This window comes from Amblyraja radiata, chromosome 5 (genome assembly GCF_010909765.2).
Source record: "Amblyraja radiata isolate CabotCenter1 chromosome 5, sAmbRad1.1.pri, whole genome shotgun sequence".
NCBI classification, from domain to species: domain Eukaryota; kingdom Metazoa; phylum Chordata; class Chondrichthyes; order Rajiformes; family Rajidae; genus Amblyraja; species Amblyraja radiata.
Genome location: NC_045960.1, coordinates 3,318,767 through 3,445,021, shown reverse-complemented (window position 1 = coordinate 3,445,021; position 126,255 = coordinate 3,318,767). Strand labels below are relative to the sequence as shown.

The 126,255-nt window shown below is 43.3% G+C and overlaps 1 protein-coding gene and 1 long non-coding RNA gene across 5 annotated transcripts; one reads left to right on the top strand and one right to left on the bottom strand.

Moving 5' to 3' along the window:
- Positions 1-18,085: 18,085 nt before the first annotated feature.
- On the top strand, positions 18,086-95,373 carry znf318 (zinc finger protein 318). 4 transcript variants are annotated; one of them, XM_033020514.1, is made up of 11 exons: positions 18,086-18,160; positions 19,116-19,235; positions 20,435-20,540; positions 30,157-30,886; positions 47,280-48,611; positions 82,460-82,559; positions 83,454-83,725; positions 84,225-84,416; positions 86,817-86,916; positions 88,047-88,165; positions 90,850-95,373. In XM_033020514.1, exons 4-11 carry the CDS (start codon positions 30,164-30,166, stop codon positions 94,342-94,344), a joined length of 6,333 nt encoding a protein of 2,110 aa, XP_032876405.1. In that variant the 5' UTR covers positions 18,086-18,160; positions 19,116-19,235; positions 20,435-20,540; positions 30,157-30,163; the 3' UTR covers positions 94,345-95,373. The 4 variants fall into 4 exon arrangements, with proteins under 4 accessions (XP_032876405.1, XP_032876406.1, XP_032876408.1 ...); XM_033020516.1 differs by lacking the exon at positions 18,086-18,160 and adding an exon at positions 18,591-18,892; XM_033020515.1 differs by lacking the exon at positions 20,435-20,540.
- Positions 95,374-99,805: 4,432 nt separating this feature from the next.
- On the bottom strand, positions 99,806-111,136 carry LOC116972926. The gene is made up of 3 exons (XR_004411954.1): positions 111,062-111,136; positions 109,526-109,533; positions 99,806-99,820 (listed from the first exon to the last, which is right to left on the bottom strand). It is a non-coding gene; the product is annotated as an uncharacterized LOC116972926 (long non-coding RNA).
- Positions 111,137-126,255: the final 15,119 nt, after the last annotated feature.

Below are 126,255 nucleotides of genomic sequence, written 5' to 3'. Positions count from 1 at the left end.
ACATCCTTGTAAATCTTCTCTGCACCCTTTCCAGCTTGACAACATCTTTCCTATAACATGTTGCCCAGAACTAAACACAATACTCTAAAGGCAGTCTCACCAACATCTTATACAACTGTAACATGACTTCCCAACTTCTATATTCAATACTCTGACTGATGAAGGCCAATGTACCAATAGCCTTTTTGATCACCTTATCTACCTGCAACTCGACCTTCAAGGAACCATGCACCTGCACTCCTAGATCCCTCTGCTCAACTACACTTCCCAGAGCACTACCATTCATTGTGTAGGTCCTGCCAATGTTAGACTTCCCAAAATGGAATATCTCACATTTATCTGTATTAAAATCCATCAACCATTTCACAGCCCACCTGGCCAATTGATCAAGATCCTTCTGCAATTTTTCACAACCATCTTCACCATCTTCCCCACCCAGATCCATTTGTACATCATTGTACATAAGTGATAGGAGGAGAATTAGGCCATTTGGCCCATTAAGTCTACAGCCATTCAATCATCACTCATCTATCTTTCCCTGCCTTCTCCCCATAACCTCACATCAAAAATCTATCTATCTTGGCCTTAAAAATATCCATTGACTTGGCCTCAGATTCTGCTTTACCTGCTGAATTTTTCCAGCATTTTTTTGTCCCCAGAATCAAGCATTTGCATTCTTCTGTGTCTCCATATTCACACTTTGAAAAATATTTGAAAACGTTGTTCAAGGCATGAGTTTAGCAAATGGGCATAAGGTATAAATCATAAATTATACATATAATTTATATATTTTTTGCATTAATCTGCAAAACACATATACATAATGCTGTCTGAGTAATTTCTAAACTTGGGTAAATGACTTTGTTTCATCACAGTTCATTAACAGGGAGAGGTTGTGGCAGATATGGAAAACCATGTTAACCCAGTAACACAAAATACAGTGAGCAAAACACAAAATTCTGGAAAACCCATCAGGTCAAGCAGCATCTGCTGGCTTTAAGAACACCTTTTTCTAATTTCCTTACTACTGTGAGCCAAAGTGTATGCTTCCCACTGCCTCACCGTCATCTTTACATGACTAAAACAAACATAATACATGGAAATGTAGTTTTTACCTGATATGCAGCAACCAGCTTCCCTAGATGTAACCGGAGACGATGAGACCTTTCATCTTCAAGGTTTTGTAATATGTTTTTGCTGATGCACATTGATCCCATAATACAAGGGACTGATAAATGCCAACAATAAATCATGTTCAGGCACATAAATATGCAGCTGATTGATTATTTGATAACAAATGGTTCAGTTAACCTGTCCATGTACTGAATATATCTCAACTTTAATCTCGGGCTCTGGTAAACAAGAAGATGGAACCATAATTGGCTTCATCAAATCTAACTAGAAAGGTTAAAAAACACAATCAGCTAGAGTTCCCACCTTGATTAATGAACACAGCTGGAAATTGCATGTGTGCAACTTTGAAAGAGATGTGGGCTGGGCCTAATCAAGATCAACCTCAGTTTAAAGTCCTCTCATACTCACTGCCTAGGTACACAGATCACGAATGGCTGCTTGGACATGTTGACAGACAAACGGTGGTGACAGAATCATAGCCCAGCAAGGAGTCAAAGCCTGCAGGAGAGAAGAGAATACTGTTTTAAAAAAATCCTTCCTTGCACAATACATGCATGAACATTCACAGATATATATTTTGTGGCTCTATACGGCAAGAGTGTTTATTAGTTACATGCACCAGATGTGAACTCGAACAATGAAATTCTTACTTGCTACAGCTTCACGGACACATTAGATGCAACACTAAAGACAAATACAGTAAATTATCAGTTATTCCAAGAAAACTGGAATATCCCCCCCCCCCACAGATCAGGATAGTGCAAAACTAACCATAGTAGTCAAGAGTGTTTAATATTACTGACAATAACAAATAACATTTACAGCATAAAAGGACTGTAAACACAATATTCAAACATAATAAACAAAACAAAAAATTAAAAACCCCAATATTAGTGTAAAAAGCCCAAGTCATCCAAGTCAGTTCCTCATTCAGTTTAGTTAATGTTTGTAGTGTTTAAGAGCCAGTTTAGTTTTAGTTTAGTTTACAAACAGCATGGAACCAGGCCCTTTGGCCCACCGAGACCACACCGACAATCGATCACTTGTTCGCACTAGTTCTATGTTATCCGACTTTTGCATCCACTGTTTACACACGAAGAGCAATTTACAAAGACCAATTAACCTACAAACCTTCACACCTTTGGGATGTGGGAGGAAACTTTTTAAGTACATTTTATAAGCACATTGAGGGGGAAAAGGGTAATCAGGGAGTCAGGGAGAGCTCAGGAATCAAAGCGGTCATCTCCTTGTGGTGCCACAGAAGATGGGCAAATTCCTCAATTAGTATTTCCTCTGTTTTACCATAGAGAAAGACATGATGACTGGGGAACTTGTGGTAATGCGTGGAAGTGTCTTGAGGGCAATCAGTATTACAGTCGAGGGGGTGCTGCGCGACCTAGTGCGTATGAAGGTAGACAAATCTCCTGGGCCTGATCAGATATATTCAAGCACACTATGGGAAGCTAGAGAAGATATATGTCATCATTAAATGTGGGTGAGGTGTCTGAAGATTAGAAGATGGTAAATGTGTGTTTAAAAAGTGTTGCAAAGAAAACCCTGGGAAATATAGGCCAATTAATCTAACATTTTAAAGTGTTCTTGGATCAGCTCTCATGGAGACATGTAGAGAGTATTATTTTACACTCATCACCTGTGCTTTATAGATGATGGTAAGATTTTGGTATGTCAGGAAATGAGTCACTCACCAAAGGATGCTCGTCCTTGGAAAACTGTTGCAGACACAGTATTCATATTGCTGGTCCAGTTAAGTTTCTAATCAATGATGATTACCAGGCTGTTGATGGTGGGCATTGGACATTGAACGTCATGTAGATGGTTTGACTCTCAGTTGTTGAAGGCTGACCTTTTGGTGACATGTATGATCTCGTGACGAGATCTAGCTGTGCGCAGACAGGACTGCTTCATGTGCTGAGGAGCTGAAGGGACTAATATTGTGCAATCATTGGCAAACGTTTTCACTTCTGATCTTTGTTGGAATGAAGGTCATTGATAAATTAAATGAAAATGTTGGGCCTTGGACATTGTCTCAAGCATATATTGAGTTTTATATATTCATATTCCTGGTTGTGTGATGCTGTAACAACATCATCTTGCTCAATGTCAACTAGGCCAATGAACTGACGTCAGAAAGAGGAAGTCGGGAGATCACCTGCAAGTTTTCATTGATGGGTCAGCGGCAGAGTTAGCAGCATCAAATTCCTGTGTGTTAACATCTTTTATGACCTCTTCTGGACCCAGAACATAAATGTAATCACAAAGAAGGCACGCCAGCACCTCTACTTTCTTTGAAGTTTAAAGAGATTCAGCAATTCATTGTATATTTCAACAAATCTCTGCAGTTATACTGTGGAAAGCATCCTGACTGGTGGCATTATGGCCTGGAATGGCAATTCTAACACACATGAACACAAGAAGTTTCAGATAGTGCCAAACTCAGATTGGCCCATTACAGGCATAACCCTCCCAACCATTGAAAGCATCTACATGCTGCGTCAGAAAAGTGGCATCTAAGATCAGGGATCTCCACCATCTGGGACATGGCCTCTTCTCACTGCTACCACTGGGCATTATATACAGGTTGAAGTTGTACATCATCAGGTTCCGGAAAAGCTACCTTCCTGGAACTATCAGGTTCTTGAACTAACCCGCACAACCCTAATCCTACCTCGTCAACAGAACATCAAGGACCATCTCTTACACTTACTTATTATTTAAAAAAAGTGTTTTTATTGTATTGCATAATCTTGATTAATTTGTATACAATTTATATTTTACTGTTTTGTCTGAGTCTGCCTGTGATACTGCTGAAAGATGTTTCATTGTACCTGTATCTCACTGCACTTGAGCATATGATAATATATGGTCGTCGACTTGACTTTACTTAATATTTGCTTCCTTAGTGGATCCTTCTGCATATGTTTCACTTTCCCTGTCACTACTACAGGAAAGTCATCCTGTTATGGGTAGGGACTTTCTTTTGTGATCTGTCTGCTCACATCTAGTTATTTATAAAGTAATTCTGATAATGTATCATCTGTGGTATTATGTTTGTTGTTCAGTATTCAGTATCATAGGTATATTAAGACAGGAAGATGGATCACTGTATCAATTATGGATATGGTGGACATGTCACAAAGACGTAATCGGTGACCAATGTGAACTGGTAGAACCTTCTGCTTCTAGATGTGAGAATTGCTAATATATCATTTTCAATCAAAATATTATCCCTGTCACTCTTTTGTCGGAATTTTGTGATTTAAGGGAATGGGCATTTGATGACCATGGTCTAAAATGTGGTTTAAAATTTCACCAACTTAATTACTGGTAAAACTATTGAGCTTCAATGTACAAGTCTTGTCATATTTCATTAGGAAGGTTCATTACATGGACTAGTTCTACATGTTTTGTTCCTTTCCCTATCACCATAATTCATTTTTCTTCAATAGTTTGTGCCGATGTCAATACCATTGTGGTTTACTGCAAAGTCAGGGAATGGTTGCAGTATGGAAGGAGGACACCTGAAACAGAAGGTGATGGAAATATTTATGCAAGAGCCTCCACAATATTTCCCTTGCTTCCCACTAGGTCAAGGATGCTCTTCATCAAACTTGCCATCTTTACCCTTCACCCCAACAGGAACATGTTGTCCCTGAACTCTTGATAATGCACAATGAATTCTAATAACTTGTTGAGGCTGAGGCCAATTGTAGAGATTGACAGATATTTGTTAGCACGTGTGCTAACGCTGCAGAAACAAAGCGTGTAGATGGAGTTAAAACCAACCAGGATTTAAATGTACGACAAACAAAGTCTACTCCTGTTCTCCTGTTGCTTTCAAAGCAATATAACACAGAAATAATTAAATACTCTTTCCTTTGCACCTTCCAAATAATAGCAAAGTTTCAACTGCATTGAGCTAATGCTTGGAACCACTTCCGTGGATATTTCTGACCCTTCAGCTGTGTATATCTTTAAGAACCATCTCCATGTCCATCTGCAAAATCAAGCTTTTGGTCACACCTCCTGATCTTGCAAAGAAGACCAGTTAGAGGAATTGATCATCTGGAAGGTGATATTAGGCTGAAGAAGAGTGGAAAGAAAGGATGAAGCAAATATATGGTTAAATAGATAGACAATGAGTTTTTAAAACGTAGGCGTCTACAGCCAGGGCCGGACCGAGTACGAGAACCAGGTCGAGTTCCAGGCCCAGCTCCAAGACCTGGGTAGGGGAGGAGGATGAAGGAAATGAGAAGGAGGGGGAGATGGGGTGGGGTGGTAGAGGGAGATGGGGAGGGGGGGGGGGTGGAGAAAGGATATGGGGAGGGGTGGAGATACCCCTTCCATATCTACCCTCTCTACCCCCTCCCACTCTACCCCCCTCCCACTCTACCCCGCTCCCTCTCCACCCCACTCCCTCTCCACCCCACTCCCTCACCCTCTCTATCCTCCCTCCACCCCACTCTACCTCCTCCCTCTCTACCCCCCCTCCCTCTCTATCCCCCCTCCCTCTCTAGGGATTGAAGAGGAAGGGTGAAGAGGAGGAGGAGGGAGTGCTGGGGATGAGGGGAAATGAGCCGCGCCTGCGCAGTTCGGGGCTATGCGTGAGTGGTGCAATGTGTTGGAGGAATGGGTGAGTGGTGGAATCTTGCGTTGGGGGGGTCTGCATTTGGTCTAGTTTACAATATACATTAACAATTTAGACGCGGGAATTAAATGTGACATCTCCAAGTTTGCAGATGGCACAAAGCTGGGTGGCAATGTGAGCTGCCATTTGCTTTCCTCTGCCCGCTGTACCTGCATGCTGACTTTCAGTGACTGATGTACAAGGACACCCAAGGCTCATTGTTCCTCCACTTTTCCTATTCCGACACCATTCAGGTAATAATCTGCCTTCTTCTTGCCACCAAAGTGGATAACCTCACATTTTGTCCACATTATACTGCATCTACCATGCATCTGCCCTCTCACTCAACCTATCCATGTCATCCTGCAGCCTCATAGCATCCTCCTCGCAGCTCACCCTGCCACCCAGCTTTGTGTCATCTGCAAACTTGGAGATGTCACATTTAATTCCATCGACAAAATCAGGGGTCAGCAACCTACAGCCCCCGGGCCGAATACGGCCCGTAACCCGAAATCATCCGGCCTGCAGGTGGATTTTTTTACAGGCTTTGGCTGTACCGCATCCTGCACAAACCGTGCACCTTCTGTGAACACGTTTAAGAAAGAACTGCAGATGCTGGAAAAATCAAAGGTAGACAAAAACGCTGGAGAAACTCAGCGGGCAAGACATGCAAAGATTGCATGAGGCTGCCTCACCTGCTGAGTTTCTCCAGCATTTTTGTCTACCTTCTGTGAACACGTGATTTGATGCCTGCCATCCATTCACAAAATCCATGTGTACACGTGATAGATGTGGCCCGCCATCCGCTCACAGACATGCATCCCTGCCCCTATGCAGATCAAGGTTGCCGACCGCTGGTCTAAATTGTTTATATTGTAAATAATTGGGGTCCCAGCACCAAGCCTTGTGGCACCCCACTAGTCACTGCCTGCCTTTCTGAAAAGGACCCGTTATTTCCTACTTTGTCTGCCAACCTGTTTCTATCCATGTCAATATCCTATCCCCAAGTCAATACTCTACCTACCATATGCTCTAATTTAGCACACTTCTGTGGGACCTTATCAAAGGCTTTTTGAAAGTCCAGACACACATCCACTGGCTCTCCCTTATTTATTCTACTTGTTACATCTTCAAAAAATTCCCCATCATAAATCCATGCTAATTTGGACTAATCCTGTCACTGCTTTCCAAATGCACTGTTATTGCATCTTTAATAATCGACTCGAGCATCTTGCACACAACCGATGTCAGGCTAACTGGTCTATAATTCCGTTTTCTCTCCCTCCTTTTTTAGAAAGTGGAGTTACATTGGCTACTCTCCAGTCCACAGGAACTGTTCCAGAGTCTATAGAACTTTGGAAAATGATCATCATTGCATCCACTATTTATGACAACCTCCTTGAGGCAGTGTTTCCAACTTCAAACATTAACTGTGTTTCGCTTTCCACACACAGCCTAACATGCTGATTTTGTTTGATTTCCAGCTTCTGCTGTTTTTTGATTTTCAAGTATTTTCAAGTAAAGCAAATCAAGCATGGATTTGATTTCTGCAATAGGGTAGCTGACATCAGTAGTAAGGTAAAGGGCAGACTCAATCAAGGAAGTGGCAACAAAGAAACAAAAAAAAAAATTTAAAAATTGGGTCAAATTGATATGGATTGATCAAAGTGAAATAACATTTGACACATCCATTGGACATTGTTGAGGAGGTAACCAGCAGTAAAGATAAGGAGGAAATTAATGGATGTGGTGCATTTTGATTTCCCTCAATGGAATTCCACTCCAAGACACTGTGAAATTAAATTAGAACACATGATATAGGGGATATTATATTGGTATTGATTGTGGGTTGCTTAAAAAAAAAACGGGAAAAAAATAGTCATTTTGGGGGATTGGGGAGAGCTTGTCATTTTTTGGAGAGCCATAGGGATCAGTGCGGAGACCCCATTTGTTCTCAGTGTATATGAATGATTTTGATGAGATCAAGAATAATAAGAAAGCAATAATAACAATACAAAGTTAGGTGGGGGTGTTAACTCAGGTAAGAATATAGAGATGCTAACAGATTATATGAACAGAGTAAATAAATGGGAAGAAAATGGCAGATTAATATAATGTGGAAAAAAATTAACATTATGGCATATGATTTCCTGACTGAGGCGAGTCAGATGGACAGTGCGGTGAAGAAAGCTTGTGGCATGCTTGCCATCATTAGGAAGGATATCATATCTATCTATCTATCTATCTATCTTCTATATTACTAAAAGTCTGTTCTTGAACGGTTTTGGCCATCTGTGCTGCGATTTCCGAGAGAACGCCGCCACCTACGGCCGTCATTTTTGGCCACCTTGCTCAGAGCCTCTCCACCGTATGTGTGCCGAGGATTTTTCCCGTCGATGAAAAATGACAGAGATATTAATGATTTCACAAAATTCCCCATTCTCTCTGCTGCCCCTGCTGGCGGCAGGGGGGAGGGACTATAAAACCAGGAAGTGGTGTGCCTCAATCAGTGTCTGCAAGCTGGAGGAAGGCAGAGGGTCACGTTTCTCTGAGCTGTGAACAACACTGAACACATGTCTACTCAAATGTAAGTGTCCTTAGTGGTTCTAAAACGCTTGCAGAATGTGTCTATTGGTTCTAAGATGTTTGCAAAAAGTTTATTGGTTCTAAAATGTTTGCAAAAAGTGTCTCTTTTGGTTCTACAATGCTTGCAGAATGTGTCTTTTTTGGTTCTAAAATGTTTTTTAGGTTCTCATCCCCCTTTCCTCTCCCCCCCCCTCTCCTCTCCCCCCCCCCCTCTCCTCTCCCCCCCCCTCCTCCTCTCCCCCCCCTCTCCTTCTCCCCCCCTCTCCTCTCCCCCTTCCCCCCTCTTCTCCCCCACCCCACCATTCCTCCCCTAAACCCCCTCCCCTCCACACACCCCCTACCCCCTTCCCTCCACCCTCCCTCCCTGCTCCCACCTCTCCCCCTCCCCTCTCTTTCCCCCTCTCCTCCATCCCCTCCCCCACCCTCCCTCCCCTAAACCCCCTCCCCTCCCCTCCACACCCCCTACCCTCTTCCCTCCATCCCCCTCCCTGCTCGCCATCTCACCCCCCTCTCAGCACCCTCTCTCTCTCCTCCCCTCCTCCCCCACCTTTCCCCCCTCACCCACCTTCCCTCTTATCCTCCTCTCCACCCCCCTATCCCTCTTACCCCTCTCTCTGCCTCTGCCCCTTCTCTCTCTGCCCTCACTCTCTACCCCCGCCCCCCCCCCCCCCTAGATGTGACTGTAAGTTGGGGGCTATGCGTCAGTAGATAGGGTGGTTATGAGGTAAAAGGAGCAAATTAATAATATTAATATATCAAGGGGGTAATTAGCGTGAGTGCGGGGGGGGGGGGGATAGTTAGTGTGCGTGACGCTGCGTGCCGCCTCCCCCCACAACCGCACGTTGGGGGAAACAGACCCAACGGGTCTGCACTTGGTCTAGTATAATATTAAAACTCTGTGTCTGGCTGGCTGGCTGGCTGTGTGTGTTTCTGACTTGTGGCTGCCAGCCTTTGATTCGTTGCTACGCCAACGTCAGACCCAGAAATGCCGAGTTTTTTTCCATTTCGGTAAGAGATTTCACTTTTCATTCCAAGTATCCACTCCTCATTAAATTTCGTCATGTTTATGTACACATTTTTAATAAAATCCTTCTCCCCCCCCCACCCCCACTCACTCATTTTGTCGCCTCCTGGTGGCCAGCGACCATAACGGCTGCTGGCGCCCACATCTCACCACAAAGACTGCACTTGGTCTAGTACCTATCAAAAGTCTGATCTTGGATGTATGTGTATTTGTTTATGTGTGCGTTTGTTTGTGTATAATCACATCTTCTCGACAAAACGACGCTCTAACGATGAATTTCTTACATATTCCGGCAGAGATTTTTTCCGTGGAGTCCAAAATCGCCTTATCTGAAAAGTTCATGCTTTATTTCTCGAGTTATTAATGATAATTTTAAAAAATCCTCGCGCTGCGATTGACATCACACCCCCCCCGTACTCGGGCCCTGGAGCCTGCAGCCGGGAGTGAGGGAGTATTGCGTTCAGGAATCAGCCCTCCTGTTTCGACGCCCCCCCCGCCCCTCAAACTCTACCTGCCCCCTGCTCCCTTTCTGCCCCCCTCCCGCTCCCTCTCTGCCACCCGTCCGCTCCCTCTCTGCCCCCCCCATGCCTCCCGTGGGGGCTACGGGTAGGGGATGGGTGCGTTGGGGGAGCAGAGGACCCTGTCACACAGGAGGCTTGGTCCCACAACGCAATATTCCACCACTCATCCATAGCCCCCAACTACACAGGCATTTTCCCCCAACGGATCTGCAGTTGGTCTAGTTGAATACAAAATTTCGAACATCACTAGACTAAGTGGGACCCGTTGACTCCGACTTTGAAAAGGTCTGTGTGGGAATGGGAAAGAGAATTAAAGTGTCCAGCAACCGGGAGATCAGGTTGGTTCAGGCGGGCTGAGCAAAGGTATTCTGCAAAATGATTCCCAGTCTGTTTGGTCTCGCCGATGTATAACAGTCCACATCTTGAACAATGGATACAGTAGATGAGGTGCAAGTGAACCTCTGCCTAACCAAAAAGGACTGTCAGGATCCCTGGAATGAGTCGAGGGAGGAGGTATAGCGACAGTTGTTGCATCTTCTGTGGTTGCAGGGTAAGGTACCTGGAGAGGGGATGGTTTGGGTGGGAAGGGATGAGTTAATCAGGGAGTTGCGGAGGGAATGGTCGGAACGGAAGGTGAAAAGGGGTGGAGATGGAAAATGTGCCTAATGGTGGGATCTCGTTGGAGGTGGTGGAAATTTTGGAGGATTATATGTTATCGGCAGCCATCAACAAGTTGGAAAGGATGGAAAGATACACTGGTATGTTATCAATGCTTCCGGACTTGAGTTATTGGGAGAGGTTGAATAGCCTGGGACTTATTTCCTTGGAGTGTTGGGTGAGGGGTGAGCTTATTGAGACATACAGGATCACGTGGGGCGTGGATAAATGAACGCCTACTTCTTTTCTAGGGTAGAGGATGCCAACAGAATCCTCGTAGAGGCACAGGCTTCAGGTCAGAGGATGGAGATTTAAAAGAGACCTCAGTGGCAACATTTACACTGAGGGTGGTCCAAATCCTGGAATGAGATGCCAGAGAAAGCGATAGAAGCAGGTACAATTACGATTTTTAAAAGATACTTGGACAGAGTGTAAGGGCTGTGAGGGTTATTGACCCCCAGATGGGACTAGCCCAGTCGGCCAACTTGGTCGGCAAAGACAGGATGGACCAAAGGGCCAGTTTTCTTGCTGTATAGCTCTATGACTCTCTCCCCTTTGGTTATAAAAATGTTGAACGAGCTGATGTTCAAGGGCACCCGAGTGCCATATGGTCATAAGTGATAGGAGCAGAATTAAGCTATTCGGCACATCAAGTCTGCTCCACCATTTAATCATTGCTGATCTATCTAACCCTCCTAACCCCATTCTCCTGCCATCTCCCCAAAATCAGTGACACCCGTACTAATCACGAATCTATCTACCTCTACCTTAAAAATATCAATTGGCAGCCTCCACAGCCTTCTGCGGCATAGAACTCTACAGATTCACCACCGTCTGACTAAAGAAATTACCCCTCTTCTTCCTAAAGGAAGGTCCTTTAATTCTGAGGCTATGACATCTAGTGCTAGATTCTCCACGATTCTTTGTACACAAATGTTAATGTGAACATACAGCAAGCAATTAAGAAGGTAAGCATGTGTTAGCCTTCATTACAAATGGATTTGAGTACAAGTGTGCAGAAAGCTTCCTGCAAATTAATTCAGGGCCCTCATAAGATAGCCGCTGAAATATTTTGTACAGGCCACATGTCCCAACTAGATGGTCTGCTCATTAAATAAGAAATAGAAGGATGAGGGGGCCCTCATAAAACTTGTGAAATAGTTTAGTGAATAAAATAGTAAAAGCACTGGATAGAGTGGATGTGGAGAGGATATATCCACTAGTGGGAGAATCTAGGACCAGACGTCATAGTCTCAGAATTAAAGGACGTTCCTTTAGAAAGGAGATGAGGAGGAATTTGTTTAGTCAGAGGGTGGTGAATCTGGAATTAATTGCCACAGAAGGCTGTGGAGGCCGTCAATGGATATTTTAAAGGCAGAGATAGATAGATTCTTGATTAGTACAATTCGGTTATGGGGAGAAAGCAGGAGAATGGGGTTAGGAGGGAGAGATAGATCAGTCATGATTAAATGGCAGAGTAGACTTGGTGGGCCGAATGGCCTAATTCTGTTCCTATCACATGAAAAGGCATTCATAAAATAGGAGCAGTGGTAGGTCAGTCGGCTCCTCAAGCCTGCTCATGGCTGATACTATCTCTCTCTCTCAACACCATTTTCCTCCACTCTTCCCAAACCTCAGCAACTATTCCTTCACAGATACTGACCACCCCCATCCTCAAAGGGATCTGTAGGAGGTGCTGTCTCAAAGGGCAGATAATATAAATTTATCATACTACCTCAGCCACACTCTCATTTAACTGATAACATTGGGAATGCGGTACAGGAACCTGAAAACCATGACTATTTGATTTAAGAACAGCTTCTTCCCAGCATCCATGAAGCTCTTGAACACTATGCAACACAACCTCAGCAGCTATGCTCTCCCATGGACTGTGTCTTTGGTTGCACTACAGACTAGTTTTCACTAGTTTACCTAGTTTAATGGTTAATTTATTGTATGATTACGATATATTTATCTATGTGCTATTGCATTAACGGGCCCTATAAAGCTGCAACAAGTAAGAATTTAATTGGTCTGCCACAAGTAGGAGACAGGACCATTGGCCCACAAAGTCGGCATTGACCATAGATCACCCATACATAGTTCTATCATACACACCAAGGGCAATGTACAAAAGCCAATTAACCTACAAGCCTGCATGTCTTTGGAATGTGTAAGGAAACCAGAGCACCCAGAGAAAACACCCAGACACAGAGATGGTACAAACTCTGTACAGACAGCACCTGATGTTAGGTTTGAAACCGGGTCACTGGCACTGCAAGGCCGCAACTCTACCACTGCTCTTGAGATTCTCTTTCTGAAATATTTTCCCCTTTCTACATTGCCCAAATAGAAGAAGCATCCTTCCAGCATCTGACAGGATGCTCTCTATAACCTCACATGTTTTCATTGGATCACCTCCGTCTTTAAAGAGAAGAGTCCAATCCCTTCATTCCAGGAATCAACTAAATGAACCTCTAATGTAATAATATTCTTCCTGAAATATGGTGGCCAAAATTGAACGTACTACTCCAGATGCTGTCTTAATAGTGTCCCTGTAAACTTGCATCAAAACTTCTCTACATTGATACTCCATGTGGCAAGCAATAACAGATACGGATAGAGAGAGAGAAGGAAACAGACCCTTCGGCCCACCGAGTCCATGCCAACCATTGATCACGGATGCAAAGTGGATGTTACCCCTTGATAAGAACTGGGGTAATCTCATTAATTGGGTAGTCTATTACAAACTCTAAGGAAACTTATTCAAAGTGTGGTGAATCATTAAAATCTTCTATTCCTTTCATCCCTCCCACCCACCCCAACTCTCACCCAAGGTGAAGTCATTGACTTAATTCAAACTGGAGATCAAAAGATTTCTGGATATTAAGAGAATCAAGGGATACAGGGAGGTAGAAGATTGGCCATGATCTTTATGAATGGCAAGGCACGTTCCACAGACAGTTGGCCTGGTGTTAATTATGTTCTTAATTCAGGAATGGGATGAAAAACTCTCCATTTGCCTGGGTGAGTGCAACTTAAGTAACATTCAAGAGGTTTGACCTAAAGCTGCACACCTGATTGCTATTCTATCCACTATTCAAAATATATATTCTAACCACTGGATGCAGTGTTCACCAGTTACAAAGTACATTGGAGTTATTCATGAATGCTACTCTGTTAACCCCTCCCAAATCTGCGCCTCTACCACGTAAATGGACAAGGATTTCAAGTATGTGCAAACACTATCACGTGCAGATTCATCTCTAAATCACACCACCCTGAGATAGAATTGTATTATCATTTCTGCAGCATTGCTAGGACTAATTCCTAGAGCTCCCTCCCTCCCTCTCAATAGTATAGTGGGAGAACATGTATGATTGCAGTAGTTTAAAGGCAATTCACCAACATAGTTTTGAAGGACAATTATTAACAGTCAATAAATGCCAAAATAATTAAATAAATATAGAAAAAGATTTCTGATGAAATCTGCAAAAAATATTGTCCTGTTAGAGTGAAGGGCAAAGCAAGCAGAAGTACGGAACGCAGGATGACGTGAAAATGAGGCTTATTGTCATGAAACAGGATGCATGGTCAGATTTGGGATCAATAATTACCTTAGAGAAATACAGGGGGCACATGGAAACAGGCCATTCAACCCGAGTCCACGCCAACTGTTAATCACCCGTTCAACTAGTTCTATGTTATCCCACTTTCTCATCTACTCCCTGCACATTAAGGGTAATTTTACAGAAGATAATTAACCTACAAATATGTACATCTTTGGGATGTGGGAGGAAACCCATGGAGTCACAAGGAGAAACTCCACACATGCAGCGTGCGAGATCAAAATCAAATCTGGGTCTCTGGTACTGTGTGGCAGCAGCCCTTCCAGTTGTGCCACTGTGCTGCCCTTATTGTTCAAGTTGTTGGTGAGACCACACAGAGTATTGCATAAAGTTCTGGTTTCCAAACTATAGGAATGTTGCTATGTTTAATATGCACAATATTGAAAGGGAAGGCAACTAATCGATAGAATTAAAAGTTTTAAAATACAGAAAAAAAGTTTCAGGCTTTTAAGCTTAAAGTATCTCTAAATACCATCTCAGCCCAGGAAGGTTGTGGTTGACAAGATGAAGGAATCTTAATTCCCTTCCTTGATAAAGCAAGGCAAACCCCTGGTGGAAAGAAAGGATAATAACGCAAGATTCAAGAATCAAGAGAGTTTGTCATGTGTCCCAGATAGGACAATGAAATTCTTACTTTGATTCAGCACAACAGAATATAGTAGGCATGAATACAGAACAGATCAGTGTCAATATACCATTATATAAATATATACACACACACATGAATAAATAAGCAGATAAAGTGCAAATAAACTGATAATGGTCTATTAATCTTTTTAAGGAACTGCAGATGCTGGAAAATCGAAGGTACACAAAAATGCTGGAGAAACTCAGCGGGTGCAGCAGCATCTATGGAGCGAAGGAAATAGGCAACTTTTCGGAAATTGCCTATTTCCTTCGCTCCATAGATGCTGCTACACCCGCTGAGTTTCTCCAGCATTTTTGTGTACCTTTAATGGTCTATTAATGTTCAGTTTTGTTTCAGTTGAGCTTAATAGCCTGATGGCTGTGGGGAAGAGCTATTCCTGAACCTGGACGTTGCAGTCCTCAGGCTCATGTATCTTCTACCTGAAGGTAGCAGGGAGATGAGTGTGTGGCCAGGATAGTGTGGGTCCTTGATGATGCTGCCAGCCTTTTTGAGGCAGCGACTGCGATAGATTCCCTCGATGGTAGGGAGGTCAGAGCCGATGATGGGCTGGGCAGTGTTTACTACTTTTTGTAGTCTTTTCCGTTCCTGGGCACTCAAGTTTCCGAACCAAACCACGATGCAACCGATCAGCATGCTCTCTACTGTGCACCTGTAGAAGTTAGAGAGAGTCCTCCTTGACATACCGACTCCCCATAATCTTGTCAGGAAGTAGAGGCGCTGATGTGCTTTCTTTATAATTGCATCAGTGTTCATGGACCAGGAGAGATCTTCAGAAATATGCACGCCCAGGAATTTGAAGCTCTTGACCCTCTCCACATCGACCTATTGAACGGGACTGTGAGTCCCCATCCTACCCCTTCCAAAGTCCACAATCAGTTCCTTGGTTTTGTTGGTGTTGAGGGCCAGGTTATTGTGCTGGCACCATTTGGTCAGTCGGTCGATCTTTCTTCTATACTCTGACTCATCCCCATCAGTGATACGTCTCACAACAGTAGTGTTGTCAGCGAACTTGATGATGGAGTTTGCACTGTGACCGGCTACGCAGTTATGAGTATAGAGTGAGTACAACAGGGGGCTGAACACGCAGCCTTGAAGTGCTCCCGTGCTGATTGTTATCGAGGCTGCCACATTTCCACCAATACGAACAGTCTGTGATCTATGGATCAGGAAGTCGAGGATCCAATTGCAGAGGGATGCGCAGAGACCCAGATCTGAGAGCTTGGTAACCAGCTTGGAGGGGATGATTGTATTAAATGCCAAGCTGTAATCAATGAATAACAGCCTGACATATGAGTTTTTGTTGTCAAAGTGGTCCAGAGCGGAGTGGAGAGCCAGCGAGGTCGCACCCACCGTTGATCTGTTGTGGCGGAAGGCAAACTGCAGTGGGTCCATGAATGAAGTAGAATTTGCAACAAAAAGGAAGCATTGCGAAAGCGGACATCATACTCGTAGTTGGTAAGACATCATAAAAGAAAAATGGGTAATGGTCCCCGGCAACCCTCCTCACGCCTTCTCTGTCTCTATCCACTACCTCCCTCTCTTCCACACAAGCAGCACTAGACTAGATTCGAACCTGGGTTGGAGTAATGGGGTAACAGTGGAGGAAAATATATTAAAGCAAGCCAGATTTGTCATGGGTGAATCATGTTTTACCTATTTGTTAGCTTTTTTGTTTGATGAGGTGACAGAGGGTTGATGAGATAACTTTCCACAGGGGTTTAATAAAGTGCACATGGCAGACACACCAGAAAGTTTTACACAGAAAGTATAAAATCACATTTATATCAAACGTAAATAGTGGTGTTCCTCCCTCCATCTCTCCCTCCCCATTACCAGCATCATCAGCAATTTTCTCTCTCCCCAACCCCACCACTGCCCCTGACAAGAGCTCCCAGCACACCAGCCTCATTACTTAAAGCAGCGCACCCAACAAGCCTGCCCAACCGCAATATGCCCAAAAGGCCCATGTCCACCAATTGCACGCAGTGACCCAAACAAGCTTGCCGCCAGTACTCCCCTCCTCCCATCTCAACAATTTTCTTTTCTCCTCTGGCAATGCCCCAGAAACCTCCCTCCAATCTTCTCTCAACCATCCCTTGCCACACCTCCCCCCAAACAACCTTTTCGCCCCACCTCCCCCCAAACAACCTTCCCGCCCCACCTCCCCCCAAACAACCTTCTCGCCCCTCATCCCCCCAAACAACTTTCCCGCCCCACCTCCCCCCAAACAACCTTCTCTACCCCTTCCCAAACAACCCTCTCAACCTCCCCCCACCCCCCCTTCTCAAACCACCCTCCAAACGACCTTCTCAAACCCACCCACCCTTCTCACCCTCCCCCAACCTTCTCAAACCACCACCCCATAACCTTACCATAACGACCTAGCCTTGCCTCCAGGACTAAATCATTCCTCATCCCTACCTCACCTCCCCCAACCTATCCCAACTCCGTTCTCTCCCCTGGAAATGGCACAGCAAATCTCCTTCCAACCTCCTCTCAACTTCCCTCTCACCACACCCCCAAATCTTCCCTCGACCCCCAACCTGCCCCCTGAAAAACCAATGCTCCCCCCCCCCCAAACTCACCTTCCGGCCTTCTCCCACACCACAACCAACATTCCCACCCCCCACAACCAACATTTCCACCCCCCCCACAACTAACTTTCTCACCCCCCCAACTAACCTTCTCACCCCCCACAACTAACTTTCCCACCCCCCCCCACAACTAACTTTCTCACCCCCCACAACTAACTTTCTCACCGCCCCCCTCCCCCACAACTAACTTTCTCACCCCCCCCACAACTAACCTTCCCACCCACCCCCAAACTAACTTTCCCCCCCCCCCCCCACAACTAACTTTCCCACCCCCCCACAACTAACTTTCTCACCCCCCACAACTAACTTTCCCACCCCCCCCCACAACTAACTTTCCCACCCCCCACAACTAACTTTCCCACCCCCCCAAACTAACTTTCCCACCCCCCACAACTAACTTTCCCACCCCCCACAACTAACTTTCCCACCCCCCCCCACCCAAACTAACTTTCCCACCCCACCCCCCACAAAAACTAACTTTCCCCATCCCAAAGCAAAAGTCGCCACAGCTGCCAGCCAGCAGCCGGTCTGTCTGTCTGTCTGTCTGCCTGCCTGCCTGTCTGTCTGTCTGTGGGCAGGCAAGGCTCTGCATTCCGCCGGGCAACATCCCTCCACTGCGCCACCTATGATGCTGTTTGGGGGAGTGGAAGAGCTACCTGGACATGCGCAGTGGGCGCGGCGATCGTTGCCCAGAGGTCTGTGCAGGAGCGGCTCCATTTTGGTAAAGCATCTTCGAGGCCGTTGTTCGCCTTGTTATCTCTTTTTTTTTAGTTGAATCAGGTTCCGAAGATTTGTCTATTGATGATATTTTGTTTGTTTTGGCGATGAATACAACGACGGTTGCTGTAAAGATATGAACGCGGGAGCGGCCGGGCGAGTGGCTGTTGCTGCGTCTTGGGCAGGCGGCCTTCGGGCTCTCGCGCTCTGCCCGCGACTGGACGCGCGCGACCAACGGCCGCGCACCCTTTTCGAACCCGGGGGGTTTCAAATAATAACGTGGTGGGGGGGTCGGGTCAGGTCGTGCTCAGCGCACGTCGTCCCCTCCCCTCCCCCCCCCCCCATGGCCCAGCAGTGCGGCCGGGGGGCGGCTCCGGGGCTGCTCGTTCGGCCATGTCAGAGGTTATCGCGGCGGGCGGGGGGGGCACGAAGTTGACTTGGGAATGACCAGGATCTTTGGGAATTACTTCTCTGGAGCACTAGTTGGGGGGAGAGAAATTTGCTTAGGATGCTGGTGAAATGGAGGGAGGAACACCACTATTTACCTTTGGTATAAATATAACGCCGCGGAAGGCTGTCTCCAGCTGTTACACTGGGCCAGGTAGAGGTCAGTCACCCACCGGTCGGCAGGCAGGCAGACAGTGCCCGGTTAGGATCACCGGAGTGAGATAACCTGGAGGCTGCGGCTGCTGTTTACTTGTTACCCGCAACACCGAATAACCCTCCGCTACTGTAGGTATGTGTGAGCGCTGAAGCAAATGGACGAGGTGAAATAAGACACCTCGTGCTGGAGTCACTCAGCCGGTTGCCGACCACAACATGTGGCATGAAAGCCGGCCCACAGTATATCTGGAGAACCGGGCCGGGATCCTTCTTCACACTAGACCAGGTGAAATGTCTATTTTCCAGCTGTGACCTGATAACTGTACTTATCCACTTTGCTTTCCTTCCACCAACAGATGCGATCCGAGTCGTGGGGTCGGTCGATCGATTTTATATTCAGCAGTTGGGTCCGATCACTTCTGCAGCAGTCGTCCCATTCACACTCATCTAGCGGATGGACTATGTGCCGATGAGAGGTGGGCTGTGATTATTGTCGAATTGCTTATGTGCCAATTGCAAGAATGTGCCAATTGTTTATTTATTGCAGCTGGAATCAGTGCATTTATATTGAAAAGCTATTTGGGCAAAAAAAAAAACTAGACGGGGGCACAAGAAATTGTAGATGCTGCAAGGTACACAAAAATGCTGGAGAAACTCAGCGGGTGCAGCAGCAACTACGGAGCGAAGGAAATAGGCACGTTTCGGGCCGAAACCCTTCTACAAAAATATTGTAGATGCTGCAAATCGGTTAAACGGAACCTACTAAATAAAAATGCTCAGGCAGCATCTGCAAGTAGAGAAACAGTTACCATTTCAGGTACTCAGAGACACTCAGTGGGTCAGACAGGTCTACGGAGGAAAGTTTTTAATTCATATTTTTTAACTTTAAAAATTAAAAAAAAGCCTTTTCATGATTTAAAAAACGTGTCTTTTTACAATACTGGAGAGATTTTGAGGAACAAGATTATTATTTACTTTTTTATACCAATACATTGTTCTTAACAAAAACCTACCCATCATGTGAAACCTTATAAATAACAGATATAATTTAGATATCTTCAAGATCGAAAGTCAAAAACGTTTGACATGACAGACAAATCTTCATCATTTTACCACCAATTTGGATACCAAAAATGTGACATTGAAAACTAGGCCACATTTATTCATCAATATTTAATTCATAAATAAACTTCATATGGCCCCTCACACATAGACGTTGTGATAATGATCTAGGGAAATATCTTCATCAATACCAGGAGAAAATACAGTAACATAAAGATAAAGCAGTACAGTAAAGATCCCGTAACGGTCGTTGTGCTTGGTGTCCATTGACAACGCCCGTTATCGGGATCGGTACCTCCGTTAGTTAAATCACGGAGGCTCCAAACCGGGAATATTTTTCAGAAAACCAACGAGGTAGTAACGATTTTTGGGCGAGTTAATTATTTTTTCTTATATTCAAATTTAATATATCAAAAATACCATGGTGTCAAAAACACAACGACCGTTTATGATATATTTTCCGTCTTTTTAAAATCAATTAAAAAAAACGTGGACATAAATTAGTCATCAAAACTAAGAACCTGAGCCAATTTTCAATTTGGCACCACACTGTCTCTTGTTTACCTTTCGTACGGACCAAGTCGCTAACTTCATTCCTTCGTGTCAACTTCAGGAAGATCCGCAACGACCGTTACAGAGACATTTTACTTACTAAAAAATCAGCCCAAATCAAACGTTCTGACGAATCATCGGCCATTGATATAGCTCAAATCCATAAGGTAATGTACCGTTTAGATCACATTGGTGAAAATGTTTGTTTTCTGGGACACCAAGGCTTTTAGTGCCAACCGCAACGTGCGTTTGCGTGTATGATGTATAATGCGCGTTGCAGTGTCCATTCAGATGGATGCAGTATTCTACTACATGATCAGGTGAATGATCATGCAGTATTCTACTGGATGCAGTATTCACATACATGATCAGGTGAATGAAGTGGAAATGGTGTTTGCAATTTTATTGTTCCATGTGGTATTCATAAACAGAATGGAATAAGAAATACGTGCACTTGCTGTGCCAATTAGGTTACTGGTGGACACCAGTATAATTTTAACCGTAATAATATATAACCGTTACACAAAATGTATTTGTGTATTCCGATGCCATTTTCGGAAACTTGCCATCAATATGCTATTTTTTCTTATATTTTGTGTTGATACTATGTTAGACATGAACCCAATAAAGTGCTTGTCAACTTTTTTGAAGGAATTTGAAATTTGACCCCCTTTGTCACATTTTTGTGTGCAGTATTGTAAAAGGACACATACAAAAAAAAAAAAAAGCAAGACTTAATATATTCCTCGTTTCTGTACATTCAGTGTTACGTTAGCTCGTCCCTTTTTCTTTACACACAGCACAATTACCACTCATGGCCTCCTGGGGTTATATCACTTTCCCTGTTTGAGGGGTGTTCCCACTGGACGGCCTCTTCATTGCCCAACAACTGAAGTATCCTAGACTGTGCTCCTTCCCCCACAGAGCCTTGGCATTTGCAGCACCAAGCTTCAGTTTATCTCTTAACAACTACTCTTACAACAGGATAACCAAAAATGCACAATACTCCAAGTGTGGCCACACCAACATCTTTTACAACTGCAACATAACACCCCATCTACTCTGTTCCATGCCCTACTGACGAATGCAAGCGTGCCAAACTCCCTCACTCAAAAATGTGCTGGAGGAACTCAGCATCTGTAGAGAACAACATCTGTAGAGGGAATGGACAGACAACATATTGGGCCAGGATCTTCAGGCTGATTGTAAGTGGTCAGGGCGGGAGGGGTGATTGGCAGATGGATAGAATAAGTGACGAGAGCTAGAGACGAAAAAGAGACAAAAGGAGGAGTGAAATGCCAAACCAGAAGAAGGAATATGGGGAAGCGGGTGGAAGGGGTCATTTCATTTACACTAGCTTCCAAACACTACAAAAAGGTGAATGATAAATCCTAGTAATTAACCTGAAGCATTAATTACTATTGTGCCTTGATGAATGCTGAGAATGTATGTTTTTTTTTGTTTTTTAATTAAATGCTTGGGAGGTGAGGTAGAATAATTGAGCTATTACTTATTTTCTTATAGTTGAAAAAGTAAGTCAAATAATGACAGGATCACGTGGAACTTGGTAACTACTTGTAGCCTTTTAATGTTCACTTTTTGTGATTTTCTTCAAGTTTTTCTTTCAAGTTCATTGTCATTGGGAACTCTTCAAACCTTGCATTCGTATGTGACCTGGAGAGTTATTTTTGATTAGTCATAGTTATATAACGCTATATGGCTGGACTCTTCCATGCCAATCAAATTCTATGCTAATATTTTAATAAATTATTGTAAGATCCAGCTACAGAAGAATAATACTTATAGTATGTATAAACTATTTGAACTATTGTGCACTTGTGGTGCCTTCATGCCCATGTTGGTTTTACATACAGCCTGTCACAGCTGGCGATTCGCCAGCAGCCTCACGAGAAAGTTCAACCACAAGAGCTCAATAGGCCGTGGGCCGAGCATCAAAAGTGTGTCTAGAAATCAACTTTCGTGACCCATGTCTCGGAACTACATGAAATTTTGCACAGATTTATATAAGGCCTGACGATCACCACCCGCTGGAGGCCCGACCGACCTCTCTGACCACCCACCGGAGGCCCGGCCCGACCGACCACTCTCACCACCTGCCGGAGGCCCAGCCCGATCGACCGCTCTGACCACTCTCTCTCTCCCCCTCTCCACCCCCCTCCCCACACCCCGTGGGTGTGGGGGGCAGTTAGTGTGTGTGTGTGACGCCGCAGGCCCCCCCCCCCCCCCCCCCAACCAGGTCCCCCTTGGTCTGGTATTTCTTAAAAATGTGCAGGTTTTGGTCTTAACGAGTTTAAGGTATGATTTATATAATATTTTTACACAATATGTTAAAAATTCAGGTAGTTCCTGAATTGGGTCACGAACCTGAACAAAAACATTCCTCGGCCCACAACCTACAATAATAACTCCAGGGTCAGACGCACTATTTGGCCTTATCTGCTCACGGGTTATGATTGGTGAGAATGTAGGTAAAGGGGGCTTCTGGAATAAAGGCGACACAAAATGTCTGGCTCAGCTGTTCGTTTGTTTTGTTGGGTGATGTTTTGGATTGAGACCCTTCTTCAGACTGGAAGTCACGGGAAAGGGAAACGAGAGATATACACGATGATGTAGAGAGATATAGAACAAGTGAATGAAAGATATGCAAAAAAGTAACCATGATAAACAAAGTGTCGTTCTTTGCTTTCTGTCGTGGGATTCAGTAAATCCTACACACTACTTCGTGATTTTTGTTGCCTTTGAAACTTTGACCTAGTATACAGACAAAGGCAAGTTTTACGCAACTCATCACACAATGGAGCAAATGAGCTGTATGCAGTACAGAATGATATGTGAGGCACTTCACACTCGTGTGATTTTTATTTTCAATCGGACTACCAGCATTTTTTCCAAAAAACATTGGATTTATGTTGCAACACACATCAACGCTATGGCCAGAAGCTGACCAGCTTTGGAAATACAGTTCCAATCTTTTTGAAGTTGGCTGCTCTGGAATGTTGGATAGAGTAGGATCCAGGGAGAGCTAGGTAACTGGATATAATGTTGGCTTAATGGAAGGAAGCAGAGGGTGGAAGTAGTATCGTATCTTTTTGAATGGAAACCTGTGACGAATAGTCTGCTTCAGCGCTGGTGCTGGTCTCATTGCTGTTTGTGGTTTATATCAACAATTTGGATGAGAATGTACATGGGATGATTAGCATGTTTAGCGGAACAGGCAGCATCTCTGGAGAGAAGGAATGGGTGATGTTTTGGATTGAGACCCTTCTTCAGACTGGAAGTCACGGGAAAGGGAAACGAGAGATATACACGATGATGTAGAGAGATATAGAACAAGTGAATGAAAGATATGCAAAAAAGTAACCATGATAAAGTAAAAAGGCCATTGTTAGCTGTTTGCTAGGTGGGAACGAAAAGCCGATGCGACTGGGTGAGAGGGATGTAGAAAGAGAGGTGATGCAGGGGTTACTTAAAGTTAGAGTAATCACTATTCATACCGCTGGGTTGTAAGCTGTCCAAACAAAATATCAGATGCTATTCCTCCAGGTCAGGTACATGGATAGAAAAGGTAGAATCAAGAAACTAAGTTGCTGGTTACACAAAAAGATATAATGTGCCAGAGTAACTCAACGGATTAGGCAGCATTTCTGGAGAACTTGGAACTCAAGTTCAAGTTCAAGTGAGTTTATTGTCATGTGTCCCTGTATAGGACAATGAAATTCTTGCTTTGCTTAAGCACACAGAAAATAGTAGGCATTTACTACAAAACAGATAAATGTGTCCATATACCATGATATAAATATATACACACATGAATAAATAAACTGGTAGTGCAAATAACAGAAAGTGGTTGCTAATAATCAGAGTTTTGTCCGAGCCAGGTTTAATAGCCTGATGGCTGAGGGGAAGTAGCTATTCCTGAACCTGGTTGTTGCAGTCTTCAGGCTCCTGTACCTTCTACCTGAAGGTAGCAGGGAGATGAGTGTGTGGCCAGGATGGTGTGGGTCTTTGATGATACTGCCAGCCTTTTTGAGGCAGCGACTGCGATAAATCCCCTCGATGGAAGGAAGGTCAGAGCCGATGATGGACTGGGCAGTGTTTACTACTTTTTGTAGTCTTTTCCTCTCCAGGGCGCTCAAATTTCCGAACCAAGCCACGATGCAACCGGTCAGCATGCTCTCGACTGTGCACCTGTAGAAGTTAGAGAGAGTCTTCCTTGACAATCCGACTCTCCGTAATCTTCTCAGGAAGTAGAGGCGCTGATGAGCTTTTTTGATAATTGCGTTAGTGTTCTCGGATCAGGAAAGATCTTCAGAGATGTGCACCCCCAGGAATTTGAAGTTCTTGACCCTTTCAACCATCGACCCGTTGATATAAATGGGGCTGTGGGTCCCCCTCCTACTCCTTCCAAAGTCCACAATCAGTTCCTTGGTTTTGCTGGTGTTCAGGGCCAGGTTATTGCGCTGGCACCATATGGACAGTTGCTCGATCTCTCTTCTGTACTCTGACTCATCCCCATCAGTGATACGCCCCACAATAGTGGTGTCGTCAGCAAACTTGATGATGGAGTTCGCACTGTGGTTCGCTACGCAGTCATGGGTATAGAGTGAGTACAGCAGGGGGCTGAGCACGCAGCCTTGAGGTGCTCCCGTGCTGATTGTTATTGAGGCTGACACATTTCCACCAATACGAACAGACTGTGGTCTGTGGACGAGGAAGTCGAGGATCCAGTTGCAGAGGGATGCGCAGAGACCCAGTTCTGCGAGTTTGGTAACCAGTTTGGAGGGGATGATTGTGTTAAATGCCGAGCTGTAATCAATGAATAACAGCCTGACATATGAGTTTTTGTTGTCCAAGTGGTCCAGTGAAGACAGAAGAAGGATTCTGGGCCAAAATGTCACCTGAAACGTTCTCCAACGATGCTGCCTGACCTGCTGAGTTACTCCAGCATGTTGGAGTGCCTAGTTTTACACGGATAGGAAGAGTTTGGAGTGATTTAGGCCAAACGTGGGCAACGGGGCCAGCTTAGATGGGGCATCTTGGTTGGCATGGACGAGTTGGGCCGAAGGGCAATTTCCTTGCTGTATAACTCTATGGCTCTAAATTGTTTTGGAATAAATGGCATTGTTTGAAAAAACATTGCCTTAATAGTCGCCCCACACAAGTCCGAATTTCCATGGTTAATTGTAGCGATTGGAAATCTGTGATTGCAGTGGAAAATAAAATTGCATTTCCTGTGCATTCATTCACCATTCCAATAAATTATGACTGCTGGTTCATTAATTGATATGAGAATGAGCCACAGATATGCTTTCGAAGAGATGAAGGTTTAAATTTTGTGGCATAAAGATTTGACAATTCTATTGTTCAATATGTTGGCTGAGAAGGTAATATGAAACATTAGCTTGCTTGTTGTTCATTTAAGGTTGGAGGCATGGATTAGACCTGACTATTTATGATGTATCAAGATGTGATTCTAAAGTTTTAACGCCTGAGCAAGATGCTGGAGGTCCTCTGTTATGAAAGGAACAAAATGACTGAAATTAGTTATAGGTGGAGAGAAATTTGCAAAAATTAGCCCAGAATTTTTTTAAAATTATTATATTAGTCCCCCACGGTTTCCTTTTTATGATTCCCCTGTGCCAAATACTACCCACCACCAGGATAATTGTTGGACAAAGCATACCACTGTCAATTGTGCTAAACGGACGTGGATTAAAATCTGGACTGAGACCATACCTGGCTGCAAAAAGTACAGGAATTACACCTGCTTTTGAGCTGCTCTTCTATTGACGTTGTTGGTTGACGGTTGCAATAATAACAATCATTGTCTCAATTTGCTTTCACTGTTGGTCATTAAACATCATATAGTATCTTGTATGCTGGACAAATTAATAATTACTTTCTATGCAATTAGAATATATAATATAGTTCAATAATTCAAAATGAACAGTTTAATTAATAAGGAAGTAACAATTTAATTGGAATTAGAGTCGGAAAGCACAGAAACAGGTCCTTTGGCTCAACTCGTCCATGCCAACCAAGATGCCCCATTTAAACTAGTTCAATTTACCCATATGTTGTCCATATTGCCTAAATCCATGTACTTGTCCAAATGTATTTTAAATGTAGTTATTTGTACCTGCCTCATCCACTTCCATTGGCAGCTCATTCCACACAGCCATAGTGTGAAATATTTGCCTCTCAGTTTTTTATTAAATGTTTTCCTTCTCGCTTTTAAGTAAGTAATTAATTAATTTATTAGCCAAGTATGTAAAAACATACAAGGAATTTGTTTTGCCATACAGCCATACCTAAAAAGCAACAAGACACACAACTACATAAATATTAACACAAACATCCACCACAGTGCACGGTGATGGAAGGCAATAACGTATTGTCTTCTTTCCTCATTTTCTCCCGCGTTCGGGGCAGTCGAACCATCCGCAGTTGGGGCGATCAAAGCTCCCGTGATCAGGGCGGTTGAAGCTCCTGCGGTTGGAGCTCTCGAAGTCGATCCCTAACCAAGGGACCACGATCTTAAGTCCGCAGTGTTTATTAATGATCCACAGCAACACACATAGTAAAGATCAATCTTTATTCCATAGGCAAACAGGAACATTCAAACAGCCAGCCATTCTCATCTGGCTCCGCTGGCTTGTGTGAGAGAGAGAGAGAGCGAGCTGGCTGACATTGCTAGTGTAAAGCTGTGTAGTACCGTAATACCATGTAAAGGATGGCATGCATGTATGTGTAGTGGAGATCATAAATGGCATTATTAATAAGGGTTAATCTACACGCAGGCTCCCGCAGTTGGAGCTCTTGAAGTCGATCCGTGACAAAGGGATCGCAAGCTCCACGATGTTAAGTCCGCAGGCTCCCGTGGTTGGCGCTCTCAAAGTTGGTCCCCAGCAAAAAGACCACCAGCTCCACGATGTTAGGCCACAGTGCGACGGAGATACGATACGGAAAAAGTTGCATCTCCGTCGAGGAAAGGGATTTAAAAAAAAGTTTCCCCCACCACCCACAAAACTAAATGTACACTAAACCATACATTTAGCAACAGACTAAAAACAACAAAAGAAGAAAAGGACGAGACAGATTGTTGGCGAGGCTGGCATCGTACGGCGCCACCTATGCCTTCCAGTTCTTGATGCCCTCACCCGGGGAAAAACACCCCATATATTCATCCTATCTATTCCCTTTGTGGGTTTACACATCTCTCAGCCTCCAGCACTCCGAGGAATAAAGACCTAGCCTGTTCAACCTCTAATGCTTATGCCTAATTATAGGAAGGATGTCAACAAAATAGAGAGAGTACAGAGGAGATTTACTAGAATGTTGCCTGGGTTTCAACAACTAAGTTACAGAGAAAGGTTGAATAAGTTAGGTCTTTATTCTCTGGAGCGCAGAAGGTTAAGGGGGGACTTGATAGAGGTCTTTAAAATGATGAGAGGGATAGACAGTTGATGTGGACCAGCTTTTCCCTTTGAGAATAGGGAAGATTCAAACAAGAGGACATGACTTCAGAATTAAGGGACAGAAGTTTAGGGGTAACATGAGGGGGAACTTCTTTACTCAGAGAGTGGTAGCGGTGTGGAATGAGCTTCCAGTGGAAGTGGTGGAGGCAGGTTCGTTGGTATCATTTAAAAATAAATTGGATAGGCATATGGATGAGAAGGGAATGGAGGGTTATGGTATGAGTGCAGGCAGGTGGGACTAAGGGTAAAAAGTTATTCGGCACGGACTTGTAGGGCCGAGATGGCCTGTTTCCGTGCTGTAATTGTTATATGGTTATAACTGCTGCATTCAAGCATTTCAACTTTATAAAGGAATGTGTATTATTTGTTTTAGCAATAAAAGCCAAAACATTGTGCTAGAAATTTTTATGACAGTTTATTTATCTGAATGTGAGCATCAGGTGATACTGTGCATGAAGGAGCTGCACATGCTGGTTTAAACTTAAGATAGACTCAAAAAGTTGGTGTAACTCAGCGGGGCAGGCAGCATCTCTGGGGAGAAGGAATGGATGACGTTTCGAGTTGAGTCTGAAGAAGGGTCTCGACCCGAAATGTCACCCATTCCTTCTCTCCAGAAATGCTGCCTGTCCCACTGAGCTACTCCAGATTTGTGTGTCTGTCATCAGATGATACTGATTTATAGAATAAGCCTTTTCTTCCAGCTGCAGTGAGGTTCTGGATTTTATAAAGTTCTAGAGAAGAGCAAACCTCTGATAGTTTAAACTGGAATGCAAACGGAATGATTACAACCCAGTCGTCTACAGTCAGCATCTGATGAACGTGATATTTAGATGGTGTGCAAATACTGCAAAGGTTTCTCCTGGACAAGTTCTAGATTTAAGTTAAGTTGGGGGAGGTGGGTGAGAAATGATGATAGATTTCATTATGCAGAATTCACTATGCTAGATTATGATGATTCTTGCACGTTCAGTACATAAGATATATCTGAAGAAGGGTTTCGACCCGAAACGTTGCCTATTTCCTTCGCTCCATAGATGCCGCCGCACTCGCTGAGTTTCTCTAGCACTTTTGTCTACATAAGATACTATTTAACACAGTATTAAAAGGAATGAGGGAGTATGGTAAATCTGGTTTGACATTTTGAAATCGAATCCTATAGGGTTAATTTTTGGTACTGTTTTGTTCTCAGCATGGGTAAGACTTGAACCATACAGCTTAGTTTTACAAATTCAGTTCAATTACATGTAGATCAAGGTGCGGTGAAATTCCTTGTTCACATGACGCTCCCAGAGTAAAATGTATACATTGTCATGCTACACACAAATATAAATATAATTCTAAGTGCAAAACAGCTGACTGGTGCAAGATTGTAGTGTAATCCGAAGCAATGCAAAAAAATATTAAAGTACAATAATGGGATAATTGAATGAGGTAGAATTAGCACAAGAATATGTGGCAATATCTACAAGTGGTGGGTATGAAGGAGATGATTAGTTTACATCTGATATCAGTAGAGAAGAAGCTGGTGTTGAGTCTGGACGTCCTGGGTTTCAAGCTCCTGTTTCTTATTCCAGATGAGAGGGAAACGAATGGCCATTGGGACAGCCATCCTTGACAATACCTTATGGTTTCCTGTTGCAATACACCATGAAGATGGATGGGATGGGAGGACATAATAAGCCTGTGATAAACTGGGGTGTATTCACCACTCTGCAGGTTCAGGCTGAGATGCACCTCATCAGAATACTTTCTACAGAGCATCTGCAGATGTTCCAGAGAATCCTCCTGGTCATGCTTAAGAAAGTAAATACACTGATGTGCTTTCTTGGTCACTGCATCTGTGTGAAGGAACTAGGTTGGGTTAATGATTATATAACTATTAATGATGGATAACTAGGAACTTGTTGTTTTTCATGTGAAAATTTTGTTCTTGGTTGATGTCTGGGAAAATATCATATTTCGTAATTATGACCCATTGATGTCCTAAAGTGCTTGAAGTTGTTGAATTCTGAAGAAGTGCAGGAAATGGATCCTCTGAGTTTGTGAGGGGTGGGGAAAATGGGACCCTGCTGAGATTCTTTGGGGTGTGGAGAAACAGGACCTGGTGAGCAAGAAGCCAAATCATTGGGACTTCTGAACAATAGTAGAGCAGATTCTCATACTGCAGATGTTTCTGTTAAATAACCAGACTTATGCCAATTGATGACACATTGTTTGAAACACTTGATTAAGAATGAGGTGACAGTGTTGTATTCTACTCTAACCTGCTCTTTGTAACCAACAGAGATGAAATGGCTGATCGTATCGTGTACAGAAGTCAGCTGCCACAATCTGCTCGTATGCAGGCAAAATATTCACTCCATGATGACCAATCTGAAGAGTTTCTAGATATGATGCCCTCGAGTGATTCATACAAACGCAGGGTGGAATATGGATCACACAATTTGTCACAGAGAGAAGGAAGAAGAAGATCAAGAGAACGTGATGGGGATAAGTATAAGAAGATTCCATACTCCCATTTGAGGTCCGATGATAGAGGAAGGGATCCCAAACGTTCACGACTTGAACACCGTAGCCACAGCAGGGAACGTCATAGCCGGGAACGTCATAGCCGGGAGTGCTGTAGCCGTAGTCCAGAAAGACATCGGAATTACAGAATCAGAAGCCCTGACCGGCCACAAAATCCAAATAGGAATCCCAATAACAGTCATGCTCGGCAACATTTTCATTGCAGCAAAAGTAAAAATGATGAATTTCGTGAATTAGAAATTGCTCGCAGGAGGAAGGAGCAAGAAGAAAGGATCATAGCAGAAATGCTTCCTCCCTCTCAGCGAGAACACTCACATCCATCTTATGGTCATTCTGAACGTTTTGAGAGAAGTACAATGGGAATGCAACACTCTCCCAGAAGTGATTATGTCTTGCATAGACCAGATGATGCCCCTCAGATGCCAAAGAAATCTATTCTGAAGAAGCGCACTGAACCTGGATTGGAGCCCTCAACTGCTATGCAGGTGTGATGTATATTGTGTTTTTAAGTTATCTGGATAAAGCTTGCACTTTTAATATTGCTTACTAATTTAGCACATTTTGTATTTATTAATTACTTTGATATCCATATAGTTCATTTCTGGATTCAAGGTGTTCTATCACAACATCTCTGAAATTTTTTTGAGGATGGAAGCTACGCATATATATTGTGCATCGCTAAATGAGATAGATTAAAAATAGACTTGGATAATTCAATTATGTAGAAACAATTCAGGCATGATTTGAAAAATTATCTAATTATTGTGCTAGAAGTATTAAAAAATTTGGTGGAGCAATCCAGAGCACGACATAATGGTAAAATTAGAGCAAGCCCTATTTAGGAATTAAATCAGCAAATGCTCCATGTGAAGGATAGCAGAAAGCGAACTACTTTGGAGAATGTGATTGCCGTTTTGCAACAAAGATCTTGCAGTCTTTCGTGTAATAGAAACATAGAAAATAGGTGCAGGTGTAGGCCATTCGGCCCTTCGAGCCTGCACCGCCATTCAATATGATCATGGCTAATGTGCAGGGCTCGAAATTAATGGTTGCCCGGGTGCCAATGGCAACTTACAGTCCTGCCGGACAACCTAAAAGTCATGCCATTTTGCCCGGCTTGGCAAGCAACCGGGACACTCGCCCGCCATCCGTGTCCGGGTCTCAGCTCGGTGCTAGCTCTCGGGTCTCCGCACGGCTCTAGCTCTCGGGTCTCCGCTCGGCACTAGCTCTCGGGTCTCCGCACGGCTCTAGCTCTCGGGTCTCCGCTCGGCTCTCGGGTCCCCGCACGGCTCTAGCTCTTGGGTCTCCGCTCGGCTCTAGCTCTTGGGTCTCCGCTCGGCTCTAGCTCTCGGGTCTCCGCTCGGCTCTAGCTCTCGGGTCTCCGCTCGGCACTAGCTCTCGGGTCTCCGCTCGGCTCTCGGGTCCCCGCACGGCTCTAGCTCTCGGGTCTCCGCACGGCTCTAGCTCTCGGGTCTCCGCACGGCTCTAGCTCTCGGGTCTCCGCTCGGCTCTAGCTCTTGGGTCTCCGCTCGGCTCTCGGGTCTCCGCTCGGCGCTAGCTCTCGGGTCTCCGCTCGGCTCTAGCTCTTGGGTCTCCGCTTGGCTCTCGGGTCTCCGCTCGGCGCTAGCTCTCGGGTCTCCGCTCGGCGCTAGCTCTCGGGTCTCCACTCAGCGCTAGCTCTCGGCTCGGGTCTCCGCTCAGCATGGCCGGCCGCCGAGCACATCATCGGCCGTCGTTGTGCGCATGTGCGCCCCTGCACATGCGCACTGCCACGGCAACTGGTTGGCGTCGGCCACTTTCTCCCTCCCTTTGCATTGTGGGAGCTCTGGCCGCCATTGCTGTCCGGTCGCTGCCTCACCGTGACCGCTGAAAAACAACGCAGAATCACTCCCTGGAGCTGCAGTAACTCACTGGAGTAACTCTTGCTTCTTGGTTTCCTGATCCTCCAAAAATATTCGAAATGGAATTTAAATTGGTGGACCCACCACCACCAAACTCCAAACTCTGAAAAATAACAGCCTATTGCATTTTATCTGTTTATTTATTGTGTATATATATGGTCTATAGTATATAGACACACTGAACCTTTATCTCCTGTTCTATATTATGTTTACATATTCTGTTGTGCTGCAGCAAGCAAGAATTTCATTGCCCTATCTGGGACACATGACAATAAAACTCTCTAGATTCTTGACTTGGACTTAAGCAAAAAAGGGTTCTTGGGGAAAAACGAAGCTACCTTAAATTTAGTTGCGGCTAATTGGTACCTATGGTAGGGTGAAGACTATTCCAAGCTTTAATTGTGCGGGGGAACTCCAGGGAGCAGTCAGATTCTCTGGATAGAAAAAATTAGGTAACGTTTCGGGTAGAAACCCTTCTTTACATTTCCTCTGGTTTTAGTGTTTTTAGTTTAATTTAAAGATACAGCGTGGAAACAGGCCCTTCGGCCCACTGAGTTCACGCCGACCACTGATCACCCGTACTCTAGTTCTATCCCACACATCAGCGACGTAAGTCAAGAGTGTTTTATTCTCTCACGTCCCAGTTGAAATCCTTACTTGCAGCAACACAACAGAATATGTAAACATCGTACTCTGTAAACAATGTTATAAACGAGAAAACAAAACTCCATACAGACAGCACCCATATTCAGGATCAATTCCAGGTCTCTGGCAATTTTAGGCAGCAAATTTATGGCCAATGTACTGCCCCAATAGCCTTGAACTGAATTAAAACGTATAGTAGCTGTAAAGGGGGACATAGCGTCACTTAGAGATTTAAGACTGAAAACGGATAAGAACTTGTGTGAATGGGTAGACGAAAATGTTGGAGGAACTCAGCAGGTGATGCAGCATCTATGGAGCGAAGGAAATAGGTGACGTTTCGGGTTGAGACCCTTCTTCAGACTGATGTCGGGAGGGGTGGGGGGCGGGAAAAATAAAGGAAAAGGCGGAGACATTAGGCTGTGGGAGAGCTGGGAATGGGAGGGGAAGGAGGGAGAAAGCAAGGACTACCTGAAATTGGAGAAGCCAATGTTCATACCGCTGAGGTGTAAACTACCCAAGCAAAATATGAGGTGCTGTTCCTCCAATTTGCGGTGGGCTCACTCTGGCTATGGAGGAGGCCCAGGACAGAAAGGTCGGATTCGGAATGGGAGGGGGAGTTGAAGTGCTGAGCCACCGGGAGATCAGGTTGGTTATTGCGAACTGAGTGGAGGTGTTGTGCGAAGCGATCGCCAAGCCTGCGTTTGGTCTCACCGAGGCTGATCATACGCTGAATAACCATATTTTTGTTTGGAAGTGGAAAGAGATAATAGAAATTGCATTCATTGCAATGTGCAAAAAGAGATGAGATACTGTATTGTAATTTTTCTGCATGTCATTGTGGTATATATCATGTCTTGATTGGTGAATATGTTTAGTTTGTGACTTTATTTGAAGCAGAAATAATATGTGAATGCTTCATTGACCATAATTCCGACTGGTAACTACACACTTCGTCCGAGCACATTATCGCAAGCCATCTTAAATTACCACCTAAACTGATTTGGCAACCTAAAAAGCTGCCGAGGTTGCCCGACTGGCAACAGGGAAAAAAAGTTAAGCGAGAGCCCTGATGTGTTGAGATGTGCATTAAGATTGGTAATTTGAGAAACAGATCAGCCATGATCCAACTGGATGTCTGAACCGGTTTGAGGAATTGCTTCATTTGCCTTTTTTATTGCAACAGTTTTGGGGAGAACATTGAAAACGTTCATGGACACACATAAAGTCACAAATGTCACTTATTTGTGTCTGGCACTTTGTGCTGGTAGAGTGTTTAACTAGAAACATGAGGCACTGTTATTTGCCAGGGCAGTAATCCTAAAGTGTCTATCATATCTTAAAGTGTCTATTATATCTAAGTGTTAACAGACATTTACTGAGACTGTCATAAGATCACGTCTCAACGTATTTTTCTCTTAGAGAGTGGTTTATTGTTCCCATAACGCAATGAACAAGATAAACTTGAAAACTCCATGATGATGTCAATTAAGTATAAACTGTCACGTGAGTACAATTTGAGGACAGGCTTTCTTATTAGTATTGGGTAAAATTCGTAGCCAATGTCTCAAAAAATTGTATTCTTAAGTAATCCTACTGTTTTTTTGTGCTCATAATTACTCCGCTCACTTTTAGTAAATCCTTGCCTTTCACTGTTGTCAACTAATGCCTTACATTTAGATTGCTGAGAGATGTCGAAGACATCAAAAGCAGTAGTAAAATATCACGATTTTGATAACAAAGTTGGGAGATATCGCTGTGGTATCTGGTCAAGGTTATAGAGTAGTTTTGCGGGGATAACATGTTCAGGCCTACCCAAACATCTCAGTATTGCCAACTTTGAGCCCTTGCTGGAGAATGGGGGCTCACACCTCAACTCCAGTTTCAGGCAGCGTGATTGGCAATATGGATTTGGCATAGCTATGTTTGGGGCACATGATAAAATAGGCTGGCTAGCATGGCTTTGTGAAAGGGAGATCTTGCCTACTTGGAAGTCTTTGAGGAAATAAATAGCGGAATCGACAAAGGAGAGTCAATAGATCTTGTTTACCTGGATTTTCAGAAGGCCTTTGATAAAGTGACGCGCATGAGGCTGCTGAAGAAGATGAGAGCCGATGGTATCAGAGGGAAGATTCTAAACTTGATAGCAGGTTGGCTGAATAGCAGAAGGCAATGAATGAGTGGCAATAAAGGGGGGGTTTCTGGTTGTCTGCCAGTGTTTGGTGCTGGAGCCATTACTCTTCATTTTGTATATGAGGGATGAGGGAATTGAAGGCTTTGTGGCCAAGTTTGCAGATGATACGAAGATAGCTCGAGGGGCAGGTAGTGTAGAGAAAGCAGGGACTCTGCAGAATGCCTTGGACAGTTTGGGAGAGTGGACAGAGATGTGGCATATGGAGTACAGCATGGCAAAGTGCAGTCATGCATTTTGGTGATAGGAATAAAGGTGTAGAATATTTTCTAAATGGGAAATCATAGGTGCAAAGGGATTTGAGGGTGCTGGTGCAGGATTCCCAAAAGGTTAATTTGCAAGTCGAATCGGTAGTAAGTAAGGCAAATGCAATGTTAGCATTTATTTGGAGAAGACTAGAATATAGAAACGAGGATGTAATTCCGAGGGTACACAAAATTGCTGGAGAAACTCAGCGGGTGCAGCAGCATCTATGGAGCGAAGGAAATAGGCGACGTTTCGGGCCGAAACCCTTCTTCAGACTGATGGGGGGTGGGGGGGAGAAGGAAGGAAAAAGGGGAGGAGGAGGAGCCCGGGGGCGGGCGGGTGGGAGGAGACAGCTAGAGGGTTAAGGAAGGGGAGGAGACAGCAAGGACTAGCAAAATTGGGAGAATTCAATGTTAATGCCATCCGGACGCAAGGTCCCCAGGCGGAATATGAGGTGCTGTTCCTCCAATTTCCGCTGGTGCTCACTCTGGCAATGGAGGAGACCCAGGACAGAGAGGTCGGATTGGGAATGGGAGGGGGAGTTGAAGTGCTGAGCCACCGGGAGGTCAGGTTGGTTATTGCGGACTGAGCGGAGGTGTTGTGAGCATTAAGGGTATTGTGAGCAGTTTTGGGCCCCCTATCTGGAGGAAAGATGTGCTGGCATTGGAGAGAGTTCAGAGGAGGTTTACGAGACTGATCCCAGAAATGACGAGGTTAACGTGTGAAGGGCGTTTGACGGCACTGAGCCTGCACTAGCTGGAATTTAGAAGAATGAGCAGGGGGCCTCATTGAATAGTGAAAGGTCTGGGTAGAGTGGATGTGGGGACGATGTTTCTACTAATGGGAGAGTTTAGGGCAAGAGGCGATGTCCTCAGAATAAAAGGACATACCTTTAGAAAGGAGATGAGGAATTTATTTCTTCAGAAGGGGGTGAATTTGTGGAATTAATGATCACTGACGGCTTTTGAGGCCAAGTCAATGGATGTTTTTAAGGTGGAGATTGACAGATTCTTGATCAGTACAGGTGTTGGGTTATGGGGAGAAGGCAGGAGAATGGGGTTTAGAGGGAAAGCCATGATTGAATGACGTAGTAGCCTTGATGGGTTGAATGGCTTAATTCTCCTCCTATAACTTATGAACATGAACATAGCAAATGTGTCCAGTTGAGGCAAGTTAATAAAAAACTATCTGGTGTCTGCATGCATGTAGCTCTTGACATGGTACTGGATCATCAGGATCTTGGTAATTTCAACTTCCACCTGATCTCTGATTGGCAAGCATTTCAGATTTTGCTCTCTGTAAAGTTGGCCCACTATTTCTCCTAAAAAGCAAGGCACCTCTCAACTCCATTACTACCAGTCTGAAGAAGGGCTTTGGCCCGAATCGTTGCCTATTTCCTTCGTTCCATAGATGCTGCCACACCTGCTGAGTTTCTTAAATCTCTCTCCAACAATATGTTGCAGCTGTTTGTCACTAGTATTGAGATATTCTGTAGTCTCAGTAATTCTCCTTGTCTGCCAGCAAACCTGAAGAAGGGTCTCGCCCATTCCTTCTTTCCAGAGATGCTGCCTGTCCTGCTGAGTTACTCCAGCATTTTGTGTCTATCTCCACTGTGACATCTTTCAGTTAATCTTTGATGGGCAGGGCCCTAACCCCTTAAGTCCTTTTACATCTCCTCTGGAGTTTATATCCTGCTTCTTTGACCCTGTTCCTTGTTGCATTGCTGACCACAAGGTTGATACTAACTTGTTTTCTCATCTTCTCAGTTTTAATAGAGGGCCTAGGAGCCATTTATGTTTAGGCTAGCTACTGTTGGCATATTATATTATTTTGATAAGATATATCTTGCAGTATTAATTTGGACACTTGGGGGCGGTCATTAGATGCACAGGGTGGTGTACATATGGGCATTGGGGACACGAAGTTGCAGGCACAGGGAGGGAGAGCATACATTTCTCTCCAGACCAGGTACAGATCAGCCAGCTACAATTTGAATGCAGAATAAGGAAAGCCTAGTACGTTCATCTCTTTGTTTGTACAACTACTTCAATAAACAATCAATTAAACTGGAAATAACGACTGGAAGATCTGTTCTATTAGGTCTGTGTAAGATCACTCCTACTTACCTGTGTATTAAATGCAACTGGAAAAGAGGACACTAGAAAAATTAGACATTTGCCATTACAAAGCCTTTATCCTAAAATGTTAACTGTTTCTCTTTCCACAATATCGCTGCTCATTTTGTTTGTCCAGTTTATATGTAGATTAAAGGTGATCCCTTGATTAATATATATAGGAAATAATTTTTACTTACCGAGAGAATGGTTGGAATCTGGAACCTACTGCCTGAGAAGATGTTCGAGGCAGGTACTATAACTATATTTAAATGGCATCTGGACGACTCACTAAAGTAGGCAAAAGAACACATGCTAATATCGGGGATTAATATAGATTGTATTTGATGTAGGGTGCAAGTTGAATCAAGAGTTAAAATTGGCATGTCGTAAAGGTAATGCTACGGTTGTTATGGGAGATTTCAACATGCAGGTAGACTAGGAAAATCAAGTTTGTTCTGGACCCCAAGAAAGGGAGTTTGTGGAGTGCCTCCGTGATGGATTCTTAGAACAGCTTGTACTGGAGCTTACCAGGGAGAAGGCAATTCTGGATTTAGTGTTGTGTAATGAACCGGGTTTGATAAGGGAACGAGGTTAAGGAGCCATTTGGAGGTAGTGACCATAATATGGTAAGATTTAATCTACAATTTGACAGGGAAAAGGGTAAATCGGAGGTGTCAGTGTTACGTTCAGCAAAGGGGACTATGGAGCCATGAGGGATGAGCTGGCCAAAGTTGAGTGGAAAGATACCCTAGCAGGGATGACAGTGGAACAACAATGTCAAGTATTTCTCGGAATAATACAGAAGGTGCAGGATCAGTTCATTCCAAAGAGGAAGAAAGATTCCAAGGGGAGTAAGGGGGGGTGACTGTGGCTGACAACGGAAGTCAGGGACAGTATGAAAATAAAGGAGAAGAAGTACAACCTAGCAAAGATGAGCAGGAAGCAGGAGGATTGGGTAATGTTTAAAGACCAACCGAAGATAACTAAAAGGGCAATACGGGGAGAAAAGATGAGGTACGGCAGGGCTCTCACTTAACCTTTTTCTCTGTTTCCAGCCGGGCAACCTAGGCAGCTTTTTAGGTTGCCAAATCACAGTTTAGGTGGTCATTTAAGACGGCTTACATGACACGTGCGGTAATGTGCTCGGACAAAGTGCGTAGTTACCAGTCGGAATTGTGCTTAATGAAGCATTCACATATTATTTCTGCTTCAAATAAAGTCACAAACTAAACATATTCACCAATCAAGACATGATATATACCACAATGACATGCAGCAAAATTATAATACAGTATCTCAACGCTTTTTACACGTTACAATGAATGCAATTTCTATTATTTCTTTAGACTTCCAAACAAAAATGTGGTTGGATTATTCAGCGTATGATCAACCTCAGTGAGACCAAGCGCAGGCTTGGCGATCGCTTCGCACAACACCTCCACTCAGTTTGCAATAACCAACCTGATCTCCCGGTGGCTCAGCACTTCAACTCCCCCTCCCATTCCGAATCCGACCTTTCTGTCCTGGGCCTCCTCCATGGCCAGAGTGAGGCCACGGCAAATTGGAGGAACAGCACCTCATATTTCGCTTGGGTATTTTACACCACAGCGGTATGAACATTGGCTTCTCTAATGTCAGGTAGTCCTTGCTTTCACCGACCTGCCCCTCCCATTCCCGGCTCTCCCGCAGCCTACTGTCTCCGCCTCTTCCTTTCCCCCCCCCCCCCTCGACATCAGTCTGAAGAAGGACCTTGAACCGAAACGTCTCCTATTGCTTCACTCCATAGATGCTGCCTCACCCACTGATTTTCTCCAGCTTTTTTGCGTACTAACGGGATCCCACCACTGGCCACATCTTACCATCTCCTCCCCTGTCGGCTTTCCGCAGAGACCGCTCTCTCCGCAACTCCCTGGTCAATTTGGCCTTTCCCACCCAAACCACCCTCTCTCCTGGCACTTTACCTTGCAACTGCAAGAAAAACTACAGTTGAAATGATTATGGTCAACAAGGAAATGGCAGAAGAGTTGAATAGGTACTTCGGATCTGTCTTCACTAAGAAAGACACAAACAATCTCTCAGATGTACTGGAGGACAGAGGATCTAAGGGGGTAGAGGAACTGAAATAAATTTTCATTAGGCGAGAAATAGTATTGAGTAGGCTAATGGGACTGAAGGATGTTAAATCCCCTGGACCTGATAGTCTGCATCCCAGGGTCCTCAGTGAGGTGGCTCTAGAAATAGTGGAAGCATTGGTGATAATTTTCCAATGTTCAATAGATTCAGGAGCAGTTCCTGTGGATTGGAGGATAGCTAATGTTATCCCACTTTTCAAGAAAGGAGTGAGAGAGAAAACAGGGAATTACAGACCAGTCAGCCTGACTTCGGTGGTGGGAAAGATGCTGGAGTCAATTATTAAATAGGTAATAATGGGGCATTTGGATAGCAGTAAAAGGATTAGTCCAAGTCAACATGGAATTATGAAAGGGAAATCATGCTTGACTAATCTTCTGGAATTTTTTGAGGATGTGACAAGTAAAATGGATGAAGGGGTCCCAGTGGATGTAGTGTATCTAGACTTTCAGAAAGCCTTTGATAAGGTCCCGCACGGGAGACTGGTGACTAAAATTAGAGCACCTGGTATTGGGGGTAGGGTGTTGACATGGATAGAAAATTGGTTGGCAGACCGGAAGCAAAGAGTAGGAGTGAACGGGTCCTTTTCAGAATGGCAGGCAGTGGCGAGTGGAGTGACGCAAGGCTCGGTGTTGGGGCCACAACTGTTTACCATATATATTAATGATTTGGAAGAGGGAATTAGGAGCAACACTAGCAAATTTGCGGATGACACAAAGCTGGGTGGCAGTGTGAACTGTGAAGAGGGTGTTAGGAGGTTGCAGGGTGACCTGGACATGTTGAGTGAGTGGGCAGATGCGTGGCAGATGCAGTATAATATAGATAATTGTGAGGTTATCCACTTTGGCGGCAAAATCAATGTAAGGGGGAAGGTGCAGCGAGACCTGGGCGTCCTTGTACACCGGTCATTGAAAGTTGCCTTACAGGTACAGCAGGCATTGAAGAAATCTAATTAAATGTTGGCCTTCATAACACGAGGATTTCAGTATAGGAGTAAAGAGGTTCTTCTGCAGTTGTATAGGGCTCTGGTAAGACCACATCTGGAGTATTGTGTACAATTTTGGTCTCCTAATTTGTGGAAGGACATCCTTGTGATTGAGGCAGTGCAACATAGGTTCACGAGATTGATCCCTGGGATGGCGGGACTGTCATATGAGGAAAGATTGAAAAGACTAGGCTTGTATTCACTGGAGTTTCGAAGCATGAGGGGGGATCTTATAGAAACATATAAAATTAAAAAAGGACAGGACAAGCTAGATGCAGGAAAAATGTTCCCAATGTTGGGCGAGTCCAGAACCAGGGGCCACAGTCTTAGAATAAAGGGGGGGGTCATTTAAGACTGAGGTGAGAAAAAACATTTTTACCCAGAGAGTTGTGAATTTATGGAATTCCCTGCCACAGAGCAGTGGAGGCCAAGTCACTGGATTGATTTAAGAGAGAGTTAGATAGAGCTCTAGGGGCTAGTGGAGTCAAGGGATATGGGGAGAAGGCAGGCAATGGTTATTGTTAGGGGACGACCAGCCATGATCGCAAAGAAAGGCGGTGCTGGCTCGAAGGGCCGAATGGCCTCCTCCTGCACCTATTTTCTATGTTTCTATGACGAGGAAGGCCCGCTTCGCTGCCGGCTACGAGAGTAAGATCGTCCCGTCAATTGAAGGTTAGAGGCCCCTGACCGCTGGAGGACAAAGAAAGAAGGGAGAGATTGAACTTTTTTTCATCTTCCATCACAGTGAGGAATGCGGAGAAGTCACTGTGGTTGATGTTCATGTTAAAATGTGTTTTGTGTGTTCTGTTGCTTTTTATTGGTATGACTGGCAAATTAAATTCCTTGTATATTGCAAAACATACTTGGCTAATAAAGTATGATTAGGTACTTTGCATCAGTATTCACCAAGAGGAGGACATGGAGATAGTGAGTTCACTGGGATACTAATATGCTAGAGAAATTTGAGATCAAGAAAGAGATGGTGTTGAGTTACTTGAAATGCATTAAGGTGGATAAATCCGCCAGGGCCTAAGGCAAGGCAAGGCAACTTTATTTATATAGCACATTTCATACACGAGGCAGACTCAAAGTGCTTCACATAAAAACATGTCATACAATAAATGAAATAATAAAATGAAATAAAATAGAAGAACTAAAAGAAAAGAAAAGCAAAATTAAAAATGCATTATAAAAAGTGCCAAAGTTAAAAGTGCAATGTAGTTAAGATTTAGCTGAAAGCTAAAGTAAACATAAAAATTTTCAGTCTTAATCCCTAATGGGATCTATCGCTGGTTACAGGGGGCCACAGGCAAAGTCCAGCCAAAGGACTGGCTAGTGTTCAGTGTTGCTCCTTTGTTTAAGTAGTAGAGATAATTCAGGACATTTTAAGATGGTGAGTTTCATGTCAGTGGTAGGGAAGTTATTCAATGTGCTTGATCGCACACTTTGCTACGCTGCATTCCATTTGCCATTTCTTTGCCCACTCTTGCAACCTGCCCATGACCTTCTGCAGCCTCCCTGCTTCCTCCAAACTACCTGCCACCATCATCTATCTTTGTATCATTCGCAAGTTTAGCCACAAAGCCATCAATTAGCATAATCCAGATCATTGACATTTAATAGGAATGTTACAAAATTTTGAGATTTAAAAAATCAAGCCTGTAATCTACCCCATCGGATAAAGCATAAAAATAACTTTAATTTGATACCTAATTCACTTTCATATCTTCAGTATTAAAGAAGTTATGGCCATTTTCATACTAGGGAATTAGCATATTGTTCCCTATTGCTTTTCCATTGATTTAACACAAAAGCTGTGATCGAGGACAATCAAAAGCCCATAACTTTCTTAAAAATTTAGAGAACTGAATGAAATTTTCAGTTATTATAAATTGAAGCACTCTGAAACAAATGTAAAACATCTTACTTGGATGACCTGAAATTAAAGCATATAATTAGTTAGTTACCTAATCATAGCTAATTATAAAAATGTGACGGAAATAGTAATAAACACCCAGACTGCCATGAAAATTCAAAAATGTGATATTCTCAAGATCAGAACTTTAATATTATTGTATTATATGTTGTAAGTCCATAACAGATAGATAAATAAATTACAATTTCTAGCAATAGACCAAGTCTTTATGGAAAAGATCAGTTACTAGCTGGTACATTGGCATATCATAATCAGTAGCATCATCATACTCCTCAGATTATAACCAATAAGCAACTCTGTACACCTTGTTTTTCCTCAACTTTTCAATTTTGACATTGTAAACTACAGGTTTATGCTCTTCAAACCACGCATGACATGCCTTTCTGCCCACTACTTTCCCATTAAGAATGTGCTGTAGATCATCACATTTGGAGTAGTCCAAATTTGGATAATCTCGGCGAATGCTGTCTAAATCAGTCTCTTTTGCTGGGCATTTGGATTGACAATTTTGCATTTCTTCTTCGGAGCCATCTGTTTAAAATGTAAAGGAAAAAAAACACTGAACAGCATTATCAGAAACAAGTTATTATTTGCAGTTTTAGAAAAAAGGTAGAAATGATAAAGTTAAACGCCAAAACAAATAGTAAATACCCAACAAAAATTTCATATTCATCAGTTTCATCAAATAAAGTAAATTAATCTAAATTAAATTCATCTAAATTCAATTACTAGATCTAAACATATATCCATTTCTAAGAAAAGGCTAATTTTTGTTAATAGCCTAAGTATCCAAATAACAAATAACAAACTGATCCCATTCACACACAAATTCAAAATATAACATGTTTTTTAAATCTGTCATGAATTTATATGCCAAATGGAAGGAATTTAATGTTTAATTCCCATAAATCAATCCAGAAACATCCACTCTCAAGATAATCAATCTTTGATTAAAATCATTATTTTTTGCACGTCATCTGACTAAAACTGTACTCTGGATATTTGATGTCAAAATATTGATCCTGGATAGACAATAACACAAAATATAGATGATTTAGATTCTCTTATGACATGATTGACCAAAAATAAATAAATAAATAATTATCTTGAGAGTGGGTGTTTCTGGAATGTGATCGATTGGAATGTTGCCGTTGCCGTAAATGTAAGCCCATATCGGCAGGCAAGACATGGCCGATTCATATGTGGGCCTAAATAACATTTTTTGCATCATAAGATTAAAATAAAGGCACACCATAAAGCAAAATAATATGTTAAATAAACGACATACCTTTTGTTTTGTCCTGATATTGCAATCCATGATGTTGAAAGTGTTTTTAGTCGCGTTTAAATTTAATCCAGCAACGCAAACTTCCAGCAACATTTTATTTAAACCGCGAACGGAAGCGCGAACGATTTTTCTTCATCAGCTAGCAGCCCGAGGAAATCCCTCTCCCACAATCAATACAAACCTGCATTTTAACCCCCCCCCCCCCCCAATCGCCCGCACAGGCAGTGGCAGATCTACAGCAGGGCTCTCGCTTAACCTTTTTTCCCTGTTGCCAGCCGGGCAACCTCGGCAGCTTTTTAGGTTGCCAAATGACAATTTAGGTGGTCATTTAAGATGGCTTGCATGACGCGTACGATAATGTGCTCGGACGAAGTGCGTAGTTACCAGTCGGAATTATACTAAATGAAGCATTCACATATTATTTCTGCTTCAAATAAAGTCACAAACTAAACATATTCACCAATCAAGACATGATATATCCCACAATGACATGCAGCAAAATTATAAGACAGTGTCTCAACTCTTTTTACATATTGCAATTAATACAATTTCTATTAGTTCTTTCCACTTCCAGACAAAACTGTGGTTGGATTATTCAGCGTATGATCAACCTGTGTCAATAAATCCTGGACCATGGTAACATATATGCGTACATATAGTTGTGAATGTTGCTCATTAAATAACTACAGTACTGATACTCCATATTAAGAGCATTGATTTGCCGTTAAAATGAATTCTGTAATAACGTGTCAACGGCAGCAGTGACAATCGAACACTGCGGTTTTAATGTTTCACTTGTTCACAATTTAATTAATCCATCTTTATGGATTACAACAAATAGTGGGAATTAAAACACATTTGATTGCATTCCTTTATCAAACATAGTCAATGTTCGCTCTGAAGACATTTCCAGGACAATAGGGTCAGGGAGGGAGGTGTGTGTGAATCAGTGCAGGGTGGATAGATGGGGGGGGGGGGGGGGTTAGAAGGCAGTCGGTGCAGAATGGATGGATTGAGGCAGGTGAATTAGTACGTGTTGGAGAAGGTAAAATTGTGAGGGGAGAGCACGGGGGATGTCAGTGGTGTTGAATGGGGGTTCAGTACGGGATGGATGGGGGTAGACAAAAGTGCTGGAGAAACTCAGCGGGTGAGGCAGCATCTATGGAGCGAAGGAAATAGGCAATGTTTCGGGTCGAGACCCTTCTTCAGACTGTTCCCCCCATTCTTCTTGAATGGGAGGATCAATACAGGATGGATGGAGGGGGGGGGGGAGATCAACGCAGGATGAATGTGGGGGGGGGGTCAGTACAGTGTGGAGTGGAGGGTCTGTGCAGGTTGAATGGGGGATCACTACAGGATGAATGAGGGGAAGGTGAAGGGTAAATGGAGGGTGGGTCAGTACGGGATGAATGCATGGATTAGTACAGGATGGATGGGGGATCAGTACAGGATGGATTGAGGAGAAGTGAAGGATGGATGGGAAAGGGGTAAGTACAGGATGAATTGGTGGACCAGTGTAGGATGGATTGGGGTGGGGGGGGGGGGGGGGCAGGAGAATCAATGCGAGGTGGATAGGGTGATCAGCACAGGATGAATAGATTGGGGGGAGGAGATAGGGAGGGGAGCACAGGGGATGTCAGTGAGGACTGAATAGAGGCGGGAATGGGGGATCTGTGCGGGATTGAGAGGGGTGGTCCCAGGATAAGGGGGGTGGAGGGGTCGTACGAGAGAGAGAGGTGGGGAGGAGGGAAGGTCAGCGCTCCTCGGACAACATTGCCCCGCTGCCTTGGCCGTTGGGTTTTCCTCGCCACCACCTCCCTCCTCCGCCAGCCAACAGCAAGGTGCGGAGCCGAGCGGTGCAGCTCAAAGATCCTATAGCTATAGTATCTTTGGTGCAGCTGCTTCAGACGTGTCGGAGCGAATGACGGGTCCCGAACAGCGGTAGCAGCGGTCGCGACAGCGGCTTCATCACCTCCTCCTCCTCCCGCCCCCCGCCCGCCCTGATAAGGGCCCCTGCGTGCAAATCCGCTACCGGCGCTTTTAAAACAAACCCTCCCACACGCCGAGGCCTCCTCCTCCCGGCCTCGGCGTGCGGGAGGGGTTTGCTTTAAAAGCGCCGTTAGCGGGTTTGCAAGCAGCGGCTGCGACAGTGGCTTCATCACCTCCCCCTCCCGCACCCCGCCCGCCCTGAAAAGGACCGCTGCGTGCAAACCCGCTAATGGCGCATTCAATACAAACCCTCCTCCCTGCCTCGGCGTGCGGGAGGGTTTGTATTGAAAGTGCGGGTTTGCAAGCAGCAGCCGCTCTCAGGGCGGGCGGGAGGAGGTGGAGATGGAGCCGCTGTGCAGGGGCCCGTCATTCCCTTCGTCACCATGCACCTAGTATCCTTTACCACGCAATACAGCCGTCACCGCCGACACAAAACGTCGCATTCCTTTTCTCCAGAGATGTTGCCTGACCCGCGGAGTTACTCCAGTTTTTTGTGTCTGTCTTCGGTATAAACCAGTATCTGGTTGCCAAGCCGGGCAAAATGACTTGGTGTTTCGGTTGCCTGGCGGCGCTTTGAGTGGTCAGTGGCACCCGGGCAACCGGGCAACCGTTATTTCGAGCCCTGTACAGCACCGCTGATGGTAGGTTTTGTAACATTGCTACATATAACATGAAGAGCAGCGGACCGAACATCGACCACTGCAGAACACCACTGTCACTGGCAACCAACCTGAAAAGGCCCCCTTTATTCTTTCTCTTTGCCTTCTGCCAGTCATCCAATCTTCTAGCCATGCTTGTACCTGCCTCTAATTCCTGGGCTCCCAATTTTGTTTAGCAGCCTCACGTGTGGCACAAAGGGCCTTCTGAAAATCCAAGTAAACAACATCTGCTGACTCCTTTGTCTAACCTGCTTCTTGTGGATCAATAAGGTCCCATAAGGGTCAATATGGTTGCTTATGCGTAAAGCCGGAGGAGATGGGAGACGTGTTTCTCCTCTATATTTACTTTGGAGAAGATCATGCAAGAACAATGCTAAAGCTCTCTGCAGGCTGAGCAACATGTTTGAAAGGAAAAACAGTGGATATTTTTGCCAAGAAAAGAAGGGGCAGCAATATCTGTGTGAATCTTAATGATATGTGACAGAACTTAATTTAGCGTTCATACTTTTCGCTTTTAACTCCCAGCAGTAAAAGTAATGTACTGATTGAAAGTCTATGAGCCCATTGATAGATGACGTAGTTTTAATTTAATTTAATTGTCCAAGATTGTCATTTGAATACCAACAACTTGGAAGATTAGCATATGTAAAGCAAAGTAAATGTCTATGCAGATGTTCTCTGAGCATAGGGCATGGTTGTCTGTGACCACAACAGAAAATAGCAAAATATTGAAAGTGAATATGAAGTCGGAAATGTGATTTGTCCTAACTCTTAATTTTGATTATTTTCTTCAGTTTGATGACTATCGTGGCGTCATAGTGAATGAAAAGCCTGAACATCTAGACAGATACTCTCCGTTGCAAAGCTATATGCGGTTACCACAGCAAGAACCAAACTTCACTGAATCTGAACACTTCTCTTTCATGCTAGACAGCAACAAAATGCATCGAATTACTGAGCAGGATGGGCTCCCTGGTTTAACTAATACTGACTACCATTTTGAACGGGTACATCCAACCAAGTATGACACAAAGTCTGAAATGGGAATTCCTTCCGAAAATAAGGACTGTGCCACAGACTTTCTGCTGCCACATGAACAGGCCAGTCGAGGAAATAGTGGATTCTCTCATATACTTGGTTTATTGGCAGAGGTTGACAACAACTTACAAGAAAGAAATTTTGCTGATGTCGAGGATGAAGAAAGGTTCCTGTATGGAGAGGATGAGGAAGAGAAGACTGACTCTGACAAATTTAGATCTCCTGCAAACAGGAATCTTCTTCCGGTGAGACATACCGGTGGTCTGCCTGAGGGATTGTCCAGCACGACAGGTGTGAAACCTGATAAAGAGTATGAAAAGATCCATGACCTACTGAGAACCATTGGCCTCGACATTGGTGTTTCAGAGATTAGCAAATTGGCAGCCCGTACTCAGGAGCGCCTTCATGGGAAAAAAGCGTCAACACGATCAGCTGACTGTCCCATGGAATCCCATAATTCAGGCTCTTGGGATAATCGAAGGACCCGAAATGATACAAAATCCCCAGAATCTCGTCCACAATCCCGAATTAAATTACCAAAGCAAGAAAATATGTCTTGCCCAGGTTTGAAAGAAAGCGAGGAATCATTTCAAAGAGAAATGACTTTAAATGTTCAAGAATCTGAGAGGGCAGCTCCACGATATTCTACACCAACTGATCTATTAACCCGTAAGCCTGGTTTATTGCCAACTCCATCACCATCTTATGTCATGCCACCCTATGCTCAGTATCCGTTACCTCCAATAAACTATCTGCCAAATCCGCTCCCTCCTAACTTTAATCAGTATGACCCTTATCTGGCGTACTCAACTCCTGCCTGGCCAGCATATCCTCCTCCACAAGTTAGTGAGCCGAGCAGTCCAATAGTAGTCATGATGCAACACCCAAAGGTCTCCAAATCCCGTCGAAATCTTAGGGTAATTGAAACGGTCAATTCTTCGAACGACACTGTGGACTACAAACGCGAGGATTCAGTGCTGGTGCAAGTGCAAACAACACCTACTCCAACTCCAGTATCATCCACAAACCGGATTCTGATGTCCAAGTCTACCGAGGAAGAGAAAAGAAAATCTGAGCAGAAGCGGAAGGTACTTAACTGTTACTTCTATATCTTCAGATAAAATTATGGATTTTGTGACCATGTGCTTTCTTAATTTTTGTATAAATTAAGTTAGAAATATCAAGGGTGTTGTTTCCCAAAAGAATATTTCAGGAAGATTGTGCTTGACTTCGCTCCTGTACAGCTCTTGATAGTTATTTTTCTGAAGGAAAATGGATGATCATTTAAATTTGGATTAAAAAATGGGTTTGAAGGAAAGTCCTCAGATTCAGAAAAGCAATGTACAATACCAAGAGCAAGGGCCATTGATTCAGTCTCTAACACTATATTAGGTTATTTGAAAAAATTTGGCAATATTCCAAATTTTGAAAATAATGTTTAAAAAAATGAGGAGAAAGTAAATCAGCAGGCGAGAAAAGGCAAAAAAAAAAGGCATAAGTACAAGAATTGGGGGGGGCATGAATTAGGGGCGGCACAGGTGGGCAGTGATAGTGTTGCTGCTATCTTACAGCACCAGAGACCCTGGTTTGATTCTGCCTTTCGGTGCAGTCTGTACAGTGTCTGTACGTTTTCCCTGTGACTGATGGGCTTTCTCTGGGTGCTGCCACCCACATTCCAAAGACATACAGGTTTGTAGGTTAATTGGCTTCTGTAAAATTGTAAAAGTATAAAAGTAGGGCATAGAAAGGGTAAGGGCTGATTGTAAGCCAGAGGACGGAGGATTTCAGGATTGATTATGAACATCGAAACAATCGGTAAGAGTTTCTTTGGGTATGTAAATAGGAAGAAGATGGTTAAGGACAGTTAGAAACTTTGAAAATAAGACTGCTGTAGTTACAACAGGAAACAAACAATTGACAGACATGTTAAATTTCACCTTGGAGGATGCTGCAAATATCCCTGAGATTATCAGATCAGCTAATTTCAAATAATGGGAAGGAACAATGACAAGAGATATAGTAGTAGAGAAAACCCGCGTGGCTAAAGATGTAGAAATCATCAGGACCCAATGACCTACAAAAGATAGACACAAAAAGTTGGACTAACTCAGCGGGTCAGACAGCATCTCTGGAGAAAACGAATAGGTGGAGTTTCAGGTCGTGATCTCTCTTTCACCCAAAATAAGTGACTGAAGAGTATATAGCATAGTGGACCCATTGATTGATTTTTTTTTAATACTTGCTAAGTTCTGGGAGGGAACTAGAAGATTGGAAAACATTAGAAATGGGAAAAAATGGATTGACTATTGGAAATGTTAGTTCGTTGTTAAAAAAGGAGGAAGAGAGAGGCTGGGAACGAGAGGCCTGTTAGTTTAACAGCTATTATGGACAAGAAGCTGGGTCAATAATCAGAGAGGAAATAGCGAATCATTTAGGAAATCTGAATATTAATCAGCATGGTTTTATGAAAGATAAATCACGTTTGACAAATTTGCTCAAATTCTTTGAGGATTTGTCAGAAAGGGAGTTTTCACAACTAGAATTGGATGTAATGCGATCGATGAATGATTGATATTGATTTATTATTGTGACGTGTTCCAAGATACAGTGAAAAGCTTTGTTTAAGTTCTATCCAGTCAAATCATGAATACTAACAAGTCGTGCACAAACACAACAGGCAGTGCAAAGTGGAAAAATACCAGATCGCTGAATATATTTACAATAAATACTATTAATGCCGTGGCCCTGCAGTATTGATGTACAGGGTGGTCCAAGGGTCCAAGTTCATGGCTCCCTGAAAGTGGCACCACAAGTCGATAGTGGTAAAGAAGGCATATGGTATGCTTGCCTGCATAGGTTGAGGCATTGAGTACAAGAGTCAGGATGTTATGATGCAGCCTCATAGAACTTTGGCTGGGCCACATTGAGAATATTGTGTGCAGTTCTGTTTCTCCCTCATCTTCCCTGTGTTCACCTTTTACCTACCACGCTTTGTCCTGCGCCTCCTCTCTCCAGCTTTCTTCCTCCCCCCCCCCCATAATCATACATCCCAACCTGAAACGTCACCTAACATCTCCAGAGATGTTGCCTGACCTGCTGAGTTATTCCAGCACGTTGTGTCTTTGGATCCTGCACCTTCTGTATTATTCCCAGATATACCAGCCATTGTTGTTCCACTGTCATCCCTGCTTGAGTATCTTTCCAGTCAACTTTGGCCAGCTCCTCCCTCATGGCTCCATAGTCCCCTTCGTTCAACTGTAATACTGACATTTTAGATTTTCCCATCTCCCTTTCAAATTCTGTGATTCATTTCCACCTGTCTGTGCATCACTGTATTTTTGTTTTAACTGCACATGCTCTGCGGTGTATTTTGTATTTTGCACTTTCAACTCTGTTTATTTTCACTTTTAGTTTTAGTTAGTTGTTTTAGAGATACGGTGTATAAACGGGGCCCACCAAGTCCATGTCACCAATGATCACTTGGACGCTAGTAGTGGAGTAAGGAACTGCAGATGCTGGTTTAAATTGAAGATAGGCACAAAAAGCTAGAGTAACTCAGCCAGGAAGCATCTTTGGAGAACATGGAGACTCTTCTTCAGACTGAGACAATAGGTGCAGGAGGAGGTCGAGCCAGTCATTGTGATCATGACTGATCATCCACAATCAGTAACCCGTTCCTGCCTTCTCCCCATATCCCTTGACTCCGCTAACTTTAAGAGCTCTATCTAACTCTCTTGAAAGCATCCAAAGAATTGACCTCCAGTGCCTTCTGAGGCAGAGAATTCCACAGATTCACAACACTCTAGGTGAAAAAGTTTTTCTTCATCTTCGTTCTAAATGGCCTACCCCTTATTATTAAACTCTGGCCCCTGGTTCTGCACTGCCCCAACATCGGGAACATGTTTCCTGCCTCTAGCGTGTCCAATCCCTTAAAAATCTTATGTCTCAATAAGATCCCCTCTCATCCTTTAAATTCCAGAGTGTACAAGCCCAGTCTTTCCATTCTTTCAACATATAACAGTCCAGCCATTCTGGGAATCGACCTCGTGAACCTATGCTGCACTCCCTCAATAGCAAGAATGCCCTTCCTCAAATTTGGAGACCAAAACTGCCCACAATACTTCAGGTGTGGTCTCACCAGGGCCCTGTACAACTGCAGAGTTAGGTGAAATGAAAACGAGAGATTTTGACAGTGATATAGGGAGATGGAGAATAAATGAATGAAAGATGCAAAAATGTAATGATGATAAAGGAAACAGGCGTTGTTAGCTGAGGGCTTGGTGAAAATGAATTACAGACAATAAGACTCAACTAGAAGACTTTGAAGCTAGTACGACTTGGGTGGGGAGGGATGGAGAGTGAGCGGGGGTGGGGAGATGCAAATGTTACATGAAGTTTGAGAAATCAATATAGAAACATAGAAAATAGGTGCAGGAGTAGGCCATTCGGCCCTTCGAGCCTGCACCGCCATTCAATATGATCATGGCTGATCATCCAACTCAGTATCCTGTACCTGCGCTCTCTCCGTACCCCCTGATCCCTTTAGCCACAAGGGCCACATCTAACTCCCTCTTAAATATAGCAAATGAACTGGCCTCAACTACTTTCTGTGGCAGAGAATTCCACAGATTCACCACTGTCTGTGTGAATTTTTTTTTTCTCATCTCGGTCCTAAAAGACTTCCCCCTTATCCTTAAATTGTGACCGCTTGTTCTGCACTTCCCCAACATCGGGAACAATCTTCCTGCATCTAGCCTGTCCAACCCCTTAAGAATTTTGTAAGTTTCTAAAAGATCCCCCCTCAATCTTCTAAATTCTAGCGAGTACAAGCCGAGTCTAACCAGTCTTTCTTCATATGAAAGTCCTGCCATCCCAGGAATCAGTCTGGTGAACCTTCTCTGTACTCCCTCTATGGCAAGAATGTCGTTCCTCAGATTAGGAGACCAAAACTGTACGCAATATACCATTGGGTCGTAATCTGCCAAGTAAAATATGAGATGCTGTTCCTCCAATTTGCAATTGCCCTCACTCTGACAATGGAGGAGGCCAAGGACAGACTGGACAGTGTAGGGATGGGAAGGGGAATTAAGGTGTTTGGCAACTGAAATATCTAGGTTGGTCCAGATGGACTGAGCGAAGGTGTTCAGCGAAATGATCGCCCAGTCTACGTTTGGTCTCGCCGATGTATGAGTCCACATCTTGAACAACGTATTGTGGTGGCACCTGGTGGCAACCCAAGGTCACGACGAACCATCGGCTCTAGAGGGCGGCTTCTTGGTGGGGGAGGCGCGAGTCACGGGGTCGGTATCTGAGTTGTTATTTAAGGCCGGGCAACGCCCGTGTCAGCTGAGGAGTAGGGAGCGGTATGCAGAAGAATAAACACGTCTAGAGCACACAACCTGTGTCCATCTAGTTTTTGGCTGGAACTCCTGCCAGTCACCGCCAAATTGGTGACCCCAGACGCCCAGGAGTGTAATCCTGGAAGGGAATTTAAAAAAAAAAATGCATTCTGCCGCTGCCACCTACGAGGTCGAACTCAACGCGGTCTCCCTGAAGCTACTTACATTTTGGGCCTCGCAGCCGAGGGTTTGGTTTCGACAGGCCGAATCCCAATTTCACATCCGCGGCGTTACAGCTGACGAGACTCGCTATCACTATGTGGTAAGTGCCCTTGACCAGCAGACGGCCGGTCGGGTCATTCCTCACCTGGATAACCCGTCGGTCGTGGGGAAATACACAGGCCTCAAGCAGCTGTTGCTCCAAATCTACGGACTGAGCCGAATGCAGCGCGCCTGTCATGTCCTTAACATGGGCGGATGCCCTCGGCCCTCATGAGCAAGATGCTCATGCTCATGGGCGACCACCTGCCCTGCCCGCTCTTTGAATTCACCTGCCTGCAGCAGTTGCCACGAGACCTCCGGCAGCAGCTTGTGGGGGAGAGTTTTGAAAATCCCATCAGGCTAGCGGCCCACGCTGATGAACTGTGGATCTCTGACCAGCAGCAGGAGGGTGCGCTGGAAAACCTGGAGCCGCTGGAAACACTTTTCACACAGAGAGTGGTGTGTCTGTGGAATTCTCTGCCTCAGAGGGCGGTGGAGGCAGGTTCTCTGGATGCTTTCAAGAGAGAGCTAGATAGGGCTCTTAAAGATAGCGGAGTCAGGAGATATGGGCAGGAACGGGGTACTGATTGGGGATGATCAGCCATGATCACATTGAATGGCGGTGCTGGCTCGAAGGCCCAAATGGCCTACTGCTGCACCTATTGTCTATTGAAACATAACATTCTTAAAGGATTGGACAGGCTAGATGCAGGAAGAATATTCCCGATGTTGGGGGAGTCCAGAACCAAGGGTCACAGTTTAAGAATAAGGGGTAGGCCATTTAGGACTGAGATGAGGAAAAACTTTTTCATCTAGAGAGTTGTGAATCTGTTGAATTCTCTGCCACAGAAGGCAATGCAGGCCAATTCACTGGATATTTTCAAGTGGGTTAGATTTAGCTCTTAGGGCTAAAGGAATCAAGGGATATGGGGAAAAATAAGGAAAGGTACTGATTTTAGATGATCATCCATGATCTTATTGAATGGCAGGTGCTGACTCGAAGGGCCGACCTACTCTTGCACCTATTTTTCTATGTTTCTATGAGGTCCTCGTAAATCATCGTTGCACCCTTTTCAGTTCAATGACATCCTTCCTGTAGCAAGATGACCAGAACAGGCTGGAAAAATGGCAGTTTAAACTGAACAAATGTGATGTGTTGCATTATGGCCGGTTGAATGTACAAAGAAAATATACAATTAAAGAAAATATACTCTTAATAGCAATAATTTACAGTGGAATCTTGGGATCCAAGTCCATAACTCCCTCAAAGTGGCAACATAAGATTAGATTGGTAAAGAAAATACATGTTATACTTACCTACATTGATCGAAGGATTCACAATAAAGTATCATCATCGAGTATAAGGGTCAGGCAGGCATGATGCAGATTTATAGGACTTAGATTGGGCTGCATTTGGAGAATCGCGTGCAGTTCTGGACGTACCATCACGGGAAGAATATGGAGATTTTGGATAGGATGCGGAAGAGGTTTACCAGAACAATGCCTTGATCAGGAGGTTATAGCGACAAGGAGATGTCTTGGATTGTTTTCTTCTTAACACCAGAAATTCAGGGGAGACTCGACAGAATTATATAAAATTATGAGAGGCATAGAAATGGTAGACAGTCACAATCTAAATCCCAGGGTGGATATATCAAAATCTCGAGGGAATACTTTAAGGTCGAAGGAGCGAAATTTAAAGGCGATATGCAGTTTTTATACAAGGAGTGGTGAATGTCTGGAATGAGCTGCCGGGGGTTGGTGGTGAACACTTATATGAGAGTGGCACGTAAAACACTTGGATAGGTACAGTGGCTTGCAAAAGTTTTCATACCCCTTGAACTTTTCCACATTTTGTCACGTTACAACCACAAACGTAAATGTATTTTATTGGGATTTTATGTGATAGACCAACACAAAGTGGCACATAATTGTGAAGTGGAAGGAAAATGATACATGGTTTTCAAATTTTTTTACAAATAAAAAACTGAAAAGTGTGGCGTGCAAAAGTATTCAGCCCCCCTGAGTCAATACTTTGTAGAACCACCTTTTGCTGCAATTACAGCTGCAAGTCTTTTGGGGTATGTCTCTACCAGCTTTGCACATCTAGAGACTGAAATTTTTGCCCATTCTTCTTTGCAAAATAGCTCAAACTCAGTCAGATTGGATGGAGAGCGTCTGTGAACAGTAATTTTCAAGTCTTGCCAGAGATTCTCAATTGGATTTAGGTCTGGACTTTGACTGGGCCATTCTAACACATGAATATGCTTTGATCTAAACCATTCCATTGTAGCTCTGGCTGTATGTTTAGGGTCGTTGTCCTGCTGGAAGGTGAACCTCCGCCCCAGTCTCAAGTCTTTTGCAGACTCTTTTTTCAGGTTTTCTTCCAAGATTGTTCTGTATTTGGCTCCATCCATCTTCCCATCAACTCTGACCAGCTTCCCTGTCCCTGCTGAAGAAAAGCATCCCCACAGCATGATGCTGCCACCACCATGTTTCACAGTGGGGATGGTGTGTTCAGGGTGATGTGCAGTGTTAGTTTTTCGCCACACATAGCGTTTTGCATTTAGGCCAAAAACCTCTATTTTGGTCTCATCTGACCAGAGCATCTTCCTCCACATGTTTGCTGTGTCCCCCACATGGCTTGTGGCAAACTGCAAACGGGACTTCTTATGGCTTTTTTTCAACAATGGCTTTATTCTTGCCACTCTTCCATAAAGGCCCGATTTGTGGAGTGCACGACTAATAGTTGTCCTGTGGACAGATTCTCCCACCTGAGCTGTGGATCTCTGCAGCTCCTCCAGAGTTACCATGGCTGCTTCTCTGATCAATGCTCTCCTTGCCCGGCCTGTCAGTTTAGGTGGACGGCCATGTCTTGGTAGGTTTGCAGTTGTGCCATACACTTTCCATTTTCGGATGATGGATTGAACAGTGCTCCGTGAGATGTTCAAAGCTTGGGATATTTTTTTATAACCTAACCCTGCTTTAAACTTCTCCACAACTTTATCCCTGACCTGTCTGGTGTGTTCCTTGGGCTTCATGATGCTGTTTGTTCACTATTGTTCTCTAACAAACCTCTGAGGCCTTCACAGAACAGCTGTATTTATACTGAGATTAGATTACACACAAGTGGACTATTTACTAATTAGGTGACTTCTGAAGGCAATTGGTTGCACTGGATTTTATTTAGAGGTATCAGAGTAAAGGGGGCTGAATACTTTTGCACGCCACACTTTTCAGTTTTTTATTTGTAAAAAAATTTGAAAACCATGTATCATTTTCCTTCCACTTCACAATTATGCGCCACTTTGTGTTGGTCTATCACATAAAATCCCAATAAAATACATTTACGTTTGTGGTTGTAACGTGACAAGATGTGGAAAAGTTCAAGGGGTATGAATACTTTTGCAAGCCACTGTATATAGACATTTGGGGATTAGAGAGATGTGGGTTATGTGCAGGGAGATTAGAGTTAGTTTTAGAGCATGCATTCTATACCAGACATAATTTTGTATTCTAGTAGCAATGTTACAAAATTTTGAGATTTCATAAATCAAGTCTGTATCCCATCAGATAATGCATAAAAAGAAGTTTAAGTTGTCACCTAATTCACTTTCATATCTTCAGTATTAAAAAAGTTATGGCCATTTTCATACTCGGAAATTAGCATCTTTTTCCATTGACTTCAAGTTCAAGTGAGTTTATTGTCATGTGTCCCTGTATAGGACAATGAAATTCTTGCTTTGCTTAAGCACACAGAAAATAGTAGGCATTTACTACAAAACAGATAAATGTGTCCATATACCATGATATAAATATATACACACATGAATAAATAAACTGGTAAAGTGCAAATAACAGAAAGTGGTTGCTAATAATCAGAGTTTTGTCCGAGCCAGGTTTAATAGCCTGATGGCTGAGGGGAAGTAGCTATTCCTGAACCTGGTTGTTGCAGTCTTCAGGCTCCTGTACCTTCTACCTGAAGGTAGCAGGGAGATGATTGTGTGGCCAGGATGGTGTGGGTCTTTGATGATACTGCCAGCCTTTTTGAGGCAGCGACAGCGATAAATCCCCTCGATGGAAGGAAGGTCAGAGCCGATGATGGACTGGGCAGTGTTTACTACTTTTTGTAGTCTTTTCCTCTCCAAGGCGCTCAAATTGCCGAACCAAGCCACGATGCAACCGGTCAGCATGCTCTCGACTGTGCACCTGTAGAAGTTAGAGAGAGTCTTCCTTGACAATCTGACTCTCCGTAATCTTCTCAGGAAGTAGAGGCGCTGATGAGCTTTTTTGATAATTGCGTTAGTGTTCTCGGACCAGGAACGATCTTCAGAGATGTGCACGCCCAGGAATTTGAAGTTCTTGACCCTTTCAAGCATCGACCCGTTGATATAAATGGGGCTGTGGGTCCCCCTCCTACTCCTTCCAAAGTCCACAATCAGTTCCTTGGTTTTGCTGGTGTTGAGGGCCAGGTTATTGCGCTGGCACCATATGGACAGTTGCTCGATCTCTCTTCTGTACTCTGACTCATCCCCATCAGTGATACGCCCCACAATAGTGGTGTCGTCTGCGAACTTGATGATGGAGTTCGCACTGTGGTTTGCTACGCAGTCATAGGTATAGAGTGAGTACAGCAGGGGGCTGAGCACGCAGCCTTGAGGTGCTCCCGTGCTGATTGTTATCGAGGCTGACACATTTCCACCAATACGAACAGACTGTGGTCTGTGGACGAGGAAGTCGAGGATCCAGTTGCAGAGGGATGCGCTGAGATCCAGTTCTGCGAGTTTGGTAACCAGTTTGGAGGGGATGATTGTGTTAAATGCCGAGCTGTAATCAATGAATAACAGCCTGACATATGAGTTTTTGTTCTCCAAGTGGTCCAGTGCGGAGTGGAGGGCCAGCGAGATCGCATCCACCGTTGATCTGTTGTGGCGGTACGCGAACTGCAGTGGGTCCAGGTTTTTGTCGATGTAGGAGTTGATTTGCTCCGTGATCAACCTCTCAAAGCACTTCATCACCACCGGCGTTAGTGCCACTGGTCGATAGTCATTGAGGCACGTCACCTTACTCTTCATGGGCACCGGTATAATTGATGCCCTTTTAAAGCAGGTGGGGACCTCAGACCTCAGAAGTGAGAGGTTGAAAATGTCCGTAAAAACTCCCGCCAGTTGGTCCGCACAGGTTTTTAGAACACGACCCGGTATACCATCAGGTCCAGGTGCTTTTCGGGGGTTCACCCCTCTGAAGGATTTCCTGACATCGGCCTCTGTGACTGAGACTGAAATGCCATCACAGCGAATGGGGGATCGGGAGGGCACATCAGTATTCTCCTTGTCAAAGCGTGCGTAAAACGGATTGAGCTCGTCAGGGTGATGATACACCGGCATTCGAGCTGCCTCCTGGTTTTGCCTTGTAGGAGGTGATTGCATTCAGACCCTGCCACAGCTGCCGAACATCTGTCTCGTCCTCCAGTTTGGAGCAAAGTCCCTTTTGGCCTTTTTGATGGCCTTACCAAGGTCGTATCTGGTCTTCATGTAGGCCACTGTATCATTGGAGGTGAATGCCCTGTGTCTGGACTTCAGGAGAGTGCGGATCTCAAAGTTCATCCAAGGTTTCTGATTGGCACCGATTAACACAAAAGCTGTGATCGAGGACAGTCAAAAGCCCATAACTTTCTTAAAAATTAAGAGAACTAAAATAAATTTTCAGTTATTATAGATTGAAGCATTCTGAAACAAATATGAAACAATCTTACTTAGATGACTTGAAATTAAAGCATATAATTAATTAGTTAGTTACCTAATTGTAGCTAATTACAAAATTCAATACTAGATCTAAACATCATCAATTTCTTAAGAATAGATTAACATTTTTAAATAGCCTAAGTGTCCAAATAACATTCACACAAGAATTCACAATATAACATAATTTTTAAATCTCATTGTCATAGATTTATAGGCCAAGGAAGGAATTTAATGTTTAATACCTGTAAATTAATGGCCATTTAAATCAACTTGCCTGTGGGTTTTTCTGGAACGCGACCATTTGGAATGTTGCGGTTTGCAGTGATTTAGATCCCCCATATCTGCATGGAAAACACTGCCGGTTGGTATGGGGACTAAATCACCGTTTCGCAACATAAAATGTGAACTAAAGGTATCTTAAGGACCACTTTTATACATAAAAATAAACCGCTTTCTTTTACCTGTCACCTACATGAAATCCGTCCCCGTTGTCGGCATTGACGGCTTTAGAAGCTGATTTTAAAATTAATCCAGCGCTGAACGAGTCGGACGATTTAAAAAATAAAAATAGACAGATTGCCCGTCGGAACGATTCTTCAACAAAAGCTTGCACTCCAACCAAATATAATCCAGGACAAGGTAAGAAAAAAAAACGCGTTTTTACCCTGCCCCTCAAACGCGCCAAAAGCGCACACACGGCCAGTGGCAGAATTGCAGCGCCGCTGAAGGTAAGTATTGTAACATACCTAATTCTAGACCCAAGGAAGAGCAAACCCATTCTTCGCCACCCCATCTATCTGTGTGCTCCCTTCAAGTTCTATGTAACTTTCCCTATAGGTCATTCTATAGTCATTTCCCTATAACCATTCCCTAAATGGTCCTGCCATTTACTGCACAAATCCTATCCGAGATTTTGTTATCAGAATACAGTAACTTGCATCTATCTGAATTATAATCCACCTGCCATTCCTCAGCCCATTGACGCAGTTGATCAAGATTCTATTGTAATCTTGGGTAACCTTCACTGTCCAGCAATTTTGGAATCATTGCAAACTTATTGACAATGTCACCTCTGTTCAAATCAAAATCGTTAATATAAATAATGAACAAAAGTGGACCCATCACTGATCCCTGTGGCACACCACTCGTAACGAGCCTCCAGTCACAAAACAACCCTCTACCAGACCTTTCATCACTCACCTTCAAGTTAATTTTGTATCCAGTTGGCTAGCTCACCTTGGACACCATGTAATCTAAACTTCCAGACCAGCCTACCTTATGTAATCTCATCAAATGCCTTGCTGAAGTCCACATAGACAACGTCTACTACACTGTAATTGTCAGTTTTATTGGTCACTTCTTGAAACATTCAATTAAATTCGTCAGATGTGATTTCCCATGCAAAATGCCACACTGACTATTCGGAATCAATTCTTGCCTTTCCAACTGTTTATAGATCCTGTTTCTCAGAATTGTCTCCAATAATTTACTGACCAGTATGTCAGGCTCATCGATCCATAGTTTTCAGGCTTTTTCCGGTCTTAAATAGAGGCACAACATTAGCCACTCCAGAGTTTCCAGCACCTCGCCTGTGCCTATCGATGATGGATGTATCTCTGCCAAAGGCCTCGTAATTTCTTCCCTAAATTCCTCACAATGTCCTTGGACACGCGATCAGTTATCAGACCTTAATCCACCTTTATGCTTTTTTAGACCTGCAGCATCACATCTTTTGTCATGTGGATTCTCTTCAAGACATCACTACACTGAGTTTCTTAGCATTCATTGTCTTCTCCACAGTAAATACAGATGTGAAATATTCACTTGATATCTTGTCCATCTCTTGTGGTCCACACATACAGTAGATGACATGATAAATTTATTAAGTGGCCCTATTCTCTCCCTAGTTATTCCAAAGGAATCTGTGGGGTCTCTGTCTTAGAGGAAGACTTAACTGGTTTATGCAACTTTTGCCCAAGAAGCTCTGGTTATGATGATGGTAATTGTGGAACTAAGTGAAGGCAGTCCCAGTTAGCTGGTCAAAAGGTGCGGAAGGTGTGGTCAAGCTCAAGTTTGTTGTCAAATGCAGGATTATGGTGAGATACAACAAAAAAACTTGCAGCACCAGCATCACAGACATACAAGCTCACACAAAGACACAAAAACAAATTATGTAAAATTGCACATAAATTACACTTTAAGTTCAAAAAAGAAATAATGCATAAAGTCAATTGTGCAAAAGGGTAGCGGTAAAGCAGAGCAAGAAGGAATGATTCATCTTGACTGACAGATTTATAACGAAGTAGGGTAAATTCAGGGGGACAGGAATGGAAACGTGGAAAAAGTTGTATTTGAAGTTTCAGGAAAGGAGTATGGATTTGGGAGATGAGAAAATTTTCAAGGTTTTTGATATGGTACGGAAAGTTTCAGATTTTGTTTTAGGAAAATTGATTTTACTGGCATTGCCCTTGAGCTTTGTTGCCCATGGGAACATTATTATGAGTTTGAATGAACTGCTGCAGATGTCCTGGTGTTGGCTATGATAAATAGGCAATGGCGCAATATTTCCATATCAGAGCCGTGTTTAATTTGGAGGAGAACCTGCAGGTGGTTGTGTTCCCATGTGCCTGCCACCTTGTTGTTGATGATGGAGGTTATGACATTTCAGGCACGTCCCGTGAGTAATTACTCAAGGTAGGCAGTGAGTCGGCATTAAAAAAAAATCTTAAGCCGCGTATGCGCAGATTGTTCTCTCTGTAAAAAATAAAAATAAGTAACAATTCAATTTTCCCAAGGCTTCTAAATCTACTTCATTTTTTAATTACTGAATGGGTGGGGGACGGAGGATGAAGGCAGGTGGAGAGATGGTGGGAAAAACGGGAGCACACCGGGACGTTGAATCAGTTGTCATCTTATTGAATGACAATACTAATTCAAGGGACCAATTGGAGGGAGAGTTCCTTTCACAGCGTGTGGAGAGTCTGTGTCAGGGGTTAAAGTTGCGGGGAGGGCAGGAGCGTTGAGAAGGAGGGGGTCAGAGATCATGTCAGTAACTCACTCACCGCTGCCGCAGTGTTCCGGGCACAGACGGCAGAACTAGCCGCCACTTCCGGGGAGGGAAGCAGTTCGGGTGACTGCGAGCGGGTGCTGGGACCCAACAGCAGAACTGGCCGCCACTTCAATGCCTCCTGCTGGCCCGCTCACTTCTGGCAGGGCTCTCCGACAGAACACCTCTCACCTGCCGGCTTTGCTCATGTCAGCCGCTTCCCGCAAATCCTTAAATTCCCACAGCCGAGTAACCTCAATTGGTCCCGTGAAGGGGCTGTCGGAATTTAAAGATTTGCGGGAAGCCGGCGAGCGGCAGGAGAGAGGTTTTCAGACGGAGAGCACTGCCAGAGGTGAGTGGGGACTGGCAGAAGGGGCTGTCCGGTCCCAGCGGCCACTCACAGCCACCCGAGCTAATTCACTCCCCGGCCGCAATGCGGTGGCTCCGTGCCCGGAGCGTCGCAAGTGTGTTACTGGCCCCGATCCTCTCCTTCACAACGCTCCTGCCCTCCCCGCAACTTTACCCCAGACCAGACTCCCCAAACGCTGTGAAAGGAGCTCTTCCCCCACCCCGGGAAATCCGGTATTTAAAAACATAAAGCACCAAGAAATGTACGTACCACGTTATTGGTACATGAAGTCCATTCTTCACTCTTTGTTTCCTAAGATACTCTTAAAATAATAGCAATCCATATTTGAAAATCCCGCTAAGAAACTCGCGCTGCACATGCGCAGTAGGCTGCTGCGCATGCGCAGTACTGCAAAGGCAGAATTTCTGCTGCCTTCAGCCCCGCTTGAAATTGACGGCTTCAGGCAGCACTGACGGCACGAGCTGCACAGAGCTTCCCGTGTTACAAGTGCTGCGGTTGAAAGGCACGGAGAATTATGCCTACCTAAGAGATTGATCTCTTAGATAGGCATAATTCTCCCATGCCTTTACTATTTATATTGAATAATTGCCATTTCATAATTTTAGTCAGGGTAGGCAGTGCCTACCTTGCCTACCCTGACGGCCCGTGCCTGTGACATTTGCAGGTAGATAAATCAGATGTTGAACTGTTTATCAGAAGAATTGGTCAAATATATACTCGGCAGCAAACCATTTAGGTTTATTATTGTCTTTTGTACCAGAGAACACTGAAAATCTTTGTGTAGGGAGGAACTACAGATGCTGGTTTACACCGAAGATAGACACAAAATGCTGGAGTAACAGCAGCATTTCTGAAAAGAAGGAATCATTCTTGTCCTGCTGAGTTAAGCCCCTGTCCCACTTACGTGTCCTTGGCACGCTAATTACACAACCTCGTGGTCACGTTGAGGCACGACGGTCCCGCCCGCACAGCTGTCTGGAGCGCGTGATGTCGTTTGAAGATGGACACAAAATGGTGGAGTAACTCAGCGGGACTGGCAGCATCTCTGGAGAGAAGCAATGGGTGACGTTTCGTGTCGAGACTTCTTCAGTCTGAAAGAAGGATCTTGACCCGAAACGTCTCCCATTGCTTCTCTCCAGAGATGCTGCCGGTCCCGCTGAGTTACACCAGCATTTTGTGTCTATCTTCAATTTTCTTGGCCCCGCTCTTGGAGTAGAAGTAGGGGTGGATCAGGACCGCAACGGCCGTGAGCCCCAGGCCGAGCTCGACGATCGTTTACCTGCTTCTGCTGCTGTTGGAGGTGAGACGTTCCGTCGCGCCAGGGTCTTGGGCCTGTGCCACTTTGGCCGTCAGTTACGTGACAGGCCGTTTGCGCGCGAAGATTTTGTTCGCTACAAAATTTTGGTGTGTCGCGCAATATCGCGCACAATTACATACCTCTCCGCGCTTCTCAGTGGGACCGGCCCCGCGCGGCCATACGATGCCCGTGCGCCTCGACGTGACGACGAAGTCGCGTAATTTGCATGCCATGGACACGTAAGTGGGACAGGCCCTTTACCCCAATATTTTGTGTCTATCTTCACTGAAAAGCTTTTATTTCCTTGCTATCCAATCCACAGATAATACTGTATGCGAATACAATCAAGCCAAACACACGTATAAAAGGCAGAACAAACAGAGAGTGTAGAATATAGTGCCAGTGGAAACAGTTGAGTTAGATAAAATAACAGTTAACACAGGTATGTGGATATGATTTGAACAGCAGAGGGTCGGCAGCGCACTCACCAGCGTGACAGACGATCGGTGGGGGATACGGAGAGGAGGTCGTCCCCTGTGACGGCGACTTTTCAACTGCGCTTCCCCGCGGCCGCACTGCGATAACGACCGCCACCGCCATGTTGTTGAACTTCAAGAAGCCTAATTGGTTAATTGGGTTCAGTAAATTGCCCCTAGTGTCCAGGGAGTGGATGGGAAAGTGGGATAACATAGAGCTAATGTGAACGGATTTAATGCATTTCGTTGTCTCTGTACTGTACACTGACAATGACAATTAAAATTGAATCTGAATCTGAATCTGAACGGGTAATCAATGGCCAACGTGGACTTGGTGGGCTGAAGATCCTGTATCCATGTTGTGTCTCTAAACTAAACTAAATAAATATAATCAAGTCTAAGACCTTTTATCTTTCTGCAGATGCAGACTGATCTGAGTATTTTCAGCATTGTCCAAAAAATTGTCATTTTAATCTGTCCAATGGGAAGACGTCAGTCCAAAAGCTTCATCAAATGCTTGCAATTTGCAAACAAACCTAATGATGCTTAGGTGGGGTGGTAATAAAACAATAATATTGTCGATATACAGTGCACTCCATAATGTTTGGAACAAAGACAAATCATTTATTTATTTGCCTCTGTACTCCACAACTTGAGATTTGTAATAGAAAAAAATCACGTGGTTAAAGTGCACATTGTCAGATTTAATAAAGATCATTTTTACACATTTTGGTTTCAACATGTAGAAATTACAGCTGTGTTAATATTAATATTAATACATAGTCCCCACCCACCATCATTTCAGGACACCATAATGTTTGGGACACAGCAATGTCATGTAAATGAAAGTAGTCATGTTTAGTATTTTACTTCGGAGTCACGTGAGTGACTACGTGAAGACCCCGCCAGTACGCATGCATGTCATATCGTCTATCGCATTGCGTGACGACTGGCAGGGTGGACGTGATTCTCCTGCCAGCAACAGACCTGAGGTAAGTTTTAAAAAAAAACTTTCAGGTTTAAATCTTCTTGCAGGAACCTCTACAGGGGAGCGGACGGCGGTGGATTCGCCTTCGAGCCGCTGGTGGTGAAGCCAGCGGCTTCATATTGATGCCGGGGGCACCTGGTTAACCGCTCCGGAGACCGTGGAATACGGGGAGCGGGGGGCGATAATTCGCTTTCGAGCCGCTGGCATTGGAGCTAGCGGCTTCATATTGGTGCCGGGGGCACCTGCTGAACCGCTCTGGAGACCGCGGAACACGGGGAGCGGGTGGCGCTCCTTCGAGCCGCTGGCGGTGGAGCCAGCGGCTTCATATGGTGCCGGAGGCACCTGGAGAACCCGCTCCGTAGACTGCTAGATGCGAGGAGCGGATGGCGGTAAGTCACCTACTGAGCCCTCCTATAAGGGACCGCGGAGAAAAAGCTTGGGGAAAGAAATAAACCGCAATGGAAGCCTTTCTACAAGGACCACAGAGGGAACCCCAGCTGTAACAAACTACGACCACGAGACCAGGCTCGGGAGGAGCGTTGCCCCGCAGCAGAAGGTTTAAAAAGGACTCAAAGGTCGTTTTGTGCTATTTTGTGAGAATATGTTACAGGAATGGACCGCATCCAGACTGACTGCGGAGGACCGCGGAATTGCGGGCAGTCAGCAGCGGTAGACTGCACCTGGATCGCTATTGATCAGCAGTCTCCGACCTGGCACCTGCACAGTCGGAATCGACACCACAGACTGGCGGGAAGGCCAAGCAGAAGTCGGACAGGCCGAAGACTCGGACGAGTCGGGCTGTGAAGAATCACCGCCGGCGGGAGCAACTGTGATCGTATATCCCGCATGGAGCGGTTGATGGAGCAGAAGCTCCAATGTGACATGCCAGTATATGGAAGTCTAGTCACTAGGACGCCCATGGCAGCACCTTATTGAGGGCTGCATAATGCATCTCCTTCAACAGAGGGGAGCATTAGGAGTCACTTCTGGGCTGACTCTGAAGACAGGGGTTTGGCTGAAGATACCACAAGTGTGCAGGGGGTGCAGGAACAACACTACCAGCAGCAGGAGCTCGACGAGTGGCCGTCGGGTTCAGGAAGGCCACATCATCACGCAAGACCTCACATCTTCGACGGCAGCACCCCTACGCACCCACCAGCCAACCATGATGAACTGAAGCTGGTGAAAGCTTGAAGGCCGTACAACCAGGACAAAGGTCTTTTTAGGCCACAGCCCAGAACGGCCTTCCTGGAAGATGCGTCAACCCCGTACTCGAGCTCCTCTACCTCCCAGGAGCAGGTGCAAAATCATGCACATATGTTTGAGGCAGCTCCTGGGTCGGGTTGCATAAGTCCTCCCATACGGATAAAGGTATGGAACCACATCGATGATGTCTCCTGTCACGGATACAAGTTGGTAATATTAAACTGGTTTGATTATTTACACTGGTTTGGGATAACATAAGATTAGTTTATCCGCTCACAGGGTTGAAGATATTTGAAATTTAACTGGATGAGGCAATGATGCACTCAGTGGCGTTGCAAAATGGGCTAACTCCAGTTTCCAGATTATTTACCTGGCCAATCTGGATGATATTGAACATTAGCCTTATCAGCAATATAGCTATATTTGAGAAATTGGTTCACACCCGTCCAGTTAAATTTAAATTAAGTTGATACCAACTGAAACTATTGATTATTGGGATACAATCATCCATTTATTTGTCTGGGATCAGCTCTGAGACAAAAAATTAGACCTATGCTATTTTTAGCTGAAACTATCAGTCACAATGATGGACAGCCTTGCTCCACTAAAACCTCTCATCTGCAAATTTTCAGTCCAGCCCAAACTGATGCTATTGCCCAAAGATGGGTAATTTACTAATACCATCTCTAGTTATTGAGGCAGATGGGATTAGCATGAGTTATCAAGTGTTCAGTCACGGTATCAACTGCCAATGGACACCAGGTGCATTCTGTGCATTATAGGGTGTGTGGATATGCATAAACTGCATGCACAAGTCCAAGGTGATACACTTTGGTGGGAGTATATGTTAATCACAAAGGTACAATCAAATCAAAGTATCCAGTGATAGTTTTACCAAACCGCATTTAGCACTGGTGTATTATTATGCAAAATCAATGACACAGAATGAATGTGTGATCGCAAAGTACTTAATAACATTGTGGATCAATGGAACACTAACTATTGAGATGCTTGCATCCAGGCTCAATCAACTGAACGAGGCATATTAGTGGCGAAGGGAGCATTCTCGCTACACTAGGGAGGAATGTTCTTTATGTCTTCCTCCATTTGGCCTCAATAGACGGGTCTTGCAAAATTCTGCAAGATTCCCGCTTCCGCGTTTTCATAGTGCCTGCCTGGGTTATATACATATGGCTCCCGCTGAGGCGAAGAATGAGCATAAACCTTACATGGTTATTTCCGGATAAAAAAGATGCTGGCTCAGTTGTGATGTTGAAACCATCCTCTGCATAATATAATCAATTCATAGACTTACAGACTCTGAGAGATCGTTCCTGCAGCTCGGGTTGTCAAACCATAAGCATTAGGAGTGCTCACTACAGATTGCAGGGATAGCACCAAATAGCAGCAATCTGCATAGGAGATGGGAAGCATTGTTTATGCTTCCTTACGTTTAACACGGCACGGATGACTGACACATTGAAATTCAGTTTTATGGGATTATAGCATTAAGTTAATATTCCATTACTGTGCCTGAAGTACCTCCTCATCACTTGAATGCGGAGAACATAAACCACTCTGTCCGGTCTCACCCTCTGACATCTAGAATATGAAGGTGTCGTCAACTTAAAACCTCCCAGGCATAGGGACGCAGAGATATGGGTTGTTAACATTGTACTACGTCACTTCATCGATGGGCACCAGCAACATCCCTGTCCATGGTCATACTCACGTACTAGTGATTATGCCATGGCGCTGACTACAGCGCAACGGGTCCAGTCATTGCTACAATGGATAGGATGACCATATCTGCGGGCTATAATAACATGTTTTGTTTATGATTAGTCAAGCAGATTAGACAGGGACACAAGACCGAACTAGATGTTGCATATCCCATGGACCTTGGGTTGCGTGTGATCACGCATCTACACTAGTATGTCAAGCTATATTGTTAGTTACATAAAACCTCGTTAGAAGGAATCACTACGAACCTTCACCAGATGGTTATATGGGTCTGGCATATACAGGAGTGTACATTGACATTGAGTCTCACTCCACCAGGACCGCTATACCTCAGCAGCAGGGATGGACCCCATCCTAGCGGTTGCAGGATGGTCAAACTATTGATCTGTCCATATATTCAGAATAAACCTATTGCCAGATCAGGGGTATTTGCCAACTCTATGTTAGGTATGGTTCATACTTCCTCCAGGTTGAGGGAGGTTACTATTGCCACTATTGTTCATTAATAGCATCAACATGTCTATATCTATGTCATGTCTGAATGCATTCTTAATGTTCACTCATCATTGGCCTACTGATGCAGTGTATGACGCCTGGACTCGTTTCCACGGCATGAAATCACAGAGCTTTAAAATCTTCACGTAGTCACTCACGTGACTCCGAAGTAAAATAGTAAGATTAAACGAGAATTTAACAGTTTGAAGTTTGATCTTTATTTTGTGAGGAATAACGTTGAGGGATTACGTGCCCTCCACGCCCACCCTCGATCATAAAGTTAAACTGGTATCCTATTTCTCTAATCTTACTATGTTCAGTTCATTTACTGTTGTCTGTGATTTCACACCGCTGCTTTGAAGATTGACACGCATGCGTACTGGCGGGGTCTTCACGTAATCCCTCAACGTTACTCCTCACAAAATAAAGATCAAACTTCAAACTGTTAAGTTCTCGTTTAATCTTACTATTTTGTTGCATATCCTTTGCATGCAATGACTGCGTGAAGTCAGCGATTCATGGGCATCACCAGTTACTGGGTGTCTTCTCTGGTGATGCTCTGCCTGGCCTGTATTGCAGCCATCTTTAGCTTATGCGTGTTTTGGGGGCTAGTCCCCTTCAGTTTTCTCTTCAGCATATAAAAAGCATCCTCACTTAGGTTCAGATCGGGTGATTGACCTGGCCACTCATTAATTGACCACATTTTAGCTTTGAAAAACTCCTTTGTTGCTTTAGCAGTATGTTTGGGATCATTGTCTTGCTGTAGAATGAACTGCCTGCCAATGAGTCTTGAGGCATTTTCGGGCCGAAACCCAGAAGGGTTTCGGCCCGAAACGTCGCCTATTTCCTTCGCTCCATAGATGCTGCTGCACCCGCTGAGTTCCTCCAGCAATTTTGTGTACCTTCGATATTCCAGCATCTGCACTTCCCTTTTGAACACGAAAACAATGAGTCTTGAGGCATTTGTTTGAACTTGTACAGATAGGATGTGTCTATACACTTCAGAATTCATTATGCTACTATCATCAGCAATTGAATCATCAATGAAGATAAGTGAGCCAGTTCCTTCAGCACCCATGCATGCCCAGGCCATAACCCCCCCCCCCCCCCCCCCCCCCCCCGCCACCGTGTTTCCCAGATGAGGTGGTATGCTTTGGATCTTGGGCAGTTGCTTCTCTCCTCCTTACTTTGCTCTTGCCATCACTCTGATATAATTAATCTTCATCGCATCTGTCCGCAAGACCTTTTTCCAGAACTGTGGTTGCTCTTTTAAGTACTTCTGGCAAACTGTAACCTGGCCATCCTATTTTTGCGGCTAACCTGTGGTTTGCATCTTGCAGTGTCGTCTCTGTATTTCTGTTCATGAAGCCTTCTGCAGACAGTGGTCATTGACAATTCCACACCTGACTCCTGAAGAGTGTTTCTGATCTGTCAGACAGGTGTTTGGGGATTTATCTTTATTACAGAGAGAATTCTTCTGTCATCAGCTATGGAGGTCTTCCTTGGCCTGCCAGTCCCTTTGCGATTAGTAAAGCCCCTGTCCCACTTACGTGTCCTTGGCACGCTAATTACGCGAACTCAGAGGTGGATTTTGAAGAGACAGCAGCAAAGAGAAGCAGGATAAAGCTGTGATTGGCTCTTGCCCGAGTGGGAGGCGAGTTAGAAGTGAGTCAGAGGGAGAAAACAGTTTAAAAAGAGAGGTAAAGCAGGCAGACTTAACTCAGAGCTTCTGTGGATTTTGAAGAGAAGCAGGATAAAGCTGTGATTGGCTCTTGCCCGAGTGGAAGGAGAGTTAGAAGTGAATCAGAGGGGGGAAACAATTTAAAACTGTGGAATTTATTTTGTAAATTAGGCAATTCATCAGTCAATATAAGCAAGGTACACAAAATTGCTGGAGGAACTCAGCGGGTGCAGCAGCATCTATGGAGCGAAGGAAATAGGCGACGTTTCGGGCCGAAACCCTTCTTCAGTCAATATAAGCAAGATGGTTCTTAAGGAGCGGCACTGAGGGAGTGGCCTTGTGAGTAAAGTGTGAGTCTTTGGCTTGTGAGTAAAGTGTGAGTCTTTGGCTCGAGAGTCTTCGGCGAGGAGGCTGAGGAGAGGAGGCAACGCATAAAGCTCGAGAGGACGGAGCACGGAGAACACGTGTCGGGGCAGATGAGACAGTGTAAGGCTTGCAGAATGTGGGAGCCCAGGGACACAGGGAACCTCTGGTTGCTACAACTGTGGCAAGTGCGTCCAGCTTCAGCTCCTAAAGGACTGTTGAGGCACTGGAGAAGCAGCTGGATGGCCTCAGGGCCATCCGGAAAAACGAGATTTTCCTGGACAGGACCTACAGTGAGGTAGTCACGCCGAGGATACGGGAAGAACAAAGGTGTGTGACGGAAAGAAAAGGTGAAAATTGTGGAGTGCAGAAGACCCAGTTGGCTGTGCCTAATGAAAACAGGTACGCCCTCTTGGGAGCTGTCTGGGGAGACAATGTTCCAGTCCGAGCGGTGGACACGTCGGTGGCTCCAATCCTAGAGATGGGGCGAGACCGGCGAGACCGACATCGGGCAGAGCCCTAGTGGTGGGTGACTTCATTGTCCGAGGAGCGGACAGCAGATTCTGTGGCGGCAGACGAGATGCGAGGATGGTCTGTTGCCTCCCAGGTGCCAGGGTTCAGGATGTCATGAGCCGAATTCGGAACATTCGAGAGAGAGAAGGTGAACAGCCGGCAGTAGTTGTGCACGTAGGCACAAACGACATCGGAAAGAAGAGGAAGTAGGTTCTCCAACAGAGTTCAGAGAGTTGAGAAGTAGACTGAAATGCCGGACTTCTAGGGTGGTTATCTCTAGATTGCTTCCAGTACCTCGTGCTAGTGAGGACAGGAACTGGGAGATAGGGGATCTGAATGTGTGTCTGAGGGGCTGGAGCAGGGAGCAAGGATTTAGATTTATAGACCACTGGGATCTCTTCTGGGTTCGGAGGTGACCTGTACAAAAGGGACGGGTTACACCTTAACTGGAGGGGGACTGACATTCTGGCAGGCAGGTTTGCTAGGGCTACACGTGCGGGTTTAAACTAAATAGTGGGGGGGAGGGATTGACAAATTGGGAGTATAAAGATGGAGTTGAAGAGGAAGTGACTACATGAAAAATTACAAAAGATTCTCGAATTAATGGGAAGGAAAGCTCAAGAAGGGACAACAGAGTAAGGTCAGGGCCAATTGCGAGCGGTGCGAGAGGGGAAGTGAATACAGAGGTCAAAGTGCTGTATATTAATGCGCGAAGTATAAGGAATAAAGTGGACGAGCTTGAGGCTGAGTTAGAAACTGGCAAGTATGATATTGTGGGAATTACTGAGACATGGCTGTAAGAGGGCCAGGGCTGGGAACTAAATATTCAAGGGTATACCTCCTATCGAAAAGACAGACAGGTGGGCAGAGGAGGTGGGGTTGCCCTGTTGGTGAGGAATTAAATTCAGTCCCTTGCAAGGTGTGACATTGAAACAGGAGATGTGGAGTCAGTATGGATAGAACTAAGGAATTGTAAGGGTAAAAATACCCCAATGGGACTAATCTACAGGCCCCCAAACAGTAGCCTGGACATAGGGCACAAGTTGAATCAGGAGGTAAAATTGGCATGTTGCAAAGGTAATGCTGTGGTTGTTATGGGAGATTTCAACATGCAGGTAGACTGGGAAAATCAGGTTGGTACTAGACCCCAAGAAAGGGACTTTGTAGAGTGCCTTTGTGATGGATTCTTAGAACAGCTTGTATTGGAGCCTACCAGGGAGAAGGCAATTCTGGATTTAGTCTTATGTAATGAACCGGATTTGATAAAGGACCTCGAGGTTAATGAGCCATTAGGAGGCAGTGACCATAACATGGTCGGGTTTAATCTACAATTGGAGAGGGAGAAGAGTAGATCGGAGGTCTCAGTGTTGCAGTTGAATAAAGGGGACTATGGGGCCATGAGGGAGGAGCTGGCCAAAGATGACTGGAAAGATACACTAGCAGGGATGACAGTGGAACAAAAATGGCAGGTGTTTCTAGGAATAATACAGAAGGTGCAGGATCAGCTCATTCCCAGGAGGAAGAAAGATTCCAAGGGGAGAAAGGGACAACCATGGCTGACAATGGACGTCAGGGACAGTGTAAAAATTAACGCGAAGAAGTACAACATAGCAAAGATGAGCGGGAAGCAAGAGGATTGGGTAATGTTTAAAGAACAACAGAAGATAACCAAAAAGACAATACGGGGAGAAAAGATGAGGTACGAAGGTAAGCTAGCCAAGAATATAAAGCAGGATAGTAAAAGCTTCTTTAGGTATGTGAAGAGGAAAAAATTAGTTAGGACCAAAGTTGGACCCTTGAAGACTGAAAAGGGTCAATTTATTATGGGGAACAAGGAAATGGCATTGGTTATAATGTGAGGTTATCCACTTTGGTAGCAAAAACAGGAAGGCAGATTACTATCTAAATGGCATCAAGTTGGGAATCAGGGAAGTACAACGGGGTCTGGGGGTCCTTGTACATCAGTCCATGAAAGTAAGCATGCAGGGACAGCAGGCAGTGAAGAAAGTAAATGGCATGTTGGCCTTTATAACAAGAGGAATTGAATATAGGAGCAAAGAGGTCCTTCTGCAGTTGTGCAGAGCCCTAGTGAGACCACACCTGGAGTATTGTGTGCAGTTTTAGTCCCCTAATTTGAGGAAGGACTATGGAGGGAGTGCAGCGTAGGTTTACAAGGTTAATTCCCGGGATGGCGGGACTGTCATGCTGAGAGAATGGAGCAGATGTGCTTGTACACTCTTGAGTTTAGAAGGATGAGAGGGCATCTAATTGAAACATATAAGATTGTTAAGGGTTTGGACACGCTAGAGGCAGGAAACATTTTACCGATGTTGGGGGAGTCCAGAACCAGGGGCCACAGTTTAAGAATAAGGAGTAAGCCATTTAGAACGGAGACGAGGAAACACTTTTTCTCAGAGAGTGGTGAGTCGGTGGAATTCTCTGCCTCAGAGGGCGGTGGAGGCGGGTTCTCTGAATGCTTTCAAGAGAGATCTAGATAGGGCTCTTAAAAATAGCGGAGTCAGAGGTTATGGGGAGAAGGCAGGAACAGGGTACTGATTGGGGATGATCAGCCGTGATCACATTGAATGGCGGTGCTGGCTCGAAGGGCCGAATGGCCTACTCCGACACCTATTGTCTATTGAGGCGCGACGGTCCCGTGAGAGTCGCGCGCATCTTCATGCGCCCGCACAGCCATCTAGAGCGCGTGACGTCATTTGAAGATGGACACAAAATGCAGGAGTAACTCAGCGGGACCGGTAGCATCTCTGGTGAGAAGAAATGGATGATGTTTCGGGTCGAGACTCTTCTTCAGTCTGAAAGAAGGGTCTTGACCCGAAACGTCACCCATTGCTTCTCTCCAGAAATGCTGCCGGTTCCGCTGAGTTACTCCAGCATTTTGTGTCTATCTCAATCTTCTTGGCCCCGCTCTGGGAATATTAGTGGGGGCGGATCCGGATCTGCAATGGCTGTGAGCCCCAGACTGAGTTCGGCGATCGTTTGCCTGCTTCTGCTGTTGAAGGTGAGAAGTTGCATCGCGCCAGGGTCTTGGGCCTGTCCCACTCTGGCCGTCAGTTACGTGACAGGACGCGGGCGCATGAAGATTTTGTTCGCTTCAAAATCCCGGAGCGCCGCGCGATAACACGCACAACTCCATACCCCTCCAGTGGGACCGGCCCCGCGCGGCCACACGATGCCCGTGCGCCTCAACGCGACGACAAGGTTGCGTAATTTGCGTGCCACGGACACGTAAGTGGGACAGGGCCTTAAGATCACCAGTGCTCTCTTCTTAATGATGTTCTAAACAGTTGATTTTGGTAAGTAGAAGGTGTGGCTACTGTCTGTAACAGTTTTATACTTTTCAGTCTCATAATGGCTTCTTTGACTTTATTGGCACATCTTTGGTCCTCATGTTGATAAACAGCAATAAAAGTTTCCAGCGGTGATGAAAAGACTAGAGGAAAGACTTAAGTGCTGAGAGCTCTGTATTACCTGCATTAAGGAAGCATTTAAACAGACATGAGCAATTACAAACACCTGTGAAGCCATGTGTCCCAAACATTATGGTGCCCTGAACTGGGGGTCTATGTGTAAACACAACTGTAATGCCTACATGGTGAAACCAAAATGCATAAAATACCCTTTGATAAAATCTGACAATGTGCATTTTAACCACATGTGATGTTTTTTTCAATTTCAAATCTCAAATTGTGGAGTACAGAGGCAAATAAATAAATGATGGGTCTTTTGTTCCAAACATAATGGAGGGCACTGCAGCTGTGTCTGAAGTCTGCCATTATTTGAGGCCTTTTTCATAACCTGAATGTGGGTTAATGGATGGAAGATCTATTGTTCAACGATATTTTGGAGGTTTTAATATGCCACTTTTGGCATATTTGGCACTTTTAGACCATGTCTGAAGACTTATGTAAATGGCAATTCTGTTTTTGTCTTCCTGTAGACCTATTCACAATTGACATGATTAGTGTAGACTGTATACAGGCATGATTTTCTTCCGATTCTTTTGTTATGCCGTCCAATCAGCGGCTGTAGCCAAGGGCGTCGAGTCCAATCATATAATGCCCTCCGTACTTGGCGGCCAATTAACCGCTGTCTCTGAGGGTGTGAATCCAATCACCGACCCAGCTTCCCTTAAAATCCGCTTCGGCCTATATTTCTCCAATCAGCCGCTGTTTCCAAGGGCGTTTCTTCCCATCACCGACCAGCTTCTCTTAAAATTCCCGTCCAATCGACAAATCGGTCTCCTGCCGTCCAATCAGCTGCTGATTCCAAGGGTGTTACGTCCAATCACATAATGCGCCGATCACTCTGCGGCCAATCAGAAGCAGTCTCCGAGAGACGTTGCGGCAAATCACCGACCAGGTTCCCTTACTGAAGCAGAAGAAGGCTGCATATGCCAAGAGAAAAGAACATGTTAGCACCTCAATTGGCAAGAAAGAAGCACAGGGAAGCCATGTTGTGCAAGTTTACAAAAATAAAGTGTCAGGCAAAGAGGAAGTCAAACTAGAGTTTAGGTAATGTTACTTTTGTCTTTGGTTTATCAATCAATTTTTCTGTCCTTATATTTCATGAAATATTTATCTTTTAGGAGTTATTTTACTGGTTATGTTTTAGAAAAATTCTAAGCTTCTGTTTTGTAAACTACCAGCAGAAAGCTTGGGAATCACTTTCAATTTATTGAAAATGCAGGAGCTTCAGGGGATGTTGCCCCCTGAACTCCCAATTGAGTTGACCCCTGAACTCCCAGCGCTGCCCCTGGACCCCGCCGGGAACTTAGCCGGCCTCCTGGACTCCCGGCCAATACTTCCTACTTTTTTTCTGGAGGTGAATATCATTCCTGACTGTATATTCATAAAATTATGGAAATGGACATTTACTGTAGGAATTTAATTATTGGAACTTCATTTGAACTGGAATCTAAAAATGATGCGTAACTCTGGAAGCACGTCAAAAATAAAGTATCCAATGATAAATCCTCAACTAGAATGCAATTCCTTTCTATTTTCAGTTGAAGGCATGCTGTGAAAATCCATTATCAAATCTGTAAAGTTAAAATACCATCCTGTCCTCAAAATCAACATTTTTGATCCCCTTAAAGAGAGGATGTGGTGGCATGAGATGCATTTAAAAAGTGATTAATTATGCTAATTCTTGGGAAAAGAGAATTGTTGAATTACAGAGGCCCTTGAGGAGATTTGAAGAATGTGGAATACTTCTAATAAAGGAATTAGGAGGACAAAAAAGGGCCTCCTAATCATTTCATAATAAATGAAATATTATTGACGAACAAGATTAAGATGAATGCCAAGGTATTTTATAAATATATTAGGAGTAAAAGAGTCGCACTGAGAAGGACGAGCTGTTGGGTGGATAAACCTTCAGGGTCTGATGAGATGTCCCAGGCTAGTTTGGGAGGCATGGGGGGGAATTGTTGGGTCCGTAACCAAAATGTTTGCATCTTCATTAGCCTTAAGACTAGACGACTGGAGGAAGGCAAATGTTGTTCCGTTGTTCAACAAAGGGCCAAGATAAACCAGATAACTGGAGGTCAGTGAGCTTTAAATCAGTGGAAGTAAAGCTATTGTAAAAAATTCTAAGGGACAAGATTTGTCTGCTCTTGGAAAGACGAGAAATAAAACTGAAGGTAGACAAAAATGCTGGAGAAACTCAGCGGGTGAGGCAGCATCTATGGAGTGAAGGAATAGGCGACCTTACGGGTCGAGACCCTTCTAAACTGAAGTCATCATGGCCTTGTTAATGGGAAACCCTGTATCCTAATTTGTTTTAAAAAAAAGAGACACAAAGACTCTTCAGTTTGAAAAAGGGCCCCAACCCGAAATGTCACCAATCCATGTACTGCAGAGATGCTGCCTGACCCACCGAATTGCTTCAACACTTTGTGTGTTTTTCTGTAAGCCAGCATCTGCACTCCTTTGTTTTATCACTAATTTGATTGAATTTTTTGAGAGAGAAACTAAGTATGTTGAGGAAGGCAGTGTGATAGATGTTGTTTACATAAACTTGAGTGAGGTCTTTGGCGAGATTCTGCATGCCTGGTTGGTCCAAACGTTTGGAGTGCATGGGATTCCAAGCAACTTGGCATAGTGAATCCAAAATTAGTTTTGTGACAGGAAGCAGAGCATAATGGCTTTTCGGATTGGGTGTCTGTGACCGATGGTGTACTTCCAGGGTTCTGGGACTGTTGTTTACAATATAGATTTATATCTTGAATGTGAATGTATGCTTATGAAAAGAAAATTTGCAAATTACATGAAAATTGGTGGTAAATAATAAGAGCGGTTGTCTAAGGCTACAGCATGATACTGATCAGCTAGAGCATTGGGTGGAGAAATGGGGGATGAACTTCATTTAAGTTGCATGATAGTGCATTTTAGAGGATAAACAAGGTAAGACCTGCACCGTAAATGGTAGGTCTCTGCAGAGTGTTACTGAACACAGAGACCTTGGAGTACAAGTCCGTAGATCCCTGAAAGTGTCAGCACAGGTAAAGAGGATAGCGAAGAAGGCATGTGGGACTTGTATTCATCGGCCATGGCATAAATATAAGAGTAGCGATATGTTATAATTTTATAGAACATTCATTAGGCCACACTTAGGTCTGGCTAATAGTTTCCAGAGGTAAAGGTATGGCAGCATGAAGAGTTTTTTGACCTGGCATAGTGGTGTAACATCAAGTAATCAGTTGGAAGAACTTAGCAGGCCATGGGGTAGTCGTCATATTGGGTGAGACTCTGGATCAGGTCTGAGTGTGCTGAGGCAAGATATCCAGTAGGTAGGAGGGACAGGTGAGGCAGAGGCTGGTATGTAATAGGTAGAACCGGATATGGGGAATGGAATTTTCCAGGTGTAGTGGGACGGTGGAGTGTCGTGGCCGGTCGGTGATAGGTACAAATAGATAGTGTGGTGGGGGGGAGATCAAACATATAGAATTGAGAGGTGGAGCGTGGGGGTAGACAGGTAAGTAAAAGGCAGAACCAGATAGGGAAACGATGGTGGGCAAATAAACCAGATTTATGGAGGAGGGGATAGGAAGAGCAAACCAGAGGAGAAGTTAGGTGGATAACTGGGTGATGGGCAAATGGAACCTGATGGCATGGGAGTAATTAGTTTAGGTCAGCATTTCTCAACGTTTTTACTCTTGCAGTACCTTTGAAATAATTTTAATGTCTCAGGGAACCCCTCCAAAAATTATCATATATCTTTTTTAACCTCTTTCTCTTTCATAAACCTAAAGCTCATACGGCAAACATAATATATTTTTCTGCTAAGTTTAAGAAAGAACTGCAGATGCTGGAAAAATTAAAGGAAGACCAAAATGCTGGAGAAACTCAGCGGGTGAGGCAGCATCTATCGAGCGAAGGAATATTGAGCGACGTTTCGGGTCGAGACCCTTCTTCAGACTGATGTGGGGTTGAGGGGGAAACAAGAAAGGAAGAGGTGGAGGACAGTAGGCTGTGTGAGAGCTAGGGAAGGGAAGGAGGGAGAAAGCAAGGACTACCTGAAATTGGAGGTCAATGTTCATACCGCTGGGGTATAAACTACCCAAGCGAAATATTAGGTGCTGCACCTCCAATTTGTGGTGGGACTCAGTATGGCCATGGAGGAGGCCCAGGACAGTAAGGTCGTATTCGGAATGGGAAGGGGAGTTGAAGTGCCTAGCCGCCGGGAGATCCGGTTGGTTAATGCGAACTGAGCGGAGGAAGGTTTTTCTGATAACTGGTTTAAGCAAAAAATAACTCGTGTTTTTCTCAAGTTTATTGACAATGTAAAAAAAAAACTGAAATCAAACTGCTTGTTCAAAACTGAAGCAAATAAAGGCAAACCGAAGTACTAACCTTGGAGGAGCGAGAGAAAGAGAAAGGGAGAGAAAACAACACGTTTTAAACAAACTTAACAAAAACATACATTAAATTAAAATTTGGATAAACTAACAAAAATAAACATAAGCATGGTTCCATTTTTAAAATTCATATACATCCCTAAATGATGGGAAGAAATTACTAAATAACGTGGGTGAATGAGGGACTGTACCTGCACGCCAGGAAATACAGACAGGACTGATGGAGACCGTGCATTCGTCTGTACTCCTGTCCACTGACCACTAAAGGCCGTTGGGTCCCAGCATCACACACGCAACGCAATATTCCACCTCTCCACCAATATTGGTGGGGGGGGCTTTCTGGAGCGCTAGTATGGGTGTTGTGGGCTGAAGGGTCTGGTTTCCAGAGGGCTAGTGTGGACATTGTGGGCCGAATGGGTTTCATTGTGGGCTTCATAACAAGAGGATTTCAGTATAGGAGTAGAGAGGTTCTTCTGCAGTTGTATAGGGCTCTGGTAAGATCACATCTGGAGTATTGCCTACAATTTTGGACTCCTAATTTGAGGAAGGACATCCTTGTGATTGAGGCAGTGCAGCGCAGGTTCACAAGATTGATCCCTGGGATGGCAGGACTGTCATATGAGGAGAGATTGAAAAGACTAGGCTTGTATTCACTGGAGTTTCGAAGGATGGGGGGGTTCTTATAGAAACATATAAAATTATAAAAGGACTGGACAAGCTAGATGCAGGAAAAATGTTTCCAATGTTGGGAGAGTCCAGAACCAGGGGCCACAGTCTTAGAATGAAGGGGAGGCCATTTAAGACGGAGGTAAGAAAAAAACGTTTTCACCCAGAGAGTTGTGAATTTGTGGAATTCCCTGCTACAGAGGGCACTGGAGGCCAAATCACTGGATGGATTTAAGAGAGAGTTAGATAGAGCTCTAGGGGCTAGTAGAATCAAGGGATATGGGGAGAAGGCAGGCATGGGTTATTGATTGGGGACGATCAGCCATGATCGCAATAAATGGCGGTGCTGGCTCGAAGGGCCGAATGGCCTCCTCCTGCACCTGTTTTCTATGTTTCTATGTCTTATCAAATTCAAGTGCAGTTTCATACCATTTCAAGCAGGGCACTAAAGACAGCGAGTCGTGACCTCTCCCTCCTCCATCATGCAGAGACTGAGCCACGCCCGCACTTCTGGGTTTTATAGTCCCTCGGGGGGAGGTGGAAGGGGCACTCGAAGGGGCGTGGCCTTCATGGCGTGATTGACAGAAGAGAGAATCTCAACACTTTTTAAACACTAATAACTTTTATTTTTCATCGATGGGAAAAATCCTCACCTGATGAGTGGAGGGGGACTGAGTAAGATGGTCAAAATCACAGGCGTACGTGGTAGCGTTTTTTCTAAAATCAATAAAGCGCAAACAGGAAGTGGTCAAGACTAGACTTTTAATTATATAGAAGGCAAGGCAACTTTAATTAGGCAAGGCAACTTTAATTAGGCAACACAGCTTTAGCATTTCCAAACCAAAAGCAACACAGCTTTTGCATTTCCAAACCAAAGGCAACACAGCTTTAGCATTTCCAAACTAAGGCAACACAGCTTTAGCATTTCCAAACTATATTTTCAAACCACATTAAGGGCACTGACGACTGAGAGACGTGACCCTCTCGCTCCCCTGGCTTGCAGAGACTGACTGAGGCACTCAACACTTCCGGGTTTTATAGTTCCTCCGGAAAGGGCATGGCCTTCAGGAGAGAGAATCTCACCATTTTTAAAACACTAATAACTCTTTTATTTTTCATTGATGGGAACAATCCTCTTGTCCTGCGCAACGGGGGGGGGGGGGGGGGGGGGGGGGGGGGCGGCAGACTGAGTAAGATGGCCAAAAATCACAGCTGTAAGTGGCAGCGTTTTTTCTAAAATCAATATACAGAACAACAGGAAGTGACCAAGATGAGACTTTTAGTAATATAGATGATTATTAGACAATAGGTGCTAGAGTAGGCCATTCGGCACTTCGAGCCAGCACCACCATTCAATATGATCATGGCTGATCATCCACAATCAGTACCCTGTTCCTGCCCTCTATCTATATCCCTTATCTCCGCTATCCCTAAGAGCTCTATCTAACTCTCTCTTGAAAGAATCCAGAGAACCAGACTCCAGAGAATTTCACACACTCACAACTCTCTGTGAAAAAGTGTTTCCTAATCTCCGTTCTAAAGGGCATACCACTTATTCTTAAACTATGGCCCCTGTTTCTGGACTCCCCCAACATTGGGAACATGTTTTCTGCCTCTGCCGTGTCCAAACCCTTAATAATCTTATATGTTTCAATAAGATCCCCTCTCATCATCCTAAATTCCAGAGTACACAAGCCCAGCCACTCCAATCTATCAACATGTGACAGTCCCGCCATCCCTGGGAATTAACCTCGTGAACCTACGCTGCACTCCCTTAATAGTAAGCATGTCCTTCCTCAAGTTTAGAGACCAAAACTGCACGCAATAGACCAAAACTGCGCACAATTACTTTAAAATGATATAACAGACTTTAGATTTAGACTTTGTTCCTCCCACACTGTTGAGCCCTCCCACACTGTTGAGTGCATTGGGCAGCAAGCTTTCGCCATTCTGTTCGGTATGTGCGACGTCTTCCACCCTCAATAGGCTTGCGTCCCGGGCTTCCAATTCCTTCTGGAATGTTCGCCTTCATGTGAGTTTTGGTCGACCTATTTTCCTTTTTCCATCAGGTTGCCTTGTCATTGCTATCTTAGGTGCATGTTCTGGTGACATTCTGAGTACATCCAGCAAATGTCATCCTGCGTACCTCTATGTCCTGGGTGAATATAACAGGTTGAAGACTTTATTATAATACCCAAGAATTTTCCAAGAGTATGCCCTACGTATATAATAAAATTACGAATATGAAAACAAAAATGACTCAAAAATGCATTTACATATGATTAGCCTATTTATCACAATTTATCTCGGAACCCCTGGTGACCTCTCGCGGAACCCTAGCGTACCGGGGAAACCCCGGTTGAGAGACGCTGGTCTAGGTAACGAGGGGGAGTTGAAAATATGAAGAAAGGAAGAGAGAACGGACACAAAGTGCAGGTCAGGCAGTATCGGTAGAGAACATGGAATGTTTGTAATTGTTGTTACTGAGGAAATGAGCTTGCGCTCGTTAGAGAGCACAAGGTGAAAGGAACAGGTTGTTTGATATCTTTGTCGTGTTCTCAGCAAATGTTGATTTGGTGAAAGTTTTCATCGGTTCTCCATTTTTTTCCTTTCCTTTGTTGTAACTCTTTTACCTTCTTTCTCTTTGTTGCTCCAATTCTTTCAAGTAGATTGAAACTTATTTCTACTCATCTAATCTTGCCTTAATTTCTGAACCTGAAAATTAAATTATTCATCCAATTTTCATTTATGCTTCTTATAACTGACACTTTTTTTCGACTGAAGTTTTGTTGGCATATTAATATTAATAGCCAGCCAATATTAATCAATTAATTAATTAATTGCCATTGATGTTGTTGATTTCCATCAGGTTTTGGAAGAAAGGGAAAAACTCCAGAAGGAGAAAGCATCTCGGCAGAAACGGCTGGAATATCTTGAAAATGAGTTGCTGAAGCTCTGTAAACAACAAGGTAGAAATTGGCAATGGGCTTGCTGCACTGTGTTTTTTTTTTTGATGTGTTTTGCTACGGAAGTATTTATTTATTTTTGGTATCCTTTCATTGACTGGATGTTTTAAAACAGTCCACTTTGTCCATTTCACAAAATGATTGTGGTTAACTCCAGAATACTTATTTTCTGCCTATTTGCAACCATCATCCTTCTCTACTGTAGTATTGTTTTATTTTGTAGTTATTTTTTTAAAGAAAAACTGAATTTCTGTGAATTTGGAATCCCAAAGTAGTCACAGTTGCAGTGTGCACCTTGAATGTATTTTGGAGTCTGGGCGCCCTACTTTGGAGGGAATGGTAACCATTTGGTGTGATTACGTCATATTGACTAGGTAAGGACCACACCAATAAATCAGTTTGCTTCTAACACAGTTTTATCACAGGAAATACCGTGATGAAGAGAGAGTTGAGGGAAAATATCAGTTAAAACTTGAAATAGAAATCAAAGCGGATCATTTATCTCAATGACAAACCGTGATGGTATTGATGAGGAAATTGGTCATGATAAAATCTGCTGTTGATCAAGAGTGGCAGATTTGACCTTGTCAGAACTTGGGTCAGTGCATCTTCCAGTGCAATTTGTTTCTACTTAATGTTTACAAATTTATGTTTCAGCCACCATCAAGGTGTAGCTTGAACATACAAACTTTTAATCCACTGAACGCCAATTTGTGCTGCAGATAACAATTTCTGGGCCTGTACTCTACTTGGTCAGTGGAAGTTAGAAAAATCAAAAAATCTGCAGTAAGCTTACTGTAAACCTGGGGAGGGAGAGAACTGAAGAGTTGCGTGTTAAGTGAGGTGATGTTTTGAAACTAAATCTTCACCTCTCCCTTCCGCCTTTAACGTGCAAAGGGGAATTGCTAAGAAAGAAACGCCGTGAGAAGGACGGACACAAGGACCCTCTTCTGGTTAAAAATGGCAAGCTTCAGGAAGATATCAATCGCCAGATGTCGATAGTTCGTCAGCAAGTTGAGGAGACAGTCAAAAAGCTATCCAAGCTAGAGAAAGTGGCTCAAATCTTGGGGGTAATGATTCAAGAGAAAACTTCAAAATCTTCTGATTTAAATAAGGATGTGATCCTGGAACAGGTGCTGCTCAAAGGAGAACAGTTGCCATCGTCAAAGGTAGTGACTTTTGAAACTTTATTTAAAAATGGCTTGTCAAACTATACTAAAATAGTTGGACCAATAAAAAGGACGTCATAATATGATATTTTGAAACTACTTTGTTTTAATTGAAAAATGTACCAGTGACACGTGTTTTTATTTTTTCTTATATTTGGTTTCATATTTTGCACCATTAATTTCTTGATTCAATGAACGAATTGGAGAGATATATTGTCAGAACTCTTCACAATAAATATCAGTGCGGAGCTCGCTTAAACCCCTCTCAATTAAGAAAATCCTGGTCTCCCATTATCATTTCTGATATTGCCACCTGGATTTAAAATGTGCAAACCTACACTCCTCCTTTTGTTAAAATATGTCCTAACTGCAATTTAACCATTTTGTTGGAAGGCACATTATTATCCTATCATGACGGCTTTTTACATGATAAATTTGGATTTGTTTTAACCTTAAATTGTGCAATTGTATATGACCATCTCTGTGGGTCTTAATTCAGGAGATTGCAACAAGACAAGGATCTCTGAAGGAAATGGATGCTAACACAAAGAAGCTCTGTGAGAGTTTCTCTGAAGCTGAAGACGCGTACGAATACTATGATGCAGGAAACCACTGGTGCAAAAACTGCAACACTATTTGTGGAACACTCTTCGACTTTTTCACTCACATGCATAATAAACGTCACAGACAGGTGCGTATAGTTAGACACTCTTTTCTGATGCCACCTTCACAAAGGAATTTAATTAGAAAAGTCACACATCATATTCAGCAATATAGGCAACACAGCAGCATTTGTATCATGGAACGAACAATCATTTGTTTGGAAATAAATATTAAGAAACTCAATAAAAGGAAAAATTGCATTTTGAAATAGAAGAGTTTTGAGTTTATCACATGAGTCAAAACAGGAGAGTCTGGCAAAGTAAAGCTTTTACAGTCAAAAGTCAATAACACGAAACGTACAGCTCTAAAAACATTATTTGTGAATGCTAGAAACTCACAAACTTTGAATATTTTGATGTGCGATGCTGTAAGATGACACTGAACAATAGGTAGGTAAATGGGATATTGTGCTGACAGGATGCCAGCGAAAAATAAATAAATCAGAACATATCAGGATCAGTTTGGTCATGGTTATTTCCTAAATATGCCTCAAAGTGGGATTTGGAATAAAGAGAGGTCAAGAACCATGGAAAGCCATGTATAGTGAATATGTGTGAGTCAATATATTTCATGGTTTAGCCATGAGAACTGGATGTAAAATCAGAAATGAAAGAAATCACACAAATAAGTAAACTGTTCTGATCAAATGGAAGACTTTTCTGGAATTTAACACATGAAGTATTCTAAAATTGTTACATATGTCTTGGGGAATTTGTGAAAACTAATTGAACTATATTCTCCTGGGCATTATTCAATATGTTTCTAAAAAACAAAGTGCTGGAGAAACTCAGCATCTGTAGAGGGAATGGACAAAAGATGATGCAGATCGAGACCCTTCTTCCGAAGCAAAACATCTGTCATTTGCCCACAAAACTAACATTGAAACTAAATACCCTATTCAGAGTAATTATTCAATAATTGGGGGAATACTTACTGGCATTTGTTCCAGAAAATTAAGTCTTGGACTGCTCGTAGCTATATAAAGGGCTGGGGGATTCCTTTGCATCCCCTTTGACCATTATCTTAAATGGTGTAATTTAAAATTTTATCGTACAGAATTAGCCCATGCAAAGTTATGAACATTGTTTCCTTCTGCTGTCTCCATAGAGATATACAGCAAGGAAACAAGCCCCTTCAGCCCAAACCATCCATGCCCACCACAATGCCCATTTCCCTCTAAATCTTACCTATCCCTGTACCTGACTTCTGAGGCCCATCACTAGTCACAGGCATCCTGTCCAAAAAAAACAAAATGTCACCATCAACATCTACTGTCAGCCGGTCCTGGAGCAGGTCTATGTAAGCCCTAGCTCCTCGCAATGCATTTCAGTTGCCAGTGATAGATATCTAATGCCCCTGTCCCACTTAGGAAACCTGAACGGAAACCTCTGGTAACCTTGCGCCCCACCCAAGGTTTCCATGAGGTTCCCGGAGGTTTTGGTCACTCTCCCTAATGGTCGAAAGTGGTTTCCGCGTGGTCGAGGCTTCTTCTATGTTCCTTCGATTATTTCAACAAAATCAAACCCGGCCTCGACTACAAATAGGTTGTCGTTTGGTCGAAGCCAGTGGAGTGGGGTCGCTATTTACTTACAGGCAGTCGAAGGCAATCTCCTTCGCTGACCGGCCATTTTGATTGGCTCATTGAAGTTTTTGGGACCTAGAGGATCCGCCGGTCGGTAAAATGCCCGCTAACTTGATTAAACTTCTTAAAACTGTCTCCACTCCTTCTTTCCCCCCCTTCTCTCCTCTTCTCTCCCCTTCTCTCTCTCTCCTTCTCTCTCCTTCTTTCCCTTTCTCTCCCCCCCTCCCGCGCACCCTAAAGGACTTACCGTAATCTGTGGCAGCCGTTTACCTTCCTCTTCATCGCGCAGACAGCGCTGCTCCGCTGTCCCTGGCCCCCACCTTCGCGATGTGTTTGTGTGTGTGTGCGGTCGGTAGCAAAGATCCTGTAGGATCTTTGGTCGGTAGATGCAGCTCACGCTTCGGTCGAGGCTTTCCAGGCGAGTGACCAAAACCTCTGGCGACTCATGGAAACCTTGGGTGGGGCGCAAGGTCACCAGAGGTTTCCGTTCAGGTTTCCTAAGTGGGACAGGGGCATAACTTTTTCAATGGCAGATTCACATCTTGAAATGAGTGACTTCCGAAGCTCTATGTAAATATGCCTCTGCACTTTAATACAGTTTTTCTTTGCTTAAATCATTGATCAAAATATTTTTTATTTTGTCTTCAGCGTTGCAACATGTGTCTTGCTTTCTCCACAGCACTTCACGTGCACTGATGAACTGCAGGAAGGAAATAGCACTTTATCTGCATTGTTATTTACTATTGTGCTGTAACAACTGATTGTATTTCCAGTATGTATTATAATGTGCTGTGTAAATTAATGTACAAATCCACCATGTATGTACCTCTGTCACTATGCAACTAGACACTGGATCCTTACGATAGACCATGGTCTACAAAGATGCCGAGTGAAGATAAAAATGACTTGATTAAGCGAACTGACAAAATAACTATGCCAGCAAAAGGTGGGTTTATACGTTTTTTAATTTTATTTGACAATTTATTCCAAATGCTTTAAAAGATTATTTCAAAGAAGTTGAAAGAATTGAGCTAATTTTATCATTGTGTCTGTTACAATGTTCAGTAAAATGTGACAGATTAGATGGTGGCGAATGCAATCCCGTTATTATTCTGCAGCCTTTGTCCATTTATCCATTACCCACTGTTTTTCAAAGTTCCTGTTGTAAAATGTCTGTTTGCAACTGTGGATGGCAAAATCCTGTTTAAAAAAAAATATTCATTCAGGATTTTGACTTTACCAAATGTATTCGTTTTAATGCCCATCCCAAATTACCCTTGAATTGAGATGCTTGCTTGACCATCCTCGTGGGCATTTAAGGAACACCCAGTAATCTGGTATTACTTACAGATTTTTCTTGGACAAGCGAAATAAGGGAAGTAGATTTTCTCCCTGAAAGACATTAGTGAACCAAATGCATTTTTGCAACCGTCCCATATTTTCATTGTAGCATTTACTGTTGTTAACTTTTTAGTATACGAGCTTGATTATTTAAATTAATTACATTTACATTTTCCAATTCTCTTGGTGGGATTTGATCCTTTGTCTCCAGGTGAATGATTTTTGTCTCATTCACCTGATTGTCCTAGATTGTCACTCCTTTGTCAAAATAGAATAGTTTGCGTAATATTGAGAATCAATGTGGTTAAATTCATGTTGAAGTTGCTGTCATTGGTTTTAGAGTCCTGTGCGTTAGACTGGAAAAAGCGAATCTTAAACAATCCTCATGAGGAAACTCACACAAGCAGATAGATGTCTCTCGTGGTGGTATGAGACTTTGGATATTGTTGACCATATGGTCAATTAACAATTTAATTGGTGCAAAAGTATGAACGGACCAACCATTAGTTGCTATGGTCCAGAATTTATTCATTAGCTTTCAGAAAAGATTAATGGAAACTAAAGCAGAAATATGTAAATCAGGGTAGTAGCCAGAATACATGCATAGATAAAATGAGATTAACAGTCCGGCTAGATGTATTGACTGCATGGGAATAATGATTTTAGGATTTTCATTAAATTGAACTATTGCAGTATTTATTTTCATCTTCTGACTGTCGATGTCTTTTTACTCAGGTTCAGAATTTTTGATGCCAGTCACTGGATTTTACTGCCAACTTTGTGAGATGTTCTACGGAGATCAGATCTGTGCTGAAGATCATGTCAAATCACATGGTCATAATGATAAGTATAAGGTTAGGAAGAAAAATTATAAAGTATTTCCAGAGAGGAGATAGCTCCTTGGAAACACAATGCACCGATTATGTATCCCGACTGCATAAAACACGTAGCACATGCTCATTTGGGCAAATGTACACTGCCAAAAACGTCCATCTTTATGGCACACACTGCCTCCATAATTTCTGGGCTGTAATTTTGCATTATAATTTTGCCACTTTTTCAGCGTAACTCATTAACTGGTAATGTGCTGCGATTTCCCGAGGCCATGAAGGTGCTATAAAAATGCAATTTTTAACAATTTGTTTATTTTTCCAGAAGTCCTTTTTTGCAGCTGGGAATCAATGGGTCAGAAACTTGCATTATCTATGAAGCATCTTTTTGTTGAAATTATTTGTGACGTGTTTTGTGAACATTTTGTGGCTTAGTTCAAAATAAGATTATAATCATGGTCTAATCATTTATAAGGGTATGAAGTCAAACCTGGTCATTAAAGAGGTTCCCACACAAATCCTAAATGTTTTGGCTTTGCGGAGGTTTTGGTAATTGGCTACAAACGATGTAGTGTTCTTCAGTGATTGGCATAAAAAATGTCACTTTCTGTGGAATGAATAGTTACCATGAGGCTTTGTGTTATTTCTTGGCTTGTTAAATTTTAAATATTTCTTTGGGGTCATTATTGTTTCATAGGTTTACAGAGCTGTAAATAAATACCCGTGGTATTTCATCACCGTAAAAAAAATGTAGTGGAATAACCGTATTAGGAGCAGTTTGTTAAGAAGGAACTGCAGATGCTGGAAAATTCGAAAGTAGACAAAAAATGCTGGAGAAACTCGGCGTGTGAGGTAGCATCTATGGAGAAAAGGAGTAGGTGACATTTCGGGTCGAGACCCTTCTTCAGACTGATGTCGGGGGGGAGGGGGGGGGGAAGAAAGGAAGAGGCAGAGACAGTAGGCTATGTGGGAGAGCATAGGATTATTATTATTACTATTAGTATTATTAGTAATATTATTTATAATAGTATAATATAACATACCATTAGGAGCAGATTATTTTGTCTTTTCGTACTCGGTGCCATAAACTGATCTGCAGGTTTAAGATTCACTGATGATATTTGCAACTCTCAATTGCTGCAGAACAGGCCATCCAGAATGGACTTCAGTGATTGAATTCTTTGCCATTTCTTCCATAAATGTTTAAGAAAGATGTTGGATCATGCAAAAAGTTTCCTTTTTATTATGTTAGAGTACGCTTTATTAGCTGAGGCACTTTACGAAGAAATACTGATGAGATTTCAGTATGTGTGCAAAAATTAATTTCCAGCTAGATTTCTCAGGAGTTAGAAAATCAGCCATACTTTTGATCAATGGCAGAGCAGGCTCAAAGGGCCAAATGGGCCCACTCATGCACTTATTTCTTATGTTTTCATTTTCTTATAAGAATTTTATGCGCAGTAAAATTTATTGTGGCAGAGTATAATGCACCTGAAGTTCTTTCAAATAAAACGTTTAATTTCCGCATGATGATATCTTTGAGGCTCGGTTTCTGAATTAGTTATTTTAAAAATGTTTTGCCTGTCTAACACAAAGCCTCCACCCTGCATACGCGTGGTGTGCACTTTTATCTGTACCATGGTGCTGGCTGCATGAAATAATTTGTATTAATGGTAAAGTTGCATTTGCTCCATATGGCTTGCTGGTCTATCAGTGCCAGATATGCATAGACAGTTATCTACATTATTAGTGAGGAATGCCAGGCCAATTCTGGAAATTTTAAATTAGCTTTGTTGCCAAAAATAGCTAGTTTACAGTTTTGGTTTTTTCATTTCAGTCTTTAGTATTATATTATCTTAAGATTTTAGAATATGATTAAATGGAGTACAACTGGTATAGATGTCTCATATTTACAGTTTACTTGGACTTTTTTTTTTTCCACAACTTAATCTGCCTAATAACTTAATACTGATACTTGATACTTGGACAATGGTATTTGTCGAGGAGTGCTGATTTTGCCACTAGCAAGCTAATTTGAAAATTAGCCATATTTGAAAGGAAGGGTGGCAAACAGCACTGAGATTTGAAGACACTTTAACTTGATTCCAATGTTCATTGGTGCTATTTTTTTCCCTTCCTATGCTTTTCATTTACTCCAAATTTTCACACTATTCCAGGTAGCCCTCCATCTCAGATCTCCTGTTTGCTAATAAATTTGCCTCTCTTTGCTTCTGCCCTACCCATTCCCAGGGCAACTTAATCCACTTAGAAGGACAAGGGTAGCAGGCACGTTAAAACATGACCAGCTTTAAGTTCCTCCTTAGTAGACCCGCTGATGTTCCTTCATCATCATTGTGTAAAAAATACTGGAACTATCTACACAGATTACCATTATCTTGTTAAGGGCAGCTTGGTTCCTTTCATAAGTAAGTTCCTCATTGTCTCTATATAATATTGAGTTGTGAACTTAACTGCCGCACATTTTCTCTGTTTTTTAACTGTGGAACTGCATTCAGTGAACCTGGAAACCAGGAGCTGTGGTTGTTTGGGGGTCTGGAAGAAGGACCAGAGGAAACCATTTCAGCAAGAAAAATTATTGCACAGGGTTGCTGACATTTGTTGAGTTGATACGTATGGGTTTTGTTGGGAACTAAAACTGCAGATGACTTTCTTCAGGTAACAACTTGTCTTTCTGTACTTTCTGTTAGGGATATTTAAATGAAAATCCTGTCTATGAGCAGCGGAGAAACCTAGACCGCCAGGCTGGCTTCGTGGTAATCATGGAGTCAGAGCGCCGGCGCCAAGCAGGGCTGAAAAGAAAAATCGATGAAGAAAAAGAAGTTCAGAAACAAAAGAAGTTTGAGGAAAGTGAAGAGAGTAAAGCAAAACTAATCAAATTGGATGTACAAGAGCGTGAAAGTGTGGTGGAGCTAGAAGAGGAAAGAAATTACTGTTCATCTCAAAAGATAGAGCTCAGTTGCAAGCCTGGCATAAAACTAATGCTGAAAAAGGATGAGATTGAAGATGAGAAAGATGAGGAGCAAGGGATGTCCTTTGGAAAATTTAGCTGGAAGAAACCTGAGAAGGAAGAAGAGAAAAGTAGCTCGTTGGGAGCCAAGGAGGAGCATGTTGAAAGCAGCAAAGAAAGAGACGATGGCAAGGGACAAGGAACTAAGTCTGCAACAAAAACTATTGAAATTAAACTCTCGGGAAAGACTCTTATTGCTCATACGAGCCCATGGGTGCCATTTACCTCTGTAACCACCACCACACACGCAAAAATCAGACCCAATCTTCCAGTAGCTAATGTCCCACAGAGGAAAGGTAGCATCACATCTGTTAATAAGCCAGCACCTTTGGACACATTCCTCTCCATTCGGTCTTCAGGGGCTTCCAACAAGCCACTGCCTGTGGTTAAGGCTGGAATGTTGTTGGCTCCAGAAGTGATCTCCAGAGCCTTTGGTGGCGAAGAAGTGACTTTGAAAGGAAGTGTTCTAGATGTACACAAAGAACCAGATCCTTTGGCTGAAGAACCAGCCCCTGGTGTCTCTGAATGTGAGCAAACCATATTGGCTATTCCAGTTCGCCCGCCCCCACCACCCACATCTCTCAGTGACTTTAGTAAGAAAATGGAAAAACCCAAAAGTTGTTTGGCTGCTGCAAATGCTGAAGATTTGTACGGCATTTATTACAGTAGCTCAGGGAAGAGCCCCGGTGACTGCAGACTAGGCAGCAGTACACAGAACATCAAATTAGTACATGGTACTCTGAAGTCAGTGCCAAGTCAGGTCAAAATTGGGGGTGCAAGCTGTTCCAAAGAGCTGGTGCCCACAGAAAACACTGATGTGGGCATTCCCAAAGCTGCAGGCCTAGGCAAAAAAAATGAAATGGAAACAGAAGAACAAGCTGGAAGTAGGTACATACCTGATGTACAAGGTATGTCACCATGTGGAGATGATGTTTTAAGTAATCCTGAAGCAGGAATACATAATAAAAGTTGTGAAGTGACTGTTGCTCAGCATGATAGCCATGCTAAAAAGGTAATGGGCACTGCAGAGCAAGGTGATGGCAACTTTGTTATGCTCAAATTAGCTGAAAATAATGAAGAATTCAATACTGCTGCCTTGGAGATCTTGGCTGAACAACCACAACATTACAATGATGGAAATGAAGAGGCTGAGAATGTGGAATTGCATGCTCTTATCTTAGAGGGCAGTGCTGAACAATCTCTGCCAAGCATCATCAGCACAGCTGAACATGTTAAGAAAGTGGATATTGATGCTTTTGTAGTAAATAACAGTGCAGAAGACTATCAACAGTCTGATGATTTAAGCACTTTGAATGCATTCAAGGTGAAAAAAACAGAGTTGGTTGCTCGCACTTCGGAACAACCACAGGCAAGTGGAATGAAAGTATGTAGTCTCATTGAGAGGGAAGCTAAAGACATTGATGCTGTTGTGATAATAGCTGGTGCTTTATCTGATGCCCAAAAAGACTCCAGTCTGGCAGCGCAAATTAGAGATGAAATGTGTGTGTTAGATTGCAAGGCAATGCGTCCAGAACAGTGTGATGCTAATTTGGATTTCCCTATTCCAACAAAGCAGGGTCAAGATCTGGAAATGGATGGCCAAATATCACATAACACCACAAAGTATCTAAAGGAATGTGATATTAGCTTAAGCTTTTCTGAGCCAGTAGATCAAGCTGACGATGTGGAAAGCAGTGCCTCTGAGTTGGACACTCCTGCAGCCCCACTAGAGGATTGCTATACTGGCCCCAGCCCCTCTCAGCCAATGGATGAAGTTGACGATGTGACAACAGATATCTCCGTTTTGGACAGCGTTGGAGGTCAACTAGAGCATTGTGAGACGGGCTCAGGGTTTTCTGAGCAAATAGATGTGGATAAAGATGTGACCACTACTTTGAACAATGCTGAAGACCAACCAAACAAATGTGCTACTGCCCTAAACCTCTCTAAGTCACTCAAGGAAGTTAAGGATGTGAGGCTAGATGTTCCTGCTTTGGACAGTGCTGCAGATCACCCAGAGCAGTGTGATACACATATTAACATTCCTGACTCAATAGATGAGGTAAAGGATGTAGAACCAGATGTCCTAGTTTCAGATCATTTGGCAAAGCAGCTGAAGCACGATGACACTCAGCCACGTTTCTCCAATGCAATGGATGAAGTTAAGGGTATAGAAGTGGGTGCTCTTGTATCGGACAGCACTAGAGATTTGCCGGGACATTGTGATATCGGCATAAGTTTTTCTGAACCATTGGATGAGGTGGAGGATATAAAAGTGGATGATTTTATATTAGAGAACAGTGCAGAGGCTGGCATTAGCATTCTCAATCCAGTAGACAAGATGGGAGACCTGAGGGTAAATGCTCCAATATTACATAGAACTGTAGGACAGCAACAGCGCCTTGATAAAGTAGAACAGGTGAGGGATGAAGAAATAGATGGTGGTCGAGATAAACTAATTGGCAATAGTGAAATGTGCAGTTCATTTCAGACAGATCTGTGCCCTCTGCTGGATCAGCAAAGAACAGAAATAATCCATTCATTACATGTGGGTACACGTGTTACTGAGAAACAAGATACAAGTATGAGCAGTTCACTACAGTCTGAGCAGATTGGTAGCAGTAAATTAACTAATGTTCCTCAGGAACAGTGCAAGAATACATGCAGCTCACAACAGCCTAAACATAGTGAGGTGAGTGTCCCTGATGCAAGATCAGATCGGGATGAGGATGAAAGCAGCTTTCCTGAATCAGAACTTCTTAATGATAATGGTAAAATTAATATTCTAGATCCATCCATGTGTTGTGAAAGTGAAGTTAACACACTCATTCCTGAGACACAGACAGCAGGCAATGGAGCAGATCCTTCAAAGCAGCTTCCCCTTCATAATATTAATGTGAGCACCTCAGAGAGGGCAGAAAAGGACAGCAGCATGCCATCCAGCACTGGTAAAGCTGTGAGCGGTGGTCATGTGGGTACTGGAGAGGAGTACAAAGTCAGTGGCAGTCCACGCACCTCTTCTAGACGAGCAGCACAGGCTGGAAAGGCTGTGATGTACATGCAGCCTCCTGATCAGACAACTGTAAAACATGAATCAATTGAGTCTGAGGACATCCAGGCACCTAATAAGCAGCTACGTCGCAGAAGTGCAAGAAACCTTCGGTCACCAAAATAATACTGGAAAGTTGCACTGAAAGATATCTGTGGAACGGGATAAGTAACCTGCACATTAACAGACAATGAGGGACACCAAATCCTCAATGTCGAGTCTGCAGACTATTGCCTACTCTTGTCTATTTTTTACAATGTTGTGGGTGAATTTGATTTGTGTTTCTGCTTTTTTTTAGACATGCATGCTATAAAAGTTTCTCAAAAGTTTCCCAATCACATTGTAAGTGCTGTGTAGCATTATAATTTTTTCTTTTCGCTTGGTGCTGCATTATGTTAAAACGAGCACCCAGGGCACAGACATTCCACTTAAAAAAAAAAACTTAATTAAGTACAGGATATTTCCAAATCACAACTTGACCAGTTTGAGAAAACAGACGCCATCTGGTTGTAACATTTGCAAACTTGAGTTAAAGCTTTTTCAATATTACCATACTTTGTAACCATTATTCTACTGGCCAGAAGCAATGATCTGTCACTTACAGTCAAACCTTGGATGGTTTTAATGTAATTTGTAGTTCATTTTTCTGTTTATTCCCTGTATTGTACATTAAACGGCAGTGTCAAGTCTGTGTGTCTGTCTTTTGTTTCTTTATTTCCTGATTCTTCAGTGTTGTCTTCACTGAATATATAGACTTCGCTGGTGCATCTTGTCCTGTGAGTGGCAAAGTTAGTTGGTAAGAGAGGACAAGGGCATGGACCAAAATTATGATTGTTTAAACCTTTCACATTTTTTAGTAAATGCTATGCTTTGTAATATTACTGTGATGCAGTAACTTTCCAATATTACAGCGTATAGAGCAATGCAGAATAGACGAAACAGAAATGGAAAAAAAGAGGATATTCAACTTGTTCTCCTTTGCCGGAACACACTATCACAGTATCACTTTTATGGTAATTCCTGTCTGATTCTGTCTCATCTGTAATGTAAAATACACATTTTGTGAACTTGAATTGTAACTGAAAGTTGCTTGGAAGACACTTATTTGCATTATTGCTATGTTGAAATGTTATAAATAAACTTCATTTAACTGTAGCAAGGTGTCTTGTCTTTGATCATTTTGCGATTGCAGGATGTTTTGGAGTGACCACATAACCTGAGGTTCGAATTGCATGTTTCAAGGTCTCGGTGTAGTATTTTCATAAATTTATTATTACACTGCAGTATTATGTGATGACTTTGAGGGCTAGATTTAGTTTCCAGATTACCAGATCTGCATTGTAGTGGAGGAGTGTTTAAAATATGTTTTGATGTGTAGATGTGAAGCCAATATTGAAGCACAGAAATCTGCTCTCGTAATTTTTTAAATCTCAGTTACTCAAGGTCACCAAACATTATTTTGTCTGACTTGGAGAGTTGGGTAAATTGTTTCCTTCATTCTATTTCATCCTTTAAGAGTACCTAATAATTTCCATGCATCCTTTCTCTCCAAACTCTCAGCAGGGTCAAGGTACCAACTGGAATTAAAAGATGTAAGTTCTAAATTTTTAAATGCAAAGTGTCTTTTATATTAATACTATTTTGATCTTGGTTATGGTACTCAATCGTGTGTAGGTATTTCTATTCTAATCTACGATATGTTTGCATTTAAAGTTTAGATCTTTCAATGAGAATTCTGGCATTCTTGGAGAAGATGTACAATGCAGGGAATTTGTGGTATGGTGATTTGTGCTTGCTATAAACATTTGTCCATTTTTTCTTTAAAGTTCGTTTTTGTCAGTATTTTTGATGTGCTTTCTGGTATATTTGCTGAGCATGTGGACATTGATGACATATAAGTATTACTTCCTACAAATCTGCAGCTCTACAACAAGCATTTTGTAGAAACTGATTTGGAGGTTCAAATTGCTCTGACTAATCTGAGAATATTCTCTGAGATATAGTGTGTAGGCAGCAATTTAGTGCAATGACACAGCAGTTGGTGCTGCTGCATTCCTGACTTTGGAATCTGTACAATTTGCTTGTCCTGCCTGAAACTAGTTATTGCTAATTACCCTGAGTGGGAGACAAATGATCGACAAAATAATTAAATGGTAATTGATGGGAAAATGCAGAATAACAAGTCTGCAGGGGTACAGGGAATATAAAGAGGGAATAACTGCAACTGATAAGGTTGCTCTGCTTGGAATTAGCCAAAACCCGATAGGCTGCTTAAGTAACTAAGGACTATTCACGCCGAGCCCAATATAGCCTATCAACATTTGTTTTATAACCATGGCTCTTCTAGTAACTGCTCAAATACAGATTTAATGTGATATGGTCTTCCACTTTCACCCTTTTGGACTGTTCCTGACTCCACCCCTAACACTCTCCACCATTTTCTGCATGAAAACTAAATCACTCATCCTATAAATCTATGGCTCCTCATATTTGACAACTAAAGAGAAACCCTTGTTTCATCTAAACGAGGTCATAAGGAATAGGAGTAGAATTAGGCTATTCGGACCATCAGGTCTACTCCGCCATTCAATCACTCTCCCTCCTAACCCCATTCTCCTGCCATCTCCCCATAACCTCTGACACCTATACTAATCAAGAATTTAGCTATCTCTGCCTTCAAAATATCCACTGACGGCCTCCACAGCCTTCTGTGGCAAAGAATTCCAGATTCACCACCCTCTGACTAAAGAAATTTCTCCTCATCTCCTTCCTAAAAGAGTGTCCTTTAATTCTGAGGCTTTGACCTCTAGTCCTAGACTCTCCCACTCTTGGAAACATCCTCTCCACATCCTCTCCAACCAAACATTTCACTATTCTGTATGTTTCAATGAGGTCCTCCCCTCATTATTCTAAACTCCAGCGACTACAGGAGTTGCTGCCCTACAGCGAATGCAGCGCCGGAGACCCGGGTTTAATCCTGACTACGGGTGCTGTCTATGGAGTTTATATGTTCTCCCCGTGACCTGCATGGGTTTTCTCCTAGATCTTCGGTTTCTTTCCACACTCCAAAGACGTACAGGTTTGTAGGTTAATTGGCTTGGTAAATGTAAAAACAATTTGTCCTTAGTGGGTGAAGGATCGTGTTAATGTGGGGATCGCTGGTCAGCGTGGGCCGAAGGGCCTGTTTCGGCGCTGTATCTTTAAAATAAACTAAACTGCATGCCCAGTGCCGTCAAACGCTCATCATATGTGTTAACCTACTAATTCCTGGGATCATCCTTGTAAACCTCCTCTGGACCCTCTCCAGAGCAAGCACATCCTCACTCAGATATGGTGCCCAAAATTGCTCTTAATTTTCCAAATGTGGCCTTGCCAGTGCCTTATGGAGCCTCAACATTACATCCCTGTTTTTGTATACAAGCCCTCTAGAAATAAATGCTAGCATTGAGTTTGCTTTCTACTTTAACTTCTCTATTTTTACACAAGTGGGGGATAAGTCTTTGTAAAGCATTGTTGTCAGTACACATTTAGAATTATTCATGGTCGTTGGTGTGATTGTGCCATCTGAGAAAGCTTCCTTTGATATGATGCATATAATGTATCTGGATGAGAACATACAAGGCAAGATTAGCAAGTTTCCTGATGAGACAAAAGTTTGTGGTTTTGCAGATAGTGAAGATGGTTGTGAACGATTGCAACGATCAGGAATGATTGGCTAGGCGAGCGGAGGAATGGTTGATGGAATTTAATACAGAGAAGTGTGCGGTGTCGCATTTTGGGATGTTGAACAAGGGCAGGACCTACACAGTAAGTGGTAGGCCTTTGTGTAATGTAGAACAGAGGGATCTAGGAGTACAGGTGCATGGTTCCTTGAAGGTCGAGTCGCAGGTAGATAAGGTGGTCAAAAAGGCTTTTGCCATTTTGGCTTTCATCAGAGTATTGAGTACAGAAGTTGGGAGGTCATGTTGCAGTTGTATAAGAAGTTGGTGAGACTGCATTTAGAATATTGTGTTCAGTTCTGGGCACTATTATAGAAAATATATTGTCAAGCTTGAAAGGGTTCAGAAAAGATTTACGAGGATGTTGCCAGGACTAGAGGGTGTGAGCTATAGGGAGAGGTTGAGTAGGCTGGGTCTCTATTCCTTGGAGTGCAGGACGATGAGGGGAGATCTTATAGAGGTATACAAAATCATGAGAGGAATAGATAGGATAGATGCACAGAGTATTTTGCCCAGAGTAGGGGAATCGAGGACCAGAGGACATAGGTTCAAGGTGAAGGGGAAAAGATTTAATAGGACTCCGAGGGGTAACTTTTTCAAACAAAGGGTGGTGGGTGTATGGAACAAGCTTGAATAACATGAAACCTATTGATAAGCACAATTATGTAAAAAGTCACATTTCTCTGTTGTACAGACATTCATGATGACATCTGAGAGGAAGTCCTGAATTTGCTACTAAGCCACAAAATTGGATTTACATTTGGAATGTGGGCTTTCCAGAAGATGAAGCATATGGTACTGAGCTATGAGGACATAGAATTATTTTGGCAAAATGGACCAATTTGACGAACAAATTGGAAGACAATGGCAATCATAGAATATTGGGATTAATGTTGTCTTGCCAGTTATTTCTTAACTGCTTTCAGCTTAATATCACATAGAAAATAGGTGCAAGAGTAGGCCATTCGTACCACGTTCCGGCTTTTTCCCCATATCCATGATTCCCTTAGCCCTAAGAGCTAAATCTAACTCTCTTGAAAACAAGAAATCTAGCACATCCCAGTTCTGTCACCATCTCCATGCTTCTCTCCCCTATCTATCAAACAAACCTTCCTCACCTGGATCCACCTCTATCACTTGCCAGCCTTTGTTCAACCCCTCACCTCTTTATACTCCCTACCTCCCCTTTATATGACGTGCATGAAATTTGTAATTGACTATTATCATTCCTTTCAAATCTTAAACTGCTGGTTTTGAATACATTATTCAGTATGCGAATGATCTAATCCCTTTAAAAGCAACATTCATTCGTTTTGATCCCACTGAAAATATTGAGATGTTTTGAAGCTGTTCTACTGAAATTCACCTAGGCAAGGAAGAGAAGTTCCATATTGTTTTGTAAGATTTGTTGCATGTTGGCTAAAGTGTGATCACAAGAAAATCAAAGCAGGAGTAGGCCACCAGGACTCTCAAGTCAACCACTTATTCAATATGATCATGACTGATCTATCCTGACCTCAATTTCACTTTTGTGCCAGTTCCTCAAAACTCTCAATTCTTTGGTCTTTTAAATGTTTATCTATCTTTAAATTACCTTTAAATTCAATATAAGATTACTTTGTCACACATACCTGCATGCAATGAAATTCCTTGTTCATATGACATTTACAGAGTAATAATATGGTTTACATTCTTAGGCCCCCCCTCGGTCATGGCTGACCATGGGTGTCTCCAGGGTTGGAGGATGCCTGTGCGTGACTTTGTTTAACGTGGGGAGACTGGTGCACAGACAACCACACCACAGTCCTTGACACCACAGGCATGGAGTCCAAGATGACCGGAGACCCTTTTCTGCTGCAGCCTTCATCCCAGCCGTTGTGACGCTCCACTAAGGTCAGCCATCATCCTCTGCCTGTTCCACCGTTGAGGTCTTGGTTGGATCGCTCTTTGTCAGAGTCCTTCCCCTCGACCTTACCACCATGGGTGGTCCTACCAGGAGCATAGCTCCAGACGGCATCGCTCTCAGGTTCTCTGGATCACACAATCTTCTCCACCACGACAAGGTGACAATCCACGGAGAACAGGGTTTACATTAATGATTTAGATTAGAAGGCATGATTAGTAAGTTTGAAGATGGCATTTAAGTAGGTGGTATAGTTTACAGTGCAGATGGTTATCAAATAATTACAGCAAGATGTTAATCAGCTGGGCACGTGGGGTGAGAATGGCAAATGGCGTTTAATGCTGGCCCCTGAGGAATGCTTTAGAGTGGAGGGATCTAGGAGTATAAGTACACAGTTCCTTGAAAGTGGCGTCATACGTAGATAGAGTGGTCAAGAAGGCTCTCAGTACATTGCCGTTCATTAGTCACGGCAATGTGTGTAGACGAAATGTGTAAGAAGGAACTGCAGATGCTGGTTTACACCGAAGATAGATACAAAAAGCTGGAGTAACTCAGCGGGACAAGCAGCATCTCTGGAGAGAAGGGAATGGATGACGTTTCGGGTCGAGACCTTTCTTCAGAAGAAGTTACTGAGTTACTCCAGCTTTTTTGTGTAGGCGTTGGGCCGTTATATTACGATTGTACAAGACGTTGGTGAGGTTGCATTTACAGCAGGGGTTCCTAACCTTTTTTGCCCCGTTTACCCCTGGCAACTTTAATAGCACATAACAATGTTATGTCACTTATTTATGAACAACTAATGATGAACGGATACCGGTATACCAGAACCAAACACAATCGGTCAATGAAAAAAAATATGTACAAATCCAGTAAAGTCACCCCAGGTTGGGAACCCTTGGTTTAGAGCATTGCAGACACAAGGGACTGTAAATGCTGGTTTCCAAAATAAAACCACACGTAGTGCTGGTGTAACTTAGGCAGCATTCTTGCAGAACAAGTTTAGGTGACGTTTTGGGTCGGGACCCTTCTTCAAACTGATTGTAGTAGGGGAGGAGAAAGCTGGATGAGAGGTGAGGACAGGACAAAGACTGGCAAGTAATGAGTGAATATACGTGAGTGGTTTATTTGAGGGATGAACAAAGGACAAAAGTGAACAGATAAAGTGAGAGATAAGGGTAGAAGAGGGAGAAATAGGTGAACATCATGTGGGCCACAGGAAGAGGGTAGGATGAGGTTGTAGCTTAGTTACCTAAAACTGGAGAATTCGGTGTTCATACTTTTAGGTTGTAAGCTACCCATGCGGATATGAGGTGTTGTTTCTCCAGTTTGCATGTAGCCTCACTCTGATAATGGAAGAGGCCCAGCATAGAAAGGTCAGTATGGGAATGGGAAAGGGAGTAAAAATGGTGAGCAACCGGATGATCCAACAGGCCTTGGCAGAATGAGTCCAAGTGTTCAGCGAAAGAGTTGTCTAGCGTACGCATAGAGTATTTTATTCAGTTTTGGTCACCCTGCTATAGGAAAGATGTCATAAAACTCATTAAGAGCGCAGAAATGATTTACAAATATGTTGACAGGACTTAAGAAGTAGAGGTTTAGGGACAGATTGAGCAAGGTAGGACCTTATGCCTTGGAACACAGGAGGATGAGGTGATATTATAAAAGTGTATAATATCATGGGGAGTAAATAGGGTGAATACAAAGAGTCTTCTACCAAGGACAGGGGAATCAAGAACCAGAGGATACAGGTTTAAGATGAGAGAGGCAGGATTAAATAGGAACCTGAGGGGCAAATGTAGCGGCAGATTTTCATATCTTTCAGGAAATTAGCGCCCTAGCCGCTAAATGGATGAGAATGGTTGAAGGGAGTGTCTTCGAAACGCATGCGAGTTCACTCACAGAGACCTTCAGAGCTTCTTCACAGATATGGCTTCAAAACACAGTCTTTAGATGAATAAATGCTTTATTGTTGATATAAAACGGTAAAATACATCAAAATTTCTACCGACTCGTTACTACAATCTTCATCGAACTGCAGCTTATTACTTTAAACATTAGAAAACTCCTCGTGTCTCCGTAACACTGGCATGACCTTCTTTAGATCTCGCATGAACCCCGCATGGCCCGCATGGTCGAAGGGTTAACCCCATCGTCTCTCCAAATTAATCTAAAAACTAAACTTCTGCGCAAGCATCTAAGCTCCAAACACGCCCAAAAACACGTCATAAATCCCACCCACAATATAACGGGCAGTCTAAAATTTAAAGGCACATGCCATCATCAATGACATGCAAAACAGGCCAAATGGCCACTACATACCGGCCCCTAATTGTTCCGAGTATATTACGAGGCAATTACTAATAAACATTTAAAAAGTGGCCATAAAGGCATAACATAAATCAAAAGCAAAAGGTCAGGGAATAAAACCCTGTGGCCCCTCGTCGGGAAATTGAACCCCGGTCTCCCGCGTGACAGGCGGGGATACTAAACCACTATATTAACGAAGGAAAAAATAGCATGCACTATATATCCGCAATCAGACTCTTCCATCTTCACTTTCACCTTCTAGAAACAAGCACAAGTAGGTTATTAATCTTATTAAAACACTAGTTTTAGTTGGATTTAGTCGTATCGTGCATACCAAACCCTTAAAATCAGGCATGATACCGAGTATATAGCCCAAAACATAATAGTCCAAAGCTTTGATAGCATGAAATGTCTTCCTCCATGTCCGATCAACTCATGGATGTGTTGTAACAGCAATGTTGAAGTATGAAAATCCTTCAAAAGAATAACAGGATCTTTAGTAATAAAGTTCACCGTTAGGTTTGATTTAATGTCCGGATCATTAGCAGAGATTTCAAATCCCAGCTCAAGCTTTGGCCATTCTCTGTCTAGCTTGCAGAAAGATTTTAGTTCATTGATCCATTTCTTCTCGATTAAGAAACTGTTCACTTTCAGTTCTCTGGAATCTTTATTCGCAGAATTTTCTTCTGTCAACATATTTCAGTTGCACCAGATTAGTAACTCCCAATGCTCTTTCCATTGGCAGATCGTCTTTGTCCAAATCCAACTCTCTGGTTTCTTTGGCTCTATCATCTAGTGGAATGCTTTCACAATTGTCGCTGTCCCACTTAGAAAGTATGAATCTTCCCTTATTGCAAAGAGGTCAGACATGTCAGTAGACATGGATTTTAAGCAATCATCCTTGTAGAAATTATTCTTCAAAGAGAATCTTCAAAGAGAAATTTACTATTCTCGTCAAACTTGCGTTTCAAAGTCTGAGTTCAAAGTACGTTGCACTGCCATACGACGATTATTCGGCAGATTAACACTTTCTTGTTTGAAAGGTAAGTCCACACAATATTGTCCGTCAGTTTTCACTGAGTAGTTCGTAATATCCATGAACTTCAACTCTTCATTCGACATCTCTTCAGACTCCTTGCTGGTACTTTCATTGAAGTCATGATTGTATGGCTTGTTCACCGTCTTTTCGTGGTTCCTTTTCAAGGAGCCATAGATAACCCATCCAAGTCGGGTTTTCGTAGCATATGGTCCATCACCTTGGCTCCTAACAATCTGTATAGGTTCCAAAGCCTTCAAAACATTCGTTCCAATCAATAGATCAACACTAGAATTTATTTCAGATATCTTGACATCCTTCAGGTAAGGCCATTGCTTCATTTCTTCATGTCTTGGTATATTTTGACGACCAACAGGCATAGTTCCATGAGTAAACACTTCAGATATCGGTATGAAATTATCTTCATCCAAACTGGATATCTCCATACTCGTAATGTAATGACTCCTGCTCTCTTTATCTTTATTCATGGTACGTAATCGAATCTTAGTCTCTTCTGTGATATTCAATCTTCTCGTCAGGTTTTCTGTGCAAAAGGTAGTTGAACTTCCATGATCCAGAAAAGCATATGTTTGCAACACTGTATTCGTCTTGCTGTTCCTTACTAGCACTGGTAAGATAGAAAAATTACAAGCTTCATCCCCGGCCCCAATATGAGCAGTTACTTGAGGCAAAGTGATAGCATTTCTAGTAGTTGGCCCTGTTCTGTTTGCTCCGGTTCTTCTATTTGCTCTGGTAACTCATCATCCGTTTGTTCCAGTTCTTCTTCTTCCCAATGCTCTGGTAGCTCTTCTTCGGTATGAAGTGCTTCAGGATGATATTGTTTGCACTCATAACAAATTACAGGACTCTTACAGTCTCTGGCTATATATCCCTTTTTCAAACATCCAAAACAGATTCCCTTCTCTTTCAAGAAATCCATCTTGTCTTCATATTCTTTCATCTTGAAACTTCTTGAAAAGTTGTGACCAACTTCATCACATACCAAACAAAATACTATTTGCTTGCTAGTAGACACATTTTTTTTTCTTCCATCAGTCTTTTCCACAGGTCTGGTCGTGATAGCAAAACTATTTCCCATAGGTTCAGATCTTTCTTCAGTTTTGGTAAAGGTAGAACCTTTGTTAGTTGTTGCAAGTGGTTTGTGCTCTTCAATAGTCCAGTGCGGTTCTAACATGTTCTGTACTTCTCTGTCCATGAATTCCACCAGGTTTGGTAGCCTGGCTCCTTGGTTCTTTTCATCTCTAATTTTGCCTGTTTCGTCTCTCCACTTTTCTCTCAGTCTTCTGGGCAACTTGTTCAAGATGATTCTAGTATTACTTGGAAGATTTATTTCTTCTATGTGGCCGAGATTTCTCGTCGAGCTACAACAATTTCTTAGAAATATTGCATAGTCACTCAATGCCTCCACATCTTCTGGCTTGATTTCTTTCCAAGCATGGGCCTTCTCCATGTATGCGTTAGCAATTCTCTGTTCATCACCAAAACGTTCTTTAAGTAGTCTTCTCGCCTTTTTATAGTCATGGTTGCCTTGCTCTTTCTGACAACTTTCCACAAGCTCTTTCACACTTCCACTTGTGTACTTCACCAGAAATCGTAAGCATTCCTTTTCATCCATAACTTTTGTTTCTAATATTTCTTCTAATGCCTTTACGAAAGCTTCATACTGCAAAGGATCTCCACCATACCTAGGAATTTCTACTGGTGGTAAAATGAGAGAAGTATTTTGTCGAGCTATGATCTCATTGAATTCAGATTGCCTATTCAACAGTGCCAATAATCCATCCTGATAACTCTGGCTTGGCTCCACCTATTGATAAACAGGCCTTTGTGATTCAAACTGGCCCCAGACCTCGAAAAAGCATGGTCCTCTATTGGTTTGTCTCGAGCATCCACAGACGCTCCAATAGTAATTGGTTTTGATCTAGCACTCATTTGCTGAGAAGTTTCACCCATCTTCCTTTGTTCCAATGGGTTTTCAAAGCCTAGAAATTCGATGGACCTCGATTGTGGAATTGATCCAACTGCCAATTCACTTTGAGCAGTTTTTCTTCTTGGTCCAGAGCTCATCGTCCTCGACAATCTAGAGCTGCATCTTGACCCCTCACTTTCCAGTAGCTCCTTCTTTGCTTTGGCCACCGCCATCTTTGTGTCTAGTTCCAGTTGTCCCTTACGTCTTCTCAGCTTCTCATTCTGTCACGTCATCTGTTCTTGTTCTTCCTCAATCTCATGTTTCTTCTTCATGGCATCCGCTTCTATTGAGAGAACAGCTAGTTCAGCTTTAGCTCCCAATCGAGCAGAAGCCCTCGAAACCGAACTGGCTGAAGAACCAGATTTATGTCTTAATCCTCGTGAAGATATATTGGAGATATTATCTTGTCGTGTAATTTCATCTTCCTTTCTGCTTGTTGCTTCGCACTTCCAGCTACTAAGCTCGTAACCCCGCGATCGGAGCACTTTTTCGCGGTAAGTTATCGCAGGCAGCTCCGAGATTAGCTGTTAAAGACTTATTACTCCACAACACGCTGGCATTGGTGAAAATGTTTAATTGACTGTGTTATGGATACATATAGTTTAGGCCCTTAACTTCATGAATGAATGAATGAGTGAATGAATGAGTGAATGAATGAATGAATGAATGAATGAATGAATGAATGAATGAATGAATGAATGAATGAATGAATGAATGATTGAATGAATGAACGAATGAGTAAATGAATGAATTTATTCACATTATAAAAGGGTGCAATTAAATTAATTAAAGTCCATACAGATAGATTTTCATGAATTCAGACTTTAGATCTTACCTTTCAGTTAGAGTTGATTCCTGGCTGTCTTCTTTGTGTTCCAGCACCTCAGCAGCGACTTTGCTTTCAAGGCTTTCTTCCACCTCTATCCACTTAGCAGCACATTCTTCAGCCTTTTTAATGCTTTTCTCACTAAATTCAATTACCCTGCTGCAAGTTTCCACGACATGTATTCCACAGAACAACAAATCGGAATCTCCAGTAAAACAGGCATCAGTGAAGCCCTATCAGCTATGTTGTGTGCTAGCCTGAAGCAAAGTGCGTGATTTGGCCAACTGGCAGACAACTCAATGTTAAACTTGCTTTGATTGGACTAAAGATTACCCGAAATGTTTCCGTTTTTTTTCTAATTTAATAAAAAATGTGCAAGTCTTGTGCATGACGAGTTTCAGGGGAGATTTATATAATTTTTTTACACAATATGTGAAAATTTCATGTATTTTGGTGAGTTGGGTCACGAAACAGTAGAATAAAGCTCCTCGGCCCACAGCCTAGTTGTAGCATTGCTGGAAAGCATGTGTGAAAGGTGATTGGTTCAGGAGTCTGATAGCAATGCGTAGGAAGCATTTCCTTTTAGATTTGGACATCTGGGCTTTCAAGCTCCTGACATGGATGTTCTTATTGTCAATGTTATCTAAAGCTCAATGCAACGAAAGAGAGAAAACATCCTCTGGAGACCTGTTTTTTTTCTTTACTTAAATTGCAAGGTGTCTAGATTGCTTGGGATATTGGTGTCAATCATTAGATATATCTAATAATCTGGCCTTCTGTCTCTTGTGAGAGAAGAAATTTCTACACGAATGGTTTAGAATTTCTTAGCTATTTTCCCTGGTTCCAGACTCCCACGAGTGTTAACATCCTAACATTGACCTGTCAAGCCTTCCTTAATAAGGTCATCCCTCATTCTTCCAAACTCTAAGGAATACAGGCAGAAACTGTCTTGCCTTCCTTGATTTTGGACAGCTCTATAATCCAGAAATTAGTCATGTGAATCTCCATTTGTTTTGAACTGCCTCCAATGGTACTATTTTTTTAATGATTTGATCAAAACCTGTACTCGGTGTTTGAGGTATAATAATAATAATAATACATTTTATTTAATGGGCGCCTTTCAGACATCTCAAGGACACCTTACATGGTAATCGGAATAACATATAATCGAAATATAACAAGTAATAAAGACATCACAGAGACACAAATTAAAAACAGAATTCAATCCAAAAACAGAAAATCAAAAACACAGTGTGAAGAGAGAGCAGCGGCAGCCAAAGCGCGCCAGCGTTCACTCTCTCTTCACGGCAGCCATCTTGGACAGACCTACAGGACTACAAATTAGACAAAAAAATCATCCCCCCACAATGGAAGGCACAATGTCCAATTCTGTATAACTAACACAAACTTCCTATTAAACTCAATCCTTTCCAATAAAAGCCAGTGTGCCAATTTGCCTTCCGAACTACTTGTTGGAGTAGCTTAACTGTTTGAAATTCATACACGAGATTCCACTGATCTTTACGAATTTGTATTTCCTCCTGTTTACATAGAACTCTGAAAATGCACCCTAAGGTATATGGCTATTGGATATGAGACAATTCTCCAACTGGCCTAATTCTGCTTCTGTCACTTATGATCTAAGTGAACATAGAACATAAGAGTGTCGAACATTACAGCACAAGAACAGGCCCTTCAGCCCAAAGTGTCTGATGCACACGATGTCAAGTTAAACTAACTGCTATACTTAATGCACTGTCCAATTAAAGGAACCATGCCAGGTTCCCTCTTCACCACCCTTTCTACCCGTCTCCTTTTTTTGCAAACTCCAATAAACTAAACTCCAGAGGTTACAATCTTAGTTTAACCTATAAACATTGAAAAGTACAGCAGAGGAGCAGGCGCTTTGGCCCACAATATCTGTGCTGACCATGATGCCGAGGCCGAAGGGCTTGGATTAATTATATTGTCAGAAATTTTGAAAGTTATAAGGAAGAAGAATAGATGGTAGTATGTTTAACCAAAGAGCTTACATACTGGGGGAAATAACAGGAAAAATTATCAACACTAGGATCGTAAGGATGTTAGTGAGGCAATAAATTGATTTATCATGGTGTTTATAGACTATCCGCAGACAGCTAGTTTGGTTAAAATAATCATTGGAGGTTGCAAACTAAACTGGGTTGAGCGGGAGCTTGATTAGTGAGGGTGTTAAGGGTTATTGGATAAAGGCAGGAGAATGGGGTTGAGAATGAATCAGCCATTGTCGAATGGCGGAGTAGACCAGATAGCCCGAATTGCCTAATTCTGCTTCAATATAACGTATGCAACAAATTGTATTACCTCACATTTGTCTGGATTTAATTCCACCTGCCACCACTCTGTTAAACTAGAGGTGGGAAAGTTGTTGCATGGTATTCTTATGAATAAGATCTACCAGCATTTGGATAGGCATGGACTCACTGACAATAATCACCATGGCTTTGTGCATGGGAAATTGTGTCTCACAAATCAAAAGTTTTTTGAAGAGGTCACCAAGAGGATCGATGGGAGCAGGGCAGTGGATGTTGTCTATTTCAAGTTCCTGCACGGTAGGCTAGTCTTGAAAGTTACATCACATGGAATCCAAGGTAAGCAGGCCAATTGGATTGAAAATTGGTTTGGAGGAAGGAGTCAGTGCTGTGGAGGGATGTTTTTCTGATTAGAGTTATGATCAGTGGAGTGTCGCAGAGGTTGCTATTTGTCATCCAAATTGTTGTTATAAATATATTATAAAAATCAATTTAGTTAATATTGTTAGTAAGTTTGCAGATTACACCAAAATAGGTGATATGGAAGTTTTAGGATTTAGAGTTATTATTGTCATGCTTACTGAGGCACCCTTTTGTTGTGTATGCTATCCAGGCGGGTCAGATATACTATAGAGCAAAGGGGAAAATACAGAATATAGTTCTCAGCATTGGTGCACATCAGTTCCATAGACAATGTCCACAAAGGGGTAGAGGTGAATCGGATAGTACCCTAGTATATTTGGAAGACAGTTCAGAAGCCTGATAACAGAGGGGAAGAAGCTAGTCCTGACTCTACTGGTGCACGCTTTCAAGCTTCTGTACCCTCTGCCAGATGGGAGCAAGGAGAAGCAGGAATGACCAGGGTGAGAGAAGTCTTTAATTAGATAGTGAGGAAGGATATCTAAATTTACTACATGATCTAAATCCATGATGTGAAGGTGGGCCAGGGAATAGCAAATGGAATTTCACCCTGACAAGTGTAAGTTGTTACATTTTGGTATGTAAAACCAGGGCAAGATTTGCACAATAATTGGTGGAGCTTGGAGAGTGTTATATATCAGAGAGATCTGGAAGTACAGGTGTAGGGTTCTCTAAAAGTGATGAGTCAGGTGGACAGTGTGGTATAGACGGCATTTGGCATGCTTGCCTTCATTGAGAAGTATATTGTATACAAAATGCACACGTACTGTTGCATAAAATTGTGATGCAGCTGTACGTCGTGAATGAGACCTCACTTGCAGTACTGTGTGAAGTTCTAGTCGCCCAGCTATAGGAAGGATGTCATTAAGTTGGTAAGAGTTCAGAAGAAATTTACCAGGATGCTACCTGCACTTGCAGGTTTGGGTTATAGGAAAATTAATAGGCTGGGACTTTTATCTTTAGTGCGTAGGAAGTAGAGGGATGACCTATTCAGGTGTATAAAATCATGAGCTTCATGGATAAAATGGACGCTCGCCGTCTTTTTAGGGTGGGAGGATTCTAAAACTAGAGTGCATAAGCTTAAGGTGAGAGGGGAGAGATTTAGGAGAGACCTCATGGACAACCTTTTCACTTAGAGGATCGTCCGTATCAGAAAAGAGCTTCCAGACTAACGTGTAGATACAAATACAATTACCACTTTTGAAAGACATTTGGACTAATATGTGGATAGGAAGGGCTTGGAGGGCTATGACCAAATGCAGCAAATGAGACTAGCCCAGAATACCAACTTAGTCAGCATAGGCATGCTTATCAGATGAGCTTGTTTCCCTGCTGTACAGCTGACTCAATCCATATCCTTCTGCAGCTATCCTCACTACCTATAACTCTACCACTCTTCCATGTCATCAGCAAATTTACTTAGAGTAATTTACTTAACATAATTATTATCAAGCCAATTTTGGATCAAGTTTCCCAAAACATCTTAAAAAACCATTTGCCCTAATTTTGTGGACTAGCCCATCCACCACAAAGAACTCAAAATTCCATGTATATACCTTGTCTACCCTTTGCCTTAATTGATTTTCTTGATAATTTCCTTGAAAAACCAACTCAGAGCCCCAGCAATTTCATCCCTTGCCTCACATAAGACTGATGTATTTCATCAGCCATATGATTTGCCCACCATAATGGACAAATATATCTCTACTACTTCCTCTTTCTTGATATGCACATGTAACACACTTTAAGCAAACCCGAACTTTCCACTCTCCCCATCCTTCTCGCTGGTGAATATTGATGCAAAGTATTCATTCAGGACACGACACATCCCTTGGCACCAGACAAAGACGTGCTTTTGGAACCTGAGGCACCCTTTTGCTTTTAACGTACTTGTACAAGGTTTTAGAATTCCCTTTAATTCAGTCACCCTGGGCCATTTTCTGTCTCATTTTGGTTTTCAGAGCAGCTGTTTGAATATCTTCCACTATTTACCTGCTGTCCTTTCCCTTAGTTTATTTCCCAGTTCTCCGTGGACAATTCCACTCATAAAATTCAATTCTCATTATCTAAGAAATAATGGTTTTGATCCATTAGTATTGAGCCTCAAACTACATTAGGAAGTATGTCATATTGTGTTCATTATCTTTAACCACAAGGTTAAATCTTTCACATTACTCGTATCTAATTTCGCAGGATGATGCCACAGGCAACGTTTTACAGGCACCATGCAGGAGAACACCTGAAAAATCATATTTTGACCTTTGTATACTGAAATCTGCAGCCATAACTGCAGGAGTAGGAATGGCCTTTTACACCATTTAAATGTATTTGAAATATTTTACTCGCCCAACAGCTTCAGCGGATCTGACCCCTCAAAATGCAAGCACAGCATCTGGAAGTGTTGAGGAGACCCCCATCGTGCCAGGAAAAGTGGTCACCGGGGCAGATTTCAGGTAAGACCTCAAGTGGTGTGACTTACACCTTCCCCCCCCCTCTCCCCTCCTCTCCATAGCATTGTTCAGGCCAATCTACAATCATTTGAGACCAAGATAGAAGACACGAGTAAGACTGCTGTATCTGAGGAGTTGCTGCACACTGTTTCACAGAAACGTGGGTCACCCCAAACTCTCCGGACACAGGGCTGCAGCCTAAAGGTTTTTGCATCCATGGCGGGCCAGATGGCACAGTCGGGGAAGGGAAGAGGTCACGATCAACTATCAACAATCAACAATAAGAGAGCCACGGTCAACAAGCACGAAATGCCGTATCCTGGAGCCTTCCTCGTCATCACCACCAGCAACACATTATCTTCAGTTCCAGAGAACTTAACATTCTCGGCCACCTCCATAACGCCATCGGAAATGACAACAATCCAAACCTCACCTGCACTTTGGAGAATCTGACCACTTCCTGCCTACAGAGAGAAACTGAAAACCATGGTACTGGTGAAGAGGACAATGAAATGCTGAACTGGGGAGGCTGAGAGGTGGTTGCAGGACTGCTTCAAATTAGTGGACTGGGTCCTGTTCAAGATTCATCAGCAAACCTGATTGAATATGTCACAAACTTCATAAGGAACCTCCTGGAAGAGTGTGTACTGACAAAAACGTTCTGTATCTTCCATTATTAGAAGCACAGGATGAACCAGGAGAGTCGTAATCTGCTGAGGGCAAGATATATGATGTTGAGGACTTTAGTGTTTAAGCGTTTGGCCTTTAGCGATCTAGTACCACACAAGAAGTCCAGGTACGATCTCTTGAAAGCCATCAAAAGAGTGAGACATGATTTCAGGCTAAAGTGGAGTGAATGAACTGACGCTTGACAACTGTGGCAGGGCTTACACAACAAGACAAAACTGGCTAGCATAAGTGGCACTGATGCATTACTTCCTGATGAGCTCAATGTCTTTTCTATACACTTTGAAAGAGAGAACTCAATCCCTGAGGCCAATATCAGAGCTTAACCATATAACAATTACAGCACGGAAACAGGCCATCTCGACCCTTCTAGTCCGTGCCGAACACGTATTCTCCCCTAATCCCATATACCTGTGCTCAGACCATGACCCTCCATTCCTTTCCCGTCCATATAACTATCCAATTTATTTTTAAATGATAAAAACGAACCTGCCTCCACCACCTTCACTGGAAGCTCATTCCACACAGCCACCACTCTCTGAGTAAAGAAGTTCCCCCTCATGTTACCCCTAAACTTATTTCCCTTAATTCTCAAGTCATGTCCCCTTGTTTGAATCTTCCCTACTCTCAGTGGGAAAAGCTTATCCACATCAACTCTGTCTATCCCTCTCATCATTTTAAAGACCTCTATCAAGTCCCCCCTTATCCTTCTGCGCTCCAAAGAATAAAGCCCTAACTTGTTCAACCTTTCTCTGTAACTTAGTTGCTGAAACCTAGGCAACATTCTAGTAAATCTCCTCTGTACTCTCTCTATTTTGTTGACATCCTTCCTATAATTAGGCGACCAAAATTGTACACCATACTCCAGAATTGGCATCACCAATGCCTTGTACAATTTTAACATTACATCTCAACTTCTATACTCAATGCTCTGATTTATAAAGGCCAGCACACCAAAAGCTTTCTTTACCACCCTATCTACATGAGATTCCACTTTCAGGGAACTGTGCACAGTTATTCCCAGATCCCTCTGTTCACCTGCATTGTTCAATTCCCTACCATTTACCATGTACGTCCTAATTTGATTTGTCCTGCCAAGATGTAGCACCTCACACTTATCAGCATTAAACTCCATCTGCCATCTTTCAGCCCACTCTTCCAACTGGCATAAATCTCTCTAGACTTTGAAAATCAACTTCATTATCCACAACCTCACCTATCTTAGTATCATCTGCATACTTACTAATCCAATTTACCACACCATCATCCAGATCATTGATGTACATGACAAACAACAGTGGACCCAACACAGATCCCTGTGGCACCCCACTAGTCACTGGCCTCCAACCTGACAAACAACCATCCACCATTACTATCTAGCATCTCCCATTCAGCCACTGTTGAATCCATCTTGCTACTCCACCATTAATACCCAATAATTGAACCTTCTTAACCAACCTTCCGTGAGGAACCTTGTCAAAGGCCTTACTGAAGTCCATATATACAACATCCACTGCTTTACCCTCATCAATTTCCCGAGTAACCTCTTCAAAAAATTCAAGAAGATTAGTCAAACATGACCTTCCAGACACAAATCCATGTTGACTGTTCCTAATCAGACCCTGTTTATCCAGATGCTTATATATATTATCTCTAAGTATCCTTTCCATTAATTTGCCCACCACTGACGTCAAACTAACAGGTCTATAATTGCTAGGTTTACTCTTAGACCCCTTTTTAAACAATGGAACAACATGCGCTGTACGCCAATCCTCCGGCACTATTCCCGTTTCTAATGACATTTGAAATATTTCTGTCATAGCCCCTGCTATTTCTACACTAACTTCCCTCAATGTCCTAGGGAATATCCTGTCCGGACCCGGAGACTTATCCACTTTTATATTTCTCAAAAGTGTCAGTACTTCCTCTTCTTTGAATCTCATAGTTTCCATAGCTACTCTACTTGTTTCCTTACCTCACATAATTCAATATCCTTCTCCTTGGTGAATACCGAAGAAAATAAATTGTTCAATATCTCCCCCATCTCTTTTGGCTCTGCAGATAGCTGTCCACTCTGACTCTCTAATGGACCAATTTTATCCCTCGTTATCCATTTGCTATTAATATAGCTGTAGAAACCCTTTGGATTTACTTTCACCTTACTTGCCAAAGCAACCTCATATCTTCTTTTAGCTTTTCTAATTTCTTTCTTAAGATTCTTTTTACATTCTTTCTCCTCCTCAAGCACCTCATTTACTCCATGCTGCCTAAAATTATTGTAGATCTCTCTCTTTTTCCGAACCAAGTGTCCAATTTCCCTTGAAAACCATGGCTCTTTCCAATTTTTACTATTTCAACCGAACAGGAACATAAAGATTCTGTACTCTTAAAATTTCACCTTTAAATGTCCTCCATTTCTCTTCCACATCTTTCCAATAAAACAAACAGTCCCAATTTACTCCTTTTAAATCCTTTCGCATCTCCTCAAAGTTAGCCTTTCTCCAATCAAAAATCTCAACCCTAGGTCCAGTTCTGACCCTCTCCATAATTATATTGAAACTAATGGTATTGTGATCACTGGTCCCGAACTGTTCCCCAACGCATACCTCTGCCACCTGACCCGTCTCATTTCCTAACAGGAGGTCCAGCACCGCCCCTTCTCTGGTAGGTACTTCTATGTATTGCTGCAAAAAACTATCCTGCACACATTTTACAAACTCCAACCCATCCAGCCCATTTACAGAATGTGTTTCCCAGTCTATGTGTGGAAAATTGAAATCTCTCTCAATCACTACCTTGTGCTTACTACTAATATCTGCAATCTCCTTACATATTTGCTCTTCCAATTCTCGCTCCCCATTTGGCGGTCTATAATACACCCCTATGTGTTGCTACCCCTTTCCCATTTCTCAGTTCCACCCAAATAGCCTCCCTAGACGAGCCCTCTAATCTATCCTGCCAAAGCACTGCTGTAATATCTTCCCAGATAAGCAATGCAACACCTCCACCTCTTGCCCCTCCAATTCTATCACACCTGAAGCAACAAAATCCTGGAATATTTAGTTTCCAATCACAGCCCTCTTGCAACCTTGTTTCACTGATCGCCACAACATCATACTTCCAGGTGTCAATCCAGGCTCTAAGTTCATCCACCTTTCTTACAATGCTCCTAGCATTAAAATATACACATTTAAGAAACCCACCCTCTCTTATTCTCTGTTTATTGTCTTTTTTTTCTCTCTCCCCTATATTTTGGGTCAGAGTGCTACCATTCTCTGCCTCCTGCCTTACACACTGACTGCTAGCTTTCCCAATTTGAGTCCCTCCCCCAAACCATACTAGTTTAAAGTCTCCCCAGTAGCCTTTGCAAATCTCCCCGCCAGGATATTGGTCCCCCTCGAGGTCAAGTGCAACCCGTCCTTTCTGTACAGGTCGCACCTTCCCCAAAAGAGGTCCCAATGATCCAGAAACTTGAATCCATACCCACTGCACCAGTCCCTCATCCACTCATTTATCCTCCACCTCGCTCCATTCCTACTCTCACTGTCGCGTGGCACAGGCAGTAATCCTGAGATTGTTACCATATAACCATATAACAATTACAGCACGGAAACAGGCCATCTCGACCCTTCTAGTCCGTGCCGAACACGTATTCTCCCCTAGTCCCATATACCTGCGCTCAGACCATAACCCTCCATTCCTTTCCCGTCCATATAACTATCCAATTTATTTTTAAATGATAAAAACGAACCTGCCTCCACCACCTTCACTGGAAGCTCATTCCACACAGCCACCACTCTCTGAATAAAGAAGTTCCCCCTCATGTTACCCCTAAACTTCTGTCCCTTAATTCTCAAGTCATGTCCCCTTGTTTGAATCTTCCCTACTCTCAGTGGGAAAAGCTTATCCACGTCAACTCTGTCTATCCCTCTCATCATTTTAAAGACCTCTATCAAGTCCCCCCTTAACCTTCTGCGCTCCAAAGAATAAAGCCCTAACTTGTTCAACCTTTCTCTGTACCTTAGTTGCTGAAACCCAGGCAACATTCTAGTAAATCTCCTCTGTACTCTCTCTATTTTGTTGACATCCTTCCTATAATTAGGCGACCAAAATTGTACCCCATACTCCAGAATTGGCCTCACCAATGCCTTGTACAATTTTAACATTACATCCCAACTTCTATACTCAATGCTCTGATTTATAAAGGCCAGCACACCAAAAGCTTTCTTTACCACCCTATCTACATGAGATTCCACTTTCAGGGAACTGTGCACAGTTATTCCCAGATCCCTCTGTTCACCTGCATTGTTCAATTCCCTACCATTTACCATGTACGTCCTATTTTGATTTGTCCTGCCAAGATGTAGCACCTCACACTTATCAGCATTAAATTCCATCTGCCATCTTTCAGCCCACTCTTCCAACTGGCATAAATCTCTCTGTAGACTTTGAAAATCTACTTCATTATCCACAACCCCACCTATCTTAGTATCATCTGCATACTTACTAATCCAATTTACCACACCATCATCCAGATCATTGATGTACATGACAAACAACAGTGGACCCAACACAGATCCCTGTGGCACCCCACTAGTCACTGGCCTCCAACCTGACAAACAACCATCCACCATTACTCTCTGGCATTTCCCATTCAGCCACTGTTGAATCCATCTTGCTACTCCACCATTAATACCCAACCATTGAACCTTCTTAACCAACCTTCCATGAGGAACCTTGTCAAAGGCCTTACTGAAGTCCATATATACAACATCCACTGCTTTACCCTCATCAATTTCCCGAGTAACCTCTTCAAAAAATTCAAGAAGATTAGTCAAACATGACCTTCCCGGCACAAATCCATGTTGACTGTTCCTAATCAGACCCTGTTTATCCAGATGCTTATATATATTATCTCTAAGTATCCTTTCCATTAATTTGCCCACCACTGACGTCAAACTAACAGGTCTATAATTGCTAGGTTTACTCTTAGACCCCTTTTTAAACAATGGAGCAACATGCGCAGTACGCCAATCCTCCGGCACTATTCCCGTTTCTAATGACATTTGAAATATTTCTGTCATAGCCCCTGCTATTTCTACACTAACTTCCCTCAATGTCCTAGGGAATATCCTGTCCGGACCTGGAGACTTATCCACTTTTATATTTCTCAAAAATGTCAGTACTTCCTCTTCTTTGAATCTCATAGTTTCCATAGCTACTCTACTTGTTTCCCTTACCTCACATAATTCAATATCCTTCTCCTTGGTGAATACCGAAGAAAAGAAATTGTTCAATATCTCCCCCATCTCTTTTGGCTCTGCAGATAGCTGTCCACTCTGACTCTAATGGACCAATTTTATCCCTCGTTATCCTTTTGCTATTAATATAGATGTAGAAACCCTTTGGGTTTACTTTCACCTTACTTGCCAAAGCAACCTCATATCTTCTTTTAGCTTTTCTAATTTCTTTCTTAAGATTCTTTTTACATTCTTTATACTCCTCAAGCACCTCATTTACTCCATGCTGCCTATAATTATTGTAGATCTCCCTCTTTTTCCGAACCAAGTGTCCAATTTCCCTTGAAAACCATGGCTCTTTCCGATTTTTACTATTTCCTTTCAACCGAACAGGGACATAAAGATTCTGTACTCTTAAAATTTCACGTTTAAATGTACTCCATTTCTCTTCCACATATTTCCCATAAAACAAAATGTCCCAATTTACTCCTTTTAAATCCTTTCGCATCTCCTCAAAGTTAGCCTTTCTCCAAACAAAAATCTCAACCCTAGGTCCAGTTCTGACCCTCTCCATAATTATATTGAAACTATAAGTCCTTCTCCTTAACTCTCTACCTAACTCCCTAAATTCTTCTTTCAGGACCTCTTCTCTTTTTTTACCTATGTCGTTGGTACCTATATGTACCACAACCTCAGGCTCCTCTCCCTCCCATTTCAGGATTTCTTGGACACGTTCAGACACATCCCTGACCCTGGCACCAGGGAGGCAAACTACCATCCGGGTCTCCTGTCTGCGTCCACAGAATCGCCTATCCGACCCCCTGACTATAGAGTCCCCTATTACAATTGCCCTCCTCTTCTTTTCCTTACCCTTCTGAGCAACCTTCTTTGTGCCAGAGGCCCGTCCGCTGTCGCTGCCCCCAGGTAGGCTGTCTCCCCCACCCTTGCTCAAACATGAGTACTTATTTTCAAGGTGTACAGCCACCGGGGTACTCACCAGTCCCTGCCTCTGCCGATTGCCCTTCCTAACTGTAACCCAGTTTTCTGTCTCCCGTAGTCTTGGAGTGACCACCTCCCTGTAACTCCTTTCTATGACCTCCTCGCTCTCCCTGAGCAGACAGAGGTCATCGAGTTGCTGCTCCAGGTTCCTAACACGGTCCCTTAGGAGCACGATCTTGACGCACCTGGCGCAGATGTGGACGTCTGGAGGGCACTCAGACTCCATGACCTCCCACATCTGACATCCAGAACAGTAAACTGCCCTGGCCTTCATTCTCCCCCTTATCCGAATACAATAAAGCCTTACCCGGGATACAAGCCAATCAGCTGCTTCCTCTAGTCCGTTCGACCAATCAGAGGCTTCCACCAGCCCCCTTAATTTGAAGTGTGATCTGCGAATGGAACGTTGCAGATTTTGGCTCCTCCCTCTGTAATGGCTCCTGGGCCTCTGTTGAAACAAGCCCCGCGATGGGTTTTACACTCACCACACGGACGTTGCTCCTCCCTCTGTAACGGCTCCTGGGCCTTAACTCCCAGAATCCTTAGCTCCCAGAATCCTTAACCTGAAAACAGAAATGTAAACCTGGGGTTGCACCCAATCAGCTGCTTCCTCTGGTCCTCTTCCACCAATCAGAGGCTTCCACCAGACTCCTTCTCTGGAAGTGAGATGGAACGTTGCAGATTTGGGTATACTCACAGCTCCAGGTAACTCCTCCTCGCACCAACTGCTCCCCGGGCCTCTGTAGAAGCAAGCCCCGGGCTGTTTTTATACTCACAGCTCCAGGTAACTCCTCCTCGCACCAACGGCTCCCCGGGCCTCTGTAGAAGCAAGCCCCGCGCTGTTTTTATACTCACAGCTCCAGGTAACTCCTCCTCGCACCAACGGCTCCCCGGGCCTCTGTAGAAGCAAGCCCCGCGCTGTTTTTATACTCACAGCTCCAGGTAACTCCTCCTCGCACCAACGGCTCCCCGGGCCTCTGTAGAAGCAAGCCCCGCGCTGTTTTTATACTCGCAGCTCCAGGTAACTCCTCCTCGCACCAACGGCTCCCCGGGCCTCTGTAGAAGCAAGCCCCGCGCTGTTTTTATACTCGCAGCTCCAGGTAACTCCTCCTCGCACCAACGGCTCCCCGGGCCTCTGTAGAAGCAAGCCCCGCGCTGTTTTTATACTCACAGCTCCAGGTGCTCCTCCTCGCACCAACGGCTCCCCGGGCCTCTGTAGAAGCAAGCCCCGCGCTGTTTTTATACTCACAGCTCCAGGTAACTCCTCGCACCAACGGCTCCCCGGGCCTCTGTAAAAGCAAGCCCCGCGCTGTTTTTATACTCACAGCTTAGGGAAGTTTGAGAGGGTGAATCCACATGTACTTTGCCAAGTGCTAAAGACTGGTAGGAATATTCAACCTCTCGCTTTTACAGTCTAAATTTTCCACCTGTTTCAAAAAGGCAACTATCATATACGAGTACGAGTATGAGTACGAGTACGGTGACCTGCCGAAATTACTATTATCCAGTAGCACTTACATCTACAGATTAACAGAAACACATACCCGGTACGTCAGGCTGATGTTCTTCAACCACTATATCATCCTTTGCAACTGGATACTTGAATCCTTCATTGGCAGAACTCAAACAGTGCAGATTAGTACATCTCTTCAGTAATCTATAAGGTCTGCTTAGACTCCTACTCTACTCTCTTTACACCCACAACTATGTGGCTAAGCCTAGTTCCAATGCCATCTACAAATTTGCCAACAGCATCACCAAGTTACCCAACCCGTTGGGGACTACCCGTTTCCTTTCCAAAATCCACAAGCAGGACTGCCCTGTCGGCCATTGTTTCCGCAGGATCCTGCCCCATCGAACTCATCTTCAAATACCTCAATTCTATCTTGTTCAGTTCCTTCGGACTCACATCTGAAACACCTCAGATGGTCTTCAACAATTAAATAAATTTCAATTCCTAGCCTCATTTTTACCATAGATGTCCAGTCCCATTGCACATAAGGAGCACTTTAAGAATGTTTAAACATTCTACCTATCCCTTACTGTCTTGAAGCTTTGCAATTTATTTTTTACAGTACAGCTATGCCTGCCTTTTTATTGGATACCTTGAACTGTCCTTATTGTACCCTAGCCACATTCCCCAACGATTTCTCCACTAAATTGACGATGGAATCGGAGCTGCCTCCTGCACCTATGCAGAACTTATTAATTTCTTAAACTACTTTCATCCTGCCATCAAATTCACTTGGACTATCTCTGCCACATCTTTCTTCTTTCTCGATCTTGCTGTCTCCATGACAGGAGACAGACTACCGACTGATATTTACTACCTACTGACTCTAAGTTAACTTGACCACACCTCTTCCCACCTTGCCTCTTGCATGACCTTTTCCATCTCTTGCTCTCAATTTCTCCTTCTCTGCCACACCTGATCACAGATTGAGGCTTTCCACTCTAGGATGTTCTTTTTCTTCAGGAAATGTGATTTCCCTGTGTTTTTGTGAACGGATCCCTCAATCCGTGGCTGCTCTCACGTACTAATTCAAACCTCGTCATCTGCATTCGGAATTTGTCTGAACAATGGTACCGACCAAATATTTTGTCTGTCCATGCACAGTACAGATTGTCCTGATCCACTGAGTTCCTTCCGCACTTTGTTTGCTCACGATTCTAGCATCTGAAGACTCTTATGTTGCTTTCTTCACTCACCAGTCCACCTGTGATGCTACTTTCAGGGAAGTATGTTCTTGTAATCCCTCTGTAAAGGATACACTCCTCAGGGCCCTACCATTCGCGAAAAAAGGTCTTACCTTCGTCTGACTTCCTAAAATGGAACACTTCGTACATATCTGTTTTAAAGGCTGCTTTCAAGTCCTCTATCCACTTACCCAGCTGATCAAGATCCCACTGTAATTTTTGACAATCTTCACTGTCCACAATACCACCTATTTTAGTGTCATTTTGCAAACCTACTAACCATGCCTTGAACACTCTCATTCAAATCGTTTATATAAATGATGAACAACAATGGGCCCAGCACCGATTTCAATCACGTACCAATAAACAGGCTTCCAGTCCGATAAACAACCTGCCATCATCACTCTGCTTCCTACCATCAAGCCAATTATCTATCCAATTAATAGACACAAAGTGCTGGTGTAACTAAGCAGGTCAGATAGCATCTCTGGAGAACATGGATAGGTGACGTTTCAGATCTGTTTGGAGAATGGTACTGATCCGAAAAGTAACCTATCCGTGTTTTCCAAAGATGCTGCCTGTCTTGTTGAATTACTCCAGCGCTTTGTCTTTCTTTTGTTAAGCAGCATCTGCAGTTCCTTGAGTCCCCATCTATCTAATTAACTCGCTCTTCTTCATGCAATCTTACCTTCCAAACTCGCTTACCATATGAAACATTGTCAAAGGCCTTGTTAAAGTCTAAAATGACAATGTATACCCCCTGCCCTCATCAATCTCTTGGTTACCTCTTCATGAACCTCTACAGATTTGCGAGGCATGATTTTCCACACACAAAGCCATGCTGACTATTGCTAATCAGTCTTTCTCTATCCAAATGCTGGTAGATCATGTCCCTTGGTTACCTTCCCAGTAGCTTTCCCACCACTGATGTCAGCCTCACCACCTTGTAATTCTCTGACTTCACCTTGCTGCCCTTCTTAAATAATGGTATTTAGATGAGGGAATTAAATGTGACATCTCCAAGTTTACGGATGACAAAAAGCTGAGTGGCATTGTAAGCTACGAAGAGGATGCTATATGACAGTCCCGCCATCCCAGGGATCAATCTTGTGAACCCACGCTGCACTGCCTCAATCACAAGGATGTCCTTCCTCAAATTAGGAGACCAAAACTGTACACAATACTCCAGATGTGGTCTTACCAGAGCCCTATACAACTGCAGAAGAACCTCTCTACTATACTGAAATCCTCTTGTTATGAAGGCCAACATTCCATTAGCTTTCTTCACTGCCTGCTGTACCTGCACGCCAACCTTCAGTGATCGGTTTACAAGGACACCCAGGTCTCGCTCGCCCTTACCTAACCTAACCCCATTGAGATAATAATCTGCCCCCTTGTTTTTGCCACCAAAGTGGATAACCTCACATTTATCTATATTATATTGCATCTGCCACGCATCTGCCCACTCACTCAACCTGTCCAGGTCACCCTGCAACCTCCTAACATCCTCTTCACAGTTCACACTGCCACCCAGCTTTGTGTCATCTGCAAACTTGCTTGTGTTGCTCCTAATTCCCTCTTCCAAATCATTAATATATATATGGTAACCAGTTGCGACCCCAACACCGAGCCTTGCAGCACTCCACTCGCCACTGCCTGCCATTCTGAAAAGGACCAGTTCACTCCTACTCTTTGCTTCCTGTCTGCCAACCAATTTTCTATCCACGTCAACACCCTACCCCCATTACCATGTGCTCTAATAAGTTGTCAAGCTGGAAAGGGCAAAGAGAAGATTTACAGGGATGTTGCCAGCACTAGAGGGTCTGAACTATAGGGAGAGATTGTGTGGGCTAGGACTCTATTCCTTGGAGCGCAGGAGGATGAGGGGTGATGTGTAAAATCATGAGAGGAATAGATCGGGTAGATGCACAGTCTCTTGCCCACTCCACCTATTATTGTGGATAATTGACCAAAATGTCGCGTGTGGGAGAGATGCCTGCTGTGTTTATAAAAACAGATTATCTTTGTGATCGAAATTCAATTGCAGATACATAGCTCCTTGAAAGTGGTGTCACAGGTAGACAGGGTGGTCAAAAAGGCCTTGGTACAATCAGATCATTGAGTATAGACACAAAATGCTGACTCCACGCCTCCGGCTCCACAACCCTGCTGGTGAGACTGCACCTGGAGTATTGTGTGCAATTTGGTCGCCTAATTTGAGGAAGGACATTATTGCTATTGAGGGAGTGTAGCATAGGTTCACCAGGTTAATTCCCGGGATGGTGGGAAAACATACATAGAAACATAGAAAATAGGTCATTCGGTCATTAGTAGGCCATTCGGCCCTTCAAGCCTGCACCGCCATTCAATATGATCATGGCTGATCATCCAACTCAGTATCCTGTACCTGCCTTCTCTCCATACCCCCTGATCCCTTAGCCACAAGGGCCACATCTAACTCCCTCTTAAATATAGCCAATGAACTGGCCTCAACTACCTTCTGTGGCAGAGAATTCCAGAGATTCATCACTCTCTGTGTGAAAAATGTTTTTCTCATCTCGGTCCGAAAAGATTTCCCCCTTATCCTTAAACTGTGACCCCTTGTTCTGGACTTCCCCAACATCAGGAACAATCTTCCTGCATCTAGCCTGTCCAACCCCGGGACTGACATATAATGAAAGAATGGGTAGACTGGGCTTGTATTCACTGGAATTTAGAAGGTTGAGAGGTGGTCTTATAGAAACATATACAATTCTTATAGGATTGGACAGGCTAGATGCAGGAAAAATGTTTCTGATGTTGGGGGGAGTCCAGAACCAGGGGTCACAGTTTAAGAATAAGGGGTAGGCCATTTAGGACTGAGATGAGGAAACATTTCTTCACCCAGAGAGTTGTGAATCTGTGGAATTCTCTGCCACGGAAGGCAGTGGAGGCTAATTCACTGGATGTTTTCAAGAGAGAGTAATGGGCCTGTCCCAATTAGGTGATTTTTTAGGCGACTTGGCTGTCGCCACATGGTCGCCGGGGTGTCGCCTGTATGTCGTCTTTCTGCTCGCCGCAAATTTTTCAACATGTTGAAAAATGTTCAGCGACAGTGGTTTTGACGCATATGAGCGTATCTTGAATTCTCCTGGCATAGGTGCTATGGTAGGTTGCTGCTGGTGACGTATGTTCCCGCTGGTGCTGACGGTGAATTTCATTGACGCATTGGAAAAACGTAAGTCCACAGCTCCATGTGGTCAGGCGAAGAAATTGCGTGGACATGGCGCATTTTTTTTTCGGGGACATCAGATAGTGCAACATGGCTCCAAGAAGAAGGAAAGGGCAGCACCAGTGCAAGGTCCAACCCCCATCACCACCCACCAGGCAGGTGGAGCTGACCCAGGAGAACCCATGGCAAGGTCACCCTGTTCCATAGCACAGCAGGTAGCCACTACTTCCACATACACTGGCTGGCAGTCTGCAAGATCTAGTGGCTTCTCTGCACTCTCATCTGCATTCACAGACTACCCCAGCCTTGACACACCCAGACCTGCACCAGTGACAACAGGGGGTACCCCCACAACTGAGACCCAGGATGCAAGTGGGCACTTGGGTCTGGGTTTTAAAGGATTAATGGACACAGATCACACATCAGTGTAATGTGTCTAAATGATGTTAAGTCCTGTATGTTTTTGTACTTGTATTATGTTTGAAGTTTGTTGAAACTCAACAACCCTCCTTGGGGTATGGGAGTACAATTTTATGTGATTATAATATCTTTATTTTTGTATGCACACTTATATATATTTTAAAATCTAATAATAGATCAAACTTTCTTTGTTGTTAAAGTTATGATTCTTCCTAGATTTATTATAGATCATTTCAATTTTAATGTGATTATCATATTTTTGTATGGATTGTTGGATGTTCTTATCAACCCTTTTTTGTTGTTAACTTTTGTTTGTTTCAATATCAATAAAGGAAATGCTTGACATTCTGACGGCAAAATGATGTATAAAGATATTATATTTCAGATTAGTGTCTCATGGCATTACTTTCAAATATGTAAGTCATTTTTTAAACAATGAAATAAAGCATTGCAATGCATTGAAAAACAAACTCTTTTCATGTATTTTCATCAATAAAACAAACACAAACACAAGCATTGTACTGCATTGAAAATTATAGGAAAACTGTGATTCCATTGATTTAGAGGCCAAATTTACATCATTTGTTTTCACGTCTTCAGTTGTCGCCGACAGGATCTTAGCTTGTTGCAGGTGGACATAGGTTGACTTCGGATGTCGTGCGTTGTAGTCTGTGTTGTCGTAGGTGTCATCGAAGGTTGTCGTAGGTGTGGGCGTCCTAGTCACGAAGATTGTGGTCACCGGTTGTCGGTAGCTTGCCGCAGCTTGACTAGGTGGTAGGTTGTTGTAGCTTGTCGTAGACATTGTCATGGGGGGGGGGGGGGTCCACTCCATATTTTTTCAGCGACCTGCTACAACTGTGACTGTCGCCTAAAAAATCGCCTAAGTGGGACAGGCCCATTAGATTTAGCTCTTAGTGCTAAAGGAATTAAGGGATATGGGGGAACAAGCAGGAACGGGGTACTGATTTTAGATGATTAGCCATGATCATATTGAATGGCGACGCTGGCTCGAAGGGCCGAATGGCCTCCTGCACCTATTTTTCTATATTTATATGCACGATGTCTAGCTAAACTGATCTCATCTGCCTACACATGATCCATAATCCCTCTATCCCCTACACTTCCATGTTTCTATCTAAAAAGCCTCTTAAACACTCTTATCCATCTCCATCACCACTCCAGCAATGTTCCAAGCCCCCTCCCACCGTCTGTTGAAAAAGTTTGACCATTAAAGATTCCCCTTTCATTTCATAGCTATGCCTCCATTCTTTGCCTCAATTCCTTAGCTGCCATGATCCTGTGCACAGTAAAAACTGATGAGAAATATTGCTTAAAAATCTTGCCCAACTCTCACGGTTCCACACACATCCTCTTGTTCTCTTGCTAGGCATCCTCTTATTCCTAATATACTTGTACAATCTCGAGATTTTCCTTTAACTTACCTGCCAAATCTATCTCATGCCTGCTGATTTCCCTCTTAATTGTACACCTTTTTATATCTATCGCTTGATTATAACTGTAAACCAGATATAGGGCTCCTTATTTTTCCTGACCAGAGCCTCAATATCTCTCTTCATCCAAGATTTTCTAAATTTACCAACTTTACCCAAACATGAACATTCTGTCCCTGGATTCTTGTTATTGCACTTTTAAAACCCTCCCACTTGCCAGACATTCCTTTACTTACAAACCATCTCGCCTAATTGACCTCTGCAAGTTCTTATGCCTCCAGAATTGGCCTTGCCACAATTTAGGAGCTTAATTTATGGTCCAGTCCTATCTTTCTCCATAACTATTTTAAAACTTGTTCCATTCCTGTTCCCCTGACCTGGAACACCTGG

Coding starts and splice junctions, on each gene's coding strand:
- znf318 (XM_033020515.1), top strand. CDS start 30,164: ATGGCTGATCGTATCGTGTACAGAAGTCAGCTGCCACAATCTGCTCGT. Junction 30,887..47,279: donor AGCCCTCAACTGCTATGCAG/GTGTGATGTATA, acceptor TATTTTCTTCAG/TTTGATGACTATCGTGGCGT. Junction 82,560..83,453: donor GAAGCTCTGTAAACAACAAG/GTAGAAATTGGC, acceptor TAACGTGCAAAG/GGGAATTGCTAAGAAAGAAA.